The following is a 109,387-nucleotide window of genomic DNA, read 5'->3' as shown; positions in this document are numbered from 1 at the left end:
ATAAATTTTTCATGTGCAATGGAAAAGGTCCTTTAATACTTGATTAGATGTTCTATTCTTAAGATGTTAAGAATATGAGTGACGGTACATGCTTGTACAAGTATTATAAATATGGTTTGCAATCTAGGATACTTTATAAGACACATGACTTATCCAGAAAGGTTGTCATTTATGTTTGTGTCCATGGATTAGTATGAGATACTAAGAAGATGGAATGGTGAGTCTCATGCCATATAACAAATATTGTGGGCACTTATATGATGAGTAGGCTGAACCAGTGATGCTTATGACATGCACATGGAGTTTAATCTTGTCAGTGCAATTTCATAAAGATCATGCTAGTGCATATAATCCCTTGACGTGAGATAACACAGTTATCTTATATATAGGTGGTTTGAGTTTAATACTGGTTTCATACTTGTACTATGTATAAGTATATGAGCATGTATTGGCTCCTATTAGTTATATATGGAGATAGGTGTTAGTCAAGATGGGATCCGTTGCCCTAAGTAAAAAGGGATAAAATCCTATGCTTATTTAATTATTCTTAATATTTTAAGTTCTTGGCCATGATAGATAGACTTAGCCAGAAAAGAGACAAAGAAGTCTAATTAATCAAGAACTAGAATTAAAAGAGAACATATAATTCGATGCAATTGGAGTTTAACATAAACCATGACTTCAGCTAGAATTGAGATTTTGTAAAGGAGAGATTCTAGTGCATGGCACACATTATCAAATGTTCATAGATTGGAGATATAATTCATTACTAATTGGGTAGTTATAACACATAATGCTATATGTCAATTATGACTTATGGGAATTCAGATGAAATAAAGATTTTATTCTAATTATGGAACGGTTCCAATCTCATTGCCAATTAGTTATGAATCTAGTAAATCACACACATATAAAAGCATATTGACCAATATATAATTAGTTTAATTAATTGACAAAAGAATTTAGTTAATTAATTGAATTGACAAATTTAGTTTGTAATAAGATTGCAAAGTCCCTAGCATGACTTGAAACTAAATTTATCTATGGAAGTCTATAAGTTAATATTTAAATGGTTTAAATATAAACTTGAAAATAACTAAAGGGATGAAGATGAAATTTGGAGAATTTGACTTAGTCAAATGTTGACGCTTTTAACTTAGTCAAAGTTTGACACTTTGACTTAGTCAATGGAAGACCATTATTAATTAATTCATGATGATTAATTAATTAATCTTGGCACAATTAATGATGATTAATTAAGACTTAATTTCTTGACTAATGGTTAGTGGTAACAAATGGTCCGATTAGAATTGAATAAGAATTTTGATTATCCAATTAGAATTCAACATTTGCTCACTAATATTAATTAAGGTATTTAAGTTGGGATAAGAAAGAAGAAACTACGTTTTCTTCCTCATCCTTGTGCCGGCCATCCTTGGTCTTTTCCTTCTCCATAGTTTCATCTTCATCTTTGATGAAATTCAAGAACACAAATTATTGTCTTCTTGAATTAAACCCTTAGAGAAAGTGTTTCTCCCTTACTTTCAATAAGAAAATCATAAGAACACAACATACTCTTCCTCTCTCCTTCTTGGCTGCCATACTTTTAAAGAATTTGGGAGAGTTAGTAGCTGTTCAAGGTGTTCTTAGTCAAGTGCTTGTGTGAACAAGCTAGAGGACTTGCAATTGGGAGTCTTCACTACCCGGATTAAGGTATAATTGATTGATTCTGCGCCTTTGAAGGGTATGTAATCTCCAAAACCCTAGTTAGGTTTAATTTGGGGAAAATATTTTCTAATGGCAATTAGGCCTTTCCTGGACTTAAAGCATGATTTAGTGTAACTAAATGTTGAATTTTTCAATAGCTAAATGTGGTAGCATGATGCATGAAACCCTAACTTAAGAAAAATTTTAAACTGCTAAATCCTGCACCTCTTGTGGAATTGTTCCTAAAATTGGTGCATAACTCTTTGCCATTGGGAACATTATACATGTTATAGGCAGCTTGGGACCATGTCAGGTTGCATAGGATGTGACTTAAACACAAGTTAATTCAAGGTGAGAAATGAAGTGTGTGCAGGGTACTATTCATAAAGGTGGCTCGGCCAAAATTTAGCCTTTTGCATACAATTTTATTTTGTTTTATTTGACTTGATTTGTGGCCTTAGACATGAATATGATGATGTTTAAAACCATTGGATAGCAAAAAAATTCACAAATTTTGAGTGAAGCACCATTACGCCAAGGTGGAAGGTCCATAAGGCAAGTGATGTGATCAAGGTGTTTTCACCAACTTTTGTGAATTTTCTTAGTGATTGAATTATTCAATCTTGGTCCCAAATTGCATATAACATGTACATGAATGTAATTCATGAGTAATTAGGTTAATTTTGAATATGTGATATTTAGGATTAACATATATATTCAAATGTTGAATGTATGAATTGGCATGATGGTTGATCATGGACTTTAAGAGACCATTGTAAAAGAGTTCTTATTCAATTCTATGGAATGTAATAATTAATTTTATTTTTTTGAATATGTGATATTTAGGATTAACATATACATGTGATATTTAGGATTAAAATATCTATCATAAATTGTTGCGATAGTTTCTTAGGTTGTACATTCATTTATTTGAGCTTGTATGCTCAATTTCAATGTAATTTCACCTTGGTATGCCAAGGATAAATGTTGTAATTGGCTTGGTAGACTTACGAGATGGAATGAAGCCTAAGACATTGATGGAGATCAGTGAGAGCACAACACTTCAAGAGTTGAAGAATTGTGATCAAGCTGCAATTAGGTGAATGTTAACCTAGAATGCCTTGAATTCAACTCTTGTCGCTAGGATTGAATTCCCATTGAACAATCCATGATCATGCCTTTTACATTACCATTGAATGGATGTATGTATGTGATATATATTTTCATGATGTGTATGAGATATACATGAAAAATTGTTAATATGCAAAGTGAGACATAATAGTAATTAGGGCAGCCCACTAAATCTTCCAACAAAATGATTAAGTCAGTAATGGTGAATTTTGAAAATTATACCATGGGCACTCTATTGAGACAATTACTTTGAGAAATTTTAAACACTTGCATTATTAGCTATGGTAACAAAGGGATAATGCATTTGGTTTAAGAGATGTTCCTGAAAGTATTGTTAAATATGTGATGTTGTAAGTATGTAGATACTTTAGTGGCCAATAACGGATGTGCCTAAGGTCATTAAGGTTCAAATTTACATACTTGCTAATTTAGTGGGCTCAACTTAACTAGTGCAAGATAAACCAATAATGAATGTGCCTGAGGTTTTGAGCATTAGGGGCCAAATAATTGATTGAGCCTCACATGAGATATGATGAGCAAAGAGTTGCTCAATTGTAGATTATTATGAGTCCAATAATGGATGTGCCTGAGGATGATTAACAAGTCTATAAGAATTCAATCACCCACTAAAAATTCATCCCAACTTGAATTTTCCTTTCCTACTTTGAAAGTGTAGGATTCGTTAAATTAGTGAGAGGATTAATTTGATTAAAAGACCATAATCATTTTGGTAAATTATATAATATAATTACTAATTAAATCTTGTTATTTTTTGCAATTTATAATATGATAAAATGAGCACACAACAACCACCACCATCCAACGCTCTAGCATGCATATTAGATTACAATAGGTTGATTGGTCCTAACTTTTCTGATTGGCTAAAAAACCTAAAACTTGTCCTTAATCTAGAACATATTAGATATGTTTTAGATTCGAAAGTTCCTGGTCCCTTACCTCCTGGGGCATCTCAAGAGATGCTTGATACATTGGACAGGTGGAAGGAGTATGATATGAGAGCAAGGTGCTACATGCTGACATCCATGACAAATGAATTACAGAAATAGCATGAAAAGATGCAAAGTGCATATGAAATCCTCTCTCACCTACAAGAGTTGTATGGTGATCATAGTAGAAATACCAAATATGAGATATCTAGACAACTATTTAGAATGAAGATGTTGAAAGGACAAAATGTTGGAGATCATATCCACAAGATGATCCGGCTCATAAAGCAACTGGAGGATCTTGACTTTACCATGGATTTCCAATTACAAACGGATTTGATTATTCAGTCCTTACCAGAGTCTTTTGGGAATTTTATTACAAATTTTCTTATAACAAAGCAAGAGTGCACCTTGGCTAGTTTATTAAACATGCTTGTTATTGTCCAAAAGAATATGCCAGGCAATAAAGGAAAGAAGGTGGCTTTAGTTGCATCTTCTTCTTCTGTTGGAAAGTCTAAGAAGAAGAAAGGTAACAAGAAAAAGAAATCTCCTATTCCAGGACCATCCAAGAAAATAGCCAAGCAAAGGAAGAAGACCGAAGCTGGGCAAGGCAAAAGAAAGTGTTTCCACTATTAGAAAGAAGGGCACTAAAAAAGAAACCGGTCGGAGTATTTAGCAACTCTGATGGATAAGAAGGATAGGCCTTCTGAAGGTATGTCTGTTTCTCATTATAAAGATTCAGATGATACTTCTAGTTCATCTACAGCTTGGGTTTTAGATACTAGTGCAGTTCTCACAAATCTTTTGATATGCAAGAACTAGCAAGTAGTAGCAGCTTGCAAACATAAGATGTTAGACTCAAAATTGGCAATGGAGCAACGGTTGCAGCCTTAGCCATAGGGTATAAATCTTTGTACTTATCTGAACATGTTTTGTATTTAGATCATGTATTATATATACCTGATGCTTTTAAAAACATCATCTCTGTATCTAGTTTGACTAGAAATGGATACAAATTTCAGTTTGTAAATGATGTTTGCAATATTTATTTTGGAAATAATATTGTTGGCATAGGATTTATGCACAATTGACTTTATTATTTAGATAATAATGATAAATACAAAATCACGGTAAGCAATCAAAATGAATTTAATGCCATAATGAAAACTAACTCTAGTCCAAAACATCTTTGGAACTTAAGATTAGATCATGTTGCAGAAGATAGGATTGTAAAATTGGAGAAAATAGGGATTTTATCTTCATTAGGTTCTGAACCTACTCTAACTTGTGAATCCTGCCTTCAAGGCAAAAATGACTCGATCTCCCTTTGTTGGACAAGGGTTAAAGGTTGAAAATATTTTGAAACTAATACATAGTGATGTATGTGATCCATTTAAAGAAATGGCAAGAGGTGGTTATCATTACTTCATTACTTTTACCGATGATAAATCTAGGTACAGGTATTTGTATTTAATGAAACACAAACATGAATCATTTGAAAAGTTCAAAGAATTCAAATCTGAAGTAAAAAATCAAACAGGAAAAGTATTAAAATTCTTTGATCAGATCGAGGAAGTGAATACTTAAGTACTGAATTTGAAGAGTTCCTCAAGGAACATGGCATTATATTTCAATTGACTTTTCTAGGAATGCCATAATTAAATGGTGTTTCTGAAAGGAGAAACCATACCCTATTAGATATGATACGCAGTATGATGAGCTATACAGATTTGCCAATCTCCTTTTGGGGATTTACATTGCAAATAACTTTACACATTCTTAATAGAGTTCCATCAAAATCAGTCTCTTCCACTCTCTATAAGATATGGTATGGAAGACAACCAAGTCTTAAACATGTTAAGATTTTGGGTTATCCAGCTTATATTAAAAAGCTAAAGAATGATAAATTGGAAACAAAATCTGAAAAGGGATGATTTGTTGAATATCCAAAAGATAGTTTTGGATATTATTTCTATTTGCCAATGTCACAAAGAGTTATGATAAGCAGGGATGTCATTTTTCTTGAACAACAATTTATTCAAGAAGGTAGTAAAGGAAGGCAAATAGAATTGGAATTAGATAATTTCGATCAACCAATAGATCAAATGGATATAGATCCATCCACTCAACCTAAACCTATTGATGATGCATCCACTTCTCTTCCTCGTAGATCAACCAGAATATCTCATCCACTAGAGAGATATAGTTTTCTTCATGAGAATGAACAAGAGTTGTTTGTTCATGAAGAAATAAATCATGGAGATAATCCTTTAACTTATGAAGAAGCTATATCAGATATAGATTCTTCTAAATGGATCAAAGCAATGAAATCCAAAATGGATTCCATGTATAAAAACCAAGTTTGGGATCTTGTAGACCCTCCTGAAAGTATTTTACCTATAGAAAATAAATGGGTTTTCAAGAAGAAAATTAATTCTGATGGAAAGGTGAAAACCTATAAAGCAAGGCTAGTTGCGAAAAGGTTTCACCAAAGGCAAGGAATCTACTATGAAGAGACTTTCTCGCCGGTTGCCATGCTTAAATCCATTAGGATTTTATTAGCTATTGCTGCATACAATGATTATGAAATTTGGCAAATGAATGTCAAAATAGCTTTTCTCAATGGATATATTGAGGAAAACATATTCATGGAATAACATAGGGGTTTTAAATCCCAAGATTATTCCAAAGTATGTAAGCTAAAATGATCTATTTATGGATTAAAGCAAGCTTCGAGGAGTTAGAATATCCATTTTGATGAGGCCATCAAATCTTTTGGCTTTATTAAAAACAAAGATGAACCTTGTGTGTACAAGAAGATTAGAGGGAGTGAAGTCACTTTCCTTGTATTGTACGTGGATGATATATTATTAATAGGTAATGATGGTAGTATGTTTACTATTATAAAAGTCTGGTTGTCAAATGCATTCTCCATGAAAGACTTAGGGAAAGCTACTTATATTCTTGGTATTCGCATCTATAGAGATAGAGCGAAAAGAATGATAGGTTTATCTCAAAGTCTATATTTGGAAAATGTGTTAAAAAAGTTTAACATGCTTGATTCTAAAAAAGGATTGTTATCAGTAAGGCACAGTATCCACCTTTCTAAGGATATGTCTCCTAAAACACCTTAAGAAAGAGGGAAAATGGCCAGGATTCCATATGCTTTAGCTATTAGAAGTCTTATGTAGGCAATGTTGTGTACTAGGCCGAATATCACATATGCTGCTAGTTTGACTAGTAGGTTTCAATCCAATAAAAATTTGGAACACTGGATAGCTGTCAAGAACATCCTTAAGTACTTGAAAATAACTAAGGATTTAATCTTGATATATAGAGTAGGTGACCTTCAACTAGATGACTTTACAGATTCTGATTTTCAATCAAATCTGGATGATAGAAAGTCTATCTCCAGTTTTGTGTTTATATGTGATAGAGGTGCAGTTAGTTAGAAGAGTTTCAAACAGAGTACAACAGCCGACTCCACTATAGGGGCCGAGTATATTGCTGCATCGGATGCTACAAAGGAAGCTGTTTGGATAAAGAAGTTCGTAACAGAACTTGGAGTTGTTTCATCCATTGTATCACCAATCCCATTGTATTGTAATAATAATGGTGCTTTATTCAAGCTAAGGAACCCTAGTCTCACCAAAAATCCAAACACATAGAAAGGCGCTACTACATTATCAGAGAAATAGTTGGACGCGGCGACGTAGCCATGCAGAAAATAGCATCAGTTGATAATCCAGCTGATCCATTCATGAAGGCCATGACACAAACTCAGTTAGACCGACATCTTGAGAAGATGGGTCTAAGATATTATAATGAATGGCTCTAGTACAAGTAGGAGATTGTTAGTAGTATATCCTAGAGCATATCATTTATTTGTATCTTGTAAATAATTATTCATCAATGAAAGGCAATTATTCTTTTCTATTTATATAAATTTTTTATGTGTAATGGAAAAGGTCCTTTAATACTTGATTAAATGTTCTATTCTTAAGATGTTAAGAATATGAGTGACAGTACATGCTTGTATAAATATTATAAATATGGTTCGCAATCTAGGATACTTCATAAGGGATATGATTTATCCGGAAAGATTGTCATTCATGTTTATGTCCATGGATTAGTATGAGATACTAATAGATGAAATGGTGAGTCTCATACCATATAACAAACATTGTGGGTACTCATATGATGAGTAAGTCAAACCAGTGACGCTAATGACATGCACATAGAGTTCACTCTTGTCAATGCAATGTCATAAAGATCATGCTAGTGCATATAATCTCTTGACCTGAAATAGCACAGTTATCTTGTATATAGTTGGTTTGAGTTTGATACTGTTTTCATACTTGTACTATGTATGAGTATGTGGGTATGTGTTGGCTCCTATTAGTTATATATGGAGATAGGTGTTAATCAAGATAGGATCCGTTATCCTAAGTAAATAGGGATAAAATCCTATATTCATTTAATTGTTCTTGATGTTTTAAATTCTTGGCCAGGACATATACACTTAGCTAGAAAAGAGTTTCTGACAAAAAAGTCTAATTAATGAAGAACTAGAATTAAAAGAGAACATATAATTTGATACAATTAGAGTTTGACATATACCATGACTCCAGCTAGAATTGGGATTTTGTAACATGGAGATTCTAGTGCATGGCACGCATGACCAAAGGTTCATAGATTGAAGATATAATTCATTACTAATTGGGTAGTTATAACACATAATGCTATATGTCAATTATGACTTATGAGAATTCAGATGAAATGGGGATTTCATTCTAATTATGGAACGGTTCCAATCCCATTGCCAATTAGTTATGAACCTAGTAAGTCATATACATATAAAAGCATATTGGCCAAGACATAATTAGTTTAATTAATTGAATAAAGAGTTTAGTTAATTACTTGAATTGACAAATTTAGTTTGCAATAAGATTAAAAAGTCGCTAACATGAATTGAAACTAAATTTATCTATGAAAGTATATAAGTTAATATTTAAATGGTTTAAATATAAACTTGAAAATAACTAAAGGGATGAAGATGAAATTTAGAGAAATTGACTTGATCAAATGTTGACCTCTTTGACTTAGACAAAGTTTGACACTTTGGCTTAGTCAACGAAAGACCATTATTAATTAATTAATTAATTATGATTAATTAATTAATCTTGGCATAATTAATGATGATTAATTAAGTTTTAATTTCTTGGTTAATGGTTAGTGGTGACAAATGGTCCAATTAGAATTTGACAAGAATTTTGATTATCTAATTAGAATTCAACATTTGCTCACTAATATTAATTAAAGTATTTAAGTTCGAATAAGAAAGAAGAAACTAAGTCTTCTTCCTCATCCTTGTGCCGACCATCCTTGGTCTTTTTATTCTCTATAGTTTCATCTTCATCCTTGATGAAATTCAAGAACACAAGTTGTTATCTTCTTGAATTAAACTCTTAGAGAAAGTGTTTCACCCTTACTTCCAATAAGAAAACTATAAGAACACAACATACTCTTCCTCCTTTCTTCTTGGTTGTCATACTTTTGAAGAATTTGGGAGAGTTAGTGGCTGTTCAAGGTGTTCTTGATCAAGTGCTTGTGTGAACAAGTTAGAGGACTTGCAATTGGGAGTTTTTACTACCCAATTAAGGTGGAATTGATTGATTCTGCACCTTTGAAGGGTATGTAATCTCCAAAATCCTAGTTAGGCTTAATTTGAGAAAAATATTTCCTAATGGTAATTAGGCCTTTCATGGACTTAAAGCATGATTTAGTGTGATTAAATGTTGAATTTTTCAAAAGATAAATGTGGTAGTATGATGCATAAAACCCTAGCTTAGAAAAAATTTCAAATTGCTAAATTCTGTACCTCTTGTAGAATTATTCCTAAAATTGGTGTGTAACTCTTTCATGAAGATGAGAAACAAATCAACACTACAATGGTGGCAAACACCCTCTTTTTGATATAAGAAAATGAAACAAGCAGGAGGGCAAACGAGCAAGACCAAATCCATAGATTTGGCTTGAAAATAAAAGGCATAGAGGCTTAGGGAAAGCACACAGAGAGCAGGAAACCAAAAAAAGATGAACACAAAAGAAAGCAAATTTAATTTCAGATAATTGATCGTTGATTATATGCTAATGTTAAAAGGCAAAGGGGGATTTTAATATTATTTTTTTAACGAATTAAATCTTATTTTTGTAAATAATTACCATTTAATAATAAAAAGTTAAATCAACAAAGCATAGATAAAGTGAATAATAGAAAGCAACCCTTGAAAAACTCCCTATGGCCAGTGATATATGTATAATTCCTGAAAATCTTTGTAAATAAGAGAAAATTCATGCAAAACAAGAACCAAAATTTACTAAGTTGAAAGAATGAATGAATGAATCAATCAAGATCTGTACATAGGGAGGCAAAAGAAGGAAGAAGAAAGAAAAAGTAACATTTGTATATCTACAATATGCTCAATAACCTGTTCTTGGTTATTAACAAACTTAATTAGCCACTAAACGATGTTCTATTTACAGCTTGTTTCATTAGCTTCCTCTTTTAGTTGTTGACGCAGAACTAATTCATCTAAAGCTTCTCTCATCCACCAATTATGGCATACTTCTCTGGCTTCCTTCACAGTCACCTGAAAAATTCAAACTGCAAAATCAGGTCTCAATCCTCAACAGTTCCATTTAAACCAATTGATCAAATTGTTCAAATGATAAATTTACACATACCCATTTTCGTTTTCTGATACTCTTTTCTGGCCATAGATCTAATTCCTTATGAACAAGCAAAGGAAACATATAGACCTCGTGCATTTTGGCACCCCTTTTGCTCATATATAGCCATTTCCCCAATTCACACTGAAAACAAAAATTACATATCATTAAGTAATTGAATTAGAACTTTAAGAAAGCAGGCAATAATTCAATGACAAAATGTTAACATGCAAAAACTTACTTCAACTTTGCCAATCACTCCTGCTTCCTCAAAAGTCTCTCGCAGTGCTGCTTGTACCATGGATTCATCCTCTTCCCATCCTCCCTGAAAGTTAAACATTCCAAATGTCAATTAAGGAATGATAATTAAACAGATTAAAAACTTAATGATTATAAAGAAACTAGTACAAATATTACCTTAGGGAACAACATTCCTTGACCACTTTGTGAACTGATGACAAGAACTTCTATATCTTCAGTAGAAGTTCCATCAATGGAAGATGGTTGATCAGTTTTCTTATATCTGTAAGGAATACACCTGTAAAATTTATAAACAGGTTAACAAAAAGAAATATAAGGAATTTATATATTAAAAATTCTTTTCTTTTCTTTTTCTCTTCCAAATTAGAAAAATAAACAAGTAATTTTAATAAATTAAGCGAATTTCAGAAATCAAGAGTCAAGACCATGAAAAGAATTCCTGAACTTTTGGAAACAGATAAAAAACTAAAATTTTAAAGAAAAAACAATATATTCATCAAATTCGACAACAACCCACTTCAAGTAGAAAAAAAAAATCCCAGATTGAAATGATTTTCAAACCCTTTATCAGAAACATCAAAAGAGGGAAAAGAAAACAAAAAACCAGCAACAAAAATCTCAAAAACAGAGTGAGGAAAGTGAAAACTGACCCTACAACTAGGCGGCAACCTCTATCATAACGCTGAAGTTGGCGACCAGTGCGAGAAACCAAGGAAATCATGTTCTCAAATTGCGCAGGCAACAATTTTGAAGGGAGTTTATCAATGAAAGGGAGAAGAAAGGAAAGGAAATTTGCAAAGTTTCTCATAAAGAAAGATAGCCCTCTCATGTTTGATTGTATTCCTCCTCAAAGAAAGGAAAAAAAAAATTCTTGGGTGGGTTTGGTTTTGGGAGTTCCTGAAAGAAAGCACCAAAATTGGATAAATTGAGTCTAAAATAGGAGATTAATGATTCAAATTATTGCTATGGCAAAGCGAGTGTAAGGATAGAACAGTGTCCCATTGATTCCTCTATTAATAGGGATATTGCCTTGAAGACGCATTCGGAGAGAAAGAAAGGACAAATGTGCATGTGGACGCGCACGTGCGTTTACAGTAAAACTCGCACCTTACACGTGGCTTAACAAATTTAGACGATAATTGCACGGTTAAATTTCTAATCTCTCTCTTCCCGGAAAAAGTTAAAGAAATAAAAAAAAAAGGAGGAAAATTTACGGGAAAAATATATGAATAGTATTTTATATCATTTTATTTTTATTTAAATTATTAAAAATAGTTTATTTTCTGTTTTTTTTTTCTTAAAAAGTTGTTTTTAATGTTATTTTATTTATTTAATATAGACATAATATTAAAAATAGAATAATTTTCTTTATTATAAATAATTTATTTTCTTTATCTTTTCTTATGAAAAAATTTTATAAAAAAATAATAATTTTTCTTTTAATAGAAATTTTATTTTCTTTATAATTTCATTATTTTTTTTATATTTTCTTTTTACAGAACAGGCGTAAAGATTTATACGCAATCAATAATAGAATTTTTATTTAAAAACAGTATATATCATGTTAAATTTAATTAAAGTCAATTTTTTTAATAATTTCTTATTCACATATTTTAAATTATACTTTTAATTAAAAAATTAAATATAATTTTAAATTTTTTATAATAATATTTAAAATAATGATTTTTTTATGTAAAATAGAGTAAATTTTCATTTTTTTTTTAAGTGTTCATTATTATTCTTTTTCCTAAGTAAGAGAAATTCACTACCTGTAGTGGGGAACACGCGCATTATAGAGGAGTTGGGTAAGACTTTTCCTTGCCTAAAATGTTGTTTGTATGGAAGACAAGCACCGGTACGTACATGTGATATAATTTTTGGGGAGCGTGTTACGTGTACGCGCACTTTTTATCCTATTATTATGCGAATTTCCGCGAGCGTATGCGTGACGCGTAAACCGTGGCGACAGCAGGCACTGCACTGGCACTCGGTTTTCTAATTATTGCGGCCCAACCGGGTGGTGAACGAGCGACTCTCGTCCACGCGGTTTCAACTTTGGAACTTTCCCCCAAGATTTTTTTTGGTAAAATGTCCATTTTAACCTTTAAATTGTAGTGAAATATTCAATTCAGCCCTTAAATAAAATCTTTTTTTTTTTTTTTATCTAGTTAACCCTGTACCTTTTTCGCCCTAAGGTACGTTTAGTATTTTAATTAATTAAAATATTATTATTTTTATTTATATTATTTAATAATATAGTATTTATATTAACATTTTAAAATTGAGAAATTAATTTATAAAAAATTACTTAAATTTAAGAAAATATTTTAATTAAAATTAATAAGATTATATTACTATTTTTATATTTAATAATTATTATAATAATTATTTTTACTGAATACTTATATTTTAAAAATTATATAAATAATTAATCACTAATATTTAATAATTAAATTAATAAAATAATTAATAACTATTAAAATAATTAACAACTATTAAAATAATTAATATTACCTTTTTAATGTCTTAGTTAATTAAAATTATAAAAAATTTATAATTTAGTTTCTAGACTTTGTCTATATTAAACATTAATTTTTAATTTTATATTATATTATATTTTAGTCCATTAATTTTAAAAAATAAAAAATTAACCTGACCATTGTATTTAATTTGAAACAAAATAGACTCAAACCAATAATAAAAATATTTTTTGTTTAATTTTTTTAAATAATATTTTGATTAGTAATCTCACATATTTTAATGGATCAATTAACTAAAAATAAAAAATATGTATATGAAATGATTAATAAAAATTTTATTTAAGGACTGAATTAAATATTTTATTGTAATTTAAAGGTTAAAATAGGGTTTTTGCTTTTGCCTTTTCCTTCATTTTGTTAGGCACGGAAACAATTGCCCGTAATGAATTTTATGGCTTCAATCAAAGTATGAAAAGGCCAAACGCTCAAGAGCTTATCTTTACACATCATTTTACATGAGACTGAAAATACGACAAATCTATACTTATCATTTAGAAGGGGAAAAAACAACATTCTTTCATCATCATTGCTCATTAAGTTCCAAAAAAAATATTAATTAATTTAGTTATTTTATTTCTAAATTTAAAATAATTAATTTTTTAAATTATTTTTTATTTAGTAAAATAATTAAACTTCATTGATTTAGATTACACTATATTTGAGAGTTTTATTGAATAAAAAGGGAGACTAAGGGGTATGAGCTAAATCTTGTTTATCAAACAATGGTATACCATAAATGGTAGGAGAACATTTTTCATTCTTTTCAAATTGGCTCGTGTTTCGATTCTAGGAGATTATGTTAAGAAGAGAGGTCGTGTCAAAGTGATCCAATTAATTGAAAATTTGATAGGCGTTAGTACATATCCAATCTTTTGAGGCAAAAATGACGATAATGGTGTACCTAATGTTAAGTATGAAAAAATGATCAGAGAGGTGACAGGAGTTAAATCGAGCTAGTTACTAGGGCTTACAACCCTTTTGAACTATAAGCTAGAGTAAGTGCTATTTGTTAATGAGTTACAGCGAATGAAATTGTTGCTAATGGGAAAAGTTGAGGCTGAAGTTTGGAAAGCTATGGGCAGTATAGGTGATTATATTAAGGAGAATGAACACGTGAAGTATCTTGTTCAGAATTAAGGCATGGCACATATTTTCCACAGCCGTGTTAGTTCAGATGGAACTTATAATTTCTGGGGCTCTTATCCATCCAGGATGAGCAATTTCCTACTAAGGCTGGTAGGGAATGATAATGTTCTAATAGGTAAGGTAGGAAAGGGGATACAAAAAGAATTTTCTATGGTTAATTACAAGTGTTACGTAATGTGAAGAATGTGCTAGTAGGAGTCAATCGTAAAGACTAAGAAATAAAAAAAAGAAAGTTAAAGTTGATGATGGGATGGACATCCTTGAAGGAAAAGGTGTAAGGGTGAGATAGGACTAAGATTAATGAATAAGATCAGCATGTTAAAAAGATATTAACGATAGCAGAAATAGGAAAAGAAAGTAGATAAGATCTAAAGGATAGGAAGAAAGCTCAGTAGAGTTAGTTATAATGATGAAGATAAGAATGAATAGGTATGCTAGGAACACACTAAGGGATGTTTGAAACAAGTTATTATGAGATAATAGATTAAAGGAGTAGTAAAGCCTCGATCTAAGTGCTAATGTGTCAGAAGTAGGCCACATACTAAGAAGCTTTAGGAAGAAGTCTAGATATTTTCATTCTAGAGAAGGAGTGAGAAAAGATAAAGTTGCATTAACTGGGTTGTCAGGGAATACAAATACATTTGTCTTATAAGAGAAGAGACCCAGTTCACTTTCCAATATTGATAAGTGGTGTAGGGTACGCTTGACACTTGGATGGAGCTCTACATAACTAGTTACATAAGATGGACAGGAGCTAGTACAAGGACCTTAGTAATGACACAAAAGAGATTAAAAATTTGAAATATCATGGGAGTGAGAAGATTTATAGGTATTGACCATTGAGGTCATAGGACAAGTAAAGGTTTCGAACAAGATGTATATGATAGGTGCTACAGGAAAGCATTTCATAGGATACTATAGGGTAAGGAACATAAGTCATGTTTTTGGGGAACAGAGATTATTGAAACAAAGGAATGAGGACTGAAGTCACCAAGAGACACGTTAGGGCGTAATAAAAGTGAGGTAAGCGCCAAAGTTGATTAAAGTTATTAGATATCAAGTCGAGAGTAGTGGAGTTATAATGAGTACTAGAGATGACAAAAAAAAAGAGGGGTAAACGAGTAGTCAAATGTGATGGTTTAGACTCAGAAGGAGGATGGTAGCTGGCATACTACGACAGGGGCAGATAGACATAAAAATTTTTAATCATCCATGCAGATCCCAGGCGGAAAGATGTAAAATTTGCAATGGGTGACCGTGTTCTTGAAGGTTTCTTCTATGAAAAGGGTTATGAGATTTGGAAAGAAAAGGCAAATTGGCACTCCGTTATATAGGACCTTTTAACATCATGGACAAAGTCGGAGCAGCTGCCTATCAGTTAGAGTTGCCACCAAACGTTTCTGATGTCCACCCAGTATTCCACATTTTCATGCCTAGAAAGTATGTTCCTGATCCTTCTCATGTGCTGCGACCAGACACAGTGGAGTTAAATGAGAATTTGATCTTTGAGGAGCAACTAGTAGCCATAGTAGATTATCAGATGAGACAACTTTGGTCAAGGCAAATCCCTATAGTTAGTCCTGTGGAGGAGTTAATCTATGGAGGAATTCACTTTGAAGTTAGAGCGGGATATGCGCAACAAGTACTCATAAGTTTGATATGCAACTATGTGTCATTGTTCTGCCTTGTGTAAAATTCGAGGACGAATTTTCTATAAGGGGGGAAGAATGTAATATCCCTAATTTTCAAATAATATATATATATATATAATTTTTTTTTTATTCTAACCCTGGTATTGTGGACTTCGCGTATGTACTTTCATTTCATGGAAATTCGATGTTGCTCGGATCTGTAATTTTTGGCCGAGCAGATAAGCTGCTAGAACCATTTCAGAACCGGGTCAAGATTATAGGCTACCCCACTGTTTTCAGACGTTCTGGACGAGTTCCAGTTGTCAGATTTGGCATAGGTAAACTCAAACTCTACATTACTCAATTTTTGCCTTGTACTAGGTTAAAATAAAATTTATAAAATATTCGTAGATGATAAGAAAATTACGATTCCTATTGCAATAGCCTTATAATATTGTTAAGGACCGCGGGGCAGGTTTATAGAATTTTTAAAGTTAGTTTGGATAGTTTTTGAAAAATATTAGTTTTGAAGTCTTATAATTGAGTTGTCTGATGTTGTGATTATTGCCTAGTTTGGAGGGCCCAGGAGGGGCCATAAAATGATAATGAGATATGGGTTGAGTTTAGAAATGTTATTTGAACCGTTTTACAGGTTGGGTAAGTTCTAGGTATAGGGGAGACTCTGTTGGATTTTCGGCACGACTTAAGATATCTTTAGTCTTTTCTTAGTTTGTATTGAGTCAAATATATTAAATAATTATAATAAAATTGTCAGGTGAGCCGGGATAGCCTTCCTCCTCCGCCCAACCGCCACAGTGACTTCGGTTGAGTATGTGAGTAAAATATTAATTTTAATTGTAATTTCGATATTATTATATGTTCAAGCATGCCCATGCATCACTTATAAATATTTATCCATGTAGTTAAACACTAGGCATGTTTTATATTATATTCATAATTGTTGAAGTGTCATGGATATTGTTTGTGGTAATTTGGAGTAGTGTGTGTGCGTGGCGTGCGTGTGGTATGGTATTGGATATGGACAGGACGAGTAGACACAGCTTGAGAGACACTCACTAGGACCCGGTCCTTTGGGGTAAACACGGCTTAAGAGACGCTCGCTGAGACTCCGCATTTGATTTATTAAGCGAAAGTCCGACTTAAGAGACACTCGCTGGCAGAGGTTGGATTAAGAGGGATGTATAGGGGATTAGCTCCCATATATGTATTGTTTGACAGTATTGGGTGTGTGAGTGCTCCAAATTACCTTTTTGCTGTTATGATATGAAAATTATGACGATGTTGCATTTCACTCCACATGGTGCATTAGCTTTAGATAGCTATAGAGATTATGATTAAAATTGATATTTTACTCTCTGAGTCGAACGCTCACTCCTGTTCATCTATTTTTTCAGGCTACAGGAGGATTATTTGTTGTGGCTAACCTGCTCTTCTTCTTCGTAAGTCCATTAATAGTATTTAATGTATTTTGTACAATTGAGTTAAATTTTAGACTCCACATGTGTTAGAAGTACTTATTTTTATTTTGGACCTGTATTATAAAAGTTATATTGGACCTGTAAAATTATTAACTGTATGCATGATGGGATTGGATGAGGGAGCTGAGCTCCCATTTGAGTAATGACATTTTAATTATGTGGAGGGTGAGCTAAGCTTCCCAATTTATTATATATATTGTGTTTACAGATCGGGCGAATCAAAAACTCCCCGTTAAATGGTCCATTTTATGACCGGATTCTGTCAGGTTGAATTCTTGAAATTGGGCCCAAATGGGCCTTAGAGTTTGGTTGAGTAATAGTTAGGCTTACTACGAGCCTCAGGGGCTTTAGGCTGACCTAGATCCTAGTACCAGTCCGGCCCATAGGTTGGGTCATGATAGGAACGAGTTTGGGTTTTGAGAATATTAATCCAGTTTGGATTTGAGTTAGGTGATTTACGTGAATACCCTACCCGTTGTCATACCTAATTGCATTTATGTCGAGATTGCCACACAGCTCAGAAGGATTGGTGTCGGAGTGGGTATATGGTGTGTTCTCATCAACAAATGGCAATGACTTGGGATGTTCAGGAAATTATTTGTAACGTAGGCTATATGGTTGTTCTTTGCAATAGTTTTGTTGTCCCCTTGTTGCTGGTTTAGTTAAATTGAATTCAAATGTCCGCATTATAGCTACTAGATTAATTGGTTTGGGTGTTGTATTTCATAATGAGCAAGAGGACTTCAAGGGTCTTGGAAACCTGACATATCAGAAGGCAATGTCTTGTGGCCTTAAACTTGCCCATGAGTTTAGTTTTTACTCTTTGTTTGTTTCGCTAATTGTGCAAGAAATTAAATAAGTGAAATAAAAAAGAAAAGTAAAGAAAGGAAATTTAATTTTTTTTTTATCTTATTTTAATAGGTTATTGTGAGCAAAATATAATTACTCTCTTCAAATAAAATAGAGGAAATAATTATTATGCCCTCTCTTTTTCTATTGTCATTACATTATATAATGACATTTAAATAGAGTTTATTATAAATAAATTTTATAAAATTTTATGAAATTCATTTGTAAATCCAAAATGTTAGTATTTGGTTTGAATAAAAATTTATTTGAAATTCTTAATAATCAATTCTATGAAATTTATTACTATTAAACTAAATTTCATTAAAATTGATAGAATTTACAAATGAATTTTAAATTTAAAATCATATATATTTTAAGTGATAAAATTATCATCTTATTATATATCATTTTATTTTATTTTATAAAATTCGTTTATAAATGAAATGAATTTTACTATAAAATTGAACTAAACAAGGACTTAAGTATGTTACATCAATTTCTTCTCATTTCTCTCTATTCTCACCATTGATTTGGAGGGAAATGTCACGGCTTAATTATAACGGAGTTGAGAAATGAGATTTCTCGTTATCTCTCCTCATTTTTCTTCCTTTTTCTCCTCTATTTAATATCCAAACAAGAGAATTGAGAAAAATCAATTTTCTTTTTTCTTCTCTTTATTTCTCTTAATCCAAACAAAGGTTACTCACTTTTTGCTGAAACTGATCGTAGAAGGATTGCCAATCTGCTGCAAAATAGTTCTTTACCATTAAATGAGTCGGATATTGTTTTAGCCCATTGTAGAGTGTTTGCTCGAATGCTTCATCGATGTTGTTTGTCTTTTACTGATCGAGGAGATTTGTCTTTTATTTAAAAGAGGAAGTCATTTTTTATTTTTTAAATTTTGATAATTTTAATAAAATGTAGAAATACTTTTATATATATATATATATATATATATATATATATATATATATATATATATATATATATACTATTAATTTAACATTACAAATAAATAAAAAAAATATTTTCATGAAAAATAAAAAATATTTTTCATAAAAAATATTTTTCATATAAGCTCTAAATCAAATCAAATTAAACCAAAAGTAAATTCAAATCGAATTAAAAAATCTTATAATTCAATCTCAAATATCTATTTATAAAAATTAAAATCAATAATTTCAATATAAAACTTAACCTAAATCGATGGCCATACTTAATTAATGGCATTTTTAAAACAGAATATTCGTTTTTTTAACTAAATAGAATATTCTTTTATTTACAATATATATTTTCTCCATTTAAATTTTATAATTTTTTTTTTAAAAGTAAAATTTTTTTGCATAAAATAATTTTAAAAAAAATCAACTAGAGTTAATATGGGTATCTCTTAAATAAGATAAAATATTCAATTTTTATAAATAAAAAAATTCTAACAGAAAGCACTTTACCTTTATAATATACTTATCCATTCAAATAGAATTAAGTTTAATTAAATAATTAAGAAATATTTGTGATTTATTAAAAAATAATAATTAATAAAAAAATGGAAATAATTTTAGAATAAAGTGATAAAGAAGATTACTTTTTCTATCTAATAATTGGATATCAACTGTTGTGTTGTCCCGAAACTTCCTTGTATTTCGCTTTCAATTCTATGTTGTTATCTGGTGTCTAAGGCATCGTTTGGCATATTGCCACGACATTTTGTCTCCCTAATTTTTTTTTTAATTAAATTTAATATATTTTAATTATATTAAAAAAATTTTATTTTTATATTCAATTTAATTTATTTTTAATTTTTTTGTCTAAATTAATTTAAAATTTTCAATTTAAATCAAAAAATTAAAATTTATTTGCTAAAATTCTTATTTTTTATTCAAATAAAAAATTAAGAAATTCAATTTCTTATTTTTTTTAAATAAATTTCTTTACTTTTATTGTAAGATGAAAAATAAGAAGTTTAATTTATTTTTTTTAATTTTTTTAATTAAATTAAGTTTAAATTAAATTTTTACGTTAATTTAAATAAAAAGTTAAAAAGAGTTAAATTAAAATTTTTAAATAATTATAGGAGTGAAATTGAATATTATCCTAAAAAATATTAAAAACAAACTAAATATGATATCTAAAACAATATTTTAAAAGAATTTCTAAAAAATTGTTAACATTTACTTGGTATTGTTTAGTTAAATATTAATAATAATGAGCAGGACAATGATAAGAATGTAAATAATTGAAGTGACATTGACTTAAATGATAACCATAAAAAAAAAAGTCAAGTAAATTATTTCTAATTAATTAAAAAAATTATATAAAAAGTCTAGTGGAAAAGATACCTACATAATGAAAGACAAAGGATTGGCTTCTACTCTTTATTTTCTCCTGGCTGTCTCCTAAGATTTGGTCTATTCATCTATAGCTTTTATTTAGCATTATTTGATGGTAGACAGCTTCACTCAAGTGGTGAGGTCCATACACTTTCACTTGTCACATCAATCACTTCCCTTTTGTCTTTTTTCTTTGGAAATCACCTCAAATGAAAGAATCATTTATATATTAAGTAATAATAATTGTGGAAGTTTTGCTTAATTCATATATTAATAACCCATTATTTAAAGGGTAATAATTAATGATAGTGAAAGTTTTCTTTTTTTTATTAATTATAAATTGATTTTATTGAAAGCACACTTGTGTTATAATATGGTATTTATATGTAAATTAATTTAAAAACATCTTAAATAAATTTTTTTATTGAGAAAATAAGATATTTCATTAAAAGAATATGGATATAAAAACTTTAACAAGCATAAAAAAACTTACTACAAAACTCTAGCCCAAACTTAGGATACAAGGACCCATGTCTATTCATGATAGAGTCTTAAATTCAAAATGGGTGTGACCTAAAACCTTATCTTTAGTTGTCTTAGATATCACCTCCTTCTTGAGCAGTGAATTGCCGACTCTTAAGGGAAATTTGCATAAACAAAGCTTAAAGCATATAGGACTTAAAAGCTGCAAGGGTAAAACAACACTCCTCTTCCCAAAGCAGCTAACCTATCAAAGGCAATTTTCTTCTGGAGATATGCATCAACATAATAACACCCAGGGCTAAAAACCAATGCTGGAATGAACCGAGAGAAGGCTTGGCATGACACAAGCGTCTTAATCTCGTATAGCCTTGAAGGAGATGGAATCAACAACCAATGTGATACCAACATTGTCATAAAGCCAATCGAGGGGAAGAAACCCTTGAAACATAGACTTACTAAAGGAGTTAGTTTACCTCAAAACCCTCCGTTGAAGCCTAGAAACTAGTAGACTAATAACACAAACACTAATCAAAACTATACACACCCATCGATGGGGAGAGGGAGAACCACCTTCGGATGGATGGAAGGACTGACCCCTACCCAATGGATAGGAAATGGTTACAGGTCGAACAAAAGAAAATGAAACACTCTTAGAGACAAGGAGGACAATCTCTACTAAAAAGGGAGATAAGCTCCCACTGATTTAAATTAGAAATAATGTCATTGTATCCTTTTCTCATATAAGATAGTAAATACTTGATACAATATAAAATAATCAATCCTTTTTAATGGCCGCAACATGCACCATGAGAGGTCATACGAGTACGTAAATACTCGTGCTCTATGATATTGGAAATCTAAATACAACCATATATATAGACTACCCCATTAGTTTGCTGGGGGTAGTTGTCCAATGGGGAAGTCGTCACAACTTCTCGAGAAGGCATCCTTATCAAATCGTTAATAAAACCAAGCTTCTCTAAGAAGGAATCAACTCATTTAATGAATCCTAAGGTCTCGTTATGTCATAAGTCCACTCGTGCCAATCACGCCTAAGATAAGATATTTAGCTGGTTTAATAGTATACGCTAACGACCCACCATAAATGCCTCGCAAGTCTACCACTACATTACAACTTAGAGCCTACATGTCACATTCCTTAAAAGGGATATTGTGTGACATCCCTGAAACCTATTCTAAATATTATAGGTACACTTGTTTATTTCGTATACGTGGAAGTCTACTATTGGATGTTGACTAGTATAGAAGCCATAAATGAGATACGTGTAAACACTGTCTACCTTAACCCTTGTCTCTTTTCATTGATTCTCTTGGTTCACTTATTTTCTGTAACCTCATATTATCCAACCATGTGCGAACTTGATCGTTGAGGTGCCTAATGGGAGACGCCTCCTTGGCCCTCTAACCATTTTTGTCTTGTAAAATGAGAAGTTGAAGAAAACAAAAAGAAGTCGCAGGAGCACTCGGAAAAGGTCGTATGAGGAGGAAATGGTTGTCTTACCAACCCAAGTACCCGTATGATTGATTCTTATTTTTATATCCTGACCAATACCTTGTCCACGTGTCCATCATCCAAAATACCCCCTTGTCTCATACATTATCAATATTATAAAAAAAAAGGTGTATATAATATAATATAATTAAATTATACAAAATAATTTTTTAAATTAAAATATATGAAAAATGTTTACTTGTAGAGACATTTATTATATTGCTTATAATCCTTTACCAATAACTAGGATACATTTATGCATTCAAAATACAATTTAATTAAAAAATAAGGATTGAAGTGCAATGAAAATTTTAAAAATTTTGTATTTAAGGACTAAAATTTTTTGAGTCATTAACAAATTTTTGTGACCATGAAACCTTAGTGAAATTTTTGTACTGGGTCCAAACAAATCAAATCTATCTTATTAGATCTCAAAGACTAGCCCAAAACCAATCACTAGCAATATCATGGCAAGATGATATCTTGGTTTAATGGACCTTGTTTGATTTGGCCCAAATATATGAATTTCTTTTGAAGAGTCTTATGTGATTTTTGTTGAGAATTAATAAACTATACAAAACCAAGAAGTTTTTCTTTCTTTCTTTTTTTGAAGATAAATTTATAGAGTACATCATGATAAAATCATATATAGTTATAATATAATTAAGGCGTCTAAGGTTATGTTCAGCAATATTAGCTATTTTAGTAGCTGTCAATTATTTTATTAGTTATTAGTTGTCAGATATTAACTGTTAATAGTTAGCTATTTATATAACTATTAAAGTAAAAATGTTCGATAAAAATAACTGTTGGATTAATTATTAAATATAAAAATAGTGATAAAATCTTGTTAACACTAATCAAAATGCTCCCTCAAATTCTAAAAATTAAAAGAGAGTTTTTTTTTGAATTACTCATAATATAAATCAAATAGTATAAATAAGAGAAATAGTCAAAACGCTAAACATTATCTTAAAAGTTATTACTAAATAGGGTCTAAATAAAAATACATTTGTATATATAAAATGTAATAAATAAATAAATATAAATATTGAAATTGAGAATCTTTGGATCAGAGTTTCAACCTTTACCACTAGGGCAAAAATTTATTCTGCAAATTCATCCCTAACTTAATTCAAAAAGTTTATTATTATTATTATTATATGTTGGCATTGAGCAGATATAATTCAGTTAGCATCCTGTCCAAATCTTTTTAGCTCATAGCATTTGAGATGTTACACCATAAGGAGTTAAAATTACATCTTTGCTAAGCTTTAAAGGCTTTTAGCATGAGGTATGTATATATTAACTTATAAATTTTACTATATATATATATTTTATAATGAATTAAATTTTATGATTATTTCATTATTTATTAGTAGGCGTTTAAAAAAAATTATATATTTTAAGACTACAATGGATTAAAATTTATGAGTGGTATAGACTTTTCTAATTAATTAAGAGAAAATTTATAAATTTTAAGAGGATTAGATATTTAATTTGTAAGTAAAAATCTGGTTATTGAATTTAACAAGCACAATACAAGTTAATAGAAGAATAAAGAAGGCCCAGGCCCAATTTCAACACTAGTTAATAGAGCAAAGCAGGCCCAATTTCATTGATAAGCTGATTAACCTTTAATTTAGGAGAAAAATATAAATCATTAAAATTTATAAATCTTATATGATGTTAATATATTCAAATTATAATTAATGTATAATATTTAATTAAATTATGAAAACAATATAGGAGAATAACAAAACTTGTGTATGATTCTTGATCAATTGTCTTAGCTAGATGTCTACTTGTAAACTTTCTTTGAAAAAAAAATTATAATTAAGGATATTTTTAATTGTAATTAATAATATTTTGTAAATATTTATATAAAATTTTATTTATTAATTATATATTTATTAAAATAAATATTAATTCTATTTATATTAAGGCTCTATTTATTTTGTAGAAAATAATTTGTATATAAAAAATATATTTAATTATATAAAAAAATATTTATAAAAAAATATCTTATCTATGAAAAAATAAAAATTAGAATGCGACTATATTTAATCCGATCTTATGGTGAAGTGAGTATATTCAATTTGAGCCTAATTTTTTAAGTTTTTTTCAAAGGCTTTCCAATGAGTGCCATTAGAGAGAACCAGGCAAATGCCATGATCAACTTAGACAAGGCTTTGGCCCTTGGAGCCTTGTAGTAAGCTTTGTATGATCAGAACCTGCTATGAACCATGCATATCTACTAAACACATTATTATACATTCAACATGCACACATTCAACATCATTATCCTTTGTTGGATTGAGAAAAATAATGAGAAAATAAAAGAAAAAAAAATCTAATATTTTTTTAATTTCTTTTATTTAGATATTACAGAGAGAGAAGAAAGAATAGAAAAGTGAATAAAAAAAATTTCACTTTTCAAATTTTTTTAATTAATTCAAAATATATTTCACACTCGAGTAGAGAGTAATATTTAAATAAAATTCTCTCACCAATTACGATTTTAGAATTTAAATTTCTAATCTTATGTGTAAAGTTTGGTGACTAACTTTATACCATTGATCTAATCACTTATTAATTATTATTAAGATTTATTAATTAAAATTTATTATAATAGTTTGATTAATTTAATTTTTATTAATCAATTAAAATAAAATAAAATTAATCCTTCACTATCATGATATTATTTTTTCTATTTTATATAAAATTTTATTTCATTTGGAATTACTTATCAAGTAAGAATTATACTAGAAAAAAAATTTGTTAATAATTATAAATTATTAAAATTTTTAATATTGTAATTATTATAAAAAAAATAAAGGTATTTTTATATTTTCAATGTCTCTCTCTCTCTATATATATATATATATTACCAATGAAAATTTATTACCAACTATCCAAATTCGTTTTAAATTTAATTTTTTTATTAAAAAAATAGTCTTACTTATTTAATTTTATATATTTTAATTAATAATTCATATAAAAATTTATTTTTATTAATAATTTATATTTTAAAATTTTAATAATTTTATAAAATATTTAAACTTTATTCTATTTAAAATAAAAATAAAAATTTATAAATATTATTATAAAAATATATTTTATATTTAATAAAATATTTACATAAATAAATTTAGATAATGAATACTCAATATGTAAAATTTAAATTCAATTCGACTCATTATAAATATTATTTTTTAAATTTAAACCTATCATAATTTAATTATATACTTTTAAAATTTATTTTATTAAAATTTAATCAGATTAGATACTCACCAAAATATAACTCATTGTTACCCTTAATTTAATTTGCTTCTATAAGTAACACAGATTAGTCAATTAGTAAGTCGAAGAAATTAAGTTTTAATAATTTCACGATCAGAAATATTAAAAAAAAAAAAAAGGAAATTTATAAGCAGCAAAACTACGCAAAGTGCCTGATAATGTCAACGTCCAAGCTCAACAACTTCCGCCGGCCAAATAACAAACTCTTAACCGCCTCAACCAAACACTTCAACGTTCACACCATTCACATCATTACCATAAATACCCCTATCACTCCTCAAAATAACGTAGTTGCCCTCATCCTTAATTACCAAAATATTTATTATTATTATTAGAATTTTTTTTTTCAGAATTTATGATTGCCCCTTTCCATGATTTTTTTTTAAAGATCGAACTTGACTTTTATTTTTAATAGCACAATAAATCTTATCACTATATTTAAACTCTATTTGATAATAATTTTTAAAATAATATTTAATATTTTTATTAAGATAAAAATATTATTTTTTTATTTATATTATTTAATGATATAATATTTATATTAACTTTTAAATGTTGAGAAAGTAATTTATAAAAATTTATTTTTAATATTAATAAAATTTTATTATTATTTTTATTTTTAAAAGTTAATTCAATAATTATTTTTACAAAATACTTATACTTTAATATTTATATAAATAAAAAATTATCAATAACTAATGGCTACTAAAATAGTTGATGACTATGAAAATAATAAATAACTACTAGAATAATTAATATTGTCGAATTGAGTCTTAATATTTATTAATAACTTATGAGATAAATACATACATATAATTATTTAAATATATTTTTTTAATAAAGCGTGAAATATTTATTTTATAATTTAAAATACAATAAGCTTGTGATAATTATCAAAGGAATCAAAGACAAAGTCAAAACAGAATCTTAGGTAAACTTCTTGGTAGCAAATTAAGTTCTAAATTTGCCTAACTTTTGCACCTAAAATATATAATAATGTAACGTATTCGCTTCCATGTTCACACCTATCATTTTAAATTTTTTATAATATATTATTCCATCAATTTTCATCATTGAAAATTTAGGAAATTTTATTTAAATTTAAAACTAAAATTCTTCTTTCATATTCTTTTCATTAGATTTTGAACCCTCAAAGGAATAATTATAACATTATGCATATTCGTCACAAGGGAAGGCAATAGATAGCATACTCTCAAAAATTACTATATTCGAATTTGAATTTGATTAATATTTTTAAAATTTAAATTTATCATAAATTTAATTAAATTTATTTTTAATTATTTGAATTTATTTCATATTTGATTATTATTATTTAAAAAATACTTAAATCTGTTTAATTTTATATATTTTAATAAAAAATTTACATAAAAAATATTTTTATTAATAGTTTATATTTTTAAAATTTAATAATTCTATAAATATTTTAATTTTATTTTATATAAATTAAAAATATATAAATATAATTAGAACGAAGTTGAAATTAAAATAAAAAATCATCATATAAAAATAGAGCTACGAATCATTCCTTTGTCTCCGCCTCATATAAAAATAGTCGAGATAAATCGAGCTAGATGAGTTTTTAATCATTATATAATAAAATTTATTTTTTTAAAAAAATAAATTTTAAATATAATTTTAATAACATATATATTATTAAAATTATTATTAAAATTATAATATTTAAATATATAAAAATAAATTAATTTTTTTAATAAAAATAATAATATATTATTATCAACGGCATTTTTAGGATTTGGGGGTAGAGAGACCTTCGCCTCTTCTTCTCTCTGCCTATGCGTAGTTTTTTTTTTTTTTTTTTTTAATTTTTTTATTTTTAAGTGGGAAGAAATTTTTGTGAATATTATAAAAAAATTAATTACGAAAGCTTCAAACTCCACGCGTTACATAATCTGTAACATCCACAGGCGAGAAATAGGGCAATGAAAATTGAAAACACAATATCCAGAAAGTTCCGCACGCGCCAAACTCGCGGTTTGGATAAGGATAAAAAATTGATCTTATCTTCAACACGGTCCAAAACAGTCCTCTCAAAGTTGAAACGATCCAAGGGCGGAATTTTCCTGCCAAACTTCCTCTTTTTCTTCCCTCCTCCTCTACGTATATAAACTGCTATGGCGATGAAGCTTTTGTAGAAGATGGAGAAGAGGATTTTTGGGAAAGAAGATTTGAGTGTTAATATGGGTTTCCCAGTTCATAGTCAAGTGGTTAAGATAAAGCAAGAATCAAATAAAATCATGGATTGGTCTGCAGGGCAACAGGAGATGAGACCTGTTCTTAAAGAAATCTCCGGCGTTCGCCATCTCTCTCGTTCTCCTTTGGGATTAGCTACAAGACCCGTCTCCGTTGGCGATTCATAGAATACAGTAACGTTTCTATTGGAGGATATCGTTTTGATCCTATCTGGTTTTATGCTAGATCCTCTGTTTTTTTCTCTTTTTTTTTCATAGTTTTCTTAGGTTCCTTCTGTTCATGTAAATATTATCTTTGAATATATATATATTTTTTATGGGAAATTGATGGACTGGTGGAGAGTGGAGAGTGGAGAGGAAATGGATGATATTGGCCTTTGTTTTATGTGTAGTTACTCATAATTTTTCAATTTTGAGGGATTCATACAGTTTGGTTTTGTTCTATTTCTCATAATTCTCTGTTTTTTCTTTATTTTTCTTTATCAGAAGGATTGAATCTTAATTGCCTACAATTTTTTTTTTTCATATGGTTCTCTGATCTAATTCGAACTCAAAAGCTCAGAGCCGACTTGTGAATTTGGTAAGTTGAAAATGGGCAATTTCTAGAAACAGGGAATTAACAGTAAATATTAGAGTCGTCAACAACAGCTCCAATAAACAAACGTGCCAAGTGCACAATCTTGCTTCCCAACCGGACCCTTATCAGCCCCTCAGCTATTCCAAGCTCACAAGACTCCTACCTGTGATTTTCATGATCTTGGGATAAGCCACCTTAACCCAGTATTGATGTGCCTCCCTAAAGAAGGCTTTGCTCTTCTTGAGGAGCCCCTCTGAATCTGCAAGGGCCTTCATCTGTTTTTAATTACGTGAGAAAGTTGCTTCACTAGTGGGCTTCTTGGTTCATAGGCTTCTGTTCTGTCAGATAAAGGTAGGGAGAAAATCTTGCTGGTTCTTCTCTCGCCATAACCTTAGGAAGGAACTGTTAGATTGACAAAATTTTCTTTATTCCAAATCTCCGAAGCCAAGTCTCTCCCAGAGTGCTTGCGTCGTATTAGACAGGTAAATTCCTTCGCGAATTTGTTCGACTAAACGACTAATCGTTTCGCCCTTACTTCGGTGGGCCAAGGATATCTGGTGAAGTTTTTCTTAGACCGGCTAATTACAAAGGAGTCCTTTTAATGAAATGAAATAATGTGTAATAGAGGGATGGACAGTGAATTGATTAATATATTTATTATTATTATTATTATTATTATTATAATAGTTACATAGCTTAATAGAGTGCTTATATATAATATATTTTTTAAAATTTTATATAAAAATTAATTTATCAAATTAAATATTAATTTTTTTATTTAATTATTTATAAATTTTAATTATTAAAATCTTAAGATTTTAAGGTAATTTTTATATCATGTTTTTAAAATTTGTTTTATGTTTTATTTTTGTCTTTTATTTTTAATTTATTATAAAAAAATCTAAATTTTAATTTTATTTCATAAGAATCTCTCTAACCTATTATAACATACTTATATATTAAAAATACAATAAAATTACCTTTTTCACTTCATTAAAACTAGTTGTTTCAATTACCATTTGAACCTATCACAAAAATATTAATATTATCACATTGTAACCGCAACTTAGAGGGATTTTTTTAATTTGAAAACCTGTTATTTTAAGTTAGAGGGACTTTTTATAAAATATGTCACGACCCAACCTATGGGCCGGACCGGCACTAGGATCTGGGCCGACACTAGGACCTGAGTCAGCCTAAAGCCTCCGATACCCGTAGTAAACCTAACTATTCCTTAACTCAATCATAAGGCCCATTTTAAGCCCAATTTCAAGAATTCAACCGGACAGAGTCCGACCATAACATGGATCATACAACGGAGAGTTTTTGATTCGTCCTACCTGTGAGCACAATATATAACAATTTGGGGAGCTCAGCTCACCCTCCACATACTTATAATGTCATAAAATCAAATAGGAGCTCAGCTCTCTCATCTAATCCAATCATACATGCATCTAATAATTTTACAGATCCAACACGATATTATATTAGAGACCCAATTCAAATAAAATACTTCTAACATATGCGAAATTCTGGAAGTTAGTAAAATTATACAAAACATCACAGACATTAATAGATGACCTACGAGGGAGAGAGGCAGGCTAGAACTCAACAAGAAATCTCTGATATCCTGGAAAAAAAAGGTGAACAAGAATGAGTGTTCGACTCAAAGAGTAAACTACCGATTTTAACTACAATTTCTATACTATCTAAAGCTAATGCATCCTAAAGAGTGGAATGCAACACCATCATAATTTTTATATAAATCATATCATAACAATAAAAAGGTAATTTGGAGCAGTCACACACTCATATAATATGCAAACAGTACATATATGGGAGCTGATCCCTTATGCAGCTCTCTTAATCCAACCTCTGCCAACGAGTACATCTCAAGCTGGATTTTCGCTTAATAGACCAAATATGGGGGCTAGCGAGATCATCTCGAGCCGTGCCTGCCCCGACTTATCTATAAAAGGATCAGGTCCCAGCGAGTCAAGCTCCAGTTGCGTCTACTCGTCCTGTCCATATCCAATACCACACACCACACGCACGCTAATACACGCACACTACTCTAAAGTACCATAAACAACATCCATAGCACTTCATCAAATAAAGATGCAATATAAAATGTGCCTAGTATTTAACTACATAAATATATATTTATAAGTGATGCATGGGCATGCCTGAACATATAGTAATATTAAAATTATAATTAAAATCAACATTTTGTTCACAGACGTAAACTGAGGTCACTGCGGCAGCTGGGCGGAGGAGGAAGGCTGTCCTGGCTCACCTGACAATTTCATTATAATTATTTAATATAATTGATTCAATACAAGTTTAAAAAGAATAAAAGACATTCTAAGTTGTGCTGAAAATCCAGTAGAGTTTTCCTTATACCTAGGACCTACCCAACCTGTAAAAGGGTTCAAAATACACTTCTATATCCACAAGTCACATATCCACAATTCAATCACATCACATGGCCCCTCCTGGGCCCATCCAAACAGTCAACCACCACAATTAGAAAAATTATCATTTAGTCCCTACAACTAATCTTTTTGCAAAAACTATCAAAATGAGCCCTAAAAATTCTAAAATATTGTCCCATGGTCCTTAGCAATATTATTAAGCTAATGCAAAAGAAATTAAAATTTTCTAGCCTACCACGAATATTTTATAGATTTTTAATCAAAATCAGGCATAGATAATTAAGAAAAATGAGGGTTCGGGTTTACCTATGCTAATTCCGACCCTTGGTACGCGTACGGGACGTCTGAAAACAGTGGAGTAGCCTATAATGTGATACCCCTTACCCGTCTACAGTGTAGCCGAGCAAGATATGCCACTCAGTGTGCCGGAGCACCAATTCATATTTCAATTACAATTTATCCCTTTTAATTCATTTATTTTCAAATTTTGATAAATCTGAATTTTTTCGCAAATTTTATAGAAAATCCGGCAGAGTGCTGGCTGTAAATTGGAAAAATAGTTCTTCTGAACCTGTTTAAAAACACTTCCAATATAATTTCGAAATCCAAACTCCATTATACACATTTCAAGTCAATCTCAAAATCTCAAATCACAACACTATTTCAGAAATTTTTCTCTTCACTTCATTACTGGAAGCTCAATCATAAATATTTCTCAACATTTCATTATCAACATACATTATACAGAAAATTTCTATAACATGAAATTTTATATATTTACATCATCAAATAATTTCAAAAGTTTATAGTTACAATCCAAAAACTAATACAAAATACAAATGCTACCCCAAAGTCCTATATCCTACCATATGCACTGCAGGTGTGAGGTGACTCTGGACTCTGAATGCGGATTTGAAGGCTCACCCAGTCTAATGTCTGCTGGGCTCCCCAGCTAGGTCTCCAGTACCTGTGCGTGGCAAAAGCGACGCGCTAAGCAATTCTGCTTAGTGGTGACAATATAAAATAAAATAAAAATAAGTATGTAGAATGTATGTTTACATTTTTTGGTAGACTTAATTTCTGATATTTATTGTGGTATTATTTGATTAAAAATTTGTAAGATTTATTATCATTGCCCGAGTAACCCATACTAGTCGACTGGACTGGATAAACGGGTAAACTGGCATTGGGTACTAAGTACCTCGGACCATCACACCATCGGTCACATTGTGTCTCCCGGTGTGTAACAGAATAGCTAATAAGCTGTAATAATTATCAAAGTTAAAACCCAAGTATATCAACTCAAATAACATAGCCAAAGGCTATTATGTCACAGAATGGCATGGGAAGCCATGAAATACAAAATGGCATGGAGTCATATGCAGTACTGCTAACAGAACTCTATTGGCATGCCAAGCTATCCAAACTAATCTTGTTAGGTATACTAGGGCATATTACACTTTTAAATTTCACAATTCTTGAAATTCAAGTTTTAGTGTTACTATTCATTTTATTAGTCAACTAAAATGTTGACTTTTGCATAGACAATAGGTACATTGATTTTAATACTCCCAACATACCACATTTTGCATTCAAAATTTGTTGGTATTGGTTGCCAATACCATTTCTAAGCTTAATGTTAATTGGGCATAATTTTCAGTTTTCATGCTTTGTATTTACTGTTCCATTGGTCATTTTTGCAGTGGGAATTTGGCAAAATGATCAACATGGAAGTTGTTCCTTATTTTGTGTAGTTGAATTTCCTTTTTTGAATCACTCTATTTGGAGTTTTGTAGCTCAAGTTATGGCCTAAAAACCACAACTGGCCGGATTAAAATTTCTCAAGAATTTCTGGACTGACCAAATCTACAGTGTTAGGAATAGTGACTGCAACTCACTTTTTGAATATGTTCTGGCCATAATTTGGGTTAGGTTTCTTCATGAAAGTTGTTGGTTTATATCTCAGCTTATTGCTGATAAAATTTCAGGTCAATTGGACCTTTCTGCACTGAGTTATGGCCAAATAACCAAACACTGTTCATTTGGTCATTTTGCCCAGGCAGAATGCAGGTCACCCGGATTAGGGCAAACTTTTGGTTAACTTGGTTTGGTTTTCTAGGCATAGTTTCTTCACCAAAGTTGTGCCATTATGTGTCTAGTTTCATGTCCAATTGGCCTTGCACTAATTGGACCTCTTTAATTCAAGTTATTGCTGCCCAAGCCTGCTGGACTTATGTCCAATTCTGCAGGTCACCAAGGGCAGCCACACCAAACCCAAATCCCACTACTCAACACACTTCATTTTTTATTTAAACAGAACCAAATGGTCACTAATTGACCATTAAAACCTATTTTCATCATCACATGGTCAAAGTCCCATTTTTCCACCCCAAACCCTAACTCAAACATTACAACCCATGCATTTTCATTTCATTTCATCAATCCACTTAGTAGATACATATTGTGGGCAGCCATACAAGCATGTTAACTCCACAAAACTCATCACAATCATACCCTACCAAGGCTGCCGAAATTTAAGGGATGACATACAAATGGTATTCAACAAATTTCCTTTGTAATTTACACTAATACATAGTCCTTAACATGAATTTAAGGTGAAAACTAAGGTTAGGTCACTAACCTCTATGGAGTGAGATTTCTCACTTGCTAGGGTTGCTCTTTTCCTTTTCTTTTTGCTCTCAAAAAAATCACCAAGATGCAAAAACATTTTTTGTGTTGCTAGGTTAGGGTTTTGTTGGGTAGAAGTGAGTGAAAATCAAGCTTTGAAAGCTTGAAAATGGTTTGGCTATGGAGGAGGTTCACGGCAAGGAAGATGAAGAGAAGAGAAATCTGATTTTTGTTTCATTTTTCCAGCCCATTTGTCTCTTTTAAATAAGTTTATGCCATGTGTCCACATTGGATTGGTTGGGAAAATTTTAATGACATCACTAGATGTCATAATGCCATTTTCTTTCATTTTTTCTCCATTTTTTGTCTAATTAATTTCAATTAACTTTTTAACAACATTTAATCATATTTTATGTTATATAAATTATTTATTTAACTGGACAAGTTGGCCAAAAATCATCTCTGAAGACGAAATGATCAAAATGCCCTCCGTTTGGCTTAACGAGCCAAAATTGTCTGTACCGATTGAAAAATTTTTTTAGGTATTTTCTTGGCATTATAATGCCATAAGAACCTCAATGACCCTTCTCTGGAGTCCCAATAATTATTTTATAATTTTTTGCCCGGGCCTAGGGCTCCTAGTTGCGAGAACCGTAACTTCTCACTAGGTTATCCATCGCTAGGGCACCGGCTCATTTAACTTTGTTGTGTTTTATTTCTAAAATTTTTTCTAAATTTTTCTTATTAATATTTGAGTTAATTATGGTTCCTCACTTTAGTTTAAATATTTTTCCGGATGTCCTAACTGTCCGGACCGACACTGATCACCGAAACAGTAGACTGTACGGACTAGCTAAAGTGAGGATGTTACAACTCTTCCCCTCTAATAAAAATTTCGTCCTCAAAATTTACCTGATGCAAACAGTTGAGGGAACTGTTGCCTCATCATCTCTTCACTTTCCCAAGTTGCCTCTTCAGTGTTGTGGTGCCTCCAGAGCACTTTCACTAGTGGAATTTGTTTATTTCTCAGTTCCTTCACTTCCCGAGCTAGGATCTGTATAGGTTCTTCTGTATATGTCAAGTCCGGTTGGATTTCAATCTCTTCCATGGAAATGACATGTGAAGGGTCTGAGCGATATCTTCTCAACATAGAAACATGGAATACATTGTGTATTTTATCCAGTTCCGGTGGTAAAACTAGCCGATAGGCTACTGGTCCCACACGTTCAATGACTTCATATGGGCCAATGAACCTAGGGCTTAACTTACCCTTTCTCCCAAACCTCAGTACTTTCTTCCATGGTGAGACTTTGAGAAACATTTTATCACCAACTGCATACTCTATCTCTTTTCTCTTCAAGTCAGCATATGATTTCTGTCTATCTGAGGCAACCTTCAAGTTAGCTTTGATTATCTTCACTTTTTCCTCAGTCTGTTTCACAGTGCAGCCCTACCCGGCTTATCTTCGCCCAATTCAGTCTAACATACTGGGTTCTACATTTCCTCCCATACGATTGCTTCATACGGAGCCATTTGAATGCTAGCTTGGTAGCTATTGTTATATCACAGTGCGATTGGGAGATATCTATCCCAACTCCCCTCAAACTCAATAACACAACTCCTCAGCATATCCTCCAGGATCTATCACATAATTCACATTGTTACTATCATTTCAATTTATTAATTTTGAAAATTCAATTAGTTCTTAGGTTTACCTGGATTACTTGTTCTGACTGTCCATCCGTCTGAGGATGAAAAGCCATGCTAAAACGGAGTTGTGTGCCCAAGGCTTCTTATAACTTTTTCCAGAATCTCGATGTAAACCTTGGGTCTCGGTCAGATATGATGGAAAGTGGGATTCCATGCAGTCTAACTATCTCACTGATATACAATTCTGCTAGCTTCTCCAGTTAGTAGTCAGTCCTAACTGGCAGAAAATGTGCTGACTTCGTAAATCTATCTACTATCACCCACACTGCATCATGCTTCTTTTGGGTGAGAGGTAGACCACTAACAAAATCCATAGTGACCCGGTCCCATTTCCATTCAGGTATGCTTATAGGCTGTAGCAATCCTGATGGAACTTAATGTTCTGCTTTAACTTGCTGACACGTCAAACACTTAGTCACATAATCAGCTATATCCCTCTTCATACCAGGCCACCAATAATGAGGCTTCAAATCATTATACATTTTTGTGCTTCCCGGGTACATAGCATAAACACTAGTGTGTGTTTCTTTCAGAATACTAGTCTTCAATTCCCCGTCATCTGGTACACACACTCTTCCTCTATAGTACAGACACCCATCTGCTTTCACCTCATATTCAGTTTCCTTTCCCTCTGGAATGTTACCCACAATGGCCATTAATTTTTCATCTGCCCTCTGCCCATCTTGTATCTGCTGTAGCAGGGTTGGCCTCACTTGCAACTCAGCCAAAATAACTCCATCTTGAGCTAATGACAGACAGGCATTAAGTGATCTTAAAGCTGTGATGGACTTCCTGCTTAAAGCATCAGCAACTACATTTGCCTTCCTAGGATGATAATCTATCACACAATCATAGTCCTTGAGGAACTCAATCCATCGCCTCTGTCAAAGATTGAGCTCCTTCTGAGTTGGCAAATATTTTAGACTCTTGTGGTCTGTATAGATGTAACATTTTTCACCATATAAATAATGCCTCCATATCTTCAGTGCGAAGATAATTGTTGCTAACTCCAGATCATGAGTAGGGTAGTTCTGTTCATGTGGTCTTAACTGCCTGGAAGTATAGGCGATCACTTTCCCCTCTTGCATCAATACACACCCTAACCCATTATGTGAGGCATCACTATAGACCACAAAGTTTTTTTCTGACACTGGCTGTGTTAACACTGTTGCTTCTGTCAACATAGCCTTCAGCCTCTCAAAACTGGCTTGGCACTTGTCGTTCCAGCCAAATTTCACATTTTTGTGCAACAACTTGGTCATTGGAGCAGCTATAAGAGAGAACCCCTTCACAAATCTTCTGTAATACCCAGCTAGTCCCAAGAAACTTCTGACCTCAGTTGTATTTCTGAGAGGCTTCCATTCCATCACTGCTTCTATCTTTTTGGGATCCACTCTAATCCCCTCTGCTGATACTATGTGTCGAAGGAAAGAGATTTCACTCATCCAGAAGTCACACTTGGACAGCTTAGCATACAGCTTCTTTTCTCGCAGGGTTTGCAGAACAATCCTCAAATGTTCATCATGTTCTTCCCTGGTCTTGGAATACACCAGAATATCATCAATAAAGACCACTACAAACTGATCTAGATATGGATGAAAGATACGGTTCATAAGGTACATAAATGCTACTGGTGGATTTGTTAACCCAAACGGCATCACTAAAAATTCATAGTGCCCATACCGGGTTCTGAATGCAGTTTTTGACACATCTGCATCATTTACCCTCAACTGATGATACCCTAATCTGAGATCAATTTTTGAAAATACACCGACTCCCTTCAACTGATCAAACAAATCATCAATTCTGGGTAATGGATATTTATTCTTCACAGTTATTTTGTTCAACTGCCGGTAATCAATACACAATCTCAAGGTTCTATCCTTCTTTTTCACAAACAGCACCGGAGCTCCCCATGGTGACACACTGGGGCGTATGAACCCCTTATCGAGTAACTCCTGCAACTGAATTTTGAACTCCTTCAATTCAGTGGGTGCCATCCTATAAGGAGCAATTGAAATGGGTGTCAGACTGCATTACCTCAATAGCAAACTCGACTTCCCTTTCTGGTGGTAAACCAGGCAACTCTTCAGGAAATACATCTGGGAAGTCTCTTACTGTGGGTATATTACACAGGTTTGGCTTAGCTTGCCTAGTATCAACCACGTGTGCTAGGTAAGCTTCATAGCCTTTTCTCATCAATCTTCTTGCAACTATGGCTGAGATAACATTGGACAGAAAATCTGTCCTTTCACCCACAACAGTGATCTCATTACCCTCAGAAGTTTTCAGAGAAATCCTTTTCAATTTGCAATCAACTATTGCCTGATGACATGACAACCAGTCCATTCCCAAAATCATGTCAAACTCGTGGAAGGGCAATTCAATTAGGTCTGCTGAGAATTCATACCCCTGAATCCTCAACGAGCAACCTTTATATACTTTATTCACTACCACACTGTGGCCTAGTGGATTTATGACCAGAATGTCTTGATCACTCTCCTCTACTGGAACTCCCCCCTCTATGGGTAGTTTGATGCAAATGTAGGAATAAGTGGATCCTGGATCCACCAATGCATGCACAGAAGTGTTGTAGAGGGAAAACGTACCCCTGATGACATCCGAGGCATCTTACTCCTCCTGAGCTCTGATGGCATAGGCCCTGGCAGGTACTCTAGTGTCTGGCCTCTCAGCTGACTCAGATGCAGGCCTCAGTGATGGACCAGCTGCCTTAGATTTACCGGGCTTCCTACCCCTTTGTGGTGTAGGAGCAGGTCTATCAGCTTGTGTTGGAGCAACCGTAGTAGTCCTCTTCGGACAATTCTTGATCTGATGTTCTATCGATCCACACCGTAAGCATGCACCGGTCACTAGCCAACAATCCCCCTTATGCCACTTCGGCAGATCGACAAGCGTAAGATGTCAGGGCTGGTCCCCTGAACACTGTCCCTGGAGAGCTGCCCACTGATGGTGTGGACTGGCCTCTCCTAGGTGTGAACTGTGGTCTGGGCCCCTAAGACTGACCCTGACCCTGTGGTGGTCCTGAACTCTGAGCAGGAGGACCCTTACTCTTCTTACTGGGAGTAGAAAATGCACTGGATTGACCCGGACCCCTCTTCTGCTGTCTTTCCCTTTTATTTTGTTCATTTATTCGGACTCTTTCCACTTTTGATGCAGCATCAACTAGCTTAGCAAAATTTGTGATCTCCAATGCTGTGATCATGACTTTGATGTTGTCATTGAGCCCTTCTTCAAACCTTCTGCACCTCTCTGCCTCTGTAGGGACTATCTCCCTCCCATATCGGCTCAGTCTAACAAACTCACGCTCATACTCAACCACTGACAATTGCCTCTATCTCAGACTGATAAATTCTCTTCTTCGCTCTTCTAAATACACCTTGCTAACATATTTCTTCCTGAACTCTATGAGGAAGAATTCTCAGGTGATCCATTCCGGTTGCACCTCATTGGTTACTGTGTCCCACCACTGATATGCATCATCCTGAAGTAGGGACACAAAGACCCACCGTGTTCCGCTCGGGGTGCGATTTAGCTGTTCAAAGACTCGATGGTTCTATCCAACCGTTTTACGAGGTCATGGGATCATCCTCCTCTTCCCAAAGAAGTCTGACCCCATGCTTTCGCAGCTTCTCGGATGGGACTTCTGTAGCCTTTGTGGAGGTTGTGGCTGTGGTTGTGGTGGTGGAATTGCCCCCATCATTTGCCGATAGAATTTGGTCATTTGCTAAAATAGAGCAAACTGAGGTTGGGCAGGTGCCTCCCCTGCCGATGGAGCAGATTCTCCCCTGCCTCTAGATTCAGTCCTTGGTGGAGCACGACTCTCCACCTCTTCATCAACTGCTCTTTGCGAAGCAGGATCCATATCCTATTCAAAATAAGAAAGCAAACAGATCTGCATCAGTGTCACCTCAACACTTACAAATGCAATGCAATGGTATGCACTCTATCTAGGCCCAGAAACGCCTAAACCGATGCTCTGATACCACTAAATGTGACACCCCTTACCCGTCTACAGTGTAGCCGAGCAAGATATGCCACTCAGTGTGCCGGAGCAAGAATTCATATTTCAATTACAATTTATCCCTTTTAATTCATTTATTTTCAATTTTTGATAAATCTGAATTTAATCACAAATTTTATAGAAAATCCGGCAGAGTGCCGGCTGTAAATTGGAAAAACAGTTCTTCTGAACCTGTTTAAAAACACTTCCAATATAATTTCCAAATCCAAACTCCATTATACACATTTCAAGTCAATCTCAAAATCTCAAATCACAATACTATTTCATAAATTTTTCTCTTCACTTCATTATTGGAAGCTCAATCATAAATATTTCTCAACATTTTATTATCAACATACATTATACAAAAAATTTCTATAACATGAAATTTTATATATTTACATCATCAAATAATTTCAAAAGTTTATAGTTACAATCCAAAAACTAATACAAAATACAAATGCTACCCCAAAGTCCTATGTCCTACCATATGCACTGCAGGTGTGAGGTGACTCTGGACTCCGGATGTAGATTTGAAGGCTCACCCGGTCTAATGTCTGCTGGGCTCCCCAGCTAGGTCTCCAGTACCTACGCGTGGCAAAAGCGACGCGCTAAGTAATTCTACTTAGTGGTGACAATATAAAATAAAATAAAATAAAATAAAAATAAGTATGCAGAATGTATATTTACATTTTTGGGTAGACTTAATTTCTGATATTTATTGCAGTATTATTTGATTAAAAATTTGTAAGATTTATTATCATTGCCCGAGTAACCCATACTAGTCGACTGGACTGGATAAATGGGTAAACTGGCACTGGGTACTAAGTACCTCGGACCATCACACCATCGGTCACATTGTGTCTCCCGGTGTGTAACAGAATAGCTAATAAGCTGTAATAATTATCAGAGTTAAAACCCAAGTATATCAACTCAAATAACATAGCCAAAGGCTATTATGTCACAGAATGGCATAGGAAGCCATGAAATACAAAATGACATGGAGTCATATGCAGTATTGCTAACAGAACTCTATTGGCATGCCAAGCTATCCAAACTAATCTTGTTAGGTATACTAGGGCATATTACACTTTTAAATTTCACAATTCTTGAAATTCAAGTTTTAGTGTTACTATTCATTTTATTAGTCAACTAAAATATTGACTTTTGCATAGACAATAGGTACATTGATTTTAATACTCCCAACATACCACATTTTGCATTCAAAATTTGTTGTTATTGGTTGCCAATACCATTTCTAAGCTTAATGTTAATTGGGCATAATTTTCAGTTTTCATGCTTTGTATTTACTGTTCCATTGGTCATTTTTGTAGTGGGAATTTGGCAAAATGATCAACATGGAAGTTGTTCTTTATTTTGTCTAGTTGAATTTCCTTGTTTTGAATCACTCTATTTGGAGTTTTGTAGCTCAAGTTATGGCCCAAAAATCACAACTGGCCGGATTGAAATTTCTCTAGAATTTTTGGACTGACCAAATCTACAGTGTTAGGAATAGTAACTGCAACTCACCTTTTGAATATGTTCTGATCATAATTTGGGTTATATTTCTTCATGAAAGTTGTTGGTCTATATCTCAGCTTGTTTCTGGTAAAATTTCAGGTCAATTGGACCTTTCTACACTGAGTTATGGCCAAATGACCAAACACTGTTCATTTGGTCATTTTGCCCAGGCAGAATGCAAGTCACCCGGATAAGGGCAAACTTTTGGTCAACTTGGTTTGGTTTTCTGGGCATGGTTTCTTCACCAAAGTTGTGCTATTATGTGTCTAGTTTCATGTCCAATTGGCCTTGCACCAATTGGACCTCTATAATTCAAGTTATTGCTGCCCAAACCTGCTGGACTCATGTCCAATTCTGCAGGTCACCAAGGGCAGCCACACCAAACCCAAATCCCAATACTCAACACACTTCATTTTTTATTTAAACAGAACTAAATGGTCACTAATTGACCATTAAAACCTATTTTCATCATCACATGGTCAAAGTCCCATTTTTCCACCCCAAACCCTAACTCAAACATTACAACCCATGCATTTTCATTTCATTCATCAATCCACTTAGTAGATACATATTGTGGGCAGCCATACAAGCATGTTAACTCCATAAAACTCATCACAATCATACCCTACCAAGGCTTCCAAAATTTAAGGGATGGCATACAAATGGTATTCAACAAATTTCCTTTGTAATTTACACTCATACATAGTCCTTAACATGAATTTAAGGTGAAAACTAAGGTTAGGTCACTAACCTCTATGGAGTGAGATTTCTCACTTACTAGGATTGCTCTTTTCCTTTTCTTTTTTCTCCCAAAAGAATCACCAAGATGCAAGACCACTTTTTTGTGTTGCTAGGTTAGGGTTTTGTTGGGTAGAAGTGAGTGAAAATCAAGCTTTGAAAGCTTGAAAATGGTTTGGCTATGAAGGAGGTTCACGGCAATGAAGACGAAGAGAAGAGAAATCTAATTTTTGTTTTATTTTTTCAGCCCATTTGTCTCTTTTAAATAAATTTATGCCATATGTCCACATTGGGTTGATTGGAAAAACTTTAATGACATCATTATGATGTCATAATGCCATTTTCTTTCATTTTCTCTCCATTTCTTATCTAATTAATTTTAATTAAATTTTTAACAACATTTAATCATATTTTATGTTATATAAATAATTTATTTAACTGGACAAGTTGGCCAAAAATCATCTCTGAAGACGAAATGACCAAAATGCCCTCCATTTGGCTTAACGAGCCAAAATTGTCTGTACCGATTGAAAAATTTTTCTATATATTTTCTTGGCATTCTAATGCCATAAGAACCTCAATGACCCTTCTCTGGAGTCCCAATAATTATTTTATAATTTTTCTCCCGGGTCTAGGGCTCCTAGTTGCGAGAACCGCAACTTCTCACTAGGTTACCCATCGCTAGGGCACCGGCTCATTTAACTTGGTTGTATTTTATTTCTAAAATTTTTATCAAATTTTTCTTATTAATATTTGAGTTAATTATGGTTCCTCACTTTAGTTTAAATATTTTTTCGAACGTTCTAGCTTTCCGATCGACATCGTCATCTGGAACAAGAGATGGGCATTTGACTAGCTAAAGTGAGGATGTTACATATAATCTCGATCGATTCTGAAGCTTTCTTGGTAGCCTGCCTTCCCGGCCCGAAATTGAAGACCCAAGCAACTGTCGAATTTTCGCGAAATGAGCGTACCTACGTGAAGCTCACAACACGGGGGTTAGTACATAATTTTTTATGGAATTTATTAAGCTCATTTAATACCCAGAAAAATACTGCGAAGTTCCGTGAGACCCATCGAAATACGTTGTCAAAAAAATTTGAAATGGGTATTGTCACGAAGCTCTCGTCGAGGGGAGCACTCCGGTACTCTCGGATTTTTCCTGGGGTTCATGGTTTGCGGGAAATCTAACTCAAAAATCAAAATGGGCTAAAACTTCTCGGACAAAAATTGGACAAACCGCTCAATGAATTTTTATGCTTTTGGTGTTTTTGGAAAGCTCTCGAGGTGTAGATGGGTTTTAGGACAAGACTTGGTCCAATCGGTGGCCGGATCGGCTGGAATTGGCCCGCGAAGTTGAAGTTGCGCGAGCGCATAGGGGAGGTTTTTGGCGTAATTTTTCGGAGACCTGGAGGCCAGCTGGCATCGGGGGAGGGGCTGAAAGGTTGCCGGCGACGTGGGGAGGGGAGGGGAGGGGAGGAGGTGGCCGGAGCGGAGGGAGAGGGAGGAGAGAGAAATGGGAGGGACAAGTGGGGCATCGAGAAGAGAGAAGGAAGGGGACCAATTCGATTGGACCGGTTCGATTCAGTTTTGTTTGATTTGGCTAGTTCGATTTAGGATACCCGAAATTAAATTTTTGCTCTACCTTAGGACCAAAAATGAGACCTAAAAATTCTGAAAAAATTTCAGAAAACTCAGAAAAATTTCTAGAGTTTAAATATATTTTTAGTTTTACCATGTGGCCTTTAAATTAATTTGTAAAAATTAACAAAGTTTATTGATTTTGAAAAATCAAACCCGATTTCTAAAATTCGAGAAATTTCAAATAATTTCTCAAAATTTTTAATAAAATAAAATACTAATATTTACTCATAAAATATTAAATTTAAAAATTAGGGGTGTTACATTCTTCCCCATTTACAGAAAATTCGTTCTCGAATTTTACACAAGGCAGAATAAAAGAACATAATAACACATTGAACAAATAAGGGTACTTGTTACGTATGTCCTGCTCTGACTCCCAGGTAAATTCTTCTATTGACTGGCTCCTCCACGAAACCTTAACTATAGGGATCTGTTTTGATCTTAGTTGCCTCACTTGGTAGTCCACTATGGCTACTGGCTGCTCCTTAAACGTCAAGTCTTCATTCAACTCTACTGTATCTGGTTGCAGCATATGAGAATGATCAGGTATGTATTTCCTGAGCATGGAGATGTGAAACACAGAGTGAATATGAGAAAGGCTGGGTGATAACTCTAACCGATAGGCAACTGCTCCGACTCTGTCGGTAACCTCAAAAGGTCCAATATATTGAGTTGCCAACTTGCCCTTCTTTCCAAATCTCATAACTCCCTTCTTCGAAGAAACCTTCAGGAATACGTAATCGCCTACTGCAAACTCTACATCCCTCCGTCTGGGATCAGCATAACTCTTTTGCCTACTGAAAGCAGTTTTCAATCGTTCCCTGATTAAAGGAACCATCTCAGAAGTGTATTGCACTAGGTCTACATCATACACCTTTGCTTCTCCCATTTTTATCCAGCACAATGGAGATCTACACTTTCTGCCATATAATGCCTCGTAGGGTGCCATTCCGATACTGGAATGATAACTGTTATTGTAGGTAAACTCCACCAAGGGCAGCTGATCATCCCATTGACCTCCAAAATCTATGACACATATACGAAGCATATCTTCCAATGTCTGAGTTGTCCTTTCAGACTGCCCGTCTGTCTAAAGATGAAAGGCGGTACTAAAGTTTAACTGTGTGCCAAATGCCTTCTGCAGCTTTCTTTAAAATCGAGAAGTGAACTGGGGCCCTCTGTCATATATTATAGAAATAGGAACTCCATGCAATCTGACTATTTCTCGAATATAGAGCTTGTTGTATTATGCAATAGAATAGGTGGTTCGCACAGGCAAAAAATGAGCTGATTTAGTAAGACGATCTATAATTACCCATATCAAATCATATCCCCGTGTGGTATGAGGCAACCCAGTTACAGAGTCTATGGTAATCATTTTCCACTTTTATTCTAGGATAGGGAGCTCTTGCAGCTTCCCTGATGGCCTCTGGTGTTCAAACTTCACTTTCTGACAAGTTAAGCACTTGGACACAAAGTCTGCTATATCTCTCTTCATGCCATTCCACCAGTAGCTATCCTTTACATCATGGTACATCTTGGTGGAGCCTAGGTGGACACTGTAGGGTGTATAGTGTGCCTCTTACATGATGTCATTCCTGAGGTTGTCCACGTCAGGCACACATATCCTAGAACCTTGCATAAGAGCACCATCATTAGCAAATCCAAATTCACATCCTTCATCCTGCTGTACTCTTTCTACAATCTTCATCAATTGCGGGTCTTTGTGCTGGGAAACTCTGATTCTGTCTCGTAGGTATGATCTTACTGAAAAATGGGCCAATAATACCCCCTCATTTGAAATATCTAAGATCAGACCTTGATTCACCAACTCATGTATTTTCTGAATCAACGGTCTCCTCTCCACTAATATGCGCGCTAAGCTGCCAAAATATTTTCTGCTCAGAGCATCTGCTACTACATTGGCTTTCCTAGGATAATACTGGATGGTACAATCATAGTCTTTTAGAAGTTCCATCCATCTCCTCTGCCTTAAGTTTAAATCCCTCTGTTGGAAGATGTACTTCAAACTCTTATGGTCAGTGCATATCTCGCACACTTCACCATATAGGTAGTGTCTCCAGATCTTTAATGCAAAGACTACAATCGCCATTTCCAAATCATGGGTGGGGTAGTTCTGCTCATGCCTCTTTAGCTGCCTTGAAGCATAAGCCACTACTTTCCCATGCTGCATCAAAACACACCCTAAACCATCTCTGGAGGTATCACAGTACACAATATATCCTTCACCACTCATCGGTAATGTCAACACAGGAGCTGTAGTTAGACATTCCTTAAACTTTTGGAAGCTCTCCTCATAATCATCTGTCCAAATGAACGGAACATTCTTCCGAGTTAACTTAGTTAGGGGAGCTGTTATCCTGGAGAAATTCTGTACAAAGCGCCTATAGTAGCCAGTTAGGCCTAGAAAACTTCGTACCTCAGTGACTGTTGTAGGCCTAAGCCAATCAATTACCCCCTCAATTTTCTTGGGATCCACTTGAATGCCTTTACTAAAAACCATGTGTCCCAAGAACGAGATGCTTTCTAGCCAAAATTCACATTTTAAAAATTTGGCATATAGTTAGTGCTCCCTCAAAGTCTGCAACACCATCCTCAAATTCCACACATGTTATTCCTCGGTCCAAGAATATACCAAAATGTCATCTATGAATACGATAATAAAACGGTCCAGGAATGGCCTGATCACCCTATTCATCAAGTCCATGAAGGCCATTGGTGCATTGGTGAGTCCAAACAACATCACTAGGAACCTATAATGACCATATCTAGTCCTGAAAGCTATCTTTGGTACATCTTCATTCTTGATTCTCAATTGATGGTAGTCTGACTGTAGATCTATTTTGAAAAAGAATCTAGCCCTTCGGAGCTGATCAAATAGATTATCGATCCGAGGAAGTGGGTACTTGTTCTTCATAGTCACCTTGTTCAATTGTCTATGATCAATACACAACCTTAAGGACCCATCTTTCTTTCTTGCAAATCGAATAGGAGTGCCCCAAGATGAAGTGCTTGGACGTATGAAACCCTTATCCAGAAGCTCCTGTAGCCGATCTTTCAGCTTCTTCAATTCTGCTGGTGCCATCCTGTAAGGTGGCATAGAAATGGGGTTTGTACCCAGCACAATATCTATGCAGAATTCTATTTCCCTTTCTGCTGGTAACCCTGGAAGCTCCTTAGGGAAGACATCCATAAATTCTCTGACAACAGGAACATTCTCGATGTCAATACCTTCCACAGATATATCTCTCACTAATGCCAAATATCCCTGACACCCACGCCTCAACATCTTTCTAGCACTAATTACTGAGACTAAGTTATATGGAACCACGCTCCTGTCACCATCAAAGCTAAACTCTTCCACATCTGGTATATAAAAATACACCTTTTTTTTCTTGCAGTCTAAAGTGGCATAATGAGTTGCCAGCCAATCCATTCCCAAAATTACATCAAAATCCATTACTGGTAGAGGAACCAAGTCTGCTAGGAGGATCCTTCCATCCACTACCACTGGGCTACCCAGAAAAACCATATCCATGTCTATGTTGTTACTAAGAGGGGTAGCTAAAAATAAAGGGCATTCTGAGGTTGTAGGGTTCCTACCCAATCTCATGGCATAAACGAGAGAGACAAATGAGTGTGTAACACCCGGATCTATTAAAACAGGAACCTCATCGGAATAGACTAGAAGAATACCTACTACAACTACATTGGAAGCCTGAGCATCCTGGTGTGTCAAGGTGAAAACCCGAGCCTGACCCCTACCTTGCATTGCAAAACCCTGAAGTTGACTTCTACCTCCTGACCTAGCTCCAAATCCATGTCCTTCTTGTCCTCGGCCCTGTTGGCTACTGAATTGACTGCTCGCCATGCTGGAAGTAACAGGATACAATTGATGAGGGACGTTTGTAATAGAACCCTGTGACCCCATCTGTGGCTTGCTGAACATGGGACATTCTCTAGCAAAGTGACTCAGCTGGCCACACCAGAAACATCCTCCTGAAACCATCATACAAGGTCCTGAATGTCCTCTTTCACATTGCGTACAGGGTGCCAAGGAGGATCCTGAACCTAACCCAGAATTGCTATAACCTAAATTATGACAACTATTGGATCCATACCCTGGTTTGAATCCTCGAGATCTGTGTTTAAAACCACCTTTCTTGTTGTTTCTACTTCTTCCTCTATAATGACTTTAGCCACTACTATCCATAGTGCTCATGTAGGAAACACCTGAAGAACCCTCTGCTCTATTCTTCTTTGCCCTTCTGCTGTCATCTCCTGCATAGCTGCTGTCATCTCCTGCATAGCTGATTTCAATCTGTCGGGCTTGATCAATTACTACATCAAAAGACTAATCAAACAACATGGCCAGGTTTGTATACTTTCTGTCTAGCCCCCTTAGGAATCTCTTTACCTTCATATTTTCTATAGCCACTGCTGTGGGGCCATACCTACTCAGTTTCAAAAATTCTGTAGCATATTCATCTACGAATCTGCCATTCTGCCTTAAGGCCTCAAATGCCCACCGTTTTTAGTCTCTAAAGCTTTCTGGTACAAATCTGTTGATGAACAGTTACACAAAATGGGTCCAAGATAATCCCTCAATGCGAGGTAGTACGTAGTCTGTCATCCATTACCTTGGCACTGGCCCCAATACATGCTGCACACACTCTACCAATCTCCTGTCAATTAACTACAGTTCCACCCCTGCCTGTTTGCAGGAGTCCAAAAATCGGTAAGCATCATCAGTTACATCATAGATACCAGGCACCAACTTCTTAAAATTAATTATTTGTTTGTAAGGTTTCCCTCTTGGTGCGGTGGGCTGCTGTTGTTGTAGAGGGTGGACCATATATTGTGCCATCATATCGATGGTTTTCTACAATCCGACTAGGGTAGCTGTAATTGGATCCATAGGACCCTGGGCCATAAAAGACTATTCCTGAACTGATGGCGGCTGCTCTTCTACTCGAGCAGCTCTAGGTCTCCTGCCTCGCCTCCTTGGGGTAGGCGCGTCATCCTGTGTCGAGACCTTGTCTGGCACATCCCGTTCTGGTGCAGTGGTAGCTCTTCTGCTTCTACGCATTTTTCTGAAATTTAGCAGCATTAGCCCACAAAATTTAAAATAGCATGTTACACAACTCTATGGACTCATATTTACACACAATTATACGAAGCAGAAACTAGAAGCAAGGATGACAATACAAGGACGAATATGGACCCTATTCTCCACATGTGACTCCTACTAGACTTTCCTCAAAACTTTAGACATATATTCCCCATGAATCTAGAGCCTAAGTTCTGATACCACATTTGTCACGACCCAACCTATGGGCCGGACCAGCACTAGAACCTGGGCTAGCCTAAAGCCTCCGAGGCCCGTAGTAAGCTTAACTATTCCTTAACCCAATCCTAAGGCCCATTTTAAGCCTAATTTCAAGAATTTAACCGGAAAGAGTCCATCCATAATATGGACCATACAACGAAGAGTTTTTGACTCGCCCGATTTGTAAGCACAATATATAACAATTTGGAGAGCTTAGCTCACCCTCCACATGTAACACCCTAGGCAAATCTCACATCGGCAAAACACGGGAGAGATGCTGGGTTTATAAGTTGGCGGTTCATAACCTCTAGTGACGCGTTTTAAAACCGTGAAGGCTTCGGCCTAGAGCGGATAATATCACTAGTGGGCCGGGCCATTACATTTGTGGTATCAGAGCCGCTCCGCGTGCAACCTTGAACGATGGTGGGGCAAACCTCAGCGAGGACGCTGAGTCCCATAAGGGGGGGTGGATTGTAACACCCTAGGCAAATCCCACATCAGCAAAACACGGGAGAGATGCTGGGTTTATAAGTTGGCGGTTCGTAACCTCTAGTGACGCATTTTAAAACCGTGAGGGCGTCAGTCCAGAGCGGATAATATCACTAGTGGGCCGGGCCATTACATTACATACTCATAATGTCATAAAATCAAATGGGAGCTCAGCTCCCTCATCCAATCCAATCATACATGCATTTAATAATTTTACAGATCCAACATGACATTATATTACAGGCTCAATTCAAATAAAATACTTCTAACACATGCGGAATTCTAGAAGTTAGTAAAATTATACAAAACATCACAGATATTAATAGATGACCTACAAGGGAGAGAGGCAGGTTAGAACTCAATATGAAATCTCCTGAATCCTGGAAAAATAAGGTGAACAGGAGTGAGCGCTCAACTCAGAGAGTAAAATATCGATTTTAACTACAAATTCTATAGCTATCTAAAGCTAATGCATCCTAAATAGTGGAATACAACACCATCATAATTTTCATACAAATCACATCATAACAGCAAAAAGGTAATTTGGAGCACTCATACACCCATATAATATGCGAATAGTACACATATGGGAGCTGATCCCCTATACAGCCTTCTTAATCCAACCTCTGCCAGCGAGTATGTCACACCTTACCCCTCTGTAAGGCATAACATTATCCCGTAGAATACCTAATGAACTACCGAACTTCACCTACCGATAACTCATTAAGTACCCTACAAGGGATTTTAAAACAATTTTCTTCTTTTTGATAAGTGGTGAGCATTTCTAATAAATATTTAAAACATGTAATTAAGTTGAAAGCTAGTTGGAAATTTTGGCCCATTTTATTTTTCCGCAAATTTTATAAAAATTTTGACAGAGTTTCCTCTGTATTTTGAGAAAACCGTTCTTCGAATACCTGTAAAAAGCACTTCTAAAATTTTTTCTCAACAACTGCTTCAATTTCATACTCAATCTCAACCAATTTCTCAAAATTCACAAGTTCAAAAATTCTCAAAATACTGTCCATCAATATCATTTATTCATATTCCATTCAAGATAAACAGTTTATATATTCATCATACTAAAATTTACATTCAAAAAGTCCAAATTAAAATTTATTACAACTTTTATACAAACTTTGTACAAGCTGCTCAAGACCCATGTACATATCCATATATTTATGTGCAATATATACATCAAAAGAAATATTTACAGTTAGGGTATAAATTATACCCGAAAACTTTAGGTCAGTAGCTTCACACCTCAATGACTCGACTGCTGCTCCTCTAGTCTCTGTATCTGCATAAAGAATAAAGCTATCACGAGTACTATGACTCAGTGGTGCACAATATACTAAAATAATCTTTATGCAAAACTTAAAACACATTCATTCAAAAATTTGACTAAACATGAAAATTAAATACAATCATGCATTGTGAGATTTTACATGTAAACCAAGTTCATTTCAAAGTATCAAAACACATTTCACAAAACCCACAGCTAGATCATGCCATTCGAAAAAAATAGAATCTCAATAGCCAGAGGCTAAAGAGAAATCATATCACAAGGCTAGCTAGCTCAAATATATGGATATCCATTCACATCCTCTTCTCTTGGCACACCTCAACACTTCTCGGAGAAGGAATCAAAATTCGAAACTAATTACCCCCACTAGTCGTGCTAGTGAGGTGTTCAAATATGTGGTCATGACACTGTGGTTTCAAAACTTATCTTAACAATTTGCTAAACATTTTCTTTTCAAATATACATAATAACTTTCAACAATTTAGATCAAACATCATAAGAATGCCATAATCCAATATTTCACATTATTCAAAGCGATATGCAAAAGATGATTATAAAAGTATATGTTGTGCACAAACCTCAAGCAGTCGTCCTTTAGCCTCGACTCGGTTCGTAGGGTTCCTTAATGATATTCTTTTCAAATGAAACACACAATTTTACTATGTTTCAGTACTAGAACTTAAAATAAATCCAAAATAAACTTAACTTCACATTTACCTAGCTCTAACGTGTTAAATTCGACGTTCTCGAAATTTTGTGTTTCGGGTTACTATTCACTGCACTATTCAAGTCAAATTATTGACTTTCTAAGGCTTAATAGGTATGGGAACTCCAACTTCACCCACATACCACATTTTGGTCACCAAACTTGTTGGTTTTGGTCATTTGTTTAAAGCTTAGGTCATTTTGGCAAAATTGCCAATTTTCGGTTTTTGTTCTCCGAAGTTGCACTATTCCATTGGTCGATCTACTGTTGAAATTTGACAAAACTTCCTTCATAGAAAATGTTCCTTATTGTCTTAAGTGTATTCTCATTTTTGGATCACCTCAATCGGAGTTTTGTAGCTCAAGTTATGGCCAAAATAAGTTTCTTGTTCACGTGCTTTATTCATCTTGCAATTTAGGTCTTTGGCAGATTTTTGATCCAAATTTGGTCAATAATTTGATCAAGTTAAGTTCATAATTTGGTCTCACTTTCTTCATATGAAATGTTGTACTATGTCTTAGGTTTCCATCGGTTCAAGAATCGCCTAAATCCGAGTTTTCTAGAGAGAGTTATTGTCATCCAAACATTGCTGCCCAACTGAAAATCTGCAGAGTTGCAGGTACAATAATTTAATTTTGCTCAATGATTTTGAAAGGGTTAATGGAATAATCTGGGGTGATGTCCTTCATGAAAGTTTTAGATCTATATTCCCTCTAACCCCTGGCCAAATTTCAGGTCAATTTGACCTGTCTAACTCGAGTTATGACCAAATGAACAGTTACTGTTCATTTGGTCAGTTAATCTTGATGGCAGCCTGCTATCAACTCACTTTAGTCAATTGTTTCACCAAGTTTTGGTCAGTTTTTGGCCATGGTTCCTTAATGAAAAATGTGCTCTTTTATGTCTATTTTCATCCCCAATTGGTGGCATATCAATTAGGCTTGTAAAATTTGAGTTTTGGTCCTTCAAAGTGGGTTTGGTCATGCTGCCAGCAGCATGACCATTGGACCTCCGAATTTAACTTAGTTTCCTATCATTCCCACACAAGTTATTTGGTCATAATTGACCATTATTTCACTTCACAATAGGTCCAACATGCCATTTATATATTTCTCCAAATTTTGGTTCACAAACCCTAGCCTACAAACCCTAATCTTACTAACTCTTGCATTTAACCACAAGTAGTGCACTTAATCCTAACCATTCAACTAATCAAAGCTTTTAAACTCATTCTAATGCATCAAACCATTCAATTTCATACTCCTCTCAACTAGGCTGAATTTCAGTTTGGTCCTTCTCCCATGTTTTTATTTCATTTCATAAATCCTAAGCTCATGTCAACCATTGCATATGCATTTAAAGAAGTAAAATAACAAGTTAACACACTAACCTTTCTTAAATCTTCAAAACCCTAACTTTTGCTCTTCTTTCTCCTTGTAATCTCCTTCTTAAGTAGTAATAACAAGCTTTAGTAGGGTATTTTAGGGGAGTTATGAGAATTGAGTGGAAGAATTAAAGCTTGTATGCAAGCTTTAATGGTGACTTTTCATGGAAATGAGAGGGAGAGGAGAGAGCTACGGGAAAGAGGAAAAAAAAGAAGAAGAAGAAGAAGTAAAAAAATTGGTTTTTCAATTTTGTTTTTAGTCTTTAATTTCACTTAGTCAATTAGTTAATTAAATTAAAATTAATTATGAGGTCATAGTTACATCATCATGATGATGTCATCAACTTTTCAACTTTTTCATTTTCTCTTCTTTTTTTTTTTTAATTTTTCTATTAGTTCTTTAATTTAATTCCTAATTCCGAAATTTTCTTTTCTCCGATTTTATTTGACAGTTAGGTCAGGAGTCAGCTCTCGGGGTCAATTAACCAAATTGCCCATCGCCGGTTCATCCCGGTTTGCAAATAATTCCATATTTCTTCCGGCTCCCTGACCTAATTATTTGACTGGCTTAACAGTTCTTTTTCATGATTTTCTCTTTTCCACTGTGTTCATAAGGGTCCTAAGGACATGGCGTCACTTTTACGGTTGAAATTTGGGTTTAAAATGACTTGTGATCGTTCAGGAGGTCACTTATCATTTGTGACTCTCGGCTCGTTTAACCTCTTATGTTCTGTTTTTCTTATTTGTAGTTAACTAATTAAACATTACTAATTATTTATGTTTATGGCTTCTCAAGTTGTCTTAGGTGTGGCCCTAATTCCAATAATTGTCCGGACCGACACCGGTCACCGGAACAGTGAAATATACCAGGCTATACCAATAGGGGTGTTACAATTCTCCCCCCCTTAAATAAATTTCGTCTCGAAATTTTACAGTATCAATCTACGAGCAGTTGTGGGTGTTGTCTCCTCATGTCCTCCTCTCGTTCCCAAGTAGCTTCTTGGCCCGAATGATGGTTCCACAGCACTTTTACCAACGGTATCTGCTTATTCCGTAGCTGCTTCACCTCATAAGCCAGAATCTTTATGGGTTCTTCTTCATATGTGAGGTCTGAATTCACTTCTATTTCTTCTACTGGTAGTACATGAGATGGGTCTGATCGATACCTCCTCAACATAGACACATGGAAGACATTATGTATCTTCTCCAACTCTGGAGGTAGTGCCAAACGATAAGCCAAAGGACCCACTCTTTCCAGAACCTCGTATGGCCCAATGAAGCGAGGACTCAGTTTCCCCTTTTTGCCGAATCTCATAATTCTCTACCAAGGAGAAACTTTGAGGAAAACTTTCTCACCCACTGCATACTCAATATCCCTTCTCTTCATATCAATGTAGGACTTCTGACGGTCTGATGCAGTCTTAAGTCGATCTCGAATCACCCTGATTTTCTCTTGATTTGTTGAACAATTTGGGTCCAATCATTTTCTTTCACCCACGTCATCCCAACACAACGGGGTTCTACATTTTCTGCCATACAAAGCTTCATATGGAGGCATCCCAATGCTTGATTGGTAGCTATTGTTGTAAGCAAACTCAATCAAAGGCAAGTGTGTATCCCAACTACCCTCAAACTCAATCACACAAGCCCGTAGTATGTCCTCCAAGATCTGAATTACCCTCTCGGGTGGCCATGCATGCGTGGGTGGAATGCGATCTTGAAGTTCAATCTAGTTCCTAGGGCTCTCTGAAGACTACCCAGAATCTAGAAGTGAACCTAGGATCTCTGCATACGTCGATGGATACGGCACTCCATGCAATCTCACAATCTCATCGATGTATAACTTGGCCAATCTTTCTAAAGCGTAGTCCATCATCTTTGGCGAGAAAATGAGCGATTTAGTCAATCATCAACAATGACCCAAAGCGCATCATGACTCTTACGTGTCCTCGGAAGTCCCATCACAAAATCCATCGTTATTCTCTCCCATTTCCACTCTGATGCGGTAGTGGATGTAACAACCAGTGGTACTTGATGCTCTGCCTTTACTTGCTGACAAGTTAGGCATTTAGATACAAACTCTGCCACATCCCTTTTCATACCCATCCACCAGTAATGCTCCTTTAGCCCTCTATACATTTTTGTGCCACTAGGGTGCATGGCAAAAGGAGACTCATGTGCTTCCTTCAAAATAATTTGCCTCAAATCAACATCATTAGGAACACACATTCTGCCCTGGTGTAGCAATAGACCATCATCTCTGATTGAGAATTCTGGTTTCTTGCCCTGCCCGACTTCTTCCAATAGCTTCTGATACTTCTGATCATTCTGAGCAGCCATTCTAATCTGATCAATCAACACTGGCTGTACATGCCATGCAACTGCTATCTGCCCCTCATCATTAATCTCTAAACTGGCATGTAATGATCTCAGCTCATGTACCAAAGATAAAGGAGTAACCCGTAGACTTGCCATAGTCTTGCGACTTAAGGCATCAGCCACAACATTAGCTTTCCCTGGCTGATAGTCTATCAGACAATCATAGTCTTTTATCAACTCTAACCATCTCCTCTGTCTCAAATTCAGCTCTTTCTGGGTGCCCAAATACTTTAAACTCTTATGATCTGTGTAGATGTAGCATTTCTCCCCATACAAATAATGTCTCCAGATCTTAAGAGCAAACACAATAGCTGCAAGCTCCAAGTCATGTGTCGGATAATTCCTCTCATGCGGTTTTAGCTGGCGTGATGCATATGCAATGACATTTCGATCTTGCATCAATACACAACCTAACCCATTGTGAGAAGCATCATCAGAATCAGTATATTCTTTACGGTGTAGGTAAAGTCGGATGGAGCTTGATCAAACATCTCTTCAATTCATCAAAACTCTGCTGGCATTTATCCGTCCACTGAAATTTCACATCTTTTCTAAGCAGCTTGGTCAATGGAGATGCCAACATGGAAAATCCCTTCACAAATCTACGGTAGTATCCAGCTAAACCCAGAAAACTGCGAATCTCTGTGACATTTCTGGGTGGCCTCCAGTGGGGCGACTTCAATCTTACTTGGATCTACCTTAATGCCCTCTTCTGATACTACATGCCCCAAGAAAGATATTTCTTTCAGCCAAAATTCACACTTCGACAATTTAGCATATAGCTGTTTTTCCCTCAAAGTCTGCAGTACAATCCGCAGATGTCTATCATGCTCTTCTGCATTCCTCGAATAGACCAATATATCATCTATAAATACCACTACAAACTGGTCGAGGTATGGTCTGAAGATAGTGTTCATCAGATCCATAAAAGCGTGGAGCATTAGTTAACCGAATGGCATAACCAAAAACTCATAATGGCCATAGCGGGTTACAAGGCGATTTAGAAATACTCTGCTCTTGTACTTTCAGCTGATAATAACCTGATCTCAGGTCAATTTTGGAGAACACAGCTGCACCCCTCAACTGATCAAACAAGTCATCAATGCGGGGTAATGGATATCTATTCTTTATTGTCACCTTATTCAACTGTCGATAATCAATACACAAGCGGAGAGTGCCATCTTTCTTCTTTACAAACAACACTGGCGCTCCCCAAGGTGACACACTAGGGCGGATAAAGCCCTTGTCAAGCAGTTCTTGCAACTGCACTTTTAACTCTTTCAATTCTGCAGGTGCCATTCTATATGGCGTTATGGAGATTGGGTCCACACCAGGCATAACATTAATCTCAAACTGCACCTCTCTTTCTGGAGGTAATCCTGGCAATTCATCAGGAAATACATCCGGAAAATCACATACAGTAGGGATGTCCCTTAGTGCTGGACTCCCAACTTGGGTGTCTATCACATGTGCCAAGTATGCTTCACACCCCTTTCTGATCATTCTTCTGGCTAATGCAGCCGAAATGATGTTTGATGGCAGTAAATGCCTCTCCCCGTGTATTACCACATCACCGTCTGAGAGGAGACCAAAAGTGGATCTTGATCTCTGATCAATCATAGCATGATGCCTGGCTAACCAATCCATGCCCAAAATAATGTCATAATCTCTGAAGGGCATTTCAATTAAGTCTGACAGGAAAACATGTCCTTGGATCACCAAAGGACAATCTCTATAGATTCTGTTGACCTGGACCTCTTGTCCTAATGGACTAGTTACTAGCACCTCAAAACCCATTTGCACACATGGAACAGCAAGTGAACTAACTATGCTAGCACTAACATATGAATGGGTTGAACCCGGATCAAACAATACCAATACTTCTTGATCAGAGATAGAGAATGTACCAGCTACCACATCAGAAGTCTCAGCCTCTTCACGCTGTCTCATTGCGTAGATTCTGGTTGAAGCACTTCCTTGTCCTGACTGACCAATTGTGCCCTGACTGCCTGAAGCAGTGCCTCTACCTCTGCCTCTTCCTCTACCAACAAACTGTGAACCTCTGGGAGCAGGACTCTGAATAGATCCCTCGGCAGTAGTAGGAGTTGGACCATATCTCGGAGCACTAGTACAGTCTCTTGCTAAATGACCCTTGCCTCCGCAGTTAAAACAGGCTCCAGTGGCCCAATAACACTCCCCCCCATGAATCTTGCCACAAGTCTCACAGGGGCGGGCAGACTGTGAACCCCTGCTTGACTGCTGGCCAGACCTAGGGGGTCTCTGTCCGGAAAATCTGCCTCTACTAAATCTTCCACCCCGACCCCTGCTGGGTCCACTAAACTTCTTTCTCTTTCCAGAGGTAGCACCAGAACTCTGTTCAACTGATTTTTCCCCCTTGTCTTTTTCTAATTTCTCAGCTTTTTCCTTCACTGGGGTTGCTTCTGCTTCAACTCTTTCCAGTTCAAGTGCTTGAGACATAAGTTCTGAGAAGTTGCTGTGTCGAAATCCCACAACTTGCATCCTTATGCTGGGCTTCAAACCCGTTTCAAATCTCTTGCACCTTGCCTTACTGGTAGTAAGGAGACTCTCCGCATAGTGACTCAGGCGGGAGAACTCCCTCTCATACTCTGCCACTGATCGATTTCCTTATTTTAAGCTCAAAAATTCTTGCAGTTTCTGATCAACATATGCATCTGGGATGTATTTCTGTCTAAACTCTCTGATGAAGTCATCCCAGTCGTGCGATGGTTACGCCAAGCTGTGGGGATGGTCTTCCACCAATCATATGCATCCCCTTGCGATGGCGACCACGTAATATTCAAACTTCAACTCATCCAGGCGGTGCAATTTCTTAAACACTCTGTCCATTCTTTCAAGCCATTGCTCTGCCTCTAAAGGGTCCACTGTACCCTTAAATTCTGACCCCATACTTGATAATTTATCAAGCATGCAGTGGAGGCAATGGTTGTGCCACAGTGGTTGGGGTGGAGCTTGAGCGGGCATATCGACCATTTGTTGAAACATCGCGACCATCTGGCATGCGGTATGCGAGGAATCTGCGGCATTTGTGTGGTCTTCTTGACCCACTAACATTCGGTAAAGTGGGGCTTCTCCTTGTGCCTCGGCTTCAGCAATTTGCTCATTGGCGATCCCCTTCTTCCATTTCAGGCTGAAGTTAGGGTATCTCCTGAACAAGTAACACAAGGAGATTTCCCTCCGTTAGTTCATATTCATGATGTAATGCACTGTATGTAACAATTATGGACATTGAGCAGTTGTACTTAACAAAGAAAAGACACAAACTCACAATTGAAAACATAATTCAAAAACTTGCTCTGATACCACTAAAACATGTCACACCTTACCCCTCTGTAAGGCATAACATGATCCCATAGAATACCTAATGAACTACCGAACTTCACCTACCGATAACTCATTAAGTACCCTACAAGGGATTTTAAAACAATTTTCTTCTTTTTGATAAGTGGTGAGCATTTCTAATAAATATTTAAAACATGTAATTAAGTTGAAAGCTAGTTGGAAATTTTGGCCCATTTTATTTTTCCGCAAATTTTATAAAAATTTTGACAGAGTTTCCTCTGTATTTTGAGAAAACCGTTCTTCGAATACCTGTAAAAAGCACTTCTAAAATTTTTTCTCAACAACTGCTTCAATTTCATACTCAATCTCAACCAATTTCTTAAAATTCACAAGTTCAAAAATTCTCAAAATACTGTCCATCAATATCATTTATTCATATTCCATTCAAGATAAACAGTTTATATATTCATCATACTAAAATTTACATTCAAAAAGTCCAAATTAAAATTTATTACAACTTTTATACAAACTTTGTACAAGCTGCTCAAGACCCATGTACATGTCCATATATTTATGTGCAATATATACATCAAAAGAAATATTCTGATTAGGGTATAAATTATACCCAAAACTTTAGGTTGGTAGCTTCTCACACCTCAGTGACTCGATCTGCTGCTCCTCTAGTCTCTGTATCTGCGACAGCAATAAAAGCTATCGCTGAGTACTAGGACTCAGTGGTGCACAATATACTAAAATAATCTTTATGCAAAACTTAAAACACATTCATTCAAAAATTTGACTAAACATGAAAATTAAATACAATCATGCATTGTGAGATTTTACATGTAAACCAAGTTCATTTCAAAGTATCAAAACACATTTCACAAAACCCACAGCTAGATCATGCCATTCGAAAAAAATAGAATCTCAATAGCCAGAGGCTAAAGAGAAATCATATCACAAGGCTAGCTAGCTCAAATATATGGATATCCATTCACATCCTCTTCTACTGGCACACCTCAACACTTCTCCAGAGAAGGAATCAAAATTCGAAACTAATTACCCCCACTAGTCGTGCTAGTGAGGTGTTCAAATATGTGGTCATGACACTGTGGTTTCAAAACTTATCTTAACAATTTGCTAAACATTTTCTTTTCAAATATACATAATAACTTTCAACAATTTAGATCAAACATCATAAGAATGCCATAATCCAATATTTCACATTATTCAAAACGATATGCAAAAGATGATTATAAAAGTATATGTTGTGCACAAACCTCAAACGAGTCGTCCTTTAGCCTCGACTCGGTTCCTCGGGTTCCTTCCCGATATTCTTTTCAACTGAAACACACAATTTTACAATGTTTCAGTACTAGAACTTAAAATAAATCCAAAATAAACTTAACTTCACATTTACCTAGCTCTAACGTGTTAAATTCGACGTTCTCGAAATTTTGTGTTTCGGGTTACTATTCACTGCACTATTCAAGTCAAATTATTGACTTTCTAAGGCTTAATAGGTATGGGAACTCCAACTTCACCCACATACCACATTTTGGTCACCAAACTTGTTGGTTTTGGTCATTTGTTTAAAGCTTAGGTCATTTTGGCAAAATTGCCAATTTTCGGTTTTTGTTCTCCGAAGTTGCACTATTCCATTGGTCGATCTACTGTTGAAATTTGACAAAACTTCCTTCATAGAAAATGTTCCTTATTGTCTTAAGTGTATTCTCATTTTTGGATCACCTCAATCGGAGTTTTGTAGCTCAAGTTATGGCCAAAATAAGTTTACTGTTCACGTGCACTGTTCATACTGCAATTTAGGTGCTGGCAGATTTTTGATCCAAATTTGGTCAATAATTTGATCAAGTTAAGTTCATAATTTGGTCTCACTTTCTTCATATGAAATGTTGTACTATGTCTTAGGTTTCCATCGGTTCAAGAATCGCCTAAATCCGAGTTTTCTAGAGAGAGTTATTGTCATCCAAACATTGCTGCCCAACTGAAAATCTGCAGAGTTGCAGGTACAGTAATTTAATTTTGCTCAATGATTTTGAAAGGGTTAATGGCATAATCTGAGGTGATGTTCTTCATGAAAGTTTTAGATCTATATGCCCTCTAACCCCTGGCCAAATTTCAGGTCAATTTGACCTGTCTAACTCGAGTTATGACCAAATGAACAGTTACTGTTCATTTGGTCAGTTTAGTGCAGTGGCAGCCTGCTATCAACTCACTTTGGTCAATTGTTTCACTAAGTTTTGGTCAGTTTTTGGCCATGGTTCCTTAATGAAAATTGTGCTCTTTTATGTCTATTTTCATCCCCAATTGGTGGCATATCAATTAGACTTGTAAAATTTGAGTTTTGGTCCTTCAAAGTGGGTTTGGTCATGCTGCCAGCAGCATGACCATTGGACCTCCGAATTTAACTTAGTTTCCTATCATTCCCACACAAGTTATTTGGTCATAATTGACCATTATTTCACTTCACAATAGGTCCAACATGCCATTTATATTTTTCTCCAAATTTTGGTTCACAAACCCTAGCCTACAAACCCTAATCTTACTAACTCTTGCATTTAACCACAAGTAGTGCACTTAATCCTAACCATTCAACTAATCAAAGCTTTTAAACTCATTCTAATGCATCAAACCATTCAATTTCATACTCCCCTCAACTAGGCTGAATTTCAGTTTGGTCCTTCTCCCATGTTTTTATTTCATTTCATAAATCCTAAGCTCATGTCAACCATTGCATATGCATTTAAAGAAGTAAAATAACAAGTTAACACACTAACCTTTCTTAAATCTTCAAAACCCTAACTTTTGCTCTTCTTTCTCCTTGTAATCTCCTTCTTAAGTAGTAATAACAAGCTTTAGTAGGGTATTTTAGGGGAGTTATGAGAATTGAGTGGAAGAATTAAAGCTTGTATGCAAGCTTTAATGGTGGCTTTTCATGGAAATGAGAGGGAGAGGAGAGAGCTACGGGAAAGAGGAAAAAAAAGAAGAAGAAGAAGTAAAAAAAAATTGGTTTTTCAATTTTGTTTTTAGTCTTTAATTTGACTTAGTCAATTAGTTAATTAAATTAAAATTAATTATGAGGTCATAGTTACATCATCATGATGATGTCATCAACTTTTCAACTTTTTCATTTTCTCTTCTTTTTTTTTTTAATTTTTCTATTAGTTCTTTAATTTAATTCCTAATTTCGAAATTTTCTTTTCTCCGATTTTATTTGACAGTTAGGTCAGGAGTCAGCTCTCGGGGTCAATTGACCAAATTGCCCCTCGCCGGTTCATCCCGGTTTGCAAATAATTCCATATTTCTTAGGCTCACGACCTAATTATTTGGTAGCTTAACAGTTCTTTTTCATGATTTTCTCTTTTCCACTTTGTGTTCATAAGGGTCCTAAGGACCATGGCGTCACTTTTACGGTTGAAATTTGGGTTTAAAATGACTTCATGATGCGTTCAGGAGGTCACTTATCGCTGTGACTCTCGGCTCGTTTAACCTCTTATGTTCTGTTTTTCTTATTTGTAGTTAACTAATTAAATATTACTAATTATTTATGTTTATGGCTTCTCAAGTTGTCTTAGGTGTGGCCCTAATCCCAATAATTGTCCGGACCGACACCGGTCACCGGAACAGTAAAATATACCAGGTTATACCAATAGGGGTGTTACAGAGTACATCTCAAGCCAGACTTTCCCTTAATAGACTAAATGCGGGGGCTAGCGAGATCATCTCGAGCCGTGCCTACCTGAACTTATCCATAAAAGGATCGTGTACCAGCGAGTCAAGCTCCAGCAGCGTCTACCCGTCCTGTCCATATCCAATACCACACGCACGCCAACACACGCACGCCAACACACGCACGCCAACACACGCACGCCAACACACGCACACTGCTCTAAATTACCATAAAACAATATCCATAGCGTTTTATCAAATAAAGATGTAATATAAAACGTGTCTAGTATTTAATTACATAAATATATATATTTATAAGTGATGCATGACATGCCTGAACATATAGTAATATTAAAATTATAATTAAAATTAATATTTTACTTACATACGTGAACCGAGGTCATTGTAGCTGCTGGGCAGAGGAGGAAGGCTGTCCCGGATCACCTAACAATTTCATTATAATTGTTTAATATAATTGATTCAATACAAGCTTAAAAAGAACCAAAGACATCCTAAGTTATGCCGAAAATCAGACAGGGTTTTTCTTATACCTAGGACCTACCTAACCTACAAAAGGGTTCAAAATATACTTCTATATCCACAAGTCACATATCCACGACTTAATCACATCACATGGCCCCTCCTGGGCCCATCCAAACAGTCAACCACCATAATTTGAAAAATTATCATTTAGTCCCTACAACTAACCCTTTTGCAAAAACTACCCAAATAAGCTCTAAAAATTCTAAAATTTTGCCCCACGGTCATTAGCAATATTATTAAGCTAATGCAAAAGGAATTATAATTTTCTAACCTACCACAAATATTTTATAGACTTTTAATCAAAATCACCCTTAGATAATTAAGAAAAATGAGGGTTCGGGTTTACCTATGCCAATTCCGACCCTTGGGACGTGTCCGGGACATCTGAAAACGGTGGGGTAGCCTATAATCTCGACCCGATTCTAAAAATTTCTCAGTGGCCTGTCTGCCCGGTTCGAAATTATAAACCCAAGCAATTGTCAAATTTCCGCGAAATGAGCATACCTATCTGAAGCCCACAACACGGGGGTTAGTACATAATTTTTTACAAAATTTATTAAGCTCATTTAATGTTCGAAAAAATACTGTGAAGCTCCATGGGACTCACCAAAATACAGTGTTGGAAAATTTTTAAATGGGTATTACTGCGAAGCTCTTGTCGAGGGGAACACTCCGGTACTCTCGAATTTTTTGTGGGGTTCACGATTTATGAGAAATATAGCCCAAAAGTTGAAATGGGCTAAAAATTTTCAGAAAAAAATTGAATAAACCGCTCGATAGATTTTTGTGCTCTTGGTGTCTATGGAAAGCTCTCGAGGTGTAGATGGGTTTTGGAATAAGACCCGGTCCAATCGGTGGCCGAATCAATCGGAATCGGTCCGGGAAATTGAAGGAGCGCGCACATGTAGGGGAGGTTTTTGGCCTGGTTTTTCGGAGACCTGGAGGCTAGCCGACAGCGGGGGAGAGGCAAGGAAGGTCGCTGGCGACACAGGGAGGGGCGGGGAGGCGGTGGCCGGCTCGGAGGGAGAGGGAGTAGAGAGAAATGGGAGGGAGAAGTGGGGCGTCGGGGAGAGAGAAGGAAGGAGAAGAAAAGAAGGAAGGGGATTGGTTCGATTCGATCAGTCTGATTCAGTTCAGTTCGATTTGGCCGGTTTGATTCAGGATACCCGAAATTGAATTTTTGCTCTGCTTTGGGACAAAAAATGAGACCTAAAAATTTCGAAAAAATTCTAGATAACTCAAAAAAATTTATAGAGTCTAAATATATTTTTACTTTTGCCACGTGGTCTTTAAATTAATTCGTAAAAATAACAAAGTTTATTAATTTTGAAAAATCAAATCTGATTTCTAAAATTCGAAAAACTTCAAATAATTTCTCAAAATTTTTAATAAAATAAAATATTAATATTTACCTATAAAATAATAAATTTAAAAATTAAGGGTGTTATAAAATAAAATTAAAATATAGAGATTTTTTAATAATAAATTAAAATTAAAAAATAGAAATAAAACGCGAAATAAAATTCAAAGACATGCTCTAAAATTTTTCTAAAATCTTATCTCATACAAAAAAGACTATCTAAAATTTTCTTTATCATATCTTTCAAAATTTTTAAGTTTAGAATTTTAAAACTTTGGTTATCATATTATATGTTTTTAAAATAATATATTTTTTAAATTTTTACATATTAAAAAATAGTGGATTATTTTTTAAAAAATTATATATATAAATAATTATAATTAATTAAAATTTTTTTAAAAAAATTATATATATATATAAATAATTATAATTAATTAAAAATTTTATCACTAACAAAATTTTAAGATATGAATATAAAAATATAAAATATAAAATATATACATTAAATTATGTGATTAAAATAAAATAGTAAATAGTACTTTTGAATTATTATAATTAAAAAATATTAAATTTAATTTTAAATTAATTTTTAATATCTTCTGATTAATGTATTTGAGGAGTTGCTTTTCTAAACATAATCTATTTATTACGTTTGAAAGATTAAAAAAAAATGTTTTAAAATAAAAATATCACATTGAATATTATTAAAAAATAATTTAAAAAGATATTTTCAAAAATAAATTTTTTGACAAAAATATATCAAATCATTAAACTAATTTCTAACATCCTCTAACTAATATATTTAAGGAGTTGATTTTATAGGAACAATTTCAACAGGTAGAGGGAATTACATTCAACAGGAAATATAGTCTCACAAAATAAGAGGAGATAAGAAACGGAGAGAATTATGTTCAACAATGGCAGTACTGCACAATGTCACCGACAACCAAGTAATTGAGAGCAGTTCATCGACTCCCCCCTCATTTTCTTTACTTTCTTCTCCGTAAGCAGACCCCTTTACCCTTTCGCCCTTCCCTAAGCACCATTTAATGCCTCGTCTCTTTGTTGTTGAACGCTTCCACCACCTTTTAGAAGTAGTTTGTCATTGTCGCCTCTGTCGCCACCAAGGCAAGTTTTATGATGGTGCGTCAAGCAAAAGCAATAAGGGAAATCAATCACCATCATTAACAATTACCATTGCCAGTAGCCCAAGAAAATGGGAAAGAGGTAAAAAGAATCTGGTACTCTTTGCGTTCCTCCACTCCCCTCATTTTCTTTCCCTTCTTCATTACAATCTGGGTTTCTTGGAACTGGGCAAAATCATCACATTAAGAAGTAGGTGATGGTGTTTTATCAATGATACTCTGGTGACCAACTGTAACAGAGCTACGTACCGTTCATATGCTATGGCTAGGCTAGAGGTGCTATGGGTAGGCTAGAGGTGCTATGGGTCCAAATTAGGCCGATTTTAAGCCGAAAAGGTGTTTGGAGAAAGATTTAATGCGCAAGAAATGGAGTTTCATAAGGAGAGCATGAGATGCCGTAAGAAGGGAAGGAAAGTAGAAGAAGGGGAGGCTTGTGGAAATGAGCATGAAAACAATTGAGTTAAAAGTGACATATGTGCATATATATGACTTCTAATTAAAGATTAAAAAGATGCACCTGAAGATTCTGGAGTCTGAGACCCTTAAATTGCTTATCTCCAGAAATCAGGGGAATGATTCAAGCCTAAAATTTACAAACCCATAACAAATCAAACATAAATTCTTCATAAAAACTAAGAAACTAGGGCATAAAAAGGAAAGAGATAAATTGCAAAAGGAGAAAAGTAGAAACCTTTTTAACTTCAAGATATTAAAAGAGTATTTGATTTGACTTATAAATCAGTAAAACCTACTTATAAGTAGGAAATTGTAAATAAATTAACGTTTAGTTTGTATTAATAAAAATAAACCTACGGGTGCAAATAATATTGTAGCAAATGTAAAAGGTGAATGACTTAATTTATGAAAATTAGCTTATAAGTGTTAAGTATTTATAGGTTAATTTAAATTTATAAGCATTTAAAATTTTAAACAGTTATGTGTTTGATTAAAGTACATGTAAGTAACTCATAAGCTATTAACATATTTGGAAAAAAATAGTCTATAAGTACATTTATTATTAAAATAACTAAAAAAATATTAATAGATTTGTGGTTAAATTCTAAAAGTTAAATGAAAACAAGATGCTAAAATATTTTTTCAAACTAACTTGTAAGCATAATGTTTATAAATACTAAATTGAAAAGTTAATCTCCCCTCGCTTATTTTTTTTTTTCTAACTTATATATTCAACTTATAAGCCTAAAAAAAGTTATGAACAAACAGGTAAAGTTTATATTTATAGTTTATAGCTGATTTAACTAGTTTATAAGTTAAAAGAAATACTCTTTTACAACCTATTTGGATCATAGTTTTCCATTATTTCATAGTGGTTGGTATGGTTTCTCTCCTTATTTGAGAACTCCCCAAAAAAAAGGTGGTTTTTGATTATAAAATGATGGTTTTTTTAACCATCATTTTATAATGGCTTTTCAACCCACTGATTCAGTGGCACGAGATGGTTTAAAGTTTATGTATTTTCATATTATTCTTTTAAAATTTATAAAATTTCAATTATATCTTATTCTATTGTCGCAATGTATTTTGCGGTCGCCGAGACGAATACTCACCGAAGTGGAAAAGAGTGAGGAGTCGCCACTTTAATTTTGAGAGAAATTAAAGAAAACCGTTTGCGAGAATAAATTAAAATGAAACCACTTCAAAACAAAGATTCTAGGTTCGGAGTCCGTAAATGGGTGGGGAAGGTGTTAGGCACCCCACCTCGTCCCTTAATAAGGGTAAGTAGATTTAACTTTGCATTTTTTATAAATTAGTTAGGAGGGCTTGAATGGAAATGTTAATCCTTTTAACAAAAGGAATATTTGATTTTTCACTAAATTTGGATTACCTAGATACGTAAGTAAATGAGACAATCTTAGTGAGTTACTGTTGTATGTTAATTTTGTTTGAAAGGGTTATTTGGTTAAAATTCAATTTGAGAATCGGATGAGAAGTCTCCTTCGATCTCTTTTAGATTAAAATTAGAATTTTGGATCGAATAAGAACTCTTCTCCGATCTCTTTTAAAATATTTGTTAAAATTTGGATTGAGAATCGGATAAGAACTCTCCTTCGACCTCTTTTAAATTATTTATTAAAATTCTAGGTGAGAATCGGATAAGAACTCTCCTCCGATCTCTTTAATATTTATTAAAGTTTTAGATTTGAGGATCGGATAAGAACTCTCCTCCGATCTCTTTTAAACATTTTATTTTAATTTTAGATTGAGAACCGGATAAGAACTCTCCTCCGATCTCTTTTGAGTATTTATTAAAATTTGGGTTGAGAGCCAGATGAGAACTCTCTTCCGATCTCTTTTAAACGTTTTTTTTTTTTAATTTTAGATTGAGAACCGGATAAGAACTCTCCTCCGGTCTCTTTTGAATATTTGTTAAAGTTTTAGATTGAGAACCGGATAAGAACTCTCCTCCGATCTCTTTTATTTTAATGGGAGTCGGATAAGGATTTTTCCGATCTCTCGAAGTTTAATTTCAGTTACCCCTAGTAAGAGCCTAAGACTAAGGGTTTTGGCATTCGAAGATGACAGGGATCGGAATAAGGCTTCTTTTAACTCCTTAATACCTTGTGACTAGACCGGGGACACTAAACTGAATTTCCCAATCTTCTAATGTGGTCGCTTTACCAGTACCCTCTGATACCCGGTTTATTCCATTTATTTACCTACGGTTCGGTTTTTCACTCCTACCCTACCTTTTTTTTTTTTTAGGCATAATATCTCTTGACGGTGTCAGCATTCACAGGTCTTGGGAATTCCTCACCGTCCATGTGGGTCAAGACCAAGGCTCCTCCAGAAAATGCCTTTTTAACCACATAGGGTCCCTCGTAGGTTGGTGACCATTTGCCCCGGGGATCGTTTTGATTTGGCAACACTTTCTTCAGAACTAGGTCCCCGGGTTGGAATTCGCGTGGTCGAACGCTTTTGTCAAATGCCCTAGCCATTCTCCTCTGGTATAACTGCCCATGACATGCTGCTGCTAACCTTTTCTCGTCCAGCAAGTTTAACTGATCCAACATCGACTGGATCCATTCTGACTCATCAATCCCCGATTCCTTCAGAATCCTTAGGGAAGGAATTTCAACTTCAATAGGTAATACTGCTTCCATCCCGTAAACCAGTGAGTATGGAGTTGCCCCTGTTGAGGTTCTCACAGAAGTCCGGTATGCGTGAAGAGCGTAGGGAAGCATATCATGCCAATCCCTATATGTGACCGTCATTTTCCAGATTATCCTCTTGAGATTTTTATTTGCGGCTTCCACCGCTCCATTCATCTGGGGACGGTATGGGGAGGAATTGAGATGTCGGATTTTGTATTGATCACATAATTTTTGAATCTTTGGACCATTCAGATTCTTGGCGTTGTCAGTGATGATTTCATTGGGGAGACCATGCCGGCAGATGATGTTGTTTCTGAGGAATTTGAGAAATGTGTTCTACGTGATGTGAGCATATGACGTTGCTTCGACCCATTTGGAGAAATAGTCGATGGCTACTAGGATAAATCTATGCCCATTGGATGCCTTAGGGTTGATGGGACCAATCACATCGATGCCCCACATTGCGAAAGGCCATGGTGAGACGAGGTTGAACAATTTGTGAGGCGGAACATTTATCGGATCCGCGTAGATCTGACACTTATGGCACTTTCGAAAGTATTCAATGCAATCCTTTTCCATTGTAGTCCAAAAATACCCACGTCGCATGATTTGCTTAGCCATCATATGCCCGTTGGCATGGGTTGCACAATTTTCTTCATGAGTCTCGAAAAGGATTCTCTTCGCCTCTTTTGCACCCACACATCTCAACAATTCACCGTTGGAGCTCCTCTTGTATAGGACTTCTCCACTGGAGAAGTATCCCAATGCTAACCTCCGAATCATCCTTCTTTCGTTTCTACTTGCCCCTGAAGGGAATTCTCCGGTTCTGATGTAGACCAGGATGTCATGGTACCAAGGTTTACCGTCGGGTTCTTCCTCAATCATGAAGCAGTATGTTGGCTCACTTCTTGCTTTAATCCTTAATAACTGAGTTGTCTGTCCTTCTTCTATTTGAGCCATAACAGCTAGAGTAGCTAAGGCATCAGCAAATTGATTCTTGTCTCTACTAAGATGAGTGAAAGAGATTTCTTCGAATTTCTTAATCAGCTCCAGTAAGTACTTCTGATATGGGATCAGCTTCGGATCCTTAGTTTGCCATTCCCCTTTGACTTGATAAATGATCAGAGCTGAGTCTCCGTATACCTCCAACTTTCTGATTTTCATTTCGATAGCAGCTTGTAAACCCATTACACAAGCTTCGTATTCTGCGACGTTGTTGGTGCAGTCAAATCTTAACTTAATAGCTATCGGAAAGTGTTTTCCATCCGGGGATATCAATACAGCTCCAATTCCATTATCGGACAAATTGACAGCTCCATCGAAATACATTTCCCATACATCGGCTGGCTCCTCTTTTTCGCAGTCTACTTCATTAATATGCTCATCGGGGAACTCAAAATCCAGAGCTTCATAATCTTGGATAGGGTTTTCTGCTAGGAGATCGGCGATTACACTACCCTTCACCGCTTTCTGGGTCATATTGACTATGTCATATTGGGAGAGAATTACCTGCCACTTGGCTATCCTACCTGGCATGAATGGGGTTTCGAATATATATTTGATAGGATCCATCCTGGAGATGAGCCATGTCTTGTGATTCAGCATGTAGTGTTTGAGGCGATTCGCTGTCCAGGCTAGCGCGCAGCAAGTTTTCTTTAGGAAAGAGTACCTTGATTCACAATCATTGAACTTCTTGCTCAGGTAATAAATGGCTCTTTCCTTTCAGCCAGTATCATCATGTTGCCCCAAAACACATCCCATTGAGCTTTGTTGGACTGCCATATCTGAGAATCGCAGGCCTTCCATGTTGGAGGAACCAATACTGGTGGGTTTGACAGGTACTGCTTAATTTTATCAAAGGCCTCTTGGCAAACAGAATTCCATTGAGTAGAGTTGTTCTTCCGGAGCAATCTAAAAATTGGCTCAGCTTTCGCAGTGAGATTGGAAATAAACCTTGATATGTAGTTCAACTTTCCCAAGAAACTACGCACCTCCCTTTCTGTTTTTGGGGATGACATCTCTTGAATGGCTCGGACTTTGTCCGGATCAACTTCTATTCTCTTCTCGCTCACTATGAATCCCAACAATTTCCCAGATCTAGCTCCGAATATGCATTTGGCAGGGTTCAGTTTCAGATGATATTTCCTGAGTCTCTCAAATACTTTCCTCAGCACCCGCATATGGCTTTCTTCTCCCCGGGATTTGATGATCATATCATCTACATACACCTCCACTTCTTTATGCATCATATCATGGAATAATGTGACCATTGCGCGCTGGTAGGTAGCACCAGCATTCTTTAACCTGAAAGGCATGACCCGATAGCAAAATACTCCCCATTGAGTGATGAAAGCAGTTTTATCCTTGTCTTCCTCGTCCATTGGGATCTGATTGTACCCTGATGCCCCATCAATACACGAACACCTGCCCAATCCCGCAGCATTGTCAACTAAAACATCAATATGAGGGAGAGGGAAATCGTCTTTCAAGCTCGCTTTATTAAGATCCCTGTAGTCAATGCATACCCTGACTCTCCCGTCCTTCTTCATTACCGGGACGACGTTAGCTACCCATTGGGGATATTTGACTACTTCCAGGAACCCAGCGTCATACTGTTTCTTGACCTCATCCCTAACTTTGAGCAGTGTGTCAGGATTCATTCTCCTTAATTTCTGCTTCACCGTGATTGTCCCCGGAATAAGGGGAATTTTGTGCGTCACTATCTGGGGGTCCAAACCAACCATATCATCATAGCTCTAGGAAAATACGTCCAGGAATTCTCTAAGCAAACTGATCATATCTCCCAGTTCTTCACTCTCCACTACATTAAGTTCCCTTTTTACTTCTTCAGTGCCTAAGTTTATGGTGCGTGTTTTGTCTCCACGAGGCACGAGGGAAGGTTCATCCCTTTCATTGCTTTCTTCTGTGAGATTTTCCTCAGAATCACTTGAAGTAATGGCAGTTATGGGGATTTCAAAATTAACCGGAGGAATTTCTGAGTCTATTGGATTATTAGGTGTTAATTGATGAATGGTCCTGAATGAATGAAAATAGAACATATTATAAGGATGGAATTCAAAAGGAAAGAAAGAAAGAATTGGATTTAGAATGCGCTATTAATTCATTAATATTTATGCCATAAGAAAAAGGGTCCATTTACAGTATTACACTTGCCACCATGGACAAAATGATCAAGTGTAGATAACCAAAGGTACTTTACTCGAAATTGAGTACAGGGATGTCTTCTGCTGTCCAGTTGTCTAGTTCTTGCCCCTCAGCTATTGGCGAGACCAGAGCCTCATACAAGGAATCTAGGTAGATGACATCGATGGATGGTTCATCAGGTGATTCTTCAACCTTTGCCGGATTTTCAATGACCGGTTTAGTGAAGATCTCCGTGATTCTCGGGACTACCTTCCTTTTTCCCATTTTCTGGTCAAACCTTTGATCCTGGAGCATTTTCGTCATCCAGAATCGCCCATCCATAAGGGCATCTTCCTCATAACCCAAACCACAACGGCCTACTTTCTGGATAGCCGATATACATCTTCCTCATAACCCAAACCACAACGGCCTACTTTCTGGATAGCCGATATAGGTTCAACGATTCCTTGCAATGCGGTGCCCAAGCCTTTGCCCTCTTGATACCCATTCCTCGACAACACTTTGGCCACCATAGCCATAGCCCCCTCATTTCCGGTTTCTTGTAATTCGAGGGCCTGGAAAGAACTTTCCAACAACTCCTCAGTAGCTTCCATGTAAGGAAGTGATTGTGGCTTGGTGACTAATATGGCTTCTTCCCCTCTCACCGTGATTATTTTGCCGTCTATGATGTACTTTATTTTCTGATGCAAAGTTGAAGGAACGGCATTCGCTGAATGGATCCATGGCTGCCCCAGCAACATAGTGTAGGCCGGTTCAATATTCATCACCTGAAATGTGACGTTGAAGGTGCATGCGCCAATTTGAAGTGGCAAGTCAATATCTCCCAATACTTCTCTTCTTGTACCGTCAAAGGCTCTTACCACCATAGCACTTTGACGTATATCTGATTGGTCAACTGGCAACCTAGCCAAGGTAGCACTAGGCAGTACATTGAGGGCTGATCCGTTATCAATAAGGACCTTGGCCACTATACAACCTTTACATTTTACTGTCACATGTAGGGCCTTAGTATGTGCTAAGCCTGCAGGATCTATCTCGTCTTCTGAGAAAGTAACAAAACTGGATGCCTGGATTTGTCCCACTATCTTCTCAAACTGCCCCGGTGTGATGTCGGGGTTTACAAAGGCCTGATCCAGGATTCTCTGCAAGGCTTGTCGGTGCACTTCTGAGCTCAGGATCAGCGATAACAGTGAAATTCGGGCAGGTGTCTTTCTCAACTGCTCCACCACATCGTACTCACTCTGCTTCATTATTTGGAGCAACAGTTCCTCCTCCTCTTTAGGCCCGGCATGTTCTACTTCCTCCGTCTTCTCATCCTCTTCTTCTGTTTTCTTTAGTGACTCTCCCATTTTTACTTTCCCTTTCCTCTTTTCTTTCTCTTCCTTCCCGTAACACCTCCCACTTCGAGTTATGAACTCGACTTCTTGCTCAAACGAGGAGGATTTTGTGGCAGCGTCGGGCTGAAGATTAACTTGGGGAGTAGTACTGGTGATAGGTCCAGCATAAGTCATTTTAAAGTGTTCATGAGGAGTGAAACGCGGTTTTGGAGGTCCGAGGTGAAGCAAGATTAGAGGCGATGTCTTGTAGCGCTCCTTGTGTGAAAACTTGGAAATTATAGTTCCAAGGGACAGCATGAGTATTTGTGACAGGGAGCTGAGGCGGAGTTCGGATAACCATTACTGGCGGTGAGGCTACTGGGGGTGAGAAAGTGATTCTGGGTTTGGAGGTAGAAGCATTTTGGCTGAATCTAGTTATGTTCACTCCCCCTTCCGTCTTCGACCTTGTCTGGCATCTCAGAACTTTGAGGGATAACAAGTTCTGAACCTCTTGCTTGAATCCCTCATAGTCCCGCAGCTCATGATCAGCTGCCCCTCCATGGTAAGGACATCCCGTACCCTTTTCTGATCCTGTTACCTGAGGGCAAAGGTAGCCTTCCCTCATTGCCACAGCAAAAATTTCCTCAAAGTGAGGAATCAGCTCGTCTACCTCCGGTGTCGACCTCTCTCCATCTGATTTTATCATATTTACTCCATTGCCCGCATTATGATTGGGCAACGGGTTTGAGGTAACATTGGAGAGGGAACCATTTCCCTCAATTTTCAGCCACCCATTCCGGATTAAAGCGTGCACTCTCCCCCTAAGTGCCCCGCAGTTGTCAGTTGAATGCCCTTGTGCCCCTCCATGATACTCACAACGGGCAGTGGCATCATACCACCTGGGGTATGGTGGCTGGACTGGGTCGAGGGGAACTGGTACTATCTAGTTTATACAGACGAGATATCGGTATATTTCGCTGAGTGGTAGGGGAAGGGGTGGATCGGGATTTCTTGGTGGTCTCGGGTTATTTGGGGGTGTTCTGGGTTGGTTAGGTGGAGGAGGCGGTGCAGTGATAGTTTCTTTGGTGGTGGGTATTGTGGGCGCGGGTGTGGATAATTTGGGAAAGGAGGTGGGATGTTTGCAACCGTTTGGCCATGAGGGGAAGGGTATGGCTGATAGTTATTATGGGGAAGTGGGGAATAATTATTCTGCCGGGTGATGGAATGCACATCACCCTCCTTCTTTTTGCCGAAATTGGCAGTTTTCTTCGCAGGATTCTCATTCACCTCCTGCAGTCGCCCCATCCTGAGGTTGGCCTCTATTCTTTCACCGGCTTGGATGATATCCGAGAAGCTATTGGAAGTATTCCCAATCATCAAATTGAAATAGGGGGCCTTCAATGTCTCAATGAACAGGGAACAAAGTTCATTGTCGGTCACTGGAGGATATACTTCTGCAGCCTTTTCTCTCCATCTCTGGGCATATTCCTTGAAACTTTCCCTATCCCTTTGTACTAGGTTTTGGAGGTCTCTTCTTGTGGGGGCCACATCGCAGTTAAATTTATACTGCTTCAAAAAGGCATCAGCTAAATCCTTCCAGGAGCCTTGATGCACTCTGTCTAATTGTATGCACCATCTCGTGGTAGCGAAAGACTCGTGAAAAAAGTGGACGAGAAGTCTGTCATCTTCTGTTAAGGCAGACATTTTGGCAATGTAGGTTGCCAGGTGGATTCGGGGGTCTGAGTTCCCGGTGTACTTGTCAAAATCCGGGACTTTAAACTTAGGCGGCACCACTACATCAGGCACGAGTCTAAGCGATGCCACATCGACTGAACCATACATATTCAGTCCTTCGATCGCTCTCAATCTTTCTTCTAGAGCAGATAGTTTCTCATTTTCTCTTGTCTTATTTTCTCCTCCCACTGCATGAAATGCTCCCCCAGTTGGGAGATGAGGGGTGGAGTGAACTGGAGGGATTAGGATTGAAGGGTATGGGTCGGTGTTTGAAACAGCTGGGTAATGAGAGTAAGGTAGGTCATTATTCATGGTAGCCGGATTGACAGTGATTGTCGGGTCTGGAATAGGTGACTGAAAGGTAAAAGAAGTTGAAGCTTGGTGCGGATCATTTGTTGTAGGTGGTGGAGGAGGTAGTGGTAGGCTAGGCTCTGAAGTGGGTTTATTCTGGGACATCTCCCTCATTAGTCTCATAAGTTCTGAGACCTGATCTTTCAGCTCGGAGACTTGCCCTTGTAGATTCTGTACTTGTTCCTGGTTTTCCATTATCTTCTTTGTTCGGGATCTTATTAAGTACACTCGTTTGGGTTGAACTGCGTGCCCGGTCAGACTTCCTTTGTTTGAAGCAATGTTGATTTTCTGTAGGGAGTAAAAAAGAAATTTTTAGCGAATCTTGATCAAAATTAAATAGGGTCCTGATGTGGACAAAGGATACGGTGGCATCTAAGAGCCAGAAATGAAATCTGCAGAAGGATAATTGCATCACTTTTATCATGGCATCATTTGATAGTCTGGCGGTAAATGACTGGACTGAACACGCCTCTATGGTACCTGTCCACACGGCGCTTTCAATTTTTCGCATAACTCTAGCGAGGGAGTCCCTACGGGAGTCATACTATTCATTCACAATTTTGCTAAACAGTGGCCCAAAGTCATTCCATTAATTGATTAGTTCATACATGGCATTCTTTACATTGGCCTAGGCTTAGGGAGGTTCTTTATAATGAGATTACACTTTCTGAGATACTCATATAACCTTTCTTCCTGTCTGGTGGAGTCGAACACTTTCAGAGCATATTCGGATTCAGTTAGGAGTTCTTGTTTCCCTTGCACTATCGTTTTTTCTAGCTGATCAATGTTCTCTTTCAGCTCTCGATAAAGAGCAGCTTGCCTTTCTTTTTCCTTTCTTTCTTTGGCACATTCCTTCAGAACGTCGTTGATGAGCTGTGCTTGTTCCTTTAGTTCAAGCTTCTTCTTTTTGTTTTCTTGTTTATGCTCCTCTATGAGTATATCCTGATATTTCATCTTCTCCTGAAGCTCGCTATTCCGTACTTCTACTTCTTTTATGACAGCTTGGAGGGAACTTCTTTCTTTTTCCCACCGTATCTCTTGTTCTTCAACCTCCATCTTCTTGGTCCTAGCCTCTTCCCTGAGCCTCCTTAATTTTCTCTTGAGGATATGCTGTTGGCCCTCCAACTGTTCTATTTGTTTTTGCAGTTGCGAGTTTTTGATGCTTGCCTTTTGTAGGGAATCGGCCAAATGATTGCTAGCTTCCTCTGATAAGACGTCCCGATGAGAGTTGCTGTCTTCGAATTTTGTTGAATCCTCAGCTAAGTGTTCCTGGTCCCTGTCGGTCCTCCACTTAAGATAATCGCCCGTGGCACTTGGACCTTTAGGCAACCTCTCTGTCAGAGTGATGTTTTCCCAAGATTTGCGAGCCTTTTTCAACCCTTCTTCTTCCTTGAGCTCATGGTAGAAATGACCTTGGTGGTATTCTTTAATGTTGATTCTGGACTGTGTTGAGCCAAACTGCCTCATTACCAATGCCGGAGTGTAACTTGTGTATCCAGTCACTCTGATTAGGGATACCGATTGATTACCTCCCGTGCTGATCAAAATGGATTGGCTCGATGTCCACAGTTTCTTCCAACAGTAGTCATGGCTATTGAAACTCAAAATCTGTTCTTGCCACTGCGGTTCATTCTTCGGGCTGATTACTAATCGGGTCATTTTCTCGATGAGAGGCTGGTCAAGGTACCAAGTCAATCCCTTTGTCTCCATAGGACACATGTGACTGATAATCCAGAGGTACAACAATTGAGAACAACACTTAATGGACCCTATGCCCTGTTGTCTACAGTAGGTAAGGCTTAATAAGGTCTCTGCAAGAATTGCCGGTATCGGATTGACCTCTTGCTTTTCTACTGCCCAGAATACTTCCACCGTACTGCAGGTTATGATTCCTGATGGTCCCGGGAACAAAATCAGGCCATAGATTCCCAAGGCGAGTGCCACTGAAGCTCAATCCCACTGTTTCTCTTGGATGTATTGATCTAACCACTTCTTGAGATGTGTCCAATACCAACCATGCGTGTTTCCTTTGACAGTTTCTTTTGACTTTACTTCTTCCGGGGAAGTACCCAACATATGTGCCAATCGTTTCCAAGTCTGCATATGCTCGAGGTGTAGGTAGATCCGATTCTGCGTTGAGTAAGGAATCTCTAGTAATGCCTGATATTCTTCCATAGTGGGAACTGTATCAATATCATTGAAAGAGAATACCTCGTACTTAGGACTCCAAACCGACAGCATGGCCTTTAATGCCAGGATTTGGACCTTGACTCGCATTAAGGTTACAATCCTCCCGTACTTCTCCTCAAATCGTGCCTTGACCTGATTGGGAAGTGACCTCCAACTATTAGACAGACCCTCGAGGCTGTTCATTCTGACCTCAATTTTGTTCAGATCCAATGAAGGCAGTAAGCTAGCATGTGCCTTGGAAACATCGTTTTGCGGGGGTACTGGACTATGAGCTGATTTGGACCACAGTTTAGTATTCTGAACTTCTTCTGCCGACTGACTCGAGGATGCCATGTTAAAAATGATGTTTATCATTTTACAGACTTTTGGTTTGATGATGCCTGCGGGAAAAACTCGTTAGCAGGATAAATTTGGGTAATTTTGAATTATACTGTTGACAGGGTGACACATACACATTTATCAAAGTAGGAAAATGTGTAGGTGTTTCAGTAGAATTCAAGATTACCCTCACAAAAACGAACAAAAGAAAACTGAGGCAGAATAGGGTAAGAGTAAGCGTGCCCCTTTTGTCCTAGAATAGGGAGACTCCTGATACCGGATGAGTGCTACCTAATTGGATAGTTCTATCTTATAAGGTAGCTTACTATGGCTTTCAGCTATCGTGATAGTTTAGCTCAAGGTCTAATTTTTTAAAAGCCACAGGTTCCCAAATTGCCCCTACTGTAACAGTAGAGCCCCATTCTATAACCATGATATTATCGAGAAAATTCCACGGGTATCACAGTGGATAGAACGAGTTTTAATCTGAGCAGAAGCCTTCACGGATACTAACGGGGTAAAACCCATGGGTACCGCTACATGACCCCCTCCTACTTTCCTAAAAGGGTAAGAAAGCCCGGGTATAGGGCTGAAGTGTGTGAGGACATCGTGTGACTGTTCAGTGTGCGAAGGGACACCCTTACCTCTTCCCAATCCAGGGGGATTTTATTTTTCCTTTTATTTTAAACGAAGAGCGCTGTAGAAAATAAAATAAGCAAGACAAGCAAAACGGTTAGTAGGAATTAAAATATTGCCGGGTTAGCCCACCTAACTATAATTTGATCGAGAAATTAAATCTACTTTTGGACCTCTGAACTGGGGTCAAGTTGAAACCGCCTCCCCAGTGGAGTCGCTAAGCTGTCGCAATGTGTTTTGCGGTCGCCGGGACAAACACTCACCGAAGTGGGAAAGAGTGAGGAGTCACCACTTTAATTTTGAGGGAAATTAAAGAAAACCGTTTGCGAGAATAAATTAAAATGAAACCACTTCAAAACAGAGATTCTAGGTTCGGGGTCCGTAAATGGGTGGGGAAGGTGTTAGGCACCCCACCTCATCCGTTAATAAGGGTAAGTAGATTTAACTTTGCATTTTTTATAAATTAGTTAGGAGGGCTTGAATGGAAATGTTAATCCTTTTAACAAAAGGAATATTTGATTTTTCACTAAATTTGGATTACCCAGATACGTAAGTAAATGAGACAACCTTAGTGAGTTACTGTTGTATGTTAATTTTGTTTGAAAGGGTTATTTGGTTAAAATTCAATTTGAGAATCGGATGAGAAGTCTCCTTCGATCTCTTTTAGATTAAAATTAGAATTTTGGATCGAATAAGAACTCTTTTCCGATCTCTTTTAAAATATTTGTTAAAATTTGGATTGAGAATCGGATAAGAACTCTCCTCCGATCTCTTTTAAAATATTTGTTAAAATTTGGATTGAGAATCGGATAAGAACTCTTCTCCGACCTCTTTTAAATTATTTATTAAAATTCTAGGTGAGAATCGGATAAGAACTCTCCTCCGATCTCTTTAATATTTATTAAAGTTTTAGATTTGAGGATCGGATAAGAACTCTCCTCCGATCTCTTTTAAACATTTTATTTTAATTTTAGATTGAGAACCGGATAAGAACTCTCTTCCGATCTCTTTTGAGTATTTATTAAAATTTGGGTTGAGAGCCGGATGAGAACTCTCTTCCGATCTCTTTTAAACGTTTTTTTTTTAATTTTAGATTGAGAACCGGATAAGAACTCTCCTCCGGTCTCTTTTGAATATTTGTTAAAGTTTTAGATTGAGAACCGGATAAGAACTTTCCTCCGATCTCTTTTATTTTAATGGGAGTCGGATAAGGATTTTTCCGATCTCTCGAAGTTTAATTTCAGTTACCCCTCGTAAGAGCCTAAGACTAAGGGTTTTGGCATTCGAAGATGACAGGGATCGGAATAAGGCTTCTTTTAACTCCTTAATACCTTGTGACTAGACCGAGGACACTAAATTGAATTTCCCGATCTTCTAATGTGGTCGCTTTACCAGTACCCTCTGATACCCGGTTTATTCCATTTATTTACCTACGGTTCGGTTCTATCCTACCTTGTGGCGTCTTACCCAATTGTCTTTTGTGTTATTCCAGTGATTTGGCCTAACTATTTTCCTGACTTATTACCCAGATTTTTCATCATTTTAAAGAGACCCTTAAGATACAGTTACCTACATTTTATCCGACCCCTTATATACTACTCGAGACTAGAAGACTTGCGTTCAGAAATAATAAAGATTAACAAAAGTATGGATTGGCCAACACGGAAATAAACTAGAGCATAACCTTTCTTTGTATTTTTTAGCGTGATATGAACTTAAAGAAAATATCATGCATAAAAAGGACAAAGGAAATACGTAAAACAAGAACTAAACTTAATAAAATGGTAATATGAACACTGACCTGTAGGGAGTCGAATCTATTGAACTAACTGCAGAATCACAAAACGTAATGAGATTGTAGGTTGATAGCCGGGAGACTAAGGTTCGCCTTGAAATGAAGGATTCTTTGCTAAAATGCAGTCAGGTCAAAATAACCGAGTTTGAATGGAGTTGAGCTTGGACAACAAAAGTGGAAATAAAAGATAACAAAGACAGAAAGTGAGAGTGCCACAGGGTAATGAACGAACTGAAAATGAAGAGTTTCAGTATTCAAAAATCCCTTTGCAAGAAAACACTTCAGAAAACTGGTTTCAAAAGTTTTTCTTATGAAAGCTCAAAAAATAGCAGAGTAACGAACTGAATTAAGTTTCAGAGTTCTTCCACTATAGTCACTGCCTTTTTTTTTCGTCCCCTCCCAACAGTTTTTCATGCAGGTATTTATAGGAACCGGGGGCTTCCCATGAAGGGTCAGGATTTTCCTTGAGGGAGATGGAGGTTCTGGATTTTGAAGGACATGATCGGATGCTTGAGAATTAAAGAGAATTAAAATGAACGGCTGAGATCATTCTCAGAATACTTTTCCTTTTCTCCTTCTAATCTGACGGTCCCAAACTTTGCTGACCTGGGCGATCCAAGGACTGGGAATGAAAGGCGCCGGCCTTGTCGTCTTCCTCTTTGATCCAAAGGCTCTGGGCTCGTCCTTGCAAGTGAGATCAACGGTGGAGATTGGGATATACAGGATTGTCATGACATACTCTGGCATCTGTCAGCATTTGTGGGCGATTCTTAGGCGTGCAGTGGAGATTTCGTCTACAACGCTTTAACTACCTCGGCTCTCATTCTGACGATGGTTATTGGGATTTGTCTTATTCTCTTTGCCTTCCGATCTCTCCTCTTTTCTGATCTTCTTAACACGCTCCTTTTCCGATCTTTCATACCGGTCTCCCCTCTTCCGATCTCTATCATTCCGATCCTTCCTTTAATCAGGCCCAGTCCGGTCAAAGCATTAATTTCTCTCTATTCCCGAAGCGTCCACTTCGTTTTCTGCTTAGCAATAAATGCCCGATTTTTCCCTATATATACCCCTGACAGAAGAGACTTTCCTCATTCGATTTTCCTCTCTTCCTTCTTACTTTCCTGTTCTAGCTGCTCCGGCAGTAGTTTCGGCCACGATTGTGGCTTTTGATTCCTTTTCGATGGACCTCTTTATTCCCCGACTGAAAATTTACGATCCCGGTAAACGAGAAATTATGATGACTGCACTTAATGACAGTGAGAGAACCGGACTAACTTACCGATCTGGATCAAAGACCTCGATCTTATTGACCTCGAATCGTTCGACCGATATGAACGGCGAACTGATTTCGGGCGAGAAGACTGCTAATATTCCCCTTAACACCGGTGACCGCCCCTTGGCATTCATCTGGCTCCCCTCCGCACTGGGTGTTCCGACAGCGGCTCGGTTTCGAGCGGTAACATCGATGACGACGTCTCTCATCTTCATGGGAGTCATAGTCAACCCATCTGAGCTGTACATCTATCCGATGTCAACAGCCGGTCTCCTGGTCAAACACATCTTTTGACTCAGCCACGAGACTAGGCTTTGACATAGCCTTTAGATGGGATGTTCCACCGGTCTCTAGAGATCGCCCAAATGATGTATTTTACTTTCAATGTAATCCGATCTCTAAAGATCGCCCAAATGACGTAGTTAGACCTTTAATGTAATTCGATCCCTAGAGATCGCCCAAATGATGTAATCCGATCTTTTGGAAATAAAAATTTTGTTTTGTCAGTAATCACCTTATTAATTATTTTTCGATATTTGATGTGTTTATCCGATCTGGTTCCTAACTGAACAATCCTTAACTGATCCGCAATTCAAAATATTTATCTTAATATGCCGATCTCTAGTTATCCGATCTCTTTAAGGAATTTTGGAATATTCGTGAGACGTGTCAGAATAGCTGGTGAGTCCCGCTAACCGATGCATTGCCCGGAACATCGTGAGCATTAAATGCTCGGACGAGTATAAATAGGGGTGGGGTTAGCCAGTTGCCCCTTATGTCATTTTCAGCCTTCTCGCGAACAATCTCTGAATTCTCTCGTTTTCTCAAGTTCTTCCGACACCGATCAGACTCCGGTAAGGGTTTTGATCCTTCTTTTAGTTTAAATTCTTTATTTCCTTTGAAAATGAGCGGCGCTGAAGGTCAGAGAGCGGAGAGCCCCCCTTCCATTCACGTCTCGTGGTCATTAGACGAAGTCGAGGTGGTCGGACCAAGCGTGTGACCAGAACCTCCTAGGGTCTCCGTTCCAGCTCGGGGGCGGACCGCACCATCAAGGTTTGTACCTTCTTCAGGGAGGGAGAATCTTCCTATGGACGAGCTGCCATCAATCTTGCAAGAAACCGACCTGCAGTCGTTCAGCCAGGAGTACAACATCGAGCCTGATTCGTACGAGCTCATCCGGTGTCACGGTGATCTTCGTGCCGATCACTTCTTTATGGAGGACGATATGACCATGGTGTACGAGGAACAATTAAAAGCCGGGCTAAGGTTCCCTCTCGATGACTTCTTCAAGGAAGTCCTAAAATATCACCAAGTGTGCATAGCCCAGGTTCACCCGAACTCTTGGCGGATCCTGGTAGCCTTCAGGGGCCTTTGCCGAGCCAAAGGGATCAGACCTACAGCTAAGGTATTCGCCGAACTACATCGGCTGACTCATCGAAAAGACGACGAGTATTGGTTCTTCCAGGCGAAACCCCATTGTGGGCTTTTTACCGACCTGCCTTCCTCCCTGAAGAATTGGAAGAACCGCTTCTTTATCCTGAGGAGCAAAATACCGAACGACTTTGAGGGTTTTCCTCGCAGCTGGCGGCACCAGGGCCCCTTACTCCCGAAGCGTATCACCCTGAATAGAGAAGAAGGATTAATAGTGATGGAGCTGAAGGATCAGGTGGGCCGAGAGAAGTTTTCTTGTTTAGATGCAGTGACGGCCGAGCTGCACCATTGGACTATACAGCTGGTCACCGGCCAAGATCGTGGGCTTCAACTCTCTGACCTCGGCATCGGTATTTTCTATATCTCAGATCTTTGGACCTTAGTGATCTCACTGACCTCTTCTTTGTACAGGTATGGCAAGAGACGAAGCCTCCAAGGAGAACCGGAAGCGAAAGAGGGAGATCTCCCGGAAGGTACGGGAGATGAAGCGAGCTGAGGAAATGAAGACACCCAGGCATTAGCCCGGGGAAATACAAGAAGGCCCGCCTCAACCTTTGGGACCGCCGATCGTAGAAGCTGTCCGATCTCCTCCTCGCCGAGAAGAGCCGCCCCCACATCCTCCATTTGCTCCGAGCGCAGAAGGGGGTCCTTCTCAACCTTCTGTGAGGCCCCTTTCTCGAGGCGCTCAAATGCTGGTCACTTCCCTGGAGAAGAACCGGACTGTTCGAGAGAACCCAGGTTTTGCCAAAGTCTTGGGGTCTTCCATCTGCCTTCGGGAGGATCGGGACAGGCTGTCTCCGGACAACCTTGACGACATTCTGACCCGATCCATGAGTCTAAACGTAGAGTGCTTGGTGAATCAGCACATAGTCCGGGAAAAGGCTCACCGCCTAGGTAAGGAGGTCGAAAAGAAGAGTCAGGAAGTGGCTTCCCTCCAATCCCAACTCTCATCCGCTCAGGATTACATATCTCAAATTGAGGGGCGGATGAAGTTCTATGAAGACAAGCTGGCCGAACAGTCTCGTGTTCTGGCCGAGCGAACCCGTGTTCTAGAGAAAGTTCAAGCACTTCGGACCGATGAAGCTGCTCACATCGCTCACCTCACTGAGGAGCTCAAGGCGAGAGAAGAAGAGATGGTGACAGGAGTGGCCGGTGCTTATGTGAATGCTCACAAGGATCTCTTGGCCGAACTTAAGAAGCGTTACCCGGAAGAGGACTTCTCCTGGATGGCAGACCTGGCTCCCGAGGGTGAGGGTGAGGATAGTGAGGAGGAGGCCGAGGGTGAGAGAGAAGGCGAGCAAAATGTAGATCAGGCTGGGGGTGATCCTCCAGCCGAATGACTTGTACAAACTTTAATATGAAATGAAGTCTTCTTTTGTCCAGTGAATGAATGTGATCGAAAATGTCTAAATTATTTAAACACTTGATTGTCTGAGTATATTGAAATAACTAAGAGTTATTATTAATCTAAGTGTAAGAGGTCGGAAAACATAATGAGCATGAGATCGGCAGGGAACTAACGCTAAACGGGACTTGATTAAAATTGGAAATTTGGCTTGAACATTTAAGATCGGGATCATCATTAAACCGGGGTGGAACCTTAACTTGATTATTCCTACGCTTTTTAAAAGGGAGGTCGGCCATGAAACTGGTGACATAAAGATCTAGTGTTGGTTCAATTTTATTTGACAGGAGATCGGGAATGTAGTTGACTGGTCAGGAAGTTTGACAATTGGCTTGAGAGCTCGGTGAGTGATTTGAGAGACCGGTAAGGCTTTAACTGACATGAGGACTTAGTGTTGATTCAATTCCTTGTGAGGAGAGATCGGAAATGTGGTTAAATGGCAAGGAGAGATCGGAAATGTAATTGGCTGGCAAAGGGAGACTTAGTGCTGGGGATCAGTTTCAAAGTTTATTGATTCTGGGGGTCGGCCAAAATATGGTGTCGACAGCTGCCCCTCTTTACATAATTTCTATTAAAGGGAAAAATTTTCCCGTGTAGGAATTATGTAAAGATTCAGACCCATATTTTGGACAATTAGGTATTCGAAGTTAGGGAACTAAAGCATACCTAAGTTAGTGACCTAGAGATTGGTAACAGGAGTTAAAATACTAGAAAATTAAAATCAACTTGGACCAAGGAACCAGAGGTTGATAACAGGAAATTTAAATTGCGGGAAATTAAAATCAACTTAGATCAAGGAACCAGAGGTTGATAACAGGAAATTTAAATTGCGGGAAATTAAAATCAACTTAGATCAAGGAACCAGAGGTTGATAACAGGAAATTTAAATTGCAGGAAATTAAAATCAACTTAGATCAAGGAACCAGAGGTTGATAACAGGAAATTTAAATCGCGGGAAATTAAAATCAACTTAGATCAAGGAACCAGAGGTTGATAACAGGAAATTTAAATACTGAAAATTAAAATCAACTTAGATCAAGGAACCAGAGGTTGATAACAGGAAATTTAAATACTGAAAATTAAAATCAACTTAGATCAAGGAACCAGAGGTTGATAACAGGAAATTTAAATTGCAGGAAATTAAAATCCACTTACAAAGCAAGTCTAATCTTGGCACAAGGAGTTTTTCCCGACGAAGTGTACTTAACAGGATCCCGAAAGCCGAGGATTGATGGAGGACGAGTTGCAAGACTTGACCTATGACCCCATTGCCCCATTTCTGTTCCCGACTTTCTTCTTATTTTACGGAAAGCGCCCTTGCGGGCTTTCACTTTCCTTTCATCCATTTGACCAGAAGCACCCTTTCAGGTTTTCACCTCTAGTGTTTTTTTTTCAAGTCATTCCCTGCAAATCTCATAGTAAAGTACGTGAGGTTATCAATTGTTAAATCCTAATCTTATGGCAAAAATTTTAACTAATTAATAGCGCATTAAATAACGAGATTGCAGAAAGATAATGTTAAAGAGTGAGTATAAGGGAAAAATAAAAGCAGAGGGAATAAAGTATAATTTTTATTACGGTTTTAAGAAAAACAAAGATAGAGTTTCAAAGAAAAAAAGAGTACAAGGGTAGATCTCACATATTCCTTATGGTTGGCTTTGAAGTCTCTTAACTGCTATTATTTCAAGTTCTCTGAAGCCTCATGCCGTGGCGGTTTCTCTCCATCCTCGGTTTCATGCCCCATTCCTTATTTCTCCCTTTTGGTTCTTGGGATGCCCTTTCGGGTTTTCATCCCTAGCCCTCTCTTTTTTTTTTTTTTTTTTACTCACTTTTTCAGGACGCCCTTTCAGGTTTTCGTCCTTCACTCATTTTTCAGAAAGCACCCCTTTTGGGTTTTCGCCTTTTTTCACACATTTTTCTAGGAGTGCCTTTTCGGGTTTTCACTCCTACCCTACCCTTTTTTTTTTTAGGCATAATATCTCTTGACGGTGTCAGCATTCACAGGTATTGGGAATTCCTCACCGTCCATGTGGGTCAAGACCAAGGCTCCTCCAGAAAATGCCTTTTTAACCACATAGGGTCCCTCGTAGGTTGGTGACCATTTGCCCCGGGGATCGTTTTGATTTGGCAGCACTTTCTTCAGAACTAGGTCCCCGGGTTGGAATTCACGTGGGCGAACGCTTTTGTCAAATGCCCTAGCCATTCTCCTCTGGTATAACTGCCCATGACATGCTGCTGCTAACCTTTTCTCGTCCAGTAAGTTTAACTGATCCAACCTCGACTGGATCCATTATGACTCATCAATCCCCAATTCCTTCAGAATCCTTAGGGAAGGAATTTCAACTTCAATAGGTAATACTGCTTCCATCCCGTAAACCAGTGAGTATGGAGTTGCCCCTGTTGAGGTTCTCACAGAAGTCCGGTATGCGTGAAGAGCGTAGGGAAGCATATCATGCCAATCCCTATATGTGACCGTCATTTTCCAGATTATCCTCTTGAGATTTTTATTTGCGGCTTCCACCGCTCCATTCATCTGGGGACGGTATGGGGAGGAATTGAGATGTCGGATTTTGTATTGATCACATAATTTTTGAATCTTTGGACCATTCAGATTCTTGGCGTTGTCAGTGACGATTTCATTGGGGAGACCATGCTGGCAGATGATGTTGTTTCTGAGGAATTTGAGAAATATGTTCTGCGTGATGTGAGCATATGACGTTGCTTCGACCCATTTGGAGAAATAGTCGATGGCTAATAGGATAAATCTATGCCCATTGGATGCCTTAGGGTTGATGGGACCAATCACATCGATGCCCCACATTGCGAAAGGCCATGGTGAGACGAGGTTGAACAATTTGTGAGGCGGAACATTTATCGGATCCGCGTAGATCTGACACTTATGACACTTTCGAAAGTATTCAATGCAATCCTTTTCCATTGTAGTCCAAAAATACCCACGTCGCATGATTTTCTTAGCCATCATATGCCCGTTGGCATGGGTTGCACAATTTCCTTCATGAGTCACGAAAAGGATTCTCTTCGCCTCTGTTGCACCCACACATCTCAACAATTCACCGTTGGAGCTCCTCTTGTATAGGACTTCTCCACTGGGGAAGTATCCCAATGCTAACCTCCGAATCATCCTTCTTTCGTTTCTGCTTGCCCGTGAAGGGAATTCTCCGGTTCTGATGTAGACCAGGATGTCATGGTACCAAGGTTTAATGTCGGGTTCTTCCTTAATCATGAAGCAGTATGCTGGCTCACTTCTTGCTTTAATCCTTAATAACTGAGTTGTCTGTCCTTCTTCTATTTGAGCCATAACAACTAAAGTAGCTAAGGCATCAGCAAATTGATTCTTGTCTCTACTAAGATGAGTGAAAGAGATTTCTTTGAATTTCTTAATCAGCTCCAGTAAGTACTTCTGATATGGGATCAGCTTCGGATCCTTAGTTTGCCATTCCTCTTTGACTTGATAAATGATCAGAGCTGAGTTTTCGTATACCTCCAACTTTCTGATTTTCATTTCGATAGCAGCTTGTAAACCCATTACACAAGCTTCGTATTCCGCGACGTTGTTGGTGCAGTCAAATCTCAACTTAATAGCTATCGGAAAGTGTTTTCCATCCGGGGATATCAATACAGCTCCAATTCCATTACTGGACAAATTGACAGCTCCGTCGAAATACATTTCCCATACATCGGCTGGCTCCTCTTCTTCGCAGTCTACTTCATTAATATGCTCATCGGGGAACTCAAAATCCAGAGCTTCATAATCTTGGATAGGGTTTTCTGCTAGGAGATCGGCGATTACACTACCCTTCACCGCTTTCTGGGTCATATAGACTATGTCATATTGGGAGAGTATTACCTGCCACTTGGCTATCCTACCTGGCATGAATGGGGTTTCGAATATATATTTGATAGGATCTATCCTGGAGATGAGCCATGTCTTGTGATTCAGCATGTAGTGTTTGAGGCGATTCGCTGTCCAGGCTAGCGCGCAGCAAGTTTTCTCTAGGAAAGAGTACCTTGATTCACAATCATTGAACTTCTTGCTCAGGTAATAAATGGCTCTTTCCTTTCGGCCAGTATCATGATGTTGCCCCAAAACACATCCCATTGAGCTTTGTTGGACTACCATATACAAACTCAGAGGCCTTCCCGCGACTGGAGGAACCAATACTGGTGGGTTTGATAGGTACTACTTAATTTTATCAAAGGCCTCTTGGCAAACAGAATCCCATTGAGTAGAGTTGTTCTTCCGGAGCAATCTAAAAATTGGCTCAGCTTGCGCAGTGAGATTGGAAATAAACCTTGATATGTAGTTCAACTTTCCTAAGAAACTGCGCACTTCCCTTTCTGTTTTTGGGGATGGCATCTCTTGAATGGCTCGGACTTTGTCTGGATCAACTTCTATTCCTTCTCGCTCACTATGAATCCCAACAATTTCCCAGATCTAGCTCCGAATATGCATTTGGCAGGGTTCAGTTTCAGATGATATTTCCTGAGTCTCTCAAATACTTTCCTCAGCACCCGCACATGGCTTTCTTCTCCCCGGGATTTGATGATCATATCATCTACATACACCTCCACTTCTTTATGCATCATATCATGGAATAATGTGACCATTGCGCGCTGGTAGGTAGCACTAGCATTCTTTAACCCGAAAGGCATGACCCGATAGCAAAATACTCCCCATTGAGTGATGAAAACAGTTTTATCCTTGTCTTCCTCGTCCATTGGGATCTGATTGTACCCTGATGCCCCATCAATACACGAACACCTGCCCAATCCCGCAGCATTGTTAACTAACACATCAATGTGAGGGAGAGGGAAATCGTCTTTCAAGCTCGCTTTATTAAGATCCCTGTAGTCAACGCATACCCTGACTCTCCCGTCCTTCTTCATTACCGGGACGACGTTAGCTACCCATTGGGGATATTTGACTACTTCCAGGAACCCAGCGTCATATTGTTTCTTGACCTCATCCCTAACTTTGAGCAGTGTGTCAGGATTCATTCTCCTTAATTTCTGCTTCACCGGGATTGTCCCCGGAATAAGGGGAATTTTGTGCGTCACTATCTGGGGGTCCAAACCAACCATATCATCATAGTTCCAGGAAAATACGTCTAGGAATTCTCTAAGCAAACTGATAATATCTCCCAATTCTTCACTCTCCACTACATTAAGTTCCCTTTTTACTTCTTCAGTGCCTAAGTTTATGGTGCGTGTTTTGTCTCCACGAGGCACGAGGGAAGGTTCATCCCTTTCATTGCTTTCTTCTGTGAGATTTTCCTCAGAATCACTTGAAGTAATGGCAGTTATGGGGACTTCAAAATTAACTGGAGGAATTTCTGAGTCTATTGGATTATTAGGTGTTAATTGATGAATGGTCCTGAATGAATGAAAATAGAACATATTATAAGGATGGAATTCAAAAGGAAAGAAAGAAAGAATTGGATTTAGAATGCGCTATTAATTCATTAATATTTATGCCATAAGAAAAAGGGTCCATTTACAGTATTACACTTGCCAACATGGACAAAATGATCAAGTGTAGATAACCAAAGGTACTTTACTCGAAATTGAGTACAGGGATGTCTTCTGCTGTCCAGTTGTCTAGTTCTTGCCCCTCAGCTATTGGCGAGACCAGAGCCTCATACAAGGAATCCAGGTAGATGACATCGATGGATGGTTCATCAGGTGATTCTTCAACCTTTGCCGGATTTTCAATGACCGGTTTAGTGAAGATCTCCGTGATTCTCGGGACTACCTTCCTTTTTCCCATTTTCTGGTCAAACCTTTGATCCCGGAGCATTTTTCTCATCCAGAATCGCCCATCCATAAGGGCATCTTCCTCATAACCCAAACCACAACGGCCTACTTTCTGGATAGCCGATATAGGTTCAACGATTCCTTGCAATGAGGTGCCCAAGCCTTTGCCCTCTTGATGCCCATTCCTCGACAACACTTTGGCCACTATAGCCATAGCCCCCTCATTTCCGGTTTCTTGTAATTCGAGGGCCTGGAAAGAACTTTCCAACGACTCCTCAGCAGCTTCCACGTAAAGAAGTGATTGTGGCTTGGTGACTAATATGGCTTCTTCCCCTCTCACCGTGATGATTTTGCCGTCCATGATGTACTTTATTTTCTGATGCAAAGTTGAAGGAACGGCATTCGCTGAATGGATCCACAGCCGCCCCAGCAACATAGTGTAGGCCGGTTCAATATTCATCACCTGAAATATGACGTTGAAGGTGCATGCGCCAATTTGAAGTGGCAAGTCAATATCTCCCAATACTTCTCTTCTTGTACCGTCAAAGGCTCTTACCACCTTAGCACTTTGACGTATATCTGATTGGTCAACTGGCAACCTAGCCAAGGTAGCACTAGGCAGTACATTGAGGGCTGATCCGTTATCAATAAGGACCTTGGCCACTATACAACCTTTACATTTTACTGTCACATGTAGGGCCTTAGTATGTGCTAAGCCTGCAGGATCTATCTCGTCTTCCGAGAAAGTAACAAAACTGGATGCCTGGATTTGTCCCACTATCTTCTCAAACTACCCCGGTGTGATGTCGGGGTTTACAAAGGCTTGATCCAGGATTCTCTGTAAGGCTTGTCGGTGCACTTCTGAGCTCAGGATCAGCGATAACAGTGAAATTCGGGCAGGTGTCTTTCTCAACTGCTCCACCACATCGTACTCACTCTGCTTCATTATTTGGAGCAACAGTTCCTCCTCCTCTTTAGGCCCGGCATGTTCTACTTCCTCCGTCTTCTCATCCTCTTCTTCTGTATTCTTTAGTGACTCTCCCATTTTTACTTTCCCTTTCCTCTTTTCTTTCTCTTCCTTCCCGTAACACCTCCCACTTCGAGTTATGAACTCGACTTCTTGCTCAAACGAGGAGGATTTTGTGGCAGCGACGGGCTGAAGATTAACTTGGGGAGTAGTACTGGTGATAGGTCCAGCATAAGTCATTTTAAAGTGTTCATGAGGAGTGAAACGCGGTTTTGGAGGTGCTGAGGGTGAAGCAAGATTAGGAGCTGATGTACTGCTTGACGCTCCTTGTGTGAAAACTTGGAAATTATAGTTCCAAGGGACAGCATGAGTATTTGTGACAGGGAGCTGAGGCGGAGTTCGGATAACCGTTACTAGCGGTGAGGCTACTGGGGGTGAGAAGGTGATTCGGGGTTTGGAGGTAGAAGCATTTTGGCTGAATCTAGTTGTGTTCACTCCCCCTTCCGTCTTCGACCTTGTCTGGCATCTCAGAACTTTGAGGGATAACAAGTTCTGAACCTCTTGCTTGAATCCCTCACAGTCCCGCAGCTCATGATCAGCTGCCCCTCCATGGTAAGGACATCCTGTACCCTTTTCTGATCCTGTTACCTGAGGGCAAATGTTAATCCTTTTAACAAAAGGAATATTTGATTTTTCACTAAATTTGGATTACCCAGATACGTAAGTAAATGAGACAACCTTAGTGAGTTACTGTTGTATGTTAATTTTGTTTGAAAGGGTTATTTGGTTAAAATTCAATTTGAGAATCGGATGAGAAGTCTCCTTCGATCTCTTTTAGATTAAAATTAGAATTTTGGATCGAATAAGAACTCTTCTCTGATCACTTTTTAAAATTTTGGATTGAGAATCGGATAAGAACTCTCCTCCGATCTCTTCCAAAATATTTGTTAAAATTTGGATTGAGAATTGGATAAGAACTCTCCTTCGACCTCTTTTAAATTATTTATTAAAATTCTAGGTGAGAATCGGATAAGAACTCTCCTCCGATCTCTTTAATATTTATTAAAGTTTTAGATTTGAGGATCGGATAAGAACTCTCCTCCGATCTCTTTTAAACATTTTATTTTAATTTTAGATTGAGAACCGGATAAGAACTCTCCTCCGATCTCTTTTGAGTATTTATTAAAATTTGGGTTGAGAGCCGGATGAGAACTCTCTTCCGATCTCTTTTAAACGTTTTTTTTTTTAATTTTAGATTGAGAACCGGATAAGAACTCTCCTCCGGTCTCTTTTGAATATTTGTTAAAGTTTTAGATTGAGAACCGGATAAGAACTCTCCTCCGATCTCTTTTATTTTAATGGGAGTCGGATAAGGATTTTTCCGATCTCTCGAAGTTTAATTTCAGTTACCCCTCGTAAGAGCCTAGGACTAAGGGTTTTGGCATTCGAAGATGACAGGGATCGGAATAAGGCTTCTTTTAACTCCTTAATACCTTGTGACTAGACCAGGGACACTAAACTGAATTTCCTGATCTTCTAATGTGGTCGCTTTACCAGTACCCTCTGATACCCGATTTATTCCATTTATTTACCTACGGTTCGGTTTTATCCTACCTTGTGGCGTCTTACCCAATTGTCTTTTGTGTTATTCCAGTGATTTGGCCTAACTATTTTCCTGACTTATTACCCAGATTCTTCATCATTTTAAAGAGACCCTTAAGATACAGTTACCTACATTTTATCCGACCCCTTATATACTACTCGAGACTAGAAGACTTGCGTTCATAAATAATAAAGATTAACAAAAGTGTGGATTGGCCAACACGGAAATAAACTAGAGCATAACCTTTCTTTGTATTTTTTAGCGTGATATGAACTTAAAGAAAATATCATGCATAAAAAGGACAAAGGAAATACGTAAAACAATAACTAAACTTAATAAAATGGTAATATGAACACTGACCTGTAGGGAGTCGAATCTATTGAACTAACTGCAGAATCACAAAACGTAATGAGATTGCAGGTTGATAGCCGGGAGACTAAGGTTCGCCTTGAAATGAAGGATTCTTTGCTAAAATGCAGTCAGGTCAAAATAACCGAGTTTGAATGGAGTTGAGCTTGGACAACAAAAGTGGAAATAAAAGATAACAAAGACAGAAAGTGAGAGTGCCACAGGGTAATGAACGAACTGAAAATGAAGAGTTTCAGTATTCAAAAATCCCTTTGCAAGAAAACACTTCAGAAAACTGGTTTCAAAAGTTTTTCTTATGAAAGCTCAAAAAATAGCAGAGTAACGAACTGAATTAAGTTTCAGAGTTCTTCCACTATAATCACTGCCTTTTTTTTTCGTCCCCTCCCAACAGTTTTTCATGCAGGTATTTATAGGAACCGGGGGCTTCCCATGAAGGGTTAGGATTTTCCTTGAGGGAGATGGAGGGTCTGGATTTTGAAGGACATGATCGGATGCTTGAGAATTAAAGAGAATTAAAATGAACGGCTGAGATAATTCTCAGAATACTTGTCCTTTTCTCCTTCTAATCTGACGGTCCCAAACTTTGCTGACCTGGGCAATCCAAGGAATGGGAATGAAAGGCGCCGGCCTTGTCGTCTTCCTCTTTGATCCAAAGGCTCTGGGCTCGTCCTTGCAAGTGAGATCAAAGGTGGAGATTGGGATGTACAGGACTGTCATGACATACTCTGGCACCTGTCAGCATTTGTGGGCGATTCTTAGGCGTGCAGTGGAGATTTCGTCTGCAATGCTTTAACTGCCTCGGCTCTGATTCTGACGACGGTTATTGGGATTTGTCTTATTCTCTTTGCCTTCCGATCTCTCCTCTTTTCTGATCTTCTTAACACGCTCCTTTTCCGATCTTTCATACCGGTCTCCCCTCTTCCGATCTCTATCATTCCGATCCTTCCCTTAATCAGGCCCGGTCCGGTCAAAGCATTAATTTCCCTCGATTCCCAAAGCGTCCGCTTCGTTTTTTGCTTAGCAATAAATGCCCGATTTTCCCCTATATATACCCCTGACAGAAGAGACTTTCCTCATTCAATTTTCCTCTCTTCCTTCTTACTTTCCTGTTCTAGCTGCTCCGGCAGTAGTTCCGGCCACGATTGTGGCTTTTGATTCCTTTTCGATGGACCTATTTATTCCCCGACTGAAAATTTACGATCCCGGTAAACGAGAAATTATGATGACTGCACTTAATGACCGTGAGAGAACCGGACTAACTTACCGATCTGGATCAAAGACCTCGATCTTATTGACCTCGAATCGTTCGACCGATACGAACGACGAACTGATTTCGGGCGAGAAGACTGCTAATATTCCCCTTAACACCGGTGACTGCCCCTTGGCGTTCATCTGGCTCCCCTCCGCACTGGGTGTTCCGACAGCGGCTCGATTTCGAGTGGTAACATCGATGACGACGTCTCTCATCTTCATGGGAGTCATAATCACCCCATCTGAGCTGTACATCTATCCGATGTCAACAGCCGGTCTCCTGGTCAAACACATCTTTTGACTCAGCCACGAGACTAGGCTTTGACATAGGCCTTTAGATGGGATGTTCCACCGGTCTCTAGAGATCGCCCAAATGATGTATTTTACTTTCAATGTAATCCGATCTCTAGAGATCGCCCAAATGACGTAGTTAGACCTTTAATGTAATCCGATCCCTAGAGATCACCCAAATGATGTAATCCGATCTTTTGGAAATAAAAATTTTGTTTTGTCAGTTATCACCTTATTAATTATTTTTCGATCTTTGATGTATTTATCCAATCTGGTTCCTAACTGAACAACGTTTAACTGATCCGCAATTCAAAATATTTATCTTAATATGCCGATCTCTAGTTAGCCGATCTCTTTAAGGAATTTTGGAATATTCGTGAGACGTGTCAGAACAGCTGGTGAGTCCCGCTAACCGATGCATTGCCTGGAACATCGTGAGCATTAAATGCTCGGACGAGTATAAATAGGGGTGGGGTTAGCCAGTTGCCCCTTATGTCATTTTCAGCCTTCTCGCGAACAATCTCTGAATTCTCTCGTTTTCTCAAGTTCTTCCGACACCGATCAGACTCCGGTAAGGGTTTTGATCCTTCTTTTAGTATAAATTCTTTATTTCCTTTGAAAATGAGCGGCGCCAAAGGTCAGAGAGCGGAGAGCCCCCCTTCCGTTCACGTCTCGTGGTCATCAGACAAAGTCGAGGTGGTCGGACCAAGCGTGCTACCATAACCTCCTAGGGTCTCCGTTCCAGCTCGGTGGCGGACCGCACCATCAAGGCTTGTACCTTCTTCAGGGAGGGAGAATCTTCCTATGGACGAGCTGCCATCAATCTTGCAAGAAACCGACCTGCAGTCGTTCAGCCAGGAGTACAACATCAAGCCTGATTCGTACGAGCTCATCCGGTGTCACGGCGATCTTCGCACCGATCACTTCTTTGAGGAGGACGATATGACCATGGTGTACGAGGAACAATTAAAAGCCGGGCTGCGGTTCCCTCTCGATGACTTCTTCAAGGAAGTCCTAAAATATCACCAAGTGTGCATAGCCCAGGTTCACCCGAACTCTTGGCGGATCCTGGTAGCCTTCAGGGGCTTTTGCCGAGCCAAAAGGATCAGACCTACAACTAAGGTATTCACCGAACTACATCGGCTGACTCGTCGAAAAGACGACGAGTATTGGTTCTTCCAGGCGAAACCCCACTGTGGGCTTTTTACCGACCTGCCTTCTGTTAGTAGTATGCCCTAGAGCATATCATTTAGTATGTATCTTGTACATATTTTTAATAATAAAAGGCATTTCCACTTTTCCGTTTACATAATATATTTATGTGTAATAGAAAAGGTCCATTGATATTTTGTTAGAAATATTATTCTTAAGTTGTTAAGAATATGAGTGACAATATTTCTAGCACAAAGTATCATAAATAGGTTCACAATCGAGGATACTTCATAATAAGGACATGACTTATCCAGAAAGATTGTATTCATGTTTGTTCCCAAGTTATTTATATGAGATATAAATAAGATGGAATGGTGAGTCTCATGCCATATAACAAACTTGATAGGCACTTATAAATGATAAGTAGGCCGAACCAGTGACACTTATGACAAGCACATGGAGTTTACTCTTGTCAATGTTTTATCATAAATCATATCGGTGCATATAATCTTTAGACTGAGATAGCACAGTTATCTTGTATATAGGTAGTTTGAGTTTGATCGCTTTCATACTTGTACTATGTATGGGTATATGGGCATGTGTTGGCTCTGCTAGTTATATATGGAGGTAGGTGTTGATCAAGATGGAATCTGTTCCTCTAAGTAAATAGAGATAAAATCTTATGTTCATTTAATTGTTCTTGATGTTTCAAGTTCTGGCCAGACAGATAGATTTATTCGTAAAAGAGTTTCGATGAGAAAAATCTTTTAATCAAGAACTGGAATTAAAAGAGAACATAATATTCATAGCAAATGGAGTTTGACATAAACCATGACTACAGCTTGAGTTGGGATTTTGTAACAGAGAGATTCTAGTGCATGGTAACATATGATTATAGGTTCATTTAAGGTAAATCTTATTACTAATTGGGTGGCCATGGCATGCTATGCTAGGTGTTAACCATGGTCTATGAGGTTCATAAAATGATTTAGAGAAATCATTTATGGTAAGAAAGAGTTCGATGATATTAAGAGTTGATATCATGTCTCATTGCCAATTAGTGATGAGCCTAGTAAGTCACACACATACACAAGTTATCACCTATTTAAATATGATTTAATTAATTAATTAAAGAGTTTAATTGATTAATTAAATAGATTTGGTTTGCAATTAAATTGCAAAGTCCCTAGCATGACTTGAAACCAAATCTAGATTATTGGATGTGTAGTATAAATTAAATTTATATTTAAAGCGTTTAAATATGAATTTAATTGATGAGAAATTAATTAATAGAGATTAATTAATTAATTTATATTTGATATAAATTAATTAGAAGAAGAAAATAATTATTTTGGGTTAAGAACTCAAAATTAAGACACAGGGGCATTTTGGTCATCTCACAGTGTGACACGTGGCACCATGAGATGGTGACACATGGCATAACACATAAGCTTGCCAAATGTTTTTTTAATCATGTAAGATGATTAAAATCAAGATTAAATATAGGTTTGACACTTGGCACAATGTGATTGGGTCACTTAAACCTAGAGCTAATCAAAAGGTGACATGTGGCTAGGGTTTAATGTGTTAACCTAGCTATTTAAGTGTGGTTATGAAAAGAAAACATAACCAGCAGCCTCCTCTCATATGTCACGCCACTTTGAGCCTCCAGCTATTTCTCTTCATCTCTCATCAATTCAAAGAGATTAGCCATCAATCTCTTGAATTAAGAACACTAGAAATTGTTTCTAGTGTCCTGTTTGCATCTCTAATCTCTTAAAAGGCAGAACTTGAATTTCTAATTAATAGAAAAGGCTTTAGAAGCTGTTCAAGGGCTGCCATAGGTGTTCTTGGTGTGGACAAGCTAGAGGGACAACATCCGTGTCCTCAAGACGAATCTCAAAGGCGCACACGCAAAGACATCAAGAGGTTAGTGTAATCGTTCTTGATTTAATCTAGGTTCTAAAATTAATCTGATTAATTTTAAAATCTTAAATGGCAAATACAGATCCAAAAACATATTAAAAGAGTTTTAATATGTTGTTTATCATTGAAATCAAATAGATAAAAATAAATCTTGCATGGTGCTTGTGACCCTAGGTGAAAATTTTTGAATTCAATGGTATAATCTTGTGTTTTTTACGCTTCCGTTCCTTCAATTGGTATCAGAGCCACTATATTTTCCATTTAGATTGTTGATTATATAATTTAATTGTGTGTTTGATCATGAGATCAAGAGATTCATTGCTGGTTGGATCATGAGATGTGGCGTCACACATGGTGAAGCCACCATTGGTGGCTGCAACAATGGTTCCATGGGTGATTCAAGGTTTGGCTTTTAATTCTGCAATTGTTGTATGATCTAAGGCCTATTCTTTGACTAATTAAAGTGTTTAATTAGTTGTTTTAATCACACAATTAAATTATGATTCAAATCAGAATTTTAAAAATTGTTTGAATGTGATTCAAATCTGAATTTTAAAAGTTGTTTGAATGTGATTCAAATCTGAATTTTTAAAGTTGTTTGAATCATATTTAAATCTGATTTTTTAAAATTGTTTCAATAAAATTCAGATCTGATTTTTTAAAAAATATTTGAATGTGATTCAAATCTGATTTTTTAAAAAATGTTTGAATGTGATTCAAATCTGAATTTTTGAAGTTGTTTGAATGTGATTCAAATCTGAATTTTTAAATTTGTTTGAATGAGATTCAAATCTGAATTTTTAAATTTATTTGAATCATATTCAAATCTGGATTTTTAAGTTGAATATGAGATATTCAATTTAATTTAAGTATGTATGTTTTATTTAATTGTTAAATAGTGATATGCATGATGGATGATCATGGACTATAAAAGACCAATGTGATTGGATTTATTTCTTTTATGTTTCTTTGGGATTGTAAATTAATTAATTAATTTTAATTTATTTTGGGCATGTATTATTAAGTTTGTAATATATTTGGGTTGTAATTTCATTTATTTAAGTTCTTGTATATTCGCCTTGGTATGCCAAGGATTACTATGTAATATTGGATTGCAAGAAGTTCAAGGAGGTCAAGAGCATTGGTGGGACCGGGAGGAATTCAATATCAAGTGTTGATTATGTACTCCTTCAGCAACTCTTGTAAAATGAATGAATGAAATGCACCTAGGAATGCCCGATTCAATTCTTGGTGGCTCGAATTGAATCCCTTAGAAAGTCCATGATCATACCATATTTATCGCTTATCCATGAATGCATGAGATGTATGGGAATGTATGCAATTATATGATATATGCATGCTAAATGGATAATGTGCAAAGTGAGACCTTAATAGTATTTAGGATGGCTATAAAATCTTCCAAACAAATGATTAAGTTGGAAATGCTATAATTAAAGTAATTATAACATAAGCCCTCCATTGGGGCAATTATTTTAAGAAATTTTAAATAGTTGCATGAGATGCAATTAATTTAAGAGATTTTCTTAAGAATAATTGTTAAACATGAGATGTTGTAAATATGTAAATGGTTTGGTGGCCAATATTGGATGTACCTGAGGACATTAAAATTATTTGCATAATTATCGCTCAATGGGATCAACTTAACTAATGCAAGATAAGTCAATAATGGATGTACCGAGATTTTGAGCATTAGGGGCTAGGTAAAGGATTGAACCTCACATGAGATGTGATGGGCAAGGAGTTGCTCACTTATAGTTTATTGTAATTCCAATAATGGATGTACCTGAGGATGATCAATAGAATTATAAGAATTCAATCACCCACTAGAAATCCATCCAACTAGGATTTCCGTTTTCTACTTTGGAAGTGTAGGATTCGCTAAGTTAGTGGGAGGACCAATTTGATTAAAAGACCATAATCATTTTGGTTAATTACATGATACATTTACTAATTAATCTGTTATTTTCTCAGCTTAATTTTCTCGATAAAAATGAGCACAAAACAACCACCACCATCCAATATCCTTGCAAGCATACTTGATCACAACAGTTGACAGGACCTAATCATGCGATTGGCTAAGAAATTTGAAACTTGTCCTGAACCTTGAACATATAGGATATGTTCTAGATTCAAATGTTCCTGGTCCCTTACCTCCAGAGGCCACACAAGAGGAACATGAAACTTTGGACAAGTGGAAGGAGCATGATATGAGAGCTAAGTGTTACATGCTTGCTTCTATGAGTAATGAGTTACAGAAGCAACATGAGAACATGCAGAGTGCGAGTGAGATCCTCATTCACCTACAAGAGTTGTATGGTGAGCACAGCAGGAATGCTAGGTATGAGATATCTAGACAGCTATTCCGTATGAGGATGTCTGAGGGACATAATGTTGGGGATCATGTCCACAAGATGATTCGGCTGATTGAGCAGTTGGAACATCTTGACTTCAACATGGATTTCCAACTACAAACGGATTTGATCCTTCAGTCCCTTCCTGAGTCTTTTGGAAATTTTGTGACAAATTTCCATATGACTCAACAGGAATGCACCTTAGCTTGTTTACTCAACATGCTGGTTATTGCCCAAAAGAATATGCCAGGCAATAAAGGAAAAGAGGTAGCTTTGGTTGCATCTTCTTCTGCTGGAAAGTCCAACAAGAAGAAGGGCAATAAGAAAAAGAAACCTCAGATTCCTGGTCCTTCTAAGAAAATAGCTAAACAAAAAAGGAAGACTAAAGCTGATGAAGGCAAAGGAAAGTGTTTCCACTGCCAACAGGAAAGTGTTTCCATTGCCAAAAGGGAAGTGTTTCCATTGCCAGTAAGAAAGTGTTTCCATTGGCCAGAGTATAGCAATCTAAATGAATGCAATGCCATGGTGAAAACTAACTCAAGTTCAAAATATATTTGGCACTTAAGGTTATGTCATGTTGCAGAAGATAGGATTGCAAAACTGGAGAAAATTGGGATTTTATCCTCATTGGGCTCTGAGCCTACTCCAACTTGTGAATCTTGCCTTGGGCAAATGACTAGATCACCCTTTGTTGGACAAGGGCTAAGAGCTGAAAATATTTTGGAGCTAATACATAGTGATGTATGTGGTCCATTTAAAGAAATGGCTAGAGGGGGCTTTCATTATTTTATTACCTTTACTGATGATAAATCAAGGTTTGGGTATTTGTATTTGATGAAATACAAACATGAATCCTTTGAAAAGTTTAAGAAATTTAAATCTGAAGTAGAAAATCAAACAGGAAAAAGTATTAAAGCTCTTCGATCAGATCGTGGAGGTGAATATTTGAGTACTGAATTTGATGAATACTTGAGAGAGCATGGCATTGTTTCTCAGCTGACTCCTCCAGGAATGCCACAGCTGAATGGTGTATCTGAAAGGAGAAATCGTACCCTATTGGATATGGTACGTAGTATGATGAGCTATACTGATATGCCAATCTCCTTTTGGGGATTTGCATTAGAATCAGCTTTATATATTCTGAATAGGATTCCATCAAAATCAGTTTCTTCCACACCTTATGAGATATGGCATGGAAGAAAACCAAGTCTTAAGCATGTTAAGATTTGGGGTTGTCCAGCTTATATCAAAAAGCTGAACACTGATAAATTGGAGACCCGGATCGTAAAGAGGTCGATTTGTTGGATATCCAAAAGATAGTTTTGGATATTATTTTTATTTGCCTACTTCACAAAAGGTTGTGATAAGTAGAGATGCCATATTTCTTGAACAACAGTTTGTTCAAGAAGGAGGCAAAGGAAGGCAAATAGAGTTAGAATTGGAGAATTCTGACCAACCAACAGATCAGATGGATATAGATCCATCTAGTCAACCTATACCCATTGATGAAACATCTACAGTTGTTCCTCGTAGAACAACCAGGGTATCTCACCCACCAGTGAGATATGGTTTTCTTCATGAAGAAGAACAAGAGTTGTCTACTCATGAAGAAGTAGATCATGGAGATGATCCACTTACCTATGAAGAAGCTATATCAGATATAGACTCTTCAAAATGGATTGATGCTATGAAATCTGAGATTGATTCCATGTATAAGAATCAAGTTTGGGATCTTGTTGACCCACCTGAAGGTATTGTACCTATAGGGAACAAATGGGTTTTCAAGAAGAAAATTGGTTCTGATGGAAAGGTAGAGACCTATAAGGCAAGGCTAGTAGCGAAAAGGGTTTCGCCAAAGGCAAGGAATAGACTATGAGGAGACTTTCTGCCATGCTTAAATCAATTAGGATTTTATTAGCAATAGTGCATACTATGATTATGAGATTTGGCGGATGGATGTCAAAATGACTTTCTCAATGGATACATTGAAGAAAACATTTTCATGGAACAACCTAAGGATTTGAATCCCAAGATGGTTCCAAGGTATGCAAGCTAAAGCGATCCATTTATGGGTTGAAACAAGCTTGAGGAGTTGGAACATCCGCTTTGATGAAGCCATTAAATCTTTTGGTTTTATAAAAATGAGGATGAGCCATGTGTATATAAGAAGGTTAGTGATGCTATCACTTTCCTTGTCTTATATGTGGATGACATCTCGTTGATGGGTAATGATACGGTATGTTGACGACTATAAAGGTATGGTTGTCAAATACATTCTCCATGAAAGACTTAGGGAGGCAACCTATATTCTTGGGATTCGCATCTATAGAGATAGAGCGAAAAGAATAATTGGTTTATCCCAAAGTCTATACTTGGAAAAGGTGTTAAAGAGGTTTAACATGCTTGATTCCAAGAGAGAATTGTTACAGTGAGACATGGCATCCACCTTTCTAAAGAGATGTCTCCAAAGACACCAAGAAAGAGATAAGATGGCCGAGATTTCATATGCTTGGCTATTGGAAGTTTAATGTATGCAATGTTGTGTACTAGGCGGATATCGCATATCTTTGTTAGTTTGACTAGCGGTATCAATCCAATCCAGTTTGGAACATCGATAGTCACAAGAATATCCTTAAGTACTTAAGAAGAACTAAGGATTTATTCTTGATTTATGGAGGTGGAGACTTGCAATTGGATGGTTATCGATTCGATTTCCAATCGGATATCGATGATAGAAAGTCTACCTCTGGATATGTTCATTTGTAATGGAGGTGCGATCGGTTGGAAGAGTTCCAAGCGAGCACATTGCAGATTCCACTCGAGGTGAGTATATTCTTTGCATCGAATCTTTGCAAAGGAATTTGGATAAAGAAGTTCGTGAGAACTTACGGAGTTCCTTCCATTGAGTCAGCTTCCATTACACCGTGACAACAATGGAGCGATCATCTGAGCTAAGGAACCAAGGTCTCACCGTAAATCCAAACACATAGAAAGGCGCTACTACATTATCGGAGAAATAGTTGGGGCGGCGATGTAGCCATGCGAAAATAGCATCGGTGAAAATCCGGTGATCCATTCACTAAGCCTATGTCACAGACTCGATTAGACCGACATCTTGAGAAGATAGGTCTAAGATATTGTAATGAATGGCTCTAGTGCTAGTGGGAGATTGTTAGTAGTATGCCTAGAGCATACCATTTAGTATGTATCTTGTACATATTTTTAATAATAAAAGGCATTTCCACTTTTCCGTTTACATAATATATTTATGTGTAATAGAAAAGGTCCATTGATATTTTGTTAGAAATATTATTCTTAAGTTGTTAAGAATATGAGTGACAATATTTCTAGCACAAAGTCTCATAAATAGGTTCACAATCGAGGATACTTCATAATAAGGACATGAATTATCCATAAAGATTGTATTCATGTTTTTTAACAAGTTATTTATATGAGATATAAATAAGATGGAATGGTGAGTCTCATGCCATATAACAAACATGATAGGCACTTATAAATGATAAGTAGGCCGAACCGGTGACACTTATGACAAGCACATGGAGTTTACTCTTGTCAATGTTTTGTCATAAATCATATCAGTGCATATAATCTTTAGACTGAGATAGCAGTTATCTTGTATATAGGTAGTTTGAGTTTGATACTGCTTTCATACTTGTACTATGTATGGGTATATGGGCATGTGTTGGCTCCTGCTAGTTATATATGGAGGTAGGTGTTGATCAAGATGGAATCTGTTCCTCTAAGTAAATAGAGATAAAATCCTATGTTCATTTAATTGTTCTTGATGTTTCAAGTTCTGGCAGACAGATAGATTTATTTAGAAAATAGTTTATGTTGAGAAAAATCTTTTAATCAAGAACTGGAATTAAAAGAGAACATAATATTCATAGCAAATGGAGTTTGACATAAACCATGACTCCAGCTTGAGTTGGGATTTTGTAACAGAGAGATTCTAGTGCATGGTAACATATGATTATAGGTTCATTTAAGGTAAATCTTATTACTAATTGGGTGGCCATGGCATGCTATGCTAGGTGTTAACCATGGTCTATGAGGTTCATAAAATGATTTAGAGAAATCATTTATGGTAAGAAAGAGTTCGAATGATATTAAGAGTTGATATCATGTCTCAGTGCCAATTAGTGATGAGCCTAGTAAGTCACACACATACACAAGTTATCACCTATTTAAATATGATTTAATTAATTAATTAAAGAGTTTAATTGATTAATTAAATAGATTTGGTTTGCAATTAAATTGCAAAGTCCTAGCATGACTTGAAACCAAATCTAGATTATTGGATGTGTAGTATAAATTAAATTTATATTTAAAGTGTTTAAATATGAATTTAATTGATGAGAAATTAATTAATAGAGATTAATTAATTAATTTATATTTGATATAAATTAATTAGAAGAAGAAAATAATTATTTTGGGTTAAGAACTCAAAATTAAGACACAGGCATTTTGGTCATCTCACGGTGTGACACGTGGCACCATGAGATGGTGACACATGGCATAACACATAAGCTTGCCAAATGTTTTTTTAATCATGTAAGATGATTAAAATCAAGATTAAATATAGGTTTGACACTTGGCACAATGTGATTGGGTCACTTAAACCTAGAGCTAATCAAAAGGTGACATGTGGCTAGGGTTTAATGTGTTAACCTAGCTATTTAAGTGTGGTTATGAAAGAAAACATAACCAGCAGCCTCTCCTCTCATATGTCACGCCACTTTGAGCCTCTCCAGCTATTTCTCTTCATCTCTCATCAATTCAAAGAGATTAGCCATCAATCTCTTGAATTAAGAACACTAGAAATTGTTTCTAGTGTCCTGTTTGCATCTCTAATCTCTTAAAAGGCAGAACTTGAATTTCTAATTAATAGAAAAGGCTTTAGAAGCTGTTCAAGGGCTGCCATAGGTGTTCTTGGTGTAGACAAGCGAGAGGGACAACATCCGTGTCTCAAGACGAATCTCAAAGGCGACATCAAGAGGTTAGTGTAATCGTTCTTGATTTAATCTAGGGTTCTAAAATTAATCTGATTAATTTTAAAATCTTAAATGGCAAATACAGATCCAAAAACATATTAAAAGAGTTTTAATATGTTGTTTATCATTGAAATCAAATAGATAAAAATAAATCTTGCATGGTGCTTGTGACCCTAGGTGAAAATTTTTGAATTCAATGGTATAATCTTGTGTTTTTTACGCTTCCGTTCCTTCACCTTCCTCTCTGAAGAATTGGAAGAACCACTTCTTTATCCTGAGGAGCAAAATATCCAACGACTTTGAGGGTTTTCCTCGCAGCTAGCGGCACCAGGGCCCCTTACTCCCGAAGCGTATCACCCTGAATAGAGAAGAAGGATTAATAGTGATGGAGCTGAAGGATCAGGCGGGCCGAGAGAAGTTTTCTTGTTTAGATGCAGTGACGGCCGAGCTGCACCATTGGACTATACAGCTGGTCACCGACCAAGATCGCGGGCTTCAGCTCTCTGACCCCGGCATCGGTATTTTCTATATCTCAGATCTTTGGACCTTAGCGATCTCACTGACCTCTTCTTTGTGCAGGTATGGCAAGAGACGAAGCCTCCAAGGAGAACCGGAAGCGAAAGAGGGAGATCTCCCGGAAGGTACGGGAGATGAAGCGAGTTGAGAATATACAGACACCCAGGCATGAGCTCGGGGAAATACAAGAAGGCCCGCCTCAACCTTCGGGACCGTCGATCGTAGAAGCTGTCCGATCTCCTCCTCGCCGAGAAGAGCCGCCCCCACCTCCTCCAGTTGCTTCGAGCGCAGAAGGGGGTCCTTCTCAACCTTCTGTGAGGCCCCTTTCTCGAGGCGCTCAAATACTGGTCACTTTCCTGGAGAAGAACCGGATTGTTCGGGAGAACCCAGGTTTTGCCAAAGTCTTGGGGTCTTCCATCTGCCTTCAGGAGGATCGGGACAGGCTGTCTTCGGACAACCTTGATGACATTCTGACCCGATCCATGAGTCTGAACGTAGAGTGCTTGGTGAATCAGCACATAGTCCGGGAAAAGGCTCACCGCCTGGGTAAGGAGGTCGAGAAGAAGAGTCAGGCAGTGGCTTCCCTCCGATCCCAACTCTCATCCGCTCAGGATTACATATCTCAAATTGAGGGGCGGATGAAGTTCTATGAAGACAAGCTAGCCGAACAGTCTCGTGTTTTGGCCGAGCGAACCCGTGTTCTGGAGGAAGTTCAAGCACTTCAGACCGATGAAGCTTCTCACATCGCTCACCTTACTGAGGAGCTCAAGGCGAGAGAAGAAGAGATGGTGACAGGAGTGGCCGGTGCTTATGTGAATGCTCACAAGGATCTCTTGGCCGAACTTAAGAAGCGTTACCCAGAAGAGGACTTCTCCTGGATGGCAGACCTGGCTCCCGAGGGTGAGGGTGAGGATAGTGAGGAGGAGGCCGAGGGTGAGAGAGAAGGCGAGGAAAATGTAGATCAAGCTGGGGGTGATCCTCCAGCCGAATGACTTGTACAAACTTTAATATGAAATGAAGTCTTCTTTTGTCCAGTGAATGAATGTGATCGAAAATGTCTAAATTATTTAAACACTTGATTGTCTGAGTATATTGAAATAACTAAGAGTGATTATTAATCTAAGTGTAAGAGGTCGGAAAACATAATGAGCATGAGATCGGCAGGGAACTAACGCTAAACGGGACTTGATTAAAATTGGAAATTTGGCTTGAACATTTAAGATCAGGATCATCATTAAACCGGGGTGGAACCTTAACTTGATTATTCCTACGCTTTTTAAAAGGGAGGTCGGCCATGAAACTGGTGACATAAAGATCTAGTGTTGGTTCAATTTTATTTGACAGGAGAGATCGGGAATGTAGTTGACTGGTCAGGAAGTTTGACAATTGGCTTGAGAGCTCGGTGAGTGATTTGAGAGACCGGTAAGGCTTTAACTGACATGAGGACTTAGTGTTGATTCAATTCCTTGTGAGGAGAGATCGGAAATGTGGTTAAATGGCAAGGAGAGATCGGAAATGTAATTGGCTGGCAAAGGGAGACTTAGTGCTGGGGATCAGTTTCAAAGTTTATTGATTCTGGGGGTTGGCCAAAATATGGTGTCGACATCTATTATAAAGTATTTTTTATTAATCAAAATAATTTATGAAAATAATTAAAATATCTTATTAAAAGGTTAAAAATCTTCAAAATGACTAAAAAAAAGTGTACATATAAAAGAAGGGAGTTGCAATTTTTAGGATAGCCAAATCCAATGTTCAATACTAATTTATTAGATTAGCCGAATCCAAGTGATAATAATAATAATAATAATAATAATAATAATAATAATAATAATAATAATAATAATAATAATAATAATAATAATAATAATAATAATAATAATAATTAACTAAAAATTCATTATTAAACATATGAGAGAGACGGTTGCAGTTAGTTAAGATGTTAGTTAAACGAGTTGATTGGTGGGAAAATTCAATTAGCAACTTTGATTTAAGTAGAGAAAAATCAAGATTCTTCTTCTTCCTGCTTCTGCTCTCTCTCTCTCTTTCTCTTTCTCAAATCCTCTGTTTCTTCTCTCTTTCCTTATCTTTCTCTCAGTTTCTTTACTTTCAAACACTTTCATCAGATCCTAATGAATGATTTGGAAAAGTGACCGAATCATATTGAAAGAAGCATTGATCAGAAACTTAATATAATTGTGTAGTTTTTGGAAGCTTATTTCCAAGATGATCAAAGTACTGCCAAGAAGAACTATGTAACCCAAAGGGAAGATCAACCCAAAGGGAAGAATTATGCAATCTCATTGGAAAATGGCAAATTGAAAGTAAAAAATCAAGATGGAAATCTCTTCAATGTCGAAGAAAGAAGTGGACATGAATTGAAATTGGAGAATTACGATTGTGTTACTGTGAAAATTGAAAACCCTTCAATCAAAATGAAACCCTCAATTTAACATGGTGATGGTATTATTCTTGCCCGTACATTTGTTGAAAATTCTCATTCAAGAAAGTTTTATGTTAGAATCTTCCCTTAATGATGAGAAAATAGGAAAGAGGGATATTTCAAGAATCATGATATTCTTGTCTTTGAATGGGCATCTAAGGGAGTGACCATCTGAAAGAAGTGAGATTTGAAATGTGGAGAAGGTATTAGAAAAAGGAAGAAAGGCTACCTTTGCTACATTTACAACTTGTGTTGTAGAAAATTTAAAAGAAAGAAAGAAAAAAAAGAAAAAGAATCTCTGTGTGGAAGTAATAGATTGCTTACCTTGTTGGTTGAAGTAAATAAGGTGAGATTGAGATTTAGACAATTAAACTTTTCTAAATTGCTTTCCATACCCTATTGGTAAAATGAAATCTGTTGATTGATCTTTTTTGTAATCTTTTGTTGTTTCTTAGTTGACCTATGCATGTTCTGATTCTGATATTTTTATCTTGTTTCATCATAATAAAGATGAAGAAGATGATGACAAAGATGAGGAAGCAGATGGCAAAGATGAAGAAGATGATGATAAAGATAAGGAAAATAAGGCATTTGATGATGAAGCAGATGATAAAGATGAAGAAAATGATGACAAAGATGATGAAAATGAGGCATTTGATGATGAAGTTATGGAAGATGAAGAAAAAGATAACGAAAATTAGGCATTTGATGATGAAGTTATGGAAGATGAGGAGGCAGACGACAAAGACGAAGAAGATGAGGGATTAGGTGAGGAATCAACTAAAGAATCTGTAGACAGTAATCAACTACTGGAAGCCATAATCGATACTATTGAGGTGCAGGTGTTTGTATTTGGGACTGATGCCATCAGAACCTATGAGAGAACTTTTGCAGGACCGTTTGACCAAAAAGAGACATGTTATATGATGTTACACATTGTGTGGTGTCTCAGACATGGCATGAAGGATGAGTTAATACCTGATTTTGTTGTGAGGTTGGTGGATCTATGTGAAGAACAGAAGAATGCACTGGAAAGTAAACTTGAAAGAGCGGTGTGGAAGCATATATGTAGAAATCACAAGCTGATATGGCTAGGGATTAATTACTTCCGATATTTCTGTGAAGGTAGTGATTTTTCCAAGAGACCTCAAGATTGGACTACTTTGAGAACTATATATATAGTTGAGGAAAACATCATTCCTGGGAACGACCTTGCTTTGTTGAAGAACCATGAGCAAGTAGAAGAGATTATTGCACCTCTTGATCGTATGTTTGTTAATCAAGTCAACAGCATGTGGAAAAAAGTCGACATGTTGAGGAAATATGCCAACATTACGACTATATGTTAGAATTATGACTCAAAATCCTAGTGGGATTTGGAGAAACATTTTCCTAATTTGAATGGGAGAAATATTCCTCAATAGGACAGAGGAATATTTCCCATTTAGAGTAGAACTCTTATTTTAGTGTTATTTATAAATTGAGTGGGACTTCTAATCATATTAGGATTGAGGAAATTAATACTATAAATAAGAGAATGGTGGAAAAGGTTATTTGACTTTCAGCCCATGAAGTGAGGCTATCACCCATTGTAGAGAGGGGCTTTGCCAATTGCTGAGGATTTGGCTCTGCCCATTGATGAGGGGCACTTGCCCATTGTAGTGGAGAGAGGCTTTGGCCTAAGGTGGAGTAAGGACATAGAATTCAAGAGGAAGGGATTCTTATCCATT

At 36.8% G+C, this 109,387-nt stretch overlaps 2 protein-coding genes across 3 annotated transcripts; both read right to left on the bottom strand.

The window, feature by feature from the left end:
• Positions 1–10,138: 10,138 nt before the first annotated feature.
• LOC110645988 (nudix hydrolase 4) lies at positions 10,139–11,783 on the bottom strand. 2 transcript variants are annotated; one of them, XM_021799275.2, is made up of 5 exons: positions 11,429–11,782; positions 10,935–11,055; positions 10,759–10,842; positions 10,533–10,661; positions 10,139–10,438 (listed from the first exon to the last, which is right to left on the bottom strand). In XM_021799275.2, exons 1-5 carry the CDS (start codon positions 11,605–11,607, stop codon positions 10,322–10,324), a joined length of 630 nt encoding a protein of 209 aa, XP_021654967.2. In that variant the 5' UTR covers positions 11,608–11,782; the 3' UTR covers positions 10,139–10,321. The 2 variants fall into 2 exon arrangements, with proteins under 2 accessions (XP_021654967.2, XP_021654968.2); XM_021799276.2 differs by having other exon boundaries at positions 10,227–10,452; positions 11,429–11,783.
• A 36,754-nt stretch (positions 11,784–48,537) lies between these two features.
• LOC131172076 (stress response protein nst1-like) lies at positions 48,538–89,966 on the bottom strand. Its single transcript, XM_058133021.1, has 3 exons — positions 89,849–89,966; positions 75,750–76,263; positions 48,538–48,691 (listed from the first exon to the last, which is right to left on the bottom strand). Exons 1-3 carry the CDS (start codon positions 89,964–89,966, stop codon positions 48,538–48,540), a joined length of 786 nt encoding a protein of 261 aa, XP_057989004.1.
• Between the last annotated feature and the right edge of the window lie 19,421 nt (positions 89,967–109,387).

This window comes from Hevea brasiliensis, chromosome 13, assembly GCF_030052815.1.
Source record: "Hevea brasiliensis isolate MT/VB/25A 57/8 chromosome 13, ASM3005281v1, whole genome shotgun sequence".
In the NCBI taxonomy this organism is placed as follows: Eukaryota; Viridiplantae; Streptophyta; class Magnoliopsida; order Malpighiales; family Euphorbiaceae; genus Hevea; species Hevea brasiliensis.
The sequence above is the reverse complement of the archived record's forward strand: the minus strand, read 5'-3'. Positions and strand labels throughout refer to the sequence as shown.

Bases quoted from the DNA above. Each gene is read 5' to 3' on its own strand.
- LOC131172076 (XM_058133021.1), bottom strand. From the start codon at position 89,966: ATGGCTATAGTGGCCAAAGTGTTGTCGAGGAATGGGCATCAAGAGGGC. The intron at 76,264-89,848 runs GTTTGGGTTATG...TCACTCTGACAG, and splicing joins CCAGAAAGTAGGCCGTTGTG to AGAGGTTGCCTAAAGGTCCA. The intron at 48,692-75,749 runs GCAAGCTGCTCT...GCTAAATTTCAG, and splicing joins GAAAGAAAGGAAAAAGAAAG to AAAAATGCGTAGAAGCAGAA.
- LOC110645988 (XM_021799275.2), bottom strand. From the start codon at position 11,607: ATGAGAGGGCTATCTTTCTTTATGAGAAACTTTGCAAATTTCCTTTCC. The intron at 11,056-11,428 runs GTCAGTTTTCAC...TAAATTTTACAG, and splicing joins GGTTGCCGCCTAGTTGTAGG to GTGTATTCCTTACAGATATA. The intron at 10,843-10,934 runs GTAATATTTGTA...TTTAACTTTCAG, and splicing joins AAGGAATGTTGTTCCCTAAG to GGAGGATGGGAAGAGGATGA.